Source organism: Ischnura elegans, chromosome 10 (genome assembly GCF_921293095.1).
Source record: "Ischnura elegans chromosome 10, ioIscEleg1.1, whole genome shotgun sequence".
NCBI lineage: Eukaryota > Metazoa > Arthropoda > Insecta > Odonata > Coenagrionidae > Ischnura > Ischnura elegans.
Window position 1 is genome coordinate 100,721,260 of NC_060255.1, and position 144,179 is coordinate 100,865,438.

At 38.8% G+C, this 144,179-nt stretch overlaps 6 protein-coding genes across 12 annotated transcripts; 2 read left to right on the forward strand and 4 right to left on the reverse strand.

The window, feature by feature from the left end:
• Positions 1-3,920: 3,920 nt before the first annotated feature.
• On the forward strand, positions 3,921-28,248 carry LOC124166393 (transmembrane protein 145-like). Of its 2 annotated transcripts, XM_046543917.1 has the most exons (6): positions 3,922-4,634; positions 4,737-4,902; positions 6,102-6,335; positions 9,818-9,955; positions 14,264-14,519; positions 19,215-28,248. In XM_046543917.1, exons 1-6 carry the CDS (start codon positions 4,117-4,119, stop codon positions 19,508-19,510), a joined length of 1,608 nt encoding a protein of 535 aa, XP_046399873.1. In that variant the 5' UTR covers positions 3,922-4,116; the 3' UTR covers positions 19,511-28,248. The 2 variants fall into 2 exon arrangements, with proteins under 2 accessions (XP_046399874.1, XP_046399873.1); XM_046543918.1 differs by lacking the exon at positions 9,818-9,955 and having other exon boundaries at positions 3,921-4,634.
• Positions 28,249-32,186: 3,938 nt separating this feature from the next.
• LOC124166549 (peptidyl-tRNA hydrolase 2, mitochondrial-like) lies at positions 32,187-35,804 on the reverse strand. Its single transcript, XM_046544106.1, has 4 exons — positions 35,636-35,804; positions 35,204-35,474; positions 34,910-35,087; positions 32,187-32,950 (listed from the first exon to the last, which is right to left on the reverse strand). Exons 2-4 carry the CDS (start codon positions 35,341-35,343, stop codon positions 32,753-32,755), a joined length of 516 nt encoding a protein of 171 aa, XP_046400062.1. The 5' UTR covers positions 35,344-35,474; positions 35,636-35,804; the 3' UTR covers positions 32,187-32,752.
• A 61-nt stretch (positions 35,805-35,865) lies between these two features.
• On the forward strand, positions 35,866-89,101 carry LOC124166548 (double-strand break repair protein MRE11). Of its 6 annotated transcripts, none has more exons than XM_046544100.1 (17): positions 35,866-36,018; positions 36,140-36,242; positions 36,323-36,485; positions 36,769-36,908; positions 37,578-37,768; positions 58,749-58,962; positions 59,574-59,797; positions 60,011-60,074; positions 61,605-61,711; positions 62,156-62,281; positions 68,892-69,002; positions 69,461-69,543; positions 73,388-73,556; positions 74,887-74,967; positions 80,853-80,993; positions 82,585-82,725; positions 88,207-89,101. In XM_046544100.1, the coding sequence occupies exons 2-17, from the start codon at positions 36,152-36,154 to the stop codon at positions 88,309-88,311; spliced, it is 2,151 nt and encodes a 716-aa protein (XP_046400056.1). In that variant the 5' UTR covers positions 35,866-36,018; positions 36,140-36,151; the 3' UTR covers positions 88,312-89,101. The 6 variants fall into 6 exon arrangements, with proteins under 6 accessions (XP_046400056.1, XP_046400058.1, XP_046400057.1 ...); XM_046544102.1 differs by having other exon boundaries at positions 35,875-36,018; positions 36,079-36,242; XM_046544101.1 differs by having other exon boundaries at positions 35,875-36,018; positions 36,094-36,242.
• Positions 89,102-103,941: 14,840 nt separating this feature from the next.
• LOC124166958 lies at positions 103,942-105,038 on the reverse strand. The gene is made up of 2 exons (XM_046544678.1): positions 104,636-105,038; positions 103,942-104,428 (listed from the first exon to the last, which is right to left on the reverse strand). Exons 1-2 carry the CDS (start codon positions 104,909-104,911, stop codon positions 104,237-104,239), a joined length of 468 nt encoding a protein of 155 aa, XP_046400634.1. The 5' UTR covers positions 104,912-105,038; the 3' UTR covers positions 103,942-104,236.
• Positions 105,039-115,679: 10,641 nt separating this feature from the next.
• LOC124166824 lies at positions 115,680-116,745 on the reverse strand. Its single transcript, XM_046544520.1, has 2 exons — positions 116,373-116,745; positions 115,680-116,165 (listed from the first exon to the last, which is right to left on the reverse strand). The coding sequence occupies exons 1-2, from the start codon at positions 116,646-116,648 to the stop codon at positions 115,974-115,976; spliced, it is 468 nt and encodes a 155-aa protein (XP_046400476.1). The 5' UTR covers positions 116,649-116,745; the 3' UTR covers positions 115,680-115,973.
• Positions 116,746-129,080: 12,335 nt separating this feature from the next.
• Positions 129,081-130,215, reverse strand: LOC124166823. The gene is made up of 2 exons (XM_046544519.1): positions 129,762-130,215; positions 129,081-129,563 (listed from the first exon to the last, which is right to left on the reverse strand). Exons 1-2 carry the CDS (start codon positions 130,050-130,052, stop codon positions 129,372-129,374), a joined length of 483 nt encoding a protein of 160 aa, XP_046400475.1. The 5' UTR covers positions 130,053-130,215; the 3' UTR covers positions 129,081-129,371.
• Positions 130,216-144,179: the final 13,964 nt, after the last annotated feature.

A 144,179-nucleotide genomic window follows, 5' to 3' on the forward strand; every position in this document is an offset into this window, starting at 1 on the left:
TCAGATTGTCACCATAAAATAACTTACCCTGACAAGAATTGGTAGGTCGCTAGAGGTTCCTGAAATTTTCTGTTTGGAGATATTAGAAGTTTTGTGAATCTCCATGAGAATCTCTTTATGAAGAAGTTTATTGGTGGAGAAGAAATTGGCTCATTCACCAATTTTATTATAAGGCACTGCAGGAACAAGTGACTTTGTATGCAGTCACACGCACGGGTGCAAAGTTAAATTAACCAGCGGATGAAGTTTGCCATGAAAAAATATTTGACTTAATAATAATAATAATAATAATTTTTTATTCACCGAACTGGCAATATACTTAGTCGGGATTTGAACCCGGATCTCCCGATTGCTGGTCAGGCGTGTTAACCAGTTCCACCACCAAGTCATTTTCTCAGAGCGAACTTCGGGATGGGTTTTACCGAACAAGATGTTGACGTCACAAGTCCACATGTGTGTGGCACATGTGGTGAAGGGTCGTGCTTTGTCGTCGGTCGAATTTCGTCGTCGCAGACCAGCGACAAAATAAGGGTTTTTCATCCCGGCAGTGGCTTAGTAAGCACGACCCTCGCCACATGTGCCACAGTGTGGACTTGTGACGTCACATCTTGTTTGATAAAACCCTTCCCGAAGTTCGCTCTGAGAGAATGGCTTGGTGGTGGAACTGGTTAACACGCCTGACCGGCAATCGGGAGATCCAGGTTCGAATCCCGGCAGAGTCAGATATTTTTTCATGGCGAACTTCATCCGTTGGTGTATTTAATTTTATTTTGGTTTATTGTGTTGGAGCTTGAAAAATAAAGAGACCAGAAATGTTCCGTTTTTCGATCTGACGAACTTCTCAAGCTATTAGCGATGGAAAATCAAAGGCACAAAGCATTATGGAGGTAAGATTTCATAACAAACCCATGCTCATTGGATAACAGCATCTTAGCCACTCCTCAAACTTGTTCATGGGCTTTGTGTGGTTCCTTATTGATCAAAATCTTTTTAGGGATTCCATCCCTCATTGTGCGGTTCTCTCTTAATGTGCCAATGAACCAGAACCCTGATGATGTCACCGACTCACAAAGAGTTGTCAGCGACTTCTGTGTTGTTTCTTATATGACATGGGAGTAAAATTTTACAACTGTATCATGGGAAAAGTTAGCACAAATAACTATGCACTGATGTGCAAGTAAAAGTAAAGTATCTATGTTGATTGAAAAAATTTATTGTACTGTGAATGAGGACTGTTAATTTTTTTAATGAGCACATACATTCAGGCGCACAGCTAGGAATTAAGGCTAGGGGAGGTTTTAGTTGCAATTAATACTGAGGGGTATGGATTACCCTCAGGGGCCATCACCCAAAAATTTTGTAAGATAAATTTGTAGTTCAAAATGGTGAATTTTACAGCTCTGTTCCCCTAATATTAATTGCAAAATTTTTCACATTAAAATATTTTTATGAAAAAAAATTCTCTGAGCTCTGGGGGTTATACCCCAAAACCCCCCTTGCTGTGCCACTGAGGCTTTTTATTTTTTACTTGTGCTTTGCTTTATGACAAGATACCTATTAAAAAGTAGCTATACAAGGTACTATGAATCATGAATGTAATGTGTCAGTAAATTCTTCTCCATCACTGATCAAAAATCGTAAGATTGGTTTGATGCAGATCTCCACTCAATGCTCCCACCGGCTAATCTTTTCTTGAATTTGTATTTCTTTTCTTTTACATCCTTCTATACCTGTTCCATATATTTTGGTCAAGATGTTCCTTTTCCATTCTTACCTTCCACTTGTACCTTCATGATTGTTTTCGTCATGCGATCAAATCTCAAGATATGGCCTGTAAGGTTACTCCATCTTCTTATTAAGGTTTTTATGAGGCTTTTGTTCTCTCCTACTTTTCTTAGAACTTCCTCATTACTAACTTGGTATATCCATTTGATCTTCATTATTCTTCTGCAGTGGGTATCACATTTTGATGGCCTCTATCCTTGCTTTCTCTGCTGCTGCCATTGATCATGCCTCACTTCCACAAAGGAGCATACTCCAAATATAGGTTCTTATAAATAGTTTCTTTTCTTCCAAATTTAAGTTCCCCGCTGTTAGCAGGTCTCTCTCTTGGTGGAATGCTCTCTTCGCTTGGGGTATTCTGCTTGTAATTTCCTTCATCCGTGGCTAGTTATCTTCATCATCATCATCATTAGTCAACAATCCTAAGATTGGTTTGACGCAGCTCTCCATTTCTCTCTCCGATCCGCTAATCTCTTCATAGCTATATATTTATTCTCTTTTACATCCTTTATAACCTGTCCGATATAACTCATTCGGGGCCGTCCCTTGCCCTTTTTCCCTTCCATTTGTCCTTCAACGATTGTCTTCATCAGACCATCGTGCCTCAAAATGTGGCCAACTAAGTTGTCCCTTCTTCTGCTTAATGTTTTTAGGAGGCTTCTCTTTTCTCCCACTCTCCTTAGCACTTCATGGTTACTCACACGGTCAATCCATTTTATCTTCATCATTCTTCGGTAGCACCACATTTCGAATGCTTCCACTCTTGACTTCTCTGCTGCTGTCAACGTCCAAGCCTCGCTTCCATAGAGAAACATACTCCATATGTAGCATCTGATGAATTGTTTCCTTACTTCTATGCTGGTATTTTCAGCTGTAAGAAGATTCTTCTTTTTGTAGAAAGCCCTCTTCGCCTGCACTATTCTACTGTGTATTTCTTTCTTGCTCCGTCCATCGCTGGTAATTCGGCTTCCCAGGTAAGAGAACTCATTCACCTCTTCAAGCTTATGCTTTCCTAGGTTGATGTTTGTTTTAGCCTCCTCTCTTTTACTGCAAACTAATATCTTAGTCTTCTTTTTGTTGATTTTCAGCTGATACCTGGCAATTGTCCTTTCCATGTTTGTCAACGTCTTCTTCAAATCCTTCTCTGTCTCGGCTATGACTGCTATGTCGTCAGCAAATCGCAGCATACTAATTTTTTCTCTGTGGATATTGACACCCGAAGCTTTCTGCTTGATTTCGTTGATGGCTTTCTCTATGTAAACATTTAAAAATTAAGGGGGAAAGCGCACAACCTTGTCTCACCCCTTTTCTTATTCTCGCTTCTGCACCGTTTGGTCCACATTTGATCACAGCTACTTGGTTTTTATACAAACTATGAATAATTCTACGATCATTGTAGAGTACGCCGATTTCTTTCAAAATTCTAAGCATTGAATTCCATTCCACGTTATCAAAGGCCTTCTCTAAATCGACAAATGCTATGAAGGTTGGTTTGTTTTTCTCCATTCTCTTCTCTATGATCATCCTAAGAGCCAAAATTGCTTCCCTTGTGCCCTTGCTTTTCCTAAATCCGAATTGGTCCTCATCCAGGAATTCTTCTGCTCTTCGTTCAATTCTCCTGTAAATGATTCTTGTCAGAATCTTCGACGCATGTGTCGTCAGGCTTATGGTCCTAAATTCTTCGCACTTCTCAGCTCTCTTCTTTTTGGGTATGGGAATGATGTTCTTCTCGAAGTCACTAGGTAAATCTCCTGTTGAGTACATATCGCAGATAGTTTTATACAGTTGAGTTAAGATCTAAGACAAGTAAACTTGCTTATATCGCAGCTAACCTCTATATCTAGAGGTTGACCCACCATCCGCAACCCGGTGGACGCACTCGGTGGCTTAAAGCTCAGCCGCGAGCTAGTTATCTTGCTTCCCAAATAACAGAATTCATCCACCTCTACCAGTTTTTGCTTCCCTATTTTAATTTTAATCTTGACTTCTTCTCTTAGGCTGCTTACTAATATCTTGGTTTTCTCGTAAATATATTATTACTACTTTCTATTTGAATTTACCGCTCTATCTCCTTGAATTTTCATGCGACACGAGTGTCGGAGATAAGAAACACAAAGTTGATGACAAAAGTCAAGCGATGATAAAATGCGAAACAGGCGAAAGCAAACAGTACGATGTCACAGACTGCGATAGGTACTCAGGCTGTTTTACATTTGATGGAGAATGGTGCAACTTGAAATAATGGGATATTGCCCCAAGCATCGTGTTTAATTTCTTCAGTTACTTATTTTCCTCCATTGTATTTTTGGTGTCTATATTTTTCGCCGCTACAATATGGCTTCTGTGAAGCAATTAAAGGCAGACAGCTGGTGCTTAGCTAAGATTACGTATGCGTGGTGTGTATTACTCATTATCTCCTATAATTTTTCGACTGTATGCTCAACTCATCTGACGGGGACGTGGAACACGAGTGAATTCTTCCATTTCTTAATCAAGTTTGGTTTTCAAAAAACCGATATTCACAGTGACAAAGATTCCTTGGGTTATATTTTTGGAAACATAACATCGAACACAAATTTTACCAATCCAGTGACATTCGCTGTTCTAGACAGAGGATATTTTTTAGAGTATTATGGAAATCGTTCCGTCGCAGACAAGGATAAAGCCTGTGCGCTCATGTTTAACAAGATAAGCACTATTGCGTATGACGTGAATTGCTATGATGCAGGGGAAGACTTTCTAAGAAGAGTTCCTTGCCCATTAGGAAAGGTTTGCCCTGATGAAGACAATCCTAATAATGTTATCAAGGGTAATCAATTTACGTACGTCATCAGAGACATGGCTCAGCCTAGGTATGCAAGAAAGAATGTTTGGCTTATTATTTTTGTATTCCTATTTTAAGCCTGAAACGAGTCGTCATCTGTTCAAGTGGTACCTTTTTCCCTTTCCTTAAGGTTCTGGTACATCAGTTTGGTCGCATGTTACCGCAATAAAACGACTTGTGAGTGGCACCACACGAAAGAAGATTTTTCAGTAGATTATGATATATGGCTGGTTAATGGAAATCCTAACGCTAGTCATCATAATCCTTTGGAATATCAGTTTTCATTTGACCATCAGGTAGGTTGTCTTCCATTGTCTATGTTGTAGATGCAGTTGATCACTGGGGAAAAGCGTACAGTATTCTTATCATTGTAGGAACGCAAAATGTACCATTTCAAATCACTACTTCGCAGCATGTTCAGCTGAAGAAGCTTCAGAAGAAGTCGGGCTGATGACAGCTGATGCTATCATTTGGCTTCTAAAATAACCATTAATTTTAAATAGTTTTGTTCACTCTAGACTAATGTGGTTAATAATTATGCCATTGGTATCGGCTCTCATCCGTCCTGCTTTTTTGTTGCTTTGTGCGCGCTTTTTCGACTAATATGGTCAGAATATGTCTATGCTTCGTTCTCTCCTAACATTCAGTTGAACTGTTATTGGCCTAGAAAAGAAACTTTGTCTTGTATGTTCTTTACTTAGACTGAATTAGTGCCGGCGATGGTTTCATCATTTTAATTTCTTTACCAAGGTCCTGTTATTGCACTTCAAAGCATCATATTTGATTGTTGATAGTTTGTTGAGTGCTTAGAAAGTTTCATTGAGTGTACTCCAGGGGAGTGAGTTCTCAGAGGTCCTGTTCAGCACATGAACAGACCACTACGTAGTAAGAAGGAAGGCCCAATGCCTTTCTAGTGAATATTGACACAAAAAATCTATTTGTGCTTCTAGCCGGGTTATCTCTCTCCATTTGGCCCAAGTGGAGAGATAGAACCGGGTTAGAAGCCTGTGTAGCCTTTTTTGCTACATAGCATATTCTCAGACTCCCTGAGTAGGAAAAGTCATATTAGCCCCATGGTGGAGCTTTTGAATCAAATGAACAACACACTATTGGTCACCGAAAATTAAGTTAGAGCTCCTGTCAATCAGCGACAAGTGCTCAGGCTGGAGCGGCTGAAAAGGCTGCTGTGAGAAATGACTGAGCCCTCACACTGAGCTACTGCCTTGTTCTTGCATTGAGGGGAAAATTCCACAGCTCTTGCTCTGAGCGCTCACTCCCCCTATATGCACCCAGTGTGGAATGTAAACACGTGGTGAAATTGCTTTTCCAATCTTGTCGCCGCCCATATAAAAGCTGCTGGCTATAAACTTAGTCATTTGATCAACTAATATGGTTTATTAATAATGGAAATTCATGCATACATTCAGATTTTTCCAGCTGATTGGTCAATGATGATGTCCCGATTGAAAGAAATTATTTGTTTTTCTTGGCACAGAATACGCTGGAGATCAGTTTAGTGTTTTTGGTGGTGTACCTTGGCTTAGCTCCGCTGCAGTTCTTTGCATCATTGCGGCAACAACACCCCGTGACACGGTTATTTGCGGTATCATTAGCGTTGGAGCTGTCTTCACTTCTTCTCTCCACTATTCACCTCACTAAGTTTGCCTTTGATGGAGTTGGCTTATCGAGCCTCGCCTTGGCTGGAGATATACTTGATATACTCTCGAGGGTAAGAAACTGCTCACATTTTTCTTCTTCTTGGTTGCTCTCTGTATGTCAGTGAAGGCAGAAACTGTGCATGATACGTGACATGATGATTACATCTGTCTGACATTGAATGCCAATGGAAAATGTTACAATTTAGTGGTGATTATTTTTACTCTATTTATATTTATTTGGTATGCGTGGTGTCAGTAGCGGCACTGTGGTCATCATTCAGGGCCGTTCATTGATAATGAAACTAATGCTTGACAACATATATTGACCCAAGGCTACTCTGCTTTAATAGTGTAACTGTTGTGATGAAAGTCCTATAGATATTCAACTGGAAGTGAAAGAAAAATATGGAACTCATTCAAAAACATTATATGTAACTTCATGTGGTTGGCCCGCTGCTAGGGATCTGCAGGGATGACAAAAAGGAGTTTTCTTGTGGAAACCTGAATACAGTCCTGTGGAAGTCTAGTGAGTTCTGGGAATGCCATGTATTAGTAGTGCACAAATGACTTTAATTAAGAAATCCCTGTTTATTTGGAAATAGCAGCAAATATTTGAGGGCATTTGATAAAGTTTAGAATCTGCCATTTCACCACCTTTGATGTCACATGTTTCTCTTTTCATGTTGCGAGGGATATGTTAGAACTCATGAGACCATTGCGAAAGCCTATTGCTCAGAGAAACATGCTTTTATAATCACTCTCTCCATCTAAGTTTCAACCCGAAAGTTGGTTTGGACAGGGGAGGTTTGAGCTTATTCTGCATTAAGCCACATGCATGAGAATATGTACCACACTTTTTCTTTCCATTTCCTTTCCCTGGGCCTTATTACATTTTGAGGATTTTACAATAAAGTGTCTTGAGGGCTTCACCCAGGATGGTAGAATCACCTATTGAAGTTACCCATCGCTAAAAAAACTTTCCTCAATCAGGAAAGTTTTCATTATTAAATGTGATATATTATCTGCTAACTGAACACTGCTGCCGCAAAATTTGCGTGTTGTCATGGCAGTTAAATGAACAATGTAAATCACGTATGTACTTGAGGCTTATTCAATTGAGCGAGTGCTCACTTGAGACTGATTCATTTGAGGGTTTTTTTATTAACTCTATCGTATTATTTTGCTTAAAAAATGTTCGCTGTTGCATGACCCGCCAGTGGGCCGTGCGTGACTTCCTCCTTGGGTGACTGCAAATTTAGTGTTTCTCATTTTGCGGCTGTCACCATGTAGCAAAATGAGAAGTTACATGCGCATAAAAGTTGGTTTGTCTATGCTATATGTATGTGGTATGGCAAGTGGTGCAAGCGTAAGTGTAGTGTAACTCCCGTAAGTTGGTCACTCATGTGTCAGATTGAGTGGCACCATGTAAAGTGACTGAAAATCTGGAACTTAGGGCCGTATTCTTAGTCGACCCTACATAACCGTCCCTACATAACAAAAGGCCCCTACATGCGCTTCTCAGTCGACCCTACATAAGTGAAAACGTGAAAAATATTATTATATATTCGTAGAAACAAGGTGCATGTATACCGCTATGTTGTTCTTATTAGTTCAGTCAATTTTATAATTTAATTAACTTGGTGGCTATAATGTGGTAGTATTATTACCTTTCCGCTGTGTTACTGTACATTTTAAAATGGTTTGTGTGAGCTCGTCTCCCTTGATATCCATTGTAAAGTAGATTCTTTAATCGAAGTTATTAGCAGACGATATTTGGCTGCCATGTTTTTGTAGGGTGTAGGGCTGGTTCGGGTACCCTACATCAAGTAGGGCCCGTTTAGTTCCAAAAACGGCCATATGTAGGGCTTGATGTGGCGTATGTAGGGGCGTGATCAGTTTATGTAGGGGCTGATGATGTATCCAGGGTCGACTAAGAATACGGGCCTCAGCCCACCATTTATGATCAGAGAAAAACTGGGTTTGCATTGTTGCATTTAACACCATAAATTTTGTGTGTTACACAACCCAACTACCTGGCGGCACTTCAGAATGGAGTTTTACAACCTAAGTTTAGAAAAATAGGATGGCCACCTGGGTGTAGCTAAGAGATGGCTCCAATTGACACTGGCCTCAATGTAATACCGAGGCTGTGGAAGCTCAGGAATTGGAAGAGCTGAGTACAGGCAAGGGGGTGAACCTTTGTATGCTCATGGTGTTAAAATCTGTGTGGCTTATTGTTGCCTCTACAAAGATATTCCGCTTGATGATAGATATTTCATGGCTTCGACCCACGGACAGTTGCCCTTTGGAAGCAATGTATGCATAGGAAATACTACAGGAAAATCCATGTTTCTAATATGTTTTCTATTTTCACAGGCTGAAAAATATCATGTAATTCTTTTCATTCTCTTCACATCATACTTTGCCTTGTTACCATAGCAATTTCAACTACAACTTCTTTTTCTACAATTTTCTACAATATTTGGGTGTTTTCGCTGGTTGATGCTCAAATGTTGTTACATATTCATTTTCCATGTTGTACACATTCTTATTAAATTTAATCAACTCAATTCTGTTCCAGCTTCTTCCTCGTACATTTATTTTCTTATTGCACTCAGGAAAACATCTTATATAATCCTGCAATATTACAAAATCAATTGTTCAATACTTTTTGAATTTTAAAAGATACGATTGAATCAATTTTTTGAAGATATTAAAAGAAAAACTTAAGCAGCTATGGTTTTGGAAATGTAGTACTATTTGAGCTGAGGGATCTCAGTAATGGATAAGATATATGAAAAAATAAACTGAGACACCAAAATTAGTGACTTATTTTTAGTGTTTATACCAAAGTTTTAGTTTGCATTTCAATAAAAGATAAAGTACAACATTAGTCCATGTTTGTTGGACATTTGACCACACACTGCTGGTCCGCATGGTTTCATGGACTTGATGACGTTGTAATTATTAGCTCATTACCTAATGTATTGAGCATCAATTATATGTCTCCAATAGGTGGTGGGCACAAATGCATTTCATTTGTAAAATAATGTTGTGAATTTGTACCGGTCCTAAAGTAATTACGTTTTGAAAATTTATCAAAATTAGCAGGTATTTTACTGTTTAATATGATTAAATATATTCCTTAATTGCACTAAAATTTTCATTAATTGCTGTATGAATTAGATTATGATATATATAGCCCAAGCATGGCCAAATTGTAAAAAAGTATATTAACCTTGTGTGTCTCTGGAAATAATTGAAATGAAAAACCGATGTACATATATGCATGGTAACTAGCAAAGAAGATGAGTATGTTCTAAATGTTATCTAAAATAGAAATGAATGGGGCTAAAAATTGCCATTTTCCTTTTTTTTTGTGAATCGATCCATTCATTGTATGTTTATTAATTTTGAATTATTGTTAGAAATGGTAATTTATGTACTATTATGTGTAGGTTTGATATGTAGTTTGTTATCATATTAATTTTTAAGTAGGTATGCATTTTAAACAACGTCTTTTCTTTCCATGTTATCTGCTTCACTCTTGCAGACGCTTTTCATGCTGCTGCTTCTGTTATTAGCCAAAGGGTGGGCTATAACTCGCCTTCAGTTGACGTGGAAGCCTCTCGTATTTTCAATATGGCTTCTCTATGGAGTAGTGCACATACTTCTTTATGTATGGAATATGGTATGTCTGCTTTTATGTAACAAACAATACACTAGTAATGTAGCATTTACTGAAACTATTTAATTAACAACTGAATCAGCATAGATGCCATTTATGCCACTCAAGGTTACAATATTTGTTGTTGCTTTCTTTGTTATTAATGTTTTCATAATAATTTCATCCATTTAAATGTGAATGCTTTAATTCAAAAGTCATATACTGCTGACATTATAGTTTACTATAGCTTGTTGTTAGTGCATAAATATCTCAAGTATAAGGGTAAAAATGTAGTACATATCAGTTGGTGATTTTTGATAGTTTGTTTGGTGCCAGCCCTATCTTTGTGAGCTACTGTGAGCGTATTTATAAAACTGGTCCACAATACATGGTATAAGTGTAGATTCATATGGCATTTACATTTGTCGTAGCATCACAGTTGAATTAAGGAATGATAGTAATTTATTCTGTAAACGGAAGTATTCCTTTTGTTTCTATTTACAATCTATTTTGGTGTTTAAATTAATTTAGAGAGGTTATGTATTCTCTATGTTTGATATATTTTGGTGTTTTAAATGAATGAGTGATAATCTTTGTGCCTTATTTTACTGGTGACGGCAGAAAGAATAACTCTGAAAAGAGGAGCATGAGGTTTATTTAGTCGGCCAATAAACGTCTAAGCATCACGGATGTAATACACATAACTGTGCCGATTAAATCGCTATGCACAATTCAACTGAATGACTTCCCAGCTTGCGGCACCGAGTCTATGACAGATCCATAATATTGAAGTGAATGTAGCTTAGTGTGCGGAGACGACTCAGTCTGCGCGCTGGGCTGCATGTTGTTGATTGGGGGCAGTGTCCAGAGCTCGCCAATGCTGCATGCCGAAGCTCTATGTTAATTGCTTCAAATGTCACCACATCCAGCTGTGACTGCCTCTAATGCAACATGTTTTTGGCTGTCGCACAGTGATTTGACACTTTCACTAATCCTGAACAATCCCAAATCCATGATCACATTGCTATACATTGAACGACACGTGGCCACGAATGCCAAGTTTTGCGATAACAATGCCATTAATTGTTTTGTGATAAATTATCAGCAAAATTATGTACAGGTACACAAGTTAAAACAATTGCAATCTAGTTCCTTTCTGAAATAGCACTGATACGAAAGAAAACCTGCAAGTGAAGGTGAGTAGGGGTAATTGAGGGGCTTCATCTTCACCTTATTCAGATATATCGAGCACCCGATGTAGTGAGCGATTTTCTGAGGATATTTAGCACTTGTTAAACTGAGCTTCCACTGTACTTTGTACGTAAGGTATGCACTTTGTGGTGGTGTATAAAATAAAGGAGCTGAGGCCACATGTTAATAGATTTGCTTGTTCCAGGATTATGACTGGAATGTCATTAATTTGGTATATTCTGTTATCGTAATTCTAAATTTTAGTTAAAAACTAGTGGATTCTTGTTTTATTTTGAATTGATTTTTGGAATGCATTGTTTTTGCATAGATATTATTTGGGTGGAAATGCCCATAGTGATGTTGACTTACACAGGGGTGCAGAAATGAATTAAGGCTGGGGGGTGGGGTTTTAGGTGCAACTAATACCGGGGTGTGTAAGGGTATGGAATACCCACCAGGATAAATGGTAGGTGCGAGATTAATGTATTACAGAATTTTAAGATAAATGGTTCAAAATGGTGAGTTTTACGGCTTTCTGAGGGATATTTTATTCATCCTTACACTATTCAATTAGTAATATGTATCACTCCACTTAAGTAAAATGGATTAAACTTAAAATTTCTCTGAGCACTGGGGGGGGAGGGGGTTTATCCCCCAACACCCCCTTCCCTCGCTGCACCACTGGACTCGCACACAAGGCACAAAGATAGGTGACAATGTTTTCACAACCATTGTGGCGAAGGCAAAAGGAAGTTACTCATTTACTCAATTGAAGCAAATTAGCAAACGTTGTCGCAAACGTTGTCACAATGTTTGTGAATTAGCTTCAATTGAGTAAATGAGTTCCTTCCTTTTGCCTTTTGAAAGCACAAGAAATCAATTAAATCAGGCTTCAATTTGTTTTTATTCACTGGTACATTAATATTCATGATTTTCTCCATCGGCCAAGGAGACACTAAATTGGATTCTATCTGCAAGGAATTATTGATTAATACTAATAAGCTGGCATAGGAATTTCTTCTGTGGCACAGTGTTAACAGAAGTGTTGTCCTGTCAGCGACATGCTTTTCCTTTATGTAGGACAGTGTATTCAAGAAGCCTGATTGTGTAGGAATGTAAACAACGTATTGAATATTAAGAGCTTCAATTGATAAGCCAGCCAGCCAGCCTATTCCTTATTTCATTTGGTTATCTCTCAACAAGGTTATCAAAACTGTCTGTATTTATTGCTATATTAATGTGATAACTAGCTGTTTCACATTTAAATGAGGGAGACAAGAGGAAATAAATGCGTAATGTGCATGGCACCATGACTCCTTATTCCTAAGTAAACTCATTCTGTTTTCACTTCCTTGCATTCACAAAAATGTGGCATTAATCATAATTATTTAATTAATGTAATTAAATAATTATTTAATTCTTATTTACAGTAATTACTGTATTTATCTGAATATAGTCCCCCCCTTTTTTTTTTTATTTCAAAAAATGCCCGTGGCAAAAATAAAGAGGGGACTATATTCAAACATATTTTTTAAATTTTTCCCGAAACTGAGGCATCGAAATAAGGGGGGGGGGGGGAGAATATATTTGGAGAAATACGGTGTAATCAATCGGTGAATCTCTTCACTAGCTAGAGATAGTACACTCAAACTGAATCAATGCTCACGAATTAAACCAATACATCAGAAATGCGATGGTGGTTGGCGTAATATGGTGAAACTCCTTCATGATGCACAAAGGTTAAGAAAACACTTAGCTGTTTCACAAAATAAAATATATTGCAACCGGTTTCGATACAGCGTATCATCATCTGATGATGATACGCTGTATCGAAACCGGTCGCAATATATTTTATTTTGTGAAACAGCTAAGTGTTTTCTTAACCTTTGTGCACCAATACATCAGGGCGTGAAAGTTTATCTATCTATGTATGTATCTGTATTCCAGATAATTCACTTCTTAATATGACATGTATGAACCCATGTATGAAAAATTTATTTTTGTTAATAGTTTCATACATTGAATTCATCAGGACTCACAAAGTATTTTGCACTGAAACATGACTGAGGTTACACAAGGTTCTAGAAACCATCAATGATCCACTACATAAAGTTAGTCCGCAGTTATTTTATTTATATGGGTATTTCTTTATGCATTCATTTCCATTTATACGCCTAATGCACACTACATATCATTTTCTAGTTAATACTACCATCTCCTAAACACTGTGTTTATCAATGCTCCCTTCACCAGTTGAACGAAGCAGGCGAATTTCTGGCAAAAGCTCAGCAGGGTTGGCTCGCAATGCACAAGAACTTTTTCCATTGGTGGAAGAGGTGTGGGTCGCTAAAAGCCGATGAGGAAGGCTTGCGATGGGGCTGGAATACCTGGAGTCAACAGCAGAACAAGCGGCAGGATGATGAGCTTAGAGACCTCATGTCACCTTTCATAGTTTTATCGTTTGGACTCTCCGTCCCAACGACGTCTCTCTCCCCCTTTCGATTCCGATTTTAAGCTTCCTTTCTTTGTAAATAGCTAACTGAGGCCATGGTTGATGTGACTGATGCTGAAGGTGGAAATCATTGGTGGTTATTGTGAATCGGGTGCAAGAGTGTCTGTGAATGCAGAATGTTTTTATTCTCTTTTTATTATTCAACGAGATCGTGAGCATTGATGATTATAATCTCCCTTCTAACTCATTATATCAAATATTTTTTCATCCTGTACTTTCTCCAAAGTACATGAGCACACCTAAGATGTATTCTCCTATTCAACACAATCTAGACAGGTATCACTATTGTAATTGCCTGATGTTTTTAATTTACTGACTGACATAGAAGATTATTCTCTCACAGCAATGTGACCACATTATTTTTATAAATTTTAGCTTAGAAACTGACAATATTTGCATTCTTTGTTGGCCTTGACAGAGGGTCATCATTCCTTTTTCTATATCCATTCATTCCACTCCTTCTTCAAAATTAACAAAAAAAAATTTGATATCCTATTAATGATCGCAATAATTGTTGTATATTCAAAGCAAAATTGCTCCATTTCCTCTTGCTCTTCTGTTGTTTGGTAGCTATATTTGTACAAGGCTTTCTTTTTATATACCTCTAATATGTTCCCAAAACTTTTCAGACTGAGGTCGATATAATAGAAGATATAGATGAGTACCAGACATGGCCTGGATGGTTGGTGGTTGTTTTCAGAACCCTCATATCCATCTGGTTTCTTCTTGAGCTGAGAACGACAATGTTATATGAACACAATGCTCAGAAACTCCATTTCTTTCTGCATTTTGGAGCTTCTGCGTTGGTGTGGTTCATATACCTTCCCATTGTTGCACTAGTGGCTCTACAAGTCTCAGCACTGTGGAGATTCAAATTATTATTAGGTGAGTTACCATTCTAATTTACATTTTTCATACTGATGAATTTGTTCATTTTACCATTTCTTCTTGCTTATTTTTGTGTTATGCTTTGATTTGAGGTGCTAAGAGGATTCAGCACCCCCTATTTTGTGCACTTCTACGCAATCCGTTCTTATCCAGTTGATTTTCCTCGAACAAGCATCCTGTTTTCGATACATTCAAGGGAAAGTATGTGGCTGGTACCTTTATATTATTTTTATAAATTGTATATTCTATGTAAGGCTCTATTAGAAATAATGGCTATTTTCAGGAAGCATAGTTGAATATTAAAACAAGGAATGACTTTTCTGCTTAGGTAGCAGCCTATAGTCAGGCATTTATGACTAATGCACCTACTTCCGTGGCCAACGCTTTTCAGATAAGTGTGAAATTAATAAATTAGACTTTTGAGGGATTTGAGTTCCGTAATGGGCATCTATGATAGTGGCCACATTCATTTTATTTATCACTCCTCTCACCACGAGCACACTCTCAGAAATAGACTGATAGCTTTCATACAATTTACCCTGAGCTCCTTACAAAGACAGGGGTATAGAGGTCCTGGAGGGACAGGAGGGGAAATTTTCTCCTCCGAGGCCGGTATGCTTGAAGAGTTAATTAAAGTTTATGCGATATGCCTTCACTAGTATATGCTGCCTATTGACATCGATTGGAAAAGTCTTTCCCCATGGAAGATTAAATTACCTCTGACTACGTAGTAATTTTAGTGTAACAGTGCTTTCAATCATTTATATGCTGACTGCTAAGCAATGCCAATAAAAGGGGCAAAGTGGTAAAAATATGAATGTGTGTACTGCAGGAAAACGAAGAAAGAATGAAAATGCGGCTGTGAAGAACGAAGGTGAAGTATAAGTACTTGCAATGAGGAAAAAGGTCGTGTTATTGTGTTTAAGGAATGATACATGTTTCTTAAATCCTGATTAGAAATGCAATTTTAATTATCTGACGCCGATAACCAGATACATAATTGGTAATTCTAGTTCATGTAACGAGTGGTTGGATGCTAACTTCTGATCCCAATCACGTTGAAATGGCTGGTCACTGGCCCACCGAATCGCAGTGGTCTGTGCCTCTATGGGATCCCTCATTCTTGAACATAAACAGACTACGTAAAAGTAGCAGTCCCCTCTAATGTAAGAAGTGAAGGAAGAGGGAGAGAAGAGAGAGAAATGGAGGAAAGAGGCAGACATGGGGGAAGTGAGGGTGGGGAAAGTTCGTCTTTGGTCGAGAGCTGGTTGCCTGCATGCCTTCGAAGGCCTGAACATTGATTATGCGGAAAAATATCATGCTGATTTAGCATCATAGGAGGATATTTTGATGCAAAGATATTACATATGGTGTTATTCTAGACTGATTCATTCTCGTATCTCAATATTGAGCCGAGTAAGTAAGTAATAGCGTAAGTAGTAGAGTAATGAATGTAGCCTCCTCTTATTCAAGCTACAAGTCATTGGATTGAAAGCCACCAGAGTACTGGAGCTCAAATTTAGGCTACTTATATTTAAATTCAAAATACTGGTACATTTTTTGGGTAGAAATTAAGTCCAAGAAATACAAGGGGTGTAAGAATATTTTCAAAGCATATCATCTGCTGTACAAATGAACAGTTGCTCTAAAATTTTTATTGAAATTATTATTAGTTGCTCCATTTAAATGTGTCTGTTTAAAAGTCAATCTCAAACTCGGGTATTGTTCTGATTACAGTCATGCAACCGTAACTCTATGCAAGTGTCTCAGCATTGCATTAATGACTAAAGGGTTGCCTAATGCGCAGGATGATTACTTCAACTATCCCAGAATTACTCTATCTGAATTCCTATCTATGTATAATATTCTGGCAACCAACATTCAGGGAGTGTCTTCCACCGATTTCATTCAAAGTTGGTAGGTTGGTAGTGTTCTATAATAAAAGGGCATTTGCAAAATTTTCCATGTCCTTAAGCCCTGTGAGCCGAGATATGTGCAACCAAGTTGCCCATTTGCCCAAGGTGAGGGGCCCCTCACTCCCAGGCCCGCAGTGAGGCGTCCCTGGTGGCAAGCGCCATTGGGGGGAAAGGGTGGGTGAACCGAGGAGCAAGCGGTAATATCATCTTACTGCTTCATCATCCACAGTTCAACCTACCTACAAAGACAAGGATTGTTAATATTTTTTTCTATTCTATGTCTATTTTAATTTTATAAATATGTCTGCTGTATATATATTCGGAATGATGAACTAGTTCCTTCTGTAAGATGGTAATTATTGATTTTTAAGGCATCCAAGGATGGCCATCACCATAGCCTAGTCTTCTTCAAATTCCAATATGATTTCCCGTGAGCAATTGACAAATTTCCATCAAAATCAATGAATGTAGTTCAAAAGATGATGATGCATATTCCTCATACGCATGCTAGAAATCAACAGCAAATCACAATGTATACCTACTCGTAATGCGAAGATCAAGGGCAAAATTTATGTTACTCATGGCGATCGATTTTAGCTTCACAACCATTTTCAGCTTCATGTAGTTCTGTGTTAGTAAATAAATGATTAATTGGCTATGTGGGAGGAGAGAAAAATTCCAAATGAAGTTTGGGTGGGGTGAGAGCACCTCCAAGAGTTGTCGTGGTAACAGATAATTAGATTACCACAGCTTATATTCCTTCTCCTACTCAAGATTAGGGAAGGACTTTCGCTCACTTGATGACCTGGAAAACCAGTATAAATTGAATCCTTTGAAATAGTTCATTGAAGAAATTTTCTAGCGCCTATTGCTGTTGTCAGATCGATGTCACGATTAAAATTTGAAAAGAGGATGTAAGGTCTCGCTTTGTTGTGAACGGAGATCACAGGTTGTCTACGGTGTAATGCCATCCTCTAATCCCGCTGGGAATGTTGGTGCCAATAAGAAATGTCCCAAATTTTTTTCTCATCCTCTTTGGAGACTCTTCATTCTCTCTGCGCGCTAGGCTTACATTCCTTGAACAATTGAGAATGGATATCTTTAAGAGCGACACGGAAAACATAATATTAGAGCCACACTATATTTCCAGGTCCGATAGAAGCGATAAATTAAGAGAGATTTTTTGCCAAACAGATAGATATGGGATTTCGTTTTTCCCCTGAACCATAAAGGACTTTAATAAACACTAGTCCCAACTTTGTTAGAGCTTTTCCTTTCTATGTGTAAACAGCTGGTGTCCCAAAACCGCCTGCCACACGTCTTTTAGGCGGCTTGCGGAGTATTATGTAAATGTAGATGGAGTCCACAGAATTTATTTACCCACAATCAAGAGTATCTTCATACTCATTTGCCCGATTTTACACTCTATGTACCTATGAATCTGTTTTTGTCACTGTTACAATGCCAAATGGCTGAAGACCATGAGTTGTTGACTCTCGTAAGCTGGGGTGTGTGACTGACACAATGCTAGGGGAACTCTCCCTTTGGACTACATATTCATCCCCTCTTCAAAGTAGCTTTATGATATGTAATGTATATACAGCAGACTCCCGATCCGATTATCCGGCTGCTGCGGTTTATCCGTGTTGCGGATTATCGGTGTATGATTTTCACTCTCGCTCAATTTTTTCCACGATCTTTAAAAAAAAAAATCGGATGCAAAATCATCAGAATTACTGCCTTAATGCTTGGATACGCCGGGCTTATTGTTTCTGTTAAAATCCCCTTCATAAAATGGAAGCGATCGCGTGTTAGCTGCATTCACGTGAGCACAGTGTTCCTGTTTTCCAAGCCTCGCAGTGTGCGACTGTGCTCCATGATTACGGATACACGTCCCGCAGCAGTTGCAACCCAGGCAACTTTTGCGAGATGTGACTACATGGCGTGGTGCCTGACAGTGTAGTTTCTGAAGTTGCGCAGTGGCTTTGAAGCATTGGTGCAAACCACTTTTCTGTATCCGTGATCACACAGCCACAGATGTGTGGTTTTCGAAACCAGGCCTTACATGGAGCATTAATAATACAAGTACAACTATGTTATCGCCGCAAAAAAGACCGTGAACTGGCGAAGAAAGCTCTCATTAAGTCCGGGAAGCACTCTAAAATAACAGAATACCTGCATAAATAATAACACATTGTTTGTTTTTACGTAAATTAAGAACATTCCAGGACATTTAAGTGAAAGTTTGGGTTATCCGTGTTTTCCGATTATTCGTGCCCTCTCTCTCTCTCCACACTTCATCATTCATCAATAGCCCATTTGGATAATTGGGAGTGTGGTGTAGTTATATTTTTATTTTGATTTTACTTATTGATGTCCCTCCAATTGGCCTATCATATTGCCACCTCTTCCCTAAATCTTGATTTTACATTATTTGATTTTATTTAGTGCACTTATATTATTATATCCCTCTGAGTTAAATCAAGGTCTTACTGCATTAGTAAAAACTAAGCATTTTCTTCCCGATGAAAGATCGTGTGTTTCCCCCATACATGTATCAATTGGATGAATTTGTCTTGGATTTTTAAGTAGGTGAGGTGATTCATGCTGAATGGTGTTTTAATGCTTACCCTGATGATGAGGAACAATGTGAATCTCAAAGTACATATCAATGACCACCCCTCTCCGTTGAAAACCTGAGAATAATTCATCCTTGCATTTGTTCTGACTTATTTTAAATTTTCCTCTAAATGCATTCCGTGTTTACTGGATGCAGGTATCACATACTCCGCCGACTGCATGGCATTCTGTGTCATGACTCATCTCTTGTGGCCAACGCGAAGTGAGCAGTACCTACTTCTGCTCCCAGCGGACATGGGTTACCATGGTGATGAACTTGAGGAGTTTAACGAGGCTCCTCACATACTTCACAAGAGTAATTACTTGTCGTCAGGGGGGAATCATGCGTACAGCAATGGTGCCACCCCATCTCACCCGGCACCGCCATCGACACCATCGTCGCCAGCGTTGCCTGTGAGGGTGGATCACAGCCTAGTTGCTGTGCAAACTTAGAAAAATGACTCGACTCAATTATTTGGGAAATATTCCTCAAAGTGTGCTGCCTTCGCCATCTCCGTTGCCTGACTGGAGTGCATGACATCTTTACTGATCAAGTATCGATATTCGTTCCCGATGCACTATCCAAGCTGTGTTTTGTGGAATGAATTTTGGAAGAGGAGAATAATGCCAACCTTTTTGTATTTCATGTAGTTCAAACTGTTTGTATAAGAACTTGTACGCTCTTCATTGGCATCATCTCTGTAATATTTAATGATTTTGTTCCTAGATTTGGCAAAATTGCATTTCGGTTCGTCATTGAGTCAGTAAGGTCAGAATTGATTTCTTTAGTGCAAAAGATGCCTTGTCAGAAATCCGTTGATTATGATGTGATGTGTTTGCTCTCATTGGTTGGGAGCACGTTCATCAATCCAGCTCTCTGTGTACTTTGTTTGTCATGCTGGTAATGCCTTGTTTTATGCCAGTATGGCTTCAATCAAAGGCTGATGGAATATATATCACTTTGTGATTATAATAAACTTCTATTCGTAGCATCAGATTTTTAAATCAGTACAAAATTTTTGTATCCTTAGGCTCTCAGGCTGGTAGCTATGATTCCAAATTATTTTTCTCTGCTCTGGGATTATAGTTTAATGCAGAATTTTTACCAAAGACTTTGAAAATCCCTATTGAAAACTGTTGAACGTCTGTTTTGAAAGTTGCAGGTTAAATGTGGATGAAAGATTTCTGCTTAGTGGTTCCATAGGGATTTCCATATCTCAGGATTTCCTCCTTGTTGGTGTATCAGGGGGTATCTTCAGGTATTGGTTGCCGGTACAGGATTTCCATGTGTCTTAATATAGCTTGGCCTGAAAGCAGCTGATGTGATGTGGTGAATCCTCATTGGCCAGATTTTTGGAAAGGTTGGCCACTGAGCATGTTGCACTACCACTCGCAGTCCCCAATTGACAACTCATGCACCTCCATTGCCATACAACGTTGTCACTTTGATTTGCATTGTCAAAAATACCAGGAGATACCCTTAATTTTATCATCTCTTCTATGGTTGCACCAAACCCTATCTTAGCAGAATCCTTTTGTTTATCTCCGACCTTAGCTGATATCCTGTCGGACATGCCAACTCCCCTTTTTTCAAGCTTTCTGCCTAACATGGGACAACTGTGGCTGGCTCGACTTCAGATGCCACTTTCCGTTTGTATGGGAACTCACCCCTTGGCTGTGTCAATTTCATCGGCAGTGTATATGACGCTACAACAAGTCCTCAACTTACCAACATTCGGCTTACGAACTTTCAGAGATATGATTGAAGCGTGCCCGGAATTTCAAATTCAGCACCTTTGAGGTGTGGCCGACACCACACAGTGTGGTTTACATGAACTCGCTTTATCAGTACAGTTTAATCAAAGTATCAATTAAGCCGTTGTGAAGTCGGGAAGAGCAAAATTTTTTTGGCCCCAGCTGCGTCGCATGTGCAGCAAGATCAGTTCGTCACCATCGTGAGTTAACACAAAATTTTAATGCTGCATTGCATTCTGCAGGATAACTACACTTTTCATTGCCTTGACCAGGTTTTTCAACTTTAGAATAAATCAACTTATGAACAAGGTCTGGGAACACATCTTGTTTGTACGTTGAGGACTTGCTGTATTTATCTAGTGGGAATTAGTGGCGAATCCAGGATAGGGACAAGGGGGGGGCCTAAGTGGGGGTAATCTCCCATCAGTAGTGGGTGTCCAAACAAAATTGCCATTCTATCAAGTGTAAATTGGATACCCAAGGTGGCCCCCTCATCCCCCTCCCCATAGATTTACCACTGGTGGTAAGTTCATGATTTTTTGAAATTCTAGAGATTTTTGTGATTGATGAATGCCCTCTTTAGAATAAGGAATCTTCCTCTCCCTTTGTGCTTCAGTTGTCTTATTATGGTTATCTGGGCAATTTCTTGTTGTCTCTTCACCTATTGCTGGTAGCTTCCTGGTACCTGAATTAAATAAAAGTTTTTGTACTCTCCACTCTTTAATTGAAAAAATTTGTGAGTCACCACATATTCAAACACTTAGCAAAATATGTACATAAATTAAATAATTGCAACTCACTGTGCGGTTATTTAATTTTTCAGATGCAGTGGCACTATGCTGGGTACACTATAAACTTCCTACTAGTACATGCTAAGGATCTTCATTTCTTTCACCTACTGCATCAGTAAAATTACGTATTTAATTGACATGACGATGATACTATTTGTTGAAAGGCAGTGTGAATCAAAAATTTGTGTCGTTGAAAGTGCAAAAAGTTTTATTCAATTCAATTCAACATGTTGTTACTCCATTTCTCGACTAATGCAGTAGAAATTCCTCATAGTGATGGTGGGGAAGCTCACTTAGATGGACAAAAAATCTGCTCTTCTTACTTCAAGATGCGTGCTTAAATGTGAAATAGTCACTTATAGCATATCAACTTGGAAGAAATCCTGAGAAATGCGCTGTACCTCGTGCAACTTAGATACTTTTGGTGCTACAATGGGTTTTGTCGCTTCAAAGTTGGCTTGGTGTATGACTTATTTTATTAGTTTTGGTAAACATACTAATGGTGGGGCAAGATTTTAAATTCCATTTAAATTATCAAAATTATTAGTTTCTTACAAAATGTATTTTGTGTCAGTCATTAAAGGCAATTTGCAACAAGTATTTGGATATGAGAAAGGGGGAAGGACTTAGATGGAGTGGTGAGAAGCCATCTGCTAATGCTTGAGCTGTATTTCATTAAGCAATTGGATCGATGCTTGTATCGGTTTTCTTCTTAGTGCCATTGTATTTTTGGTCATATTCTTTTTTGAAATGCATTCTTACAACCCTTGGTTCTCTTCATAATACATTTGCTAACATTCACTAATCCTTCAAAATCTGCATTCATGCTGTCCTGATCGGGAATTGTGTTTACGCACTCTAAAGATAATTGCTGAATCTGAAATTAAAAAAGAACTTATTTTGAGCGATCAGTTGCTATTTTTTTTGCGTGGCAGTGATTGTTTTAGAGTGCTAAACCCTAAAAAAAAAGAAAAGCAATGCAACGGTGCATGTTATTATTTTATGGCTTGAATCTTAATAGCACTGGGGTTTGTGCATTTTGATTGGAGTATTTGAGATTATGCCCCTAGTTATGAGTTATTTCCCGTAAAAAATTACTTGGGTGGAAAATTTGTGTAATTTGTCACTATCTAGAATGCCTTTTAGTGCAATTAACGCTGAACACTTTGAAAACTCTACTTCGACGATGGAGATGCTTAAGTAATTACTGACAGTCCGAATCATATGTGGGCTTGGGAAATTTTTCTGTCTTTGTGTGATATCAAGGAGGAGGTCAAGGGGGTGATACTTGTGACTCTATGTATTCTGCTGTGCAGTGCTGTACCTGGAATAATTTACTTCATGTGTAAGAAACTGTTTAAATCCATAGCCTTTTAAAAATTGATTTGTCTTCCTCTTGTAAAATGATAGGTGAAATTTTTTCATACACCAGGCTAGTAATTGAGTTGAGAAATTGTCTTAGTTTCTACTTCATCCTCGAGTGTGGTCTTTGGAGCTTTTCATGAAATTTCTGTTTTCATTTGTATTTCAAGCCAATCTACCTCAGTGGTGGCTGGAAACTGGTGCTTGACTCTTTTGCACAAAGGAAGCAAAAAGTGAGATAATTTGCAAGTCTAACTGTTTGAAATGAGTTTCTTGTGATAGCTGTACTAGTTTAGGTATTAGTGATGCAAGATAAACTTTAGTTATGGGTTAGGTGGGCTATCTTCCATCTTTTACTACCAATGACTCTATGAATCGTGAATTCAGGAGGACGATTCTGATGTTGGTCTTTGATTCGTGGGGCATGTATCTGTGGTTTTTGAGCTAGAGGAATCGTATTATTTAACTATTGGGAGATTTTTGGCACCAAGTATTAAAAGAATTCTACTCTCAGCCAACTCTCTTGAGTTGTTTTAGGATAAAAAGTCTTTTTATGTTTTGAATGAAGTAAATTTTGTTCCTTGCTGTTTCTGACTATGTACTGGCTTAAATCAAAAATGTTTCCTTTCACCAATGGGATGTTATTTCGTGGCGGGGGAGCTCTTAATAACCCTCTTAGCATTAGGCAGTTTTTACTTCAGCTTATTTTTCTACATCTAAAGTAAGTCTGTGTTTGTAATTGGTGCCTAACTGTCAGGGAGTGTTGTGTCGAAACACAATCTGTTGTGAAGTAGGGTTGATGAAAAATTGCATCTTTGGTTCTTGATACAGAGAAGATAAAAATAATGGTTTACTCAGACTTGCATGGAGTCTTAAACATTTTGAATGTTCCATGACACGTTATGAATCCCACCAAATGATTTTTAACTTAACTGATAAAATCTTGAGAAATCAGAAGTAAGAATGTAGTATGTAGATGTAACTTAACAGCAAGGCATAATGTAAGCAAGCTTAAAATGACAGGTTATGCTTTTTCAAGCATAATATTTTATGAACACTGAGTAGACATTTACGGATTAGGTAGACATTTTAGAAAATTATGGATTATTGAGGATGAAAACAATGAATTGACTAAAGGGTATTGCTCAAACAAAAATTATGATACAGTGAGGTAGGGGTGCTTGAGGTATAGTTGTTGTGAGTTAGTTCTAAATTTTTGTTGCTAATTATCCATAATACGGTGTAATGAGCCTTTATTCTAAATTTCTGGTATTACATATTTACATTTTATTTTAGCTGTTCACACAAAATCAAAATGACTCATTTTGACCATGATTATGCTGCTTACCTTCTGCAATAGCAGCTGTATCTTGAAACACCAAGCTCCGTGGCATCGATTTGATTTCATGTTTTTTGTACAATTCCCTGAAAAATTAAGTCAATATTTCCCTCCTTTTCCAGCCAAAGAGGATGCCTAACCTCCCTCCCTCTCTACTGGGCGTATTTTGTGTCTTCGGTGACTTATTCCTCATTTAAAATGCCACACTGAAATTTTCAGGGTGCATAGGGTAGTACATACTTTGTGAACATTAGTCTGTTTCTCAAATATAAAAAAAATTACACATGAGAAAATACTTAGGTAATTTTTTTGAATTTGAGATTCTGTCAAATGTGGACAGGGTTTAGTAATAATTTTGATTTTCATTGGAAATTTGACAAATTGAATTTGCAACATGTCTTTGTCATAAAATGCACATTTGGGAAATACATAAGTTATACACAAGTATTCGAGAACAGATGAATATATAATAATTACACAGTAAGATAAAATACTCAACAATGCCAAAGGAAATTACAATGCTATCACATTCAAGAAATTCGTTTAAAGAGTAATGACCTTTTTGTGTATTCCAGGAACATACAACTGATTTGAATTTCAATACACTTTCATCCAAAGCGTCCATTGAAGTGACAAAATTTTCAAATATTAAAAGAATGACTTGTTTTGTAAGTCTACAGTAAGGTGCTTCAAGACCTATAAAGCTATTTGTGGGTGATGAGTGACCCCATGGTTCAATAGCATGATTGATGTGGCAAAGAAATGAGGCATAGTATTAATGAATAAGATACTCTTTTGGGATGGTATGTTTAAGTTAATGTATCGCGTGTACACTGCCTTGGCCAGTATCCTAAGTGTGACAACTACTAGTTTTGGATCCCAAGTCAATTTTTGGTTGAGCTCAAAGCCAAGTAACTTGATGGTGTTTGGTGGATTAGTTTTGGTACAATTGAGAAGACCTAGAGAGTGCATTTTGTCATTATTTAGAAGCAGTCCATTAGTAGAATTCACTTTATATACCCTGAAAATTTCAAGATGGTGGCTTAAGTTTTTAGTGACTATACTGTCACCGAAAGTGACCATTGGAGCTAGAGGAATGCTTCCTCTTGATCAGTTTGTTTTATAACATATTTCCTCCCATATGTACTATATTATCATGAAGATTTATTTTAAAAGTGCTGGAATGTGGGTTCTTGGATTCACTGGGAAATTTCTTATTTGCATATAGCTCCTTTACGAAAACCATTGAATTGTAATGGGATTGACATCATTATTTATGTTAACTATTTAGTGTAATAAATTCACTTGCTTTATCACCCCAATCATCTTTACGTAGTGGCAAATATAATTTATAAATTTGGGGTGGTAAGGTAAGATGAATTTAAACACAACTATGCGTGTGCAAAACGCAACTCATGGCTGTCGTGTGGCCTTGTTTTGAGGAGCACCAGAGTCATTTTCAAAATCTCCAGATACTCATCCCTGCATTCAGGAATGAGTTTTACCATTATGTTACATTTTGCTCCTAAGTGCTCATTGGAATAATTCTCCTTGTTTGATTTGTTGGGGAATATTAAGTTTAAAATTCATAGTGTAAAAGATGTTTACTGTGATCATGAGTACTTAATTTTAAAGGTGACGGAATTTTTTCTACTGTTGAATATATATTGTTATCGTTGTTTTGATTGCTATCATTTTTATGCTTAGGTTTGATTGCTGGTAGGGGGGTGAGACACCAACTGAAACAAAATGCTCTAATAATTTTATTTTTTTATCAGGGGAGTATGTATGAGTTGAAAATAGTGCACCATTCTACCACGCGAATGAAGGAGAGTAGAAAATTTAACTTTATCTGCTGATAGTTCTGTTAAACATCGTTTCTGCAATGACAAGAGAGGAAAGATACTTGTGAATCCTTTCACATTGGCTATCAGTATATCTCATGGTATTTACATCGCAAAGAGTTATTGCTTTCCAGCGTAATTTACCTTTAGATTAAAGCCTGGAGGAAGGATAGGTTACTATGTATTATGATAATCATCCTCTATGCTATTCTGCTACTTACTTTACTACCTGAAACCCTAGCTGTTGAGTCTGCCAAAGTCTTGCGGTGATAAATTTTCAAATATTGTTGTTGTGCATTTATTTTTATAACTATTTAATTGAAACTTAAAAAGCCTTGTGCTGATGTGTATAAGTACGTGCTGCTCAAATGTGAACTGCTGTGAAAGGTGTTGAATGTTTCCTCTTTTCTTTCTACGTACAGGAAGTTTCAATAATTCTGTGAATGCTGGATGCCATTTTCTAGTCGCTACTAGTTGGCAATTACAAGTACATGTAAGGTTTGGGAAGTAGGAATACTCACTTGTCCTCTTTAACGTTGGTTGCTATAAAATGAAATTATTTTCTTAGTGATGTAGGCTTGTGGCTCAAATGCAATGTTGATTGTGCATTACTTGACCCATATTATACACTTATGTTGTTTTGAGTATGTAGTGAAGCTTTTCAGCATTGAATAGAATATTTGGCAATGAACTAAATTCATTATCTATGAGTATATATACCACCATGAATGAAATGTCTTGGTCACAAATTTAATGTGTAAATAAATAATGAAATTGTCATTGTAACAGTGTGATACTAGAGTTATTTGAGGAGATCTCCTCTGGGCTACGATTGAAATATTTACTGTGATTATTTGAAAATTCATCGCACTGTCCTATCAATTCGACTTTTTATATGATGTTGAAGGTTTTATGCAAATTCTAAATGGATACTGCACTGCTGCTGATTTTATTTTGATTTTTGCATGTTTTCTGGCTGTGTTTGATGTCTTGAGAGGAAAAATGGATTTCTGGTAACCGTGTAAGATTTTCATGAAATATTATTACTATTCAATATTATAATTAATTTCTAGGATGCTTATATTATTTTGCTGTTCCCAAACATCAGGAATTTAACGGAAATCAGTATGTCAAATTATTTTGACTATTTTTAAGGATTTAGAGGTGGGGTTTGTGTAGTTAAAAATCCAGTATTTTTTAGGAATATTTAGGTTTGTTTCAATAGTTTTAGAAATAGTAGTATATTTTTGGGTTGTCATTCTTTCAGGGGAAAAAATATTAAAACCAATGAAATTCCCTGCTATTTTTCAATCCTTTTTTATTTTTGCATATTTTGCTCAGGGGTCTTGTTTATCTTTACAAAATAGTTCATAAATAGTTGTCACTGCAATTTACCAGGTTGCATGTTTGCAATTTTTTAACCCCAATCCTCAAAATGTTTCAGTGAATATATTTCTCAAAGGAGTGGTGTATCTATTACATAGATATAAGTCTATAAAATTTCATTTATCATTTTTTTTAATGTGACTTAGAAATTTTTACTTATTAGTCGTACATTTGTCTTGGTCTTTCTATTTGGAATATGTATCTGTTGAATTCCTTGTTGGTCCAGTATTTCATCGAGCTTTAATATTCATATGCATAAATGAAAGTTGTCCAGTGAAATTATAATTTTGGGCTTAATTGGGATTAGTATTTTGTCATTTGAGCCTGGATTATGTAATCTATTTTACTGATGTTTACTTTTTAGCTCTCCTGTGTATATTATACATATTTACTATTTATCTTGTGTTAAAAATTAAATATTTATATCAAATGTGTATTTGAAATTTCTTTGATTGCCTGTTAGCTGCAATAAAAAATGACGTCACCAATGTGTATTTCAATAATTGTAACGTACTTGTTACTGTAATGCAATTTTGCACTTTTATAATGTCATTTGTCAACCTGTCTTCTTCTCTTAGATAAATTTTGGTCTAGTTACAGTGGGTGTCTGTCATTATATATTTATTGTCAAGCAAGTCCTTGAAAATTATTTGTAGTGTAATATACACATGTGAATGCAGTATTTTCTCTAGTAAAATGTGAAAAGTACCTAAATAATTGCCTTTTATTCATGCCATGAACAGGTGGATCCTTAGCTAGGGATATTTCATAATTACAGATGGGCTCTTGCAGCTCATCTTCAGGGTAATTTAAAAATTTTAATATTATGCTTTCTAAAAGTAATGATGGTGTTAAATCATCTTCGATGCCAGTAATTCCCATTTGGCTTGTGTGGACTCTATATGTAATAGTTGGTAGTACACAACTGCTTAAAAATTGCTACTTCCAAGAAATAGTTATTGTTATATGTTCTTCCTGAATCCAAATACATAACTTAATACACATTCATCATTATCCGAGTTATGTACTGCCAATCTGATTTGCAGATATGTATTCTCAGGAACTTAACGTGTATGTTATGTATGTGCATATGTGCCTGGCTTTGATTGCCTCGGCAAGTAAGAATAGACGTCTTCCATGCCATGGAGAAATTCTGAGAACCTCATAGTTTCAAGGTTTAATAAGCAATAAAGAAAGATATAATATTTTGCCAAATGGATAGTTATTGGAATTTGTTTTTCCCGTGTTCAATGATTTCTAGGTGGTTAAATCGCTCAAATCTCCTTTTCTAAACGACTGGCGTGGCCTCCACTTGCTTGTGGTGTGGACAAACAAGTGGAGTTTATTTTTATTGAGGTACATATTTCTCCCAATGCCTTGGCATTTCCTTCACTTTTTCCATCCACCTCCCTTTCATTCTTCAATTCTTTCATTTCTTCAATTTCAATATCTGAGAATGACCTTCCTGTTTCTACCCTTTCTTTGGCTATCCTCAATACAACTGATTTTTAACATTTCTCTACTCTGATGTATTATTTTCCATCCTCTTTACAATTTTTTCAGCATCATTAAACCTCTTTAATTTACATTTCCATGACTAACCTTTCATTAACTTGTCCACCAAGTTATGTTTTGTCGTTTTGATTTCTTTTCGTAGTTATTCTCTCAATCTCGACATTCTGTGTCTTTATCTGGTATGCATGTACTTAGTTTTAACACTGCCTCGAGTTCAGTGATTGAATTAACATTGGATCTATGATTCTAGAGTATTTTTTGATATTGCTCAGTCTAGGACAAAAAAATGAGCCGCTTGGGGCTGAAGTAAGGGTGCCACTCGTGAAAGCTTAGCTTGCATCCTCAATTTTAATATGCCTCACCTTTGCGCCTTGTCTTTAGAGGGCTCTTTGATATAATGGTCCCAAACCAAACTGGACGTCATCATAAGAAAACGATTTGCTGGAGGAATAGATTGTGTATATGGTCAAAATTTTTCTTAGTGAGTAGGACTTGGCAAAGAAGGAAATCTTGGAAACATGAGCATGTTTTTAATGCAGAAATCTTCTCAAATTAATTGCTATGGTTTTTGCATTACACACTTTTAATATAGAATCTACCAACAGACTAAATCAGTTACGTTGGTTAAGAGTATACATATTACATATAAGAGAATAACTTCTACAAGGAACTTAAATTTATTGGGATATAGTTATGAGGCTTACCAGGTGGGATGATTGTAGACAAAAAATTTCATCCAACTGAAAATTAAGTTGGTTACTGAATAGTGAGATCAACTCATATGAAGTTTGAGCTGTAACTTTAAATTTTTGAATTCTTTCCGATGAGAATAATTTCCTATCTTCCATTTCCTTTGCCTAGTTTTTCTGGTTGGTGATGGTTGCAGAAACAACTGTGGCTAATCAGTAGCAGCACACCCAACCCATGTAATTCCCTAACTCGAACCTTCCATTGCAAAAGGCTCTGAAGCAGGGGTGGAACCAGAGAAATCAGAACACATGCACTATAATATCTAATTTTTAGAACATGCAATGTAGCAGTTATCATTATCCTCGTTGAATGGCAATAGGGTAGTTTCCTTCATCAAAGAAAACAAAAGGCAATAATTGCGATTCGTTACCCACCATTAGTGTATTCATAATATACAAATTATTTCGTTTTATAAATGCCGGTGTAGACGAATGGCAATGGTCCATTTTTATCCTCATTTGAAAAGGGCCAGATTGGCGCCCATGCGATGCCACTCCACGTGACGTCACAGGGACCTAGTTTCTATAGGAGAAGATAGGAGTTATACGTCGTCTGAGGTTACCAATGCATGCATGAGGCGCAGAGCTCAGGGAAACATCTCTTAATAATCACTTATTAAAACTGGCTAAGGTCGGAAAGTTTTCCTCGTTTGATAAGGTATTAATAATCCTTATTTAAGCCAAGCGCTACCAGGCGGCAGGGCACTAGGCTACCCGCTGGCAGCCTGCGACGTATCAGCGCTAAGCCTCGCCTCAAGGTCACCTCACCGGGCGGAGGGGGAACCAGAAATACGACGTACGGAGAGATTTCCCATCATTCCTACTAACGCGTCGCTTTTTCGTGCGCTTGAAAATTTTCACTTTTCATTTAATCGCGAAAAATAGATATTATCATTTAAAAATCTAAAAGCGTGAGATACGTACTCCAGGAGTAATAATCTTTCGATTAAGGCAATAAAAAAATAATAGGAAACCACCCTATTACTCAGGTTTTTTGGTTTATGTTCTACGATTAATATTAGCAATTTCCATGTTTTGAGAGCCATCAGAATTGTGGCAACTCAATCTGAAGCATAAAAAGGAGATAAGCTGGCAAAGTATATTGCCCTCATGCCTTGGGCGAGTCCCTCCTCAGCCGCTTTCTGTCCCAAGAATAGTCGTTTATTCTCTCAGTGGAAAGCAGCCAGCCACAAGTTGAGTGGACATGTACTTGTCACTCCTTTTGAGGCACAATTTTTTGGTCAAGTTCTGCTTTTTGTTGCACAAAGGTGCTTCATTTTTTTTTGTTCAAGACTTTGTCTATACACTTGTGTGTTCATCAAATAACAGCAGTTTCTGCCAACGTCAGGTTTATCTCCACACTTCCTTTCCATTCCCTGTTGTGTATGGCGTTGATGACCTCAGTAGGCAGCAGTAATCATTGTAGTGGTACAGTTAAAATAATTTTCAGTAACAGAAACTGAAGCAACACATTCTCACAGAAGGGATGAAAAGATACAAGTAGGCAGTAGAATTTTTCTGCGTAGAGAAGGTCGAGAAGAAGGTTTTGATAAACAGAAAAATATGTATCCCTTAATTTTTAGACTATCAGAATTAACAAAATAAGTAGGTGAGCAAGACTATTTTTTAAATTAATAAATTTACATAATTAGAAAAGAAATAATGGGCAAAAAATGACAGTATTACATACAGTTTCACTGGCTTTAAGTTCAGAGTCGGAAGAATACTTAACCAGAAGTAGGCATAATCTCTATGTACATTTGGAACTTATCAATGGAGTTAGTAACCAAAGCGGAAGCCTGGGAAACATTATTTCTACACTGCCTTGGGGCCGTAATCTAGAAAATTCTTGAAAGTCTCAATCCTGAACTAAACTCGACTCGGTTTCCACATTGGTATTGCAAGACCCCACTATTGCAAGACATGAAACTCCCGGACACTATACACCATTATGAGTTGAGTCCCAACTTAAATTATGCTGCTAAGTTCCAATATGTACGCCACTGTCACCTCAGATTTTATAAAATAAACTCTGGTGTAAAAATAGGTACTTCCTTATGTGATATTTTTCTTCAGTAATGATGAGCAGGATACCACAAGTGACAAGAGTTGAGGCAGACGTATTGTTTTGTAAATTTAACCACTCAACATCACCAAAATTATTCCAGCTCACGTAAGTTGAAGATAGCTTCTGAAATACATGCTCTAACTCACTTTAAATGTGAGATCAGAGCCATCGAAGCAGAGTGAAGACTTAAGCATGAGTCAGATTCTGTAACATGGCCTCCTCTCTCTCCCTGAAGCCGGTGAGCCTTAACCTTAAACAATCATTCTGGCTACTGATAAATAAAGAATATTGAGAGAAAAGATGAAAATATAATGCCAACATTATTTCAAACACATTTAATGTTGCCAATCTTACACTGGCTCACATTAATAACATATTTTACAAACGAAATGCTTTGTACCAACTCAAACCAATTCAAAGGTAACATTATAAAACATAGCAATACAATATGAATGAAAATACATTCTACAACATATCTGAATCTTACTTGTGGAACAAAATGGTAATAGAAATGCACATTCAAGGACCCTAATGCTCCAATAATCACAAGTTCTACTCAAAGTAGACTTGCAGTTCAAGACTGATCCAACACTAACAAAAATATACTACATCAGAACATGACAAATAATTGCCATCAGTTCTTCTTTAAAAACAATTAGCAATCATGTGAAGGGGATTAACAGGCATTTAAAAAATGTCTTAGCAAAAGAACATTCCATAAAAAATATATTCAAAACAGCTGTGAATACACTACTGCGACTAACGCCTTCCAGACAATCACAATCCCCCCACACCCACAGGGTCAGGTATTTTGAAATGCAAAAATAATGTTACAATAGTATTCGGTGACACACAATCTTCATGCCTGCACGAAAAACTGATGTTTTCAATACAGTTTCAAATGACCGACAATGGAGTCAACCTTCTCTGAATCTGCGGGTCCAATACCCAAGACTGCGGCACTGCCAGCTGAAATCTGAGTTCTCCCTGCATCTCGCACTACTGTGGCCGGGACCCCAAGGGACTTGGCGTGCTTCAGGAGCTCCAGAAGACCAAACTCCCCCTTATCCTGCTTGAGAACCACCTGCAACAGTATGATACAATGGTACACTTCCACATGGTACGCACATAAATAGTCACAATCTGACGTATGATAAACGAGGTCCTTACAATTCTGCATAAGATTTTAATACGAAATTGTAAAATTCGTCAAAGAATACAAATCCCTTACTATTGTCCAGAGAAAACACAGCATGTTACTGCATAGTAAAGTCTATTATTCTGTGGAGGAGCCTCTTAACCACAAATTGTAACATGATATTTTATTTGACCAAAAGGGTATGGGATGCAATTTCATTTTTAATGGCTTATCTTTTAGAGTTTCCACCCTGCACATTTTTTTGTGTTTTCCACGCAAGGTTCTTGTATTACTTATACACTAGATTCATCATGATTTAGAACAATCAAGAAATAATAATAATAAGACCAGAAATTGGAATTCATTTAAAGAATTGAGTAAATGGATGGGGAAGAGGTGTTAAAATGAAAACAGAAATCTTCCCCATTCCGCCATCCTCTCATCAGTTTCAGATAAAAGAAATGCGAAAGTTGCAGCCATGTAAAACAAACGAAGGAATTCACTTTACGACGGGTCCTCCTGAGAGGATAAAAATGAGGGCCTCATGTAATCCTCTCCCTATTCATCAGGACTGATTCTAAACTAAGAGTACATCACTATGAAATCTAACTTAAAAAAAAAAAAAAAAGAAAAAGGTTGTATGGGTTTGATTCACACTGTAATTATAATGCGACACTTAAAGAGACTTTTAAGTATCATCCCAATATCTATTCTGTAGGGTGGTCTAGAGGAGGAAAGCATCAGATGAGTGGGTCGAGGGCTGATGGGAGGGGGATAGTGGATTTTGGGAAAGTAGTTATGATTCCATGGAGCTGAACTCCCCAATGGTAGTTCCATCTCTTGAGGAAGATTCGTACTATGTGCCTGTCATATTTAGGAGGCTTTCTCTCCACCCTACAATCCCCTTATGGTTTACATAGATGCTTAACTCCATAATTAAAAAGGTCTTTTCTTAAAGATGGTTGGGAATTCTATATCTTCCCTTTCTTTCACCCTCTTAATCTTAATGAAATAATTAAAATCCATTAGAAAAAATAAAATGAGCTTTAATAACCCCGTCTCTATGCCAAAAATCGGTCTCCGTGTATGTGCTATAAAATCTCAAAATCATTACCTATACCATAATACCTAAACTACTGCAAGGTACTATTGTGTGGAAGCCTGGTTACATGGTACATAAACCTGCAAATATAAATGTATAAATGCATGGATGATTTTGATGGACCAGAATGAAAAATGAATTATAGCATGAACCAAATTAGAAAAAGTTCTATTTTCCGTAAATGTCACACAAGTTGGGTGTATATGTGGTGATTTTTGAGTTGATTCACACATTCATACATTTAGATATTAGCTCGTGTGGGGAGTACTGCCGCATAACCAGGCCTTCATAGAGAGATTTATGACAGTGCATGAAAGAGAATTGAGGAATTCTTTTTCTTCCTCTCCCTCGTTTTCCCAGCATTCAACCCTCTAACACAGTTTTCAACATCCCCTCCCCACTAAGTACTCGCTCCATCCATACCTTCTGTCTCCTTCGTTTCTCATCTAAAAGATACCGCACCTCACCCACCATGTAACATTGTCATAATATTTTTGAGGGAAAATTGTATTTACATAACAACACAGCATACATAATTAGAAATGAGTAATGATCCAATCAAATATAAAAGGCTTTCAATTGAGTTATTCACAAATGGTACATAGTATTATGCGTATGATTAAGCAATGGGTGCATGAAATGAACAGGCTTTTCAAAACAATTAAGTTAATAATTCTGAAATTCAAGCATGCATATAGTATTCTTGCAGGAAAGTCCGTAAGGGTGAACATTATTTGAAATTTACAAAGACTCAGGGTAACCCCAAAATTCAAAATTATAGCCATTAAAAAGTAATTTTCTACCTTTGGTTGACCTTGTGCTTTCCAGTGTTCAGCAATATCAGATCCTCGGACAAGTTCATAGCATGCTACGGCAGCGTGAGAACATTGAGAAGCCACTTTGCCGCTGGTCATTCCTAAATCACTTCTAACTACCATTACCATCTTTGGTCTACACATGCTTGTGCCCGCACCAAAGGAGCTGTGACAAGCAGACATTTATGAGCGAAATAGTAATAGAGCGTTAAAGAGTTAAAAAGACATTGCTATGCACAACAAATATTGAGCGGGCACGTTTGGAAGACAATAAATACTTACTCTTTTATGTTCCAAAGTCTTCTTATAGGAAAAACACGTTTCGAGGCACCTTTGACCACCCACCCACACACTAAGCCTGCACTAAAGCAAACGAATGCATTTAGATACCCCCTCCGCTCATCAGTTTCCTGGAAAGTCATCGTAATTCAGATGCTCAATGTCTGGATGAACTCCTTGATGGGATATCTTTGCTATAAACACTCATGCATAACTTAAAATCCTTGACTTCCTTCTGACACTTTCTCCAATCGCGGTGTTCCGCAAAACATTCCTGACAACCACAATGAAGAGTATTTAACACCAAATAATTAAAAGACTGCTGCCACGGAAATCAAATTTAGTACTTACCTGAACTCTGTGGTGTAACTCGATACAACCAGTTTTTTTTAGCATAACATCCACCGGATCATCATCTTCTGATGTATTACTAACCTTTGTATGTGTGGAACTCATAATCTTTGTGACATTACAATCCTTTATTTTCTTTCGACATAAATATAAGTTTAAGCGTTATTATAGAGACATTGGTAAAATATTTCTTCGAATTTAGGTCAGTATAATCCTCAATTTCACGAAACTCAACCCCATCAATACATCCTTTCCCATTAACTTCCAATTCTTTGGGAAACAAATGAATTACGATATGCATCACGATCCATGATCGTAGCCCGGGAAGGCCACTGCTGTCACGATTCGTGTATGAAGCAACAAGGTTTTAACCATTTTGTTTAAAGATGCTCATTATTGAATTTTAACCAATGATATCGGTATTGCGGTCGTTTATACATTTGTACGTCTATTTTTACTGCTATTTGGTGAGTAAAATGTGTGCTTTTATGCTAAATCGTAGTTGTCACGTTGTGAACTTGCGGTAGGGATTTGCATTCCAGATGAAATGGTTATTCACAATATGCATTAATCTTGCCACCAATTCAGCCAAGTTGAGCGATGGACGTGGAAGCTAGTGATGATGATACTTTCGATATCCTGGTCGCAACTGATATTCATCTGGGGTATAATGAAAAGGACCCAGAGAGGGGTAAGCTTTTGAGGTTAAAGTACAAGCCAATGCACAGCTTACTATTAATTTACTGGTGACCATTATTTTTGACGTTTTAGGGGACGACAGTTTCATAGCGTTTGAAGAGATTTTGGTCACAGCAAAAGAAAAGAAGGTGGATATGCTTCTACTTGGTGGGGATCTATTTCACGACAATAAACCATCTCAGCGGTGTCTCTTTCGGTGCATATCGTTGCTACGGCGTTACTGCATGGGTGACAAGTAAGTGCAATCCCAGTAAAAACTCTTTATCTGGCCCATTGTTGAACTACCTAGGTGCCAGTGGAAAATGAGTTATGTTTTAACAGCATTTTTCATACCGTATTGACCTCGGAATTCATAATTTTACTACGGTTAGCAGTAATTATTTTGCTTGCAAGTAACTAATATTGATAAAATGAGTATCTAGTTCTGAATTTGTTTCCTATATACTTTTGTTCATTCTAAATCAACCGAAGAATTTGTTGTTGTTCTGATTGAGTTTAATTAACTTTTACTCTAATAGGCCTGTACCTGTTCAATTCTTGAGTGACCAGTCTGTTAATTTTGGACATTGCCCTTTTCCTAATGTGAACTATGAAGATCCAAATTTAAACATATCTTTGCCGGTGTTTACTATTCATGGAAACCATGATGATCCTTCAGGTAATATAATCGCCCACCAAAGTTTCACTTTAATATCTTTTAATATTCATAATTTATGCAAGTATGACAATACATATGTTATTATTCATGCACATGACTGTTAATTAGGTCTAATTAGGCTAGGTTAGTCAAATGATTTGTCTGTTGTTTAAATTGCTCTACAGACTCATCAAGAGCTTCCTTCACCTGGCTGCGATCTTTTTAGCAGTGATTACGTAATTGATCGTATTCCCACTGCTCCATATATACTCCAGCAAACTGTCTACACAGGCTATCGCTTGACTATGACTCATGCAGACTCCTTTGCCTTCACTTCCACTACTCCCTTCCTCTCTCATTTGACGGTAACTGCGGTCACTTTGTAATCATGATTAAGTGAGACTAAAATCTACTGTTTAGTTGGGCAGTGAAACCACAACTGCATGCAAGTGGTTTGTTGTCTCATGTTGTTTGTTGTCATTAACACTAGTGAGAGATTCTTTACCTCACAATGCAGTTTCCTCGGAACATGTTAATGAGCCAAAACTCTAATGTTGTCAGAAGCTCATGGAAAGTGGGCAGCAACTTTTGTATTTTTAGAAATTTTCTTTCCCCACCTTCAACCAAATGATTTCAATAAATTGTAATTTTGGGTCTGACTGAATGACACCCTTATGTATTTATTTGCAGTTAATTGGCACTTGTCGGCAATGCATCTACTCAGTGCCACTGGTTTGGTGAATTACTTTGGATGGCATGGAAATCTCCAGCAAATCGACTTATCTCCTCTGCTCATGCGTAAAGGCTCAACTCATCTAGCTGTTTATGGATTAGGTTCCGTAAAAGATGAGAGATTATCAAGGCTACTGGAGAAAGGAAAAGTATGTTAATGGCTAGCTCTTATTGTAATTTTTATTATTAATTCATTTACATATTTTCATGAGCCTTTTAATGGCCCATGAGACAATTATTGTACATTATTCTCTGCAAATGAATACAGTAAACTCTCGATTATACGAAGCAGGATTTTACTAAGTTTTCGATTATACGAAGTGATATTGCGGTCCCGGCGAAAAGCCTATGCTAAATACATGGCGCTATTCGATTATACGAAGTTTCGATTATACGAAATGTTTTGAAACTACGAACCTCGGCTCGGTTCCCAGGAGCTAATGGCATTCGTTTATACGAACTATGGCGAAATATTTGTCAACAAAACTAGTTAGGCCGGCGTAGTTAAAAAAATCAGCGCTTCCGACTGGGGTCCATCAAAAGTGTGAAATCATAAATGATAGTGCAACTTTGGAAAGAAAGGGTTCGCCTAAAACCTCACGGTGGGAATTTAGGGGAAGTAGGAGTTCAGTAAAAATATCGCGACTGACATAATTCCCCTATTTACGTGCCTATTCGTAAACATCGCATCGACAATACTTCGTAGTTTAACATGCCAGGAAGGTCGCGTGAGGTATTTCGTACTCTCCTACTTAACCCTTTGCACTTCTGTGAACGTACCTGGTATGTTTGCAAGGCAGGCTGCTGTGAACGTACTTCGAAGACTACTTGACTACTTTTTGCCGAAGCACTTCGAAGGGTCCCTAATCCAGGACCCTTTCCTCGACGAGCTCAACCTCGCTGGCCCCTCTCCTCGATCCTCCGAGCGGGGGCCTCCCTCCCCTAAAGTGACCGCTCTGACTGCATTTTAAAAATCTATCAATCAATGCCATCATCAAAAAATAATTGTTTGCAACGCACTCCTGCCAATCAGGCAATCAAGTACATCTCTGAACCGTGTTTCTGCGATGAGAAATAACGATTTTGTTAACTTTGCTAAAATGGCCAAGTTAATAAAATTGTTATTTTTCATCGCAGAAACACTATTCAAAGACGTACTTGATATCCTCCACTACAATCGCAAATTGCTGGAAATCGGCCGGATTCTCTTTGATAGCGCATCATGAGGATGCTCTCGAGGTTGGTAATTGATACAACGAGCCTACTAGTAATTCTACTGCTATAATATCACGGCTATGGTTGATTCGTTACGTTATACCTTCAGGGAGCTGCAGCGGATGAAATCGCGGAGGAGATTAGAGGCTTAAAAGATGATTTTGAAAAATACTTGGAAAAAGCAGGAGCACAACCATGAACTTTCTTCTCGCGTGCCTCTCCGTTCTCCCATGCCGAGAGATCTTTCTTTCCAAAGTCTTTGTTTACTCCCTCCTGTGGCCTTCTGCTGATCTTGCTGGCACCCACCTTACGCATCCCAAACCCCTCCTTCCCCAGCATTTCCCATTCACTCCCTCCCTAAGGTGACTGAGCTTTAGTGCGCCGTAAAAAAATACGCCCCCCAAACGTAGACTGAGGCAGAGCTGAAGGCCCTTTCCCCACCCTTCTTTCTCCTGACCCCTTCACCCCTCGTTATGCTGACCATACTTCTTTCCTCATTCCACTCTTATTCAACCCCCCCCCCCACTGGGAACGTTCACCGACTGTGGAGAAGGGCATGGTTCATCTTTACCTGCAACGGGGGTAAGTATCCAGAGAGAGGCTAAATCTTCCACTATCGGGGAAATAATATACTATAATTGTCTCTTTTCTTCTCTGCTGACTTTTCAATTGAAATTATTTTCTTTGCTCTTTCCACACTATATTTAGTTACGATTATGGCGTGCCTATTTTTTAGTGCTAAAACTAAGAAAAATATTTTCTCTATGTCAATGATCCTTTGCATAACTTTCAATACGGCTGAGAAAGGAACGCGAAAACTAAATGAGGTGAAGGTACAGGTTTTTGCGTGTCATTTTTGGGAATTCACGCAAGTGAACCAATACTTCACACACGTTGAGAAATGATGAAACGTCTCTTGTAGGAAAACAATCATTGTGGATAATAACGTTTCTCTCTTTATTTCTCCGATAATGGAAGATGTTTCTCCAGTCGTTTTCCGGTTGGAACCTTGCTCCTGTGGGCATAAAAGAAGAGAGACATACTAGATGAACATAGCATCTCACACCCGGTATGAAGAATATGGTCCTGATGAAGAATAAAGTCTTTCATAGCAACGTCTGCAAAGATGATGGAGCACAGTAGCCGGACGGATAACTCAAACAGAATTTACTTCAAATATTCGCCAGAAGATAATCATATCCTACGTATTTTATGATCGTAACTGAATCTCCATGAAAATAACTAATTGAAAAGATAGCACATTCAGCTGAAAATACGGAGTAACTCGAAATATTAACTTACGAAGGTTATTATGGAAACGGGTTAAGGTCCTCGTTATTCTTTTTTTTTCTCGTCACTGAGCAATAGAGGGCGACATAAATGGCGGTTAGGCCCTTACAGTATGGTTAGGCCGGCTGCCGCTAATATTTCCGTGGGTGCTGGAAAGAAATATCTATCTTATGCTTACTTAATAGTTTCAATTCGCTCCTAGCCACAAATTTATAACATTAAATTCTTATAATAAACTTTGCAATTCATTATTTCATGACGTTTTCTAAACTGGTCAGGAATTTCTTAAGTGATCGTTGATATTGAAGTATGTACAAGAAATGGGGAATTTATGGTGGTATAATTATTTAACGATCTTAAATATATTGTGACGGAGCATGAAAACGCCATATATTTTATTTGGTGGGGAGGGCATCAATAGTCCCGAGTACGGAATGATCGAACCATTATTGAGTACTTTGAGACACAAAAAAATATATTTTCCACTTCAGACATAGCTTACACACACATTTATCGAAATTAAATACCCTGATGAAGATGAGGTGAACGAAAAATGCACAATATGATATGATTCAATTGCCCCCCCTCCAAAAGAATACAAAAAGAAACAATTTGTATAATTCGTGGGCTGAGTTTACAATTTGCCCAAATTACGTTTTTAGGCTGCTTTCGTGGTAACACTGAATCAGATTTCTGACAAGGAGTCAACAGTTTGGTGATTAGATACGGCGCACCGGGATAGAGAGAAAGAACCCAAATATTTTGGCTACACAATTTGGGGATTAAATCGGGTCTGGGCGAATAAGCACGAGGATGGGTCGCTAACTGCGACGTTCTTACGGTTTCGTCGGAGCCTGGAGCAGTAGGAGCTGTCGATGATGCGACGCGTTGGACCCCAAATGTCCGCGGGATCGGGGGCTGTCTTCCTCCCGACCTCTGGGCGTTGGTCCTGTCTGTCGCTCGTCTGCAATCTTGCTTTCCGCTGCTGGCTACCTCCGTAGAACAATCTCGTCCCGCTAAACAGCACTCTCTGGTTACACCCAGAAAAATGACGACCATCAGGCACGTCACCAATCCCGTTCTCTCTCCGTCGATCAAGCTAGCGTTTCTCGCCCCGTCGACCAAACTAGCATTTCTCGCCCCTAGGCTCTCTCTCTCCGCGGATTTATACTGATCGTGGAGGGGGATGATACGCAGGGGATGGGGTTTTTTGGGACAAGAGGGGTTTCACTCGTGCCTCACTGTTGAGTGGGGCAACCACCGGTCCGTGCTGACCAACACAAAACACTTGTGAGTCACTTGTACCTCATGCCCGGGGCATGACAATCTATCCACGCACTCACTCAGTCATACGCACGCTCATCCATACATATGTGATCATCCCCTACTCGGGTCATTACACAGCGAAAGAAAATACGTGACATATGGTCGGTATGTCACAATATATATATCGATAACAAAAAGCCTTTTCTAAGAATTCTACCGTGAATATCCACCGAAAACATTTAAATAAGGCCACTAAAGACAAAAAAGGGTGGAAGAAACAAAAGCGAACATTTTTTCGTGACTTATGAAAAAAGTTTGAAATTAGGAAACTCGATTTTACGAAGTGCCAATTTCCCGGTCCCACTGACTTCGTATGATCGAGAGTTTACTGTATTAGGGTATAAATATTAAAACAAATGCACTCTTTGCAGATCGTTGATATACCCATGTGTAAATATCCACAATAAGTGGATCCACAAATAGTGGCGATTTCGGCATCCACTTAAAGTTTAGTGGATCCACTTAAATTATGTGGATATGCAATTAGTGGATCCACAAATAGTGGCAATTTCGGCATCCACTAACAATTTTGTGGTTCCATATAAACGATTGTGGATCCACATAAACATTTGTGGATCCACATTGACGTTTCTGGATCCACATATTTTAGTGGATCCACTAAAATACTTGTGGATCCATGTATTTTTAGGGAATTAATGAAATTATTGTGGACGCCGTGGAACCACCAGTTGATGCGTATGCAACAGGAAACACCAAGACGTGCCTAATGAGCATGCTAGTAATATTAATTTGAGATAAACTTTCAATAATATAATGGGTGCGCTGTACTTGCTCTATTGTTGGGCGATTCGGAGCAAAATGGAGACTATAACCAACGGATAATGGTAATTCTTCGATGTTTTTAATAAGGTTGCTGATGCTTTCAATCATACATATTGTAGATCTCAGTTTTTTCATTATGGCCAATCGTGTGGTAATTATCTAGCAATGCAAGAACTACTATTAGTACAGCCAATATTAGTCAGGTTAAAAAATATCTTTTCATTTGCGTTAATATTCCGTCGCTGATTCGCAGATCTGTACAATAAAAACATTGAATAAATAAAATTCTGTGTTGAGTAACAAATTGGTGGAGTTGGTAGCAGTAGCCCAAAGCGACAGACCCACCCAGAGCCGTGAACACAGGCCTCACAGTTGCGCAGTTACGTGACGGGAGCTTCAAGCTGATCGCACCGCATACCTATGAAGTAAAGGGAAATTCGGCTACCGATTACATTCTCAATCTTCACAATAACCTAAGTGAATAATATCAATGGCTTCTTGAGAAAGGTACAACCTCTGTGTGGTTGTGTCGTCGGAAATTGTACTGGATTACCTGAAAACTTGTTTCTCGAACAACCTACACTCATGCAATGTGTTGCTTGTGGAATGGCTGCTAAGATCGCTATATCCTAATTAGCTTAAGTTGATTTGTTGCAATTGAAGAACTTTTTCGGTTTGTTTTTCTTTTGCCCAATAGCTCTGGCCATTCTAATAGCTATTTGGTAAAAGTGAAAGTAATCACTTAAGTGCCAAGTTCAGCGGTAAATAGACTGTAATTATGCTTTATCTTCATAACTGCCATTTTGTAGGCACTGTTTACGTGACTACTAAATACCAACTGTGTGGACACTTTTTTGGTATGCAGTAATTGCGTAATAGGTATTTGTTGTTAATTTCAGTACTTACCTTGCCATAGAGACATTTAAGTCAATTCGTCGGCTGTGCATCATGATTTTATTATTGTAAACAGAATTGTTCATCCGCATTCCATCGAATGTAGCCATATAAAGGGTAAGACTGATACTTTCTTAAAAGGAAGTAGTCGAATAAAAGATTAAAAATATCCATTGCTTAACTTTATTGGCCATTAGTATTTGCTCTCAATGTTTTAATTTTTTCCCCAATGTAGCGATTAATTTTGGAATATCTTGCCCTTTCATTCTCTCTGGTGATGATATTCCCTCATTCCTCAGTCTTTCTATGAAAATCTCTGCAAGGGAAGAAACAATTTAGTGACAATGTTTGCCTACATGACTAAAATGTTTGAGCAATAACAATGTAAGTGGAAGGAGATATGTACTCACTTCTAACTGCCTCCAACCTAGATTTATCTAGGCTAGGTCTGGTTTCTGTCATTGCCTTATTTCCTCTTTTAGGGTCTGTCCTTCCACTTACTGAGTGCCTCATTAGATACTCAGACCCCCAGGCTAGAACTGCTACTTTTTTCACAAACAAGGAGTCCCCTTGTGGGCCCTTCCTCATTTCCCACAAGTCTCTCATAACGTCTGCAGATAGTATTCTGCCTTCATAGAAACAGTAACCCTAAATAAATGGAAATGGCTTGTTTTTAGAATGATGATTCATCTTTTTGATCCAAAGGACTCGATTGTGAGTGTTGTGGAAAACTTAAATGCATGACGCTATGCACTTTTAGGTTTCCCCAACTATTTTTGCAATAAATATTGTTGCATTATAAATTCGTATGTCTAGTAATTTCAGAAAATGGAAATTGCTTCCCTCATTATTGTTATCTGTATTCATGGATGGTTGCATTTCTTGTGCTTTTTCTTTAGGAGGCATGTTTTCGAGCTCTTCCTACAATGGAACAAATTTAGGCCTCAGTACATTATGGTGCAATATCTTAAATACTTCTATATTATGAAAAAAATTGGCATGTTACCTCAACTTCCCTCACATGGGATAATGGAGGGCTACTGCTTGTACTCGGCACCGACTCTATTTTTTTAGGTGTGGTGGCAGAATCTGAAATTATAGCAAATATTTATTGCTACCATCGGATTGGAGTCTTTGAGCTCAGTGAGAATGTTTTGGGGTACCTTTGCATTGGTTGTTTGATGGTGATGAAAGTTTCACCATTGAACAACTAATACAACAGCATTTTGAAAAATGCTAATTGAACTTCACAAACATTGCACATTTTTCAACCTCTTTCTCAGTAAATATTGCCCATTTCCAAGGGCGTACCCCAAGAGGCAGATCTCTTTCGTAGGTAGGAACTCGTGAATATTTAAGGAAAACATAGACCCCCCTTATAACCTCCCCATCTAATGTCAAGGTAAGACTTTGATCATCTACATCACAATAATGCAGATTTAAATCTCATTTCCCTCTAAACAATTGGGAAATTATCTGAAACTTTAGTGATCAATCATGAGGCATGATCATCTTTATTTCTGTCAATGGTGGGTATTCAGTGCAAAAATAAATAATATACCTAGTTTTCATAATTGATAAAGTATTTTTCAGGAACTGATGAAATCTATCCATTCTATGGATATCACTCACTGCTTGTAGTGGAGATTTTCATGGACGAAGTTGTTGGTATCTCATTTACTTGGTCCTGCTTACGACTTTCAGCTTCCATTAATTTCTCTTGGAGATGGAAATTGAGCCTTCTGCACTGCTCCAACTCTCTCTCCCTCTCTCTCAACTTCCGCTGAAGAATTCTGTATTTTAGTATACAGACCGTCCTCATCATCCGAGCATGCATCCGTTTCTGAGCTGGATGGTAGGGCCCTTTTGGCACCTCTATTAAATATGTTTTTGTTTTTAAGTCTCTTAAGGTCTCATCTTTTAATTTTCTGCTGAAACGTTTTTTTGGTGGACCAGAGTTTCCTTTTGATTCCACTATAGGTGCCTGCTGTTGTTCCATATACATAAGTTATTAACGAAAGTTAGACACAAATTTAATATGGAATAATTAAATTCAATATTATTGTAATATTAACACTTTCAACGCGGCGGTAATTTTTTTAAGTTTTGCCGGTGACTGAATTTTAATTCTTTGGTTTTAGATGGTTTTGGTCTCATTTTGAATAGATTGTTCATTGGAAGTTACGAAAAAAATATTTTTTTATGAAAAATCGCAATTTCAAATTTGACGACGATCGTCGTCCGACGTCACCGGATAGCACAGCAGTCGTGTAATGCGTGGTTGCATAACCGAGCCCATTTTTCCGATGACTTTTTCTTTTTACCGTATGCCATGTTCTGTCTCTAATCTGACATGTCAATTGAATATAAATTGATCCGTGCCGTAAATATTAATTAGCAAGAACGTTGATGGCTGTGTAATATTCGAATTTCTTAGTCGTTGATAGAGAATTATGTGGCATAACCTTATCTATTTCAACTTTTTGAATTTCTATTTGAAGGATCCGACGAGGAATATATCTTTCAAATCAAAGACGAGGTGGGAATTTAAAACAAATAAAGATGTAAATTTCATATATTTAAATTAACACTAAGAGGACGGGAGTTTCGCCCCACCTATAAGGACGGCTAGTGTTCATTTGATCACAAATTCCTTTTATCGAATTCAATGCCGTTTTTCTACCCATTGACGGTGTTATTGTAATATTGTTCAAATCCATTCTTTAAAAACTTATCTTAGCATTAACAATGGTATTTCTGTTGAAAACAATACGTAATTATTATTTCTGAAAATAATGAGTTATATTATGTTCAGTTGTCATGAGTCTCAAAGTAAATTCTCTCAAATTTCAAAATAATATTGTTTTAAATGAAAAAAAGGACCTGCTCTAACCATTTATCTATATATAAAAAATGATTTTTCATTCATTGAAACTAAAATGTATAAAATATTTCGAAGCATAATTTTTCAGACTCGTTTTTATTTTTTCGGCGCAATTTCCGGGAAATATATTTTTGCGTTGAAACAAACAAAGGAGGAATAATACAGAGAAGGAGACGACATTCCAAGTGGATACAAAAATTGGGTTTAGTCGACAACTTCCGAAGTGCTAATCACCCGAACCCGACCCGGGTGCTGATCCCTATCTTCTAGGAACTTGGGCTAATGCTTCTTACCCGTTCCAGGAGGGAATACCAAAGTTAGGAAACAATAGAATTTTACATCTTTCGCTCTTCCTCTGCACTCCCTAAAGGAAACAACAGTTTTCACCAGGTACATGGTGGGGGGACCGAAAACCAGGCAAAATAAAAAATATTTTGAAATTATTATCATTTAATACTTAAATTTTACATAACATTTAATAATGGAATACATAATATTTAATACATTAAATCATGGAGAGGACTAACATTGAACATTTCTATGGAATTCTTGAAAACATGGCTTAAAGCACAGGGGTGGGCATCCCTCACAGGCGGGGCAAAAATATGCCGTCTCCTTCCTGAACCCTCTAGACTAATAGAACGTGCAGCGTCGTTGAGGGACACGTTTTCGTTTTTGGTCGATGTCATGTGTCTCCGGAAAGTGCTTAGACAATCCAAGGACCCTGGAGGTTAGGCTGGGAGAGGAACGAGGAATAGGTTCGGAATATGACGGACTGATTTTGTAGAGTCGATCAGACGGTTGCGGCTCATCACGACCAGGATTACTAGCAAAATGCAGAGCTTGCATGATCGCGGTGAACCTGTCCCTGCTAATGCATTTCCTAAAGCAAGGATAATTGAAAAGGGGGTCTACACTCCAATAGTCGGATATTCTACTCAATGGGCATGTGCCCATGTGGTAGAGAACCCCCAAAAACGTTAAAAATTCCACCGATGTGAGCGGCTTCCACTTCGTTATTCTTTCTCGGGGAAATACATTAGCAGAAATTAAAACGTCTGCTTGTCTATTTGTCTCCGTCACTATTGAGTCCACCATGTCATCTGTCATGAGGAGGTCAAAATACTTACGGGGATCGTCTCCTGAGTCTTGCGTCTTGAGGCCAGGGGTGTCAGTGAAGGGGAATTGTGGGTGGGTTGGTCTTTTGTCCGTCCAAGTGTAAGTCTTTGTCGCAGTTCTCGTCGTAAGGGGAGGGGACTGAGAGCCTAGAGGGCCAGGAGGGGAAGGAGAAGCATATCTTGAGGGATCACCCACCCTGCCTTCTTCTTCATCCTCCGAGGATCCCCACTCCGTTTCCCCGAAGGAGGAATCTTCGCTTTCTTCGTCCATAGAAAGAAGTTCCGCCATCTCCTCTGCAGAAAGCACCCTCCCGAATCTTCTTTCTTCCTCCCTCCTCTTCCTTTTTGGGGGTGGAAATGACCGCGAGGCCGATGGCTGCGGACTTGGGGGACGAGAAGGGGTGTCAGGGGGCTGGCGGCTTTCACTAGAACTCGAAGGGCTGGGGTTACTGCTGGAGGTTGGAAGGGGAGGTTATGAGGGGAGTTGGGTGGTTTTCTCAATAGACTGGCTTTTGACACCCCGATTCCCTTTCTTCGGGACCCCTTTCCCCGGTAGTCCCTTCCCTTTGCGGTCCATTCCTCCTTGTTACCTCCGCGTTTCCTTTCTGAAAACAAGAATGTTTACAAGTACGTGTTTATATGAATGTATAACAAGAAAAAACATCGCATAGCAATGAAATAATTGAGTAATGTTTATGATATCACGTACCTTACTGCCAAAGAACTTGGATCGGAAGTTATCAGGAAATTTTTGTAAAATTTCGCTTCCACTTGTTTGCTATATACAGGAGAAAAAGAAACAATATCAGCAGACAACATTGAAACAAATCAATAATAGTACTTTTATTAAAATTACAATAACAACAAGCGCAAATGATGATAAATATTTATCGAATGTCATAAAGAAAATATTCAAGTTACAAGTGACTGGAGTAAAATACTGCAAATTATCACCTATTGAAGACAAACTAGTAAAAAAACGTAAAATATTTGCTAATAGCATATTCCTGGTAAAATTAAATGCATCAATGTAATCACATGGTCCGGAATGCATTGTAATGCTTAGCCTCAATCTAAACTAGAATAATGAGTATCTGTCCAAAACGGAATTTTTTTTCACATAATGTAACAATTTTACTGAACGACTTTACCTCTCTGCTTTAAAATACAATTAAAGAAAACAACTTTACATTCACGAAGTTATTTTGTAAACGCAATTTCAAAATTTTATCACAAGCGATATATCTCCAAAAAAATTATAAAAAAATTAAAAAAACACCGATGAAATCGTAATATGGGTACGAGGAGAATGCGGGGGTGAAAGGGGGGGGGAGGAAATCTCAAATAAAAAAATGCAAAACTTTCAACTAATGATTTTTACCACATACGAAAGTTGTTTTACGTTAAAAAGGGGTCGGTACACATTAAAACCACAAAAGGAGAGTGATAATTAACAAAAAAAAAAGTGTAACTTACCACCGAAAAGAAACAGCTGTAGGAACCTTCCTGGAGATGAGTCGCTCCGGCTACTGGCGATGCACTCGCTCTGAGGGCTAATGAACGACTGATAAGCGAAATGGAAGCGCTATGGGTCGGCGTCTCTCGTATATGGCCTTGGAAAGGGAGAGTAGACTCCTACGACAATCGTCGTCCGGCGTCACTGGATAGCACCCGGCGGACGACGATCGTCATCAGTCAGCGTTGAACGTGTTAATAGAGCTGTGTTAATATTGACATTATTTTAATTTGAGCCAATAGCATACGAACCTTATTTTTTTTCTTGTCTGAGGCTTCTTCAATTACCTTTACTGTCGGTTTCTTGATTCTTTTTTCCTCCACGGATTTCTTCACGGCCGAAATAGAGTCTGTTGCAATAAATACGCATAGCATGAAGGCTCAGAAAAAACTTGTTTTTATCTTATTGCCTGTAAAAACGTTACAAGCAGAACTCGGCATTTGATCAATTTAAATTATATGATAAGTAAAGAGCTAGCAAATAGAAAATTTACCTTCAACGACGGCAAAAGTTGCGTAGAAATAACCTGGAGCACTTGCGCATTGCAAGGCGCAATTGTTGTCGTACTCCAGAATTTTCGACTCTCGTTGCAGCTTTCTCTCTGGGGTATCTTCTTCGATGTTGCTTCAAAAAACTTTGTACATTGTTTTCGGACTCCATTTTCCATGGTTGAAATCTTTTATGAAAGAAATAGGCACTATGGCTTTTTTGTTATCTTTACGAAACGTAATATATGCGAAGGATGCCATTGCACTAGATTAAACGTTCACAAACAAGTACTCGATGCTACCCGTTGTCATGACCTCTGGATCAAAGTTTTATTTGTACCACCAGAATTCAGTTTAATATGATTGGTCTTTGTGCCGAGTGTTGTAGTTCATTGGTTACCTTTGCATACAGGTGACTGTTGCAGTCGTACATCACGTGACTATGATATTTACGCGCGCCATCACGAATTTGATAGTTGAATACAATAAAATACGATTAAAACTTGGTGAATATTTACCAAACTCCAATTATTTAAAAAATATCCATCGAGATTCGTCGTCGTCGAAAAATAATCGCCACCGATCATTGTAGCGTTAGTGATGGAGGACGAGTATCAATTGCTCTCGAAGAAGAAAGGAAAGAAAAGGGGTCGATATGGGGCTTATTTAGAGGCAAGTCAACCATATAAAATTCCACGGCAGACGAAGCAGTCACAATTACAGCAGAATTGTAGCTCTACTGCTCGAAAAAGTGAGTGAGCGTAAATCTTTAGGTTGGAGTATATATTTCTGTAATTTTACCAAAGCAAATAATATGGCCACTTACTCACTTCATCATGGGAGGCGGGAGTGAATGGAGGATAGGGAAATAAAGAGGACTTTAGGAGGAATTTAAATGTTTAACAGAGGTCTAAATAGGTGACCAAGTTATCTCTTGTATTTTCATTTAAGTGAAAGAAAAATTGAGATTGAGTAGCTGCCACATTATTAGCTTAGGTGTAAAAAATATATGTATGTTCATTGATTGCTGCGGTTTACCTCCAGGTCCATGTCAAAATCGGAGAGTTGAGGGGAGCATAAATGCTGTTGAAGAAGCTCCACCAATAGCATCATTAGAAAGTAATGAGCAGTGTTCCTCCATGAATGACAATGATTTGTCATGCTTTGGACTATGCATTTGCTCTAAATGTAGTTTGAATGAAAATGCATCACCAAATGCTAGTACATATCTCTCGCAAGATAAATCTGTGCCAGCTGACAGGTTAACTGGCAATAAAAAAGAAATAGGATTTGATATCTGGGATGAACCTTTGCTACCATCTTTGAAAACGACTAAATTTGAGGCTTTTTTAATGGTGTTACACATTGTTATGCGTCATGGTATGACAGGCCCTTTTGTTGAGGACTTACTCAAGTTTATAAACACTCTCCTTGGGGAAAATGTCATACCAACATCCAAATACTACTTCAACAAGTTGTTTTCTCCTCGTGCTCATTTGGCATTTCATTTTTATTGTCCGTTATGTAATGAGTACTTAGGTGAAAGAAGTATGTGTGTGTGTTGGTGAGCAAGTGAAGTGTGACGGATGTGAAAAAGTTTATGATATTAATTTAGAAGTAGGGAATTTTTTGTTACCATTCCTATTAGGCAACAACTCGAGGAACTTTTTGGCACTGATGACATTAATTTAGTGCCTAGAAAGAATAAGGTTTCTGATAGAATTATGGATATCACTGATGGCAATTTGTATCAGTGGCTATGCCGAAAAGGAAATCCTATGGAAGATGAGAACAGTTTATCAATAACATTCAATGTTGATGGTGCCCCAATGTGGAACTCTGGTTGAGGTGCTATTTGGCCCCTACAGTAGTATTATGTAAATGAAATTGTTCCGGATGAAAGGTTTAAGCTGAAAAATATTTTACTCTCTGGTCTCTGGTTTGGTAAATCAGCTCCTCCAATGTCACTTCTTTTGAGTCCTTTCATAAAGGAACTGCAGGATCTGGTAGTATAAGACGAAAGAACCCCAATGGGAATGTCCAATATTTGCTATAAATTGCTCAGTTGACTCTGTAGCCAAACCTAAGCTGCAATCCATCAAGCAGTTTAACGGACGTTTTGGTTGTGGGTATTGTCTACATCCTAATAATCCTAAAGGGAGGTACACAGCATTTAAAACCTATCCCTACCGCACCCATGAGAGTATGTTGGAAGATATGTTGAAAGCCCATGAAATGCAGGAAAAGACATCTAATGTGGGTCTAAATAAATCATTTGAATTAACTCATGGTTTGAAAGGTATAAGTCCTCTACTCAGTGTTCCAGCATTTCAAATAGTGGATGGGTTCGTAATTGATTATATGCACGCTTTATTGGAAGGAGTTATATCCAAGATCACAAATTTATTTTTCAATTCCTCTTGGTATTGCATGGTAAAGAATATTACATTAAGGATAGTTCATCGTTTGACTCTCGCCTCATGGCAATTACTCTTCCTCGGTGCATTTCGAGACGACCACAGTCAGTGGAGCAGCGGACTCACTGGAAATACAAAGAGTGGAGGAGTTTCCTTCTTTATTACTGCTTGCCCTGTTTGGATGGTTTTCTGGCCCAAAAATATTTTAATAATCTTAAATTGCTTATTGCTGGCATTCACATTCTTCTCAAAGATACTATTTCACAGGAAGAGCTTTCCAATGCTGAATCTTTGCTTAGTGCCTTCATTTTGGGATTCAATAAACTATATGGGGATGAAAACATGACATACAACATTCATTTATGCTCTCATCTAACGCATATGGTGTCCCAGTGGGGACCGCTTTGGGTGTATTCAGCATTTCCTTTCAAATCTTCTAATGGCCATCTTCTGAAACTTGTGAAGGGAACCAGGGCTGTTACCACACAGATATGTCAAAAATACGCCACCTTTAAATTTGCACCCACTTTAATTTGCCAGCACTCAGTGAGTGAGAGAATCCTCAAGTTCTGCAACGATACCTTTGAATTTGCTCCTCTGAAAATTAGCAAGAAGTTCGGTGATGTTACAGCTCTTGGTAATGAAGTTATTGGAAATGCTACAACTGAGGAAGAGAAGGCTTTCATAAATGCTCTGATGCCTCTAAACAATGGCAAAATAACTTATTTTAATCGAGTTGTACGAAAAAATGTTGTTTATTACAGCAAAGCGTATAAAAAGCCGAAGAAATTCAATGACACATGTGTTTCGTTGAGAAATAATGGCTATGGCATAATTGAGAAATTAGTAATGCATGGAGTGGATACTCTTTGTGCTCTTGTGCGACCTTTGAGAATTTCCCTAAGTGGACAGTTGGCTCCCCATATAAAAACTTGTGCTGCAAACATGTATGATCCATTGATTGTATTGCCTTTTGATTCGATTTGTAAAAAATGTGTTATTATAAATTTGGAAAAAGGCACCTATGTGTGTGACGTTCCTCACGTTTATGAGAATGATTAGTGTTTGATATTAAATGATTGTGCCATTCACTCAACATAGAACATTCAATTTAGACCATTAAACCTCTTATTGACCAATTATTCCTCTTTCTTCTGATACCTTCACTTGATTTTAAAATACTGTTTTCTTTAAAGTTAATAATAGGGTGGTTTCCTATTATTTTTTTATTGCCTAAATCGAAAGATTATTACTCCTGGAGTACGTATTTCACGATTTTAGATTTTTAAATGACGATATCTATTTTTCGCGATTAAATGAAAAGTGAAAATTTTCAAGCGCGCGAAAATGCGACGCTTAAGTATGAATGTCGGGAAGTCTCTCCGCGTGACGTATTTCTGGTTCCCCCTCCCGCCCTGCGAGGTGACCTTGAGGCGAGGCTTAGCGCTGATACGACGCAGGCTGCTAGCGGCTAGCCTAGTACCCTGCTGACTGGTAGCGCTTGGCTTAAATAAGGATTATTAATAACTTATCAAACGAGGAAAACTTTCCGACCTTAGCCAGTTTTAATAAGTGATTGTTAAGACATGTTTCCCTGAGCTCTGCGCCTCATGCATGCAATGGTAACCTCAGACGACGTATAACTCCTATCTTCTCGTATAGAAACTAGGTCCCTGTGACGTCACGTGGAGTGGCATCGCATGGGCGCCAATCTGGCCCTTTTCAAATGAGGATAAAAATGGACCATTGCCATTCGTCTCAACCGGTATTTCTAACACCAAATAATTTGTATATTATGAATACACTAATGGTGGGTAACGAATCGCAATCAATGCCTTTCGTTTTCTTTGATGAAGGAAACCACCCTATTATTCAATGCGGATATCCACATTTTTGATAGTAGATCTCCACATTCCTCTCTTGGTAGTGGACCTCCAACACAAAAATGTGGATATCCATTGTTTTTTGCTGGTTCATATGCCAATCATCAACTAAAAATGTTGATATCCACTACTCGAGTTAGAGGATGTGTCTAAGCATCCACTTCCAAAGGTCAACATCCACATTCTGTGTAAGTGGATCCACAAATGTATGGTGGACATCCACATTCACTTCAAGTGAATCCACAAATGTATAGCAGACATCCACATTCACTTCAAGTGGATCCACATTTGTATTGTGGACATGAACTATAAGCCATGTTGATATCCTCAAATAGTAGTTGTTGGGTTTTATGGTCTATCAACCAACCAATTTAGATTTTCTCCACTGGGTTTATTATTCGCTGAATAATACACTGATTACACAATGACTTCTCTCGGACATTATCAGGTGCTTCTCTCCCCCCCTCTGGCTCGCGTCCGCTTTATATATCCTCGGCGCGGATACCTGGAAAGAGAGGGAGGGAACCTTTTGAGGGAAGGAGGGGAAAACCCAGGATAGGGAAGTCAAAGAGGGTACGGGATGGGTTCCCCGACACTCCCTGTGCCTACCCCAACACCTTCCCTTTCTTAATCATGACAACCGTCTTAGCCGCACAAGTCCCGCAATCCTTCGGCGGTCTGATTATCCTCCCATAGCGACTCCTTCACTCCACCGGTCGATTGCCATTGATGACTGGCCCCCGTCCTTGGATCGAACGTCTTCGCTGTAATGTTCTTGTTTCGGGGCGAGGACAAGATATGCTCGATTCCTCCGGAACTCGCCCTCAAGTGTCCTGATGTCATAGGATCGCGGCTCTGCTCTCTTTCTCACCACGGTCCCATAGCATTTCTTATCTACTAACCAAACTCGATCTCCGGGCAATAGATCTGCCAGCTCCCGAGTGCGATGGCGTGGATCGAATTGGTATTTTTCTTTTGTTTTCCTGATCCACCACTTCATTTTCTGCTCTCTCAGGTTGGGCCATTTCGGTTCCAGTGCCTTTTTCACCATCGGGATATTTTCCGGAGCTTACGCCCCATTAACAATTCCGCTGGGCTGTGGCCGGTTTCCAGTGGCGTAGACCTATAAATTAAAAGTCCAAGATTAGGGTCTCTCTCCTTGGCTAAAATATTTTTCACAATTTTTACCCCAGCCTCTCCGTTACTTCGTGCATGGTAGGGGCTGCTGGAAGTTAGTCGGAAGTTGTAGTCCTTGGCAAATTGTTTAAACTCCTCGAAATTGTGGACCGTTATCTGTTCTCACTTCGTCTGGAATGCCAAATCTAGTGAATATCGCCTTTACTTTCCCAATTACGGCTGCTGCAGTTGTAGCACTTAGCAACGCTACTTCCGGGTATCGTGAAAAATAATCAATCATTATCAGATACTCTCTTCCCTTAATCAAAGCAATATCTATGGCTACCTTTTCCCATGGGCGTCTGGGAGGTTCAGACGGAATAAGTGGTTCCGCTACAATCGGATGGTGCTCAATGCATTCTTTACACCTAGTTACCATCTCTGGGATTTCAGGCGAAATCGTCGGCCACCAAATGGAATCTCTTGCTTTTGCTCTACACTTGACTATACCCAAATTTCCTCGGTGCAATCTTGACAGCATTTCTTGGCGAAGCGACCGCGAGATTACTAATCTCTTCCCTTGCATGAGCAATCCATCGGTTTCCGCCAAGTTGGCTCGGTATTCAAAGAAGTCCTTGGCCTCTGGACTGACGTCTCCTTTACGCTCTGGCCACCCTTCTTTAACGTACTTCATCACTTTCTGAGTGATCCCATCTTCTTGCTGCCTCGCGCGAACCTTTTCTACTAACTCGTCTGTCATGGGCTCCTGGGAAAAAACTGCCTTTACATAGCGTTCCACTTCATCTCTTAGTATATCGCCTTCCTTGGAATTTTCCTCCACTGGGGCCCGCGAAAGAGTGTCTGGTGTGTGTAGCTCCTTCCCTGGCACGTGCTCTATGCTAAAGTCAAATCTCATAAGGCGCATACGAAACTGTTGCAACTTAGCAGATAGTTCACTCAGTATTTTATTTCCTAGTAATGCTACTAATGGTTTATGATCCGTTCGCAGCTGGAAACATGTCCCTAACACATGTGTGGAAAATTTTTCACATGCCGACGTTAAAGCTAGAGCCTCCTTTTCTATTTGTGCATACCGCTTCTCCGTGTCCGTGAGAGTACGTGATGCGTAACTCACCGCTCGCCATTGCCCATCATTTTGCTGCTGCTCGATGACGGATCCTAGTCCGTATGAAGACGAATCGGCCGAGATTCTGCTTAACCTTCTGGGGTCGAAAAATGCCAATGCTGATGCTTCCACCAACATCCTTTTCGCTCGTCTAAATGCTGCTTCGTGCACTTCTGTCCACGGTAGACCTCCTTCCACCGTGAGTCATTCCTGCAAAGGTTGAGTAACATCAGTAAGGTTTTTCAAAAACTTTAAATGATACCTAACCATCCCCAAAAACCGTCGAATTTCTTCCTTGGTGGTTGGCCTTCTCATTTCTTGTGTGGCTTTCTGCTTTTCTGGATCCACGACTATTCCCTTTTCTGCCGAGATAAGGTGCCCTAGGAACCTGCATTCCCGAACTCTCCATTTGCATTTGTTCTTATTCAATGTTACTCCTGCCCGTTGGAGTTTCTCTAACACTGCTCTCAGCCTTATGCCATGCTCCTCCTGAGTGCTTCCAAAAATCAGTATGTCGTCCAATAAGTTGACTACCCCCTCCAATGGAGATAGTATTTCCACCATCCTTTTCGGAAACAGTTCTCCCGCTGATGATAATCCCATCGGCAGATGATTAAAGTAGAATCGTCCTATCGGAGTTATAAACGTGGTGAACTTTTTACAGCTGTGGCTTAATGGGATTTGATAATATCCCCAGGATGCATCCAACTTCGTGAAATACTTCGCTCCTGCGAGACGTGCCAATACTTCGTCCACAGCAGGTAAGATGAGACGTTCTCGCTTGATGCTAGCATTTAATTGCGTGTAGTCCACACATATCCTCACGGAGCCATCTGACTTCGGAACCACGACCATTGGAGCACACCAGTCCATCGGTTCGTCAACTGCCGCGATCACTCTGTCCTTCTGCATGCGTTCCAGTTCTTCCTTTACCTTTTCTAATAGCACGACCGGAACCCTCCTGGGGATGGACACCGAAAATGCCTTGGCTCCTTCCCTCAGCTGAATCTCGTATGGTCTCGCCATTCTCCCGAGGCCATTTAATAAAGAAGGATATACTTCTTCCGCTGCTTTTGACGCTGGTGTTATAGAATTTACCCATGTCATTACGCCTAAGGATTTTATTGCGGGCCGACCGAGAAGAGCTTCCTCTCCTCCTTCAATGACATACACTTCTTCTACGCTGTGTCTGCCGTTCCACCGCATGTTTGCCGACCAGCAACCTTTTACTGGGAATCGTTTTTGCCCTTCACCCGCTAGCCGCTTAGATGTGGGTTTTAACCTCCTCTCCGGCCAAAGTTTATCCACCATTTCCTATCCCATAACCGTTACATCGGCTCCCGTGTCTAATTTGTATCGCACCTCTTTTCCATCCATGTTAATTGTAATCCACCAAGTCTCTGTTCCTGCTTCAACTCTACCCATGAAGTACGCGTCGTCTTCTTCCTCTTTGACTGTTTCTACTCTTTTCTTTTGGCGACATGCCCTCGCCCAGTGGCACTTTTTATGGCAGACGTTGAAGTCAGAATTTCGTGCTGGACACGCCGAAAATGCATGTTAGGGTACTCTACCGCATCTGCCACACGCTTTTGGTGTTTGCTTAGTTCCTTGACCCCTTTTCTTATTCATTGATTGCTTATGTTGATGCACCGCCTTCGCCTCAACTCTGGACAATTCTTGTGGACTCCTGCCCTCTCCGAACTGTCTGGTGTTGTTGGCGTATTTCCTCCGCTGTCCGCGCTTTTCTCATTGCTTTTTCTAGAATTAATTCGGGATCCATCTGTAATGCCTGCGATAACTGTTCGTCTCTTACTCCCGCTACAATGCGATCCCTAATTAATTCTTCCTCCAAAGTACCGAATTTACAATACTGCACCAGACGATACGGCTCTGCAATGAAGTCGTCTATCATCTCGTCTTCTCCTTGTACTCTTTGATTAAACTTTGCCCCCATATACACTGTATTCATTTTTCCTTTGTAAAATGATGAAAAACACTCAAATACCTTAGTATGTATATAAGGCTAGCTGTTGCTCCGTCAACTTGAAGCTGGGGAGAATGCTGTCTGCTTTTTCACCCATGGTGTATAGGAACATGTTGACCTGCTCTTCTTCTGCTTGCCGGCTCAGTCCCGATGCCGCCCTGTAGCTCTCCCATCGCTGAGACCATCGTGGCCAATCCTCTGCTACGAACGTAAATTGCACCGGAGGCTGCACCAATACCGGTGGCTGCAATTCCTTCGTGGACATCTACTGCTGTCGTACTTCGGAACGTCCGTTTGCCTACGCTGCCACCATGTTGAATTTTATGGTCTATTAACCAACCAATATAGATTCTCTCCACTGGGTTTATTATTCGCTGAATAATACAATGATTACACAATGACTTCTCTAGGACATTATCAGGTGCTTCGGAAAGAGAGGGAGGGAACCTTTCGAGGGAAGGAGGGGAAAACGCAGGATAGGAAAGTCAAAGAGGGAATGGGATGGGTTCCCCGACACTCCCTGTGCCTACCCCAACAGTAGTGGATATCCACAATATTTAGTGGATATCCACTAAAATTTGAAGCGGGCTTTTACCCATGGGTACCTCTCTCTATATACATAGTATACTCCGATTTTTTGGGCTAATGATGTGGAGAGTTGGCTTAAATATTTGGAAAAGACATATAATCCAAACTTAAACTTTTATTTGTGTTAGTGTTCATAATTTATGCCAATCAAACAACACGTTACTATTTGTGTCCATACTCTGTTATTTTAGGTTGCTTCCTGGACTTATTGAGAGCTTTCGTCACCCGACTGCATGATGTCCATATCTTTTTTGGATCATTTTTCATGTCTTAAAAACCTGTTTTCATAAAGTTTTCTGTTATGAGATCTTGTTATTGATACCATTTTGTTGCTTTGATTCTGATATCTTCTCGTGTGATACACGTTTGTGGGATTATACTGCCATTCCTAGTTTCTTTTAATACCAAAAATAATTTTAACTTTAATCATTCAATTTTTTGGTAACTTTCAAAACTCTGCTCTCAAAATTATCTGGTGAATTTAAAGTTTTTATTTTTCAGGTGAGTGTTTTATGCCCTCCTGACAAGAATAATAAATGGTTCAATATTATGGTTTTGCATCAAAACCATGTGATTCGAGGGAGGAGCCAAAATTCATTCATCCCTGAGACACTGCTGCCAAACGTCATGGATCTCGTGATTTGGGGACATGAACATGAGTGTATCCCTGTGCCTCAAAAAAATTCAATTACGGAATTCTTTGTTTTGCAACCAGGTACGTACTTTAATATTTTTTTAAATAAAAACAGTATTTATAATAGAAAATTATAGAGAATCTGCATTGAAGGATACCAATGCCACAAATGACCTCTGGATAAGGTGCAGCACAATATTGGAAGCAGTTGCGCATATTATAAGGGAATGTGCATATTTATTTTTCGCAGAAAACTCCAGATGGTATAGTAATGGTGTAAAATTATTTATGTATTAGGAACTGGTATTCAACACTAAACTAATGGAAACCCTTCTACTCCTTCACTACAGCAAAAGTATTGGAAAATAAAAATTTCAAAATATAATGATGGTATGATAAGTAAGGAGTTTTGAAGTGATCAGTTAGCAATGGAATGTAATCTTATTGTCAGTATGAATTTTTCAATGTGTGGATGTGCTAATCATTGTGACTTAAAAGTTAGCAATTTTTTGACCCTCATTAAGATCACTATGTTGGCATATTTAAAAGGTTTGAGTTCCTGTCTTTGGACTTCTGTTATCATTTAAATCAATTACTAGCTCTCCTTCATTCTTCCATTGGATGCTCTCTCTCTCCGTCTCGTTGGATGATAATTTTTACAAATTTTGTTGTACACATTTTCTTCTTTACAGGCAGTTCAGTTGCAACGTCATTGTCTGAAGGTGAAGCTGCCCGAAAGCACATGTTTCTGGTTCAAGTGAAAGGAGTAGATGTTAGAATATCACCCATTTCTCTGAAAACGGTTCGTCCATTTGTGTTTGATACAGTCAAACTGTCAGACTATGAGAGTTTACAACCAAATGAGTATGAGATACCAAGTTACAAAGGGAAGAACAAAGTGACCCTTAGTGCGAAGGTTAGTCTCATGCCTGTCTCATTTTATCATCCTGAAAGTAGTGTACATGTGGTACATAAATGTGTTCTAGGAGCATGCATTACTTCCATTATCCTTTATAGTTCTGAGGAACATGCATTTTCTCCATATGTTTCCTGATAATGTTGAATTATTACTTAAATAATATACTGGAGTGATATGGATGTGGTGATGTAAGTACCTTTCACTTTTTAGGTGGAAAACTTTGTGAGAGAGAAGATAGATGGCATGCTAGCTGAAGCCATATCACAGAGGACAGGTAAGTGTAGTTGACTAATGGAATTTTTTAAATGAACAAATGAACCCATTATTTTATGGCATAATATCTTTGAATGGAGGTTTTGTATCATTAAATCCCGTTGAGGACAAGAACTCTTTCCATTGGACAATGGCAGCTTGTAAGGGAAACTAAAACGAGCAAAACCTATAGAAAAAGCAACCAGCTCTTATATATGTAAAAGCTCAACAAATGACAATTGCTATGCAAAGACAGAATATGACTATGAAGACGCTTCATAAAATTATATTCTCTGTCAGTGGGCAATGTGCCTTGTGATTATGAGTTGGTGTTAGGTGGAGGAGGCGACGTTGGTTTACAGTGAATTATGAATGGATAGGGTTGAGAAGTAGTGGCTGATTCCCTGAGGTTAGTGGGATGAGGTTGCAGGGAGCATTAACCTTTGATAATTGGATGACTCCCTTCAGTCAATTTCTTGAAAGTTCTTCTTGCTGTTGCCAGGGTGGAACAGGAAATTTTGGGAAACCAGGGGTATGCTATATGATCTTAGGTTTTCCCAGTGTATCAGCTGCAGAAAAGTTTCTTGGGTTTTCCACCGGTTGATATATTCTATGTCTCCCGACGTTTCAAGCAGCAAATTGCTGTTCATCCTCAAGGGATCTCGGGATCAGGGGAGGTTCGGAAGATCCCTTGAGGATGAACAGCAAGTCGCTGCTCGAACGTCGGGAGACATAGAGTATATCAACTGGTGGAAAACCTGAGAAACTTTTCTGCTGGGGCATGCTAATTTGAAGGGGGTGGGGGGAATATCAGTTTGGGTAAATAGCTCTGCAATTTGCTCCTCTTCTTATCTTTATGCTCATCTTCTAACCTGGGTCCATGAGGGTCACTGCTGTTTACACTCTTTTGAGAGACTCCTTCTCTCACTGAAGGCTCTCCCTGAACACGTAAATGAGTCACAACTCCTATGACATCACCAACTCATGAAATGTGGGTGGCAACTTTTGCATTTTACAATTGTATATTTATGAGTGAATTTTTTTGTTGCCATAACTGATCTTTCCTTCCCATCTACTGAATTTTTAAAAATTAATCACCGTTTTGGGTCTTGAGAGAACTTGCCCATAATGGTTGTCCAGGACAGTTTATGATTATATAAATAATGCTTTGAACAGCTGGATTGGTTTTTGGATTTTGTCCATGTATCTATCATGGTAGTGATGTCTTAATTACACTCGAGGATTCTGACGGCATGGTAGTCGGAACATTGCCCTCATCATGTGGAGAAAGTGGATGAAACGTGATAACCAATGCATTTGATCCCTGAAAAGCCTTTGTTAGAAACTACTTATTCTTTTGTGCCTATTTGTACTGATTTTATTTGACTTTATGAATAAAATAAATCGAAGTTAGCTATAGTTAGAGGAAATCTAGACCATTATAACTAGGGAAACTTTCTGCAAATGAAGGTGACTTTTTTTATCTCTGCTGCTAACCAGTTGCTAACTTCAGTGTAGCACTATCCAACTTTATAAACCCTTCTTTCTATAGGGCACGAGAAGCAGCCCACGAAGCCATTAGTTAGGTTGAGGCTTGAATATAACCACCTCAGTCAGATGATCAACCCTGTGAGAGTTGGAAATTATTACTCTGAGGAAGTAAGTTTTATTATGCTTTAGTTTTGGAAGCTATGGTAAAAAATGCATCTGTTTTATTCAAAATAAAGCTTTATTTTTCTCCATTCCTATAGTCCACAAAAGCTAAGTTTAAGATTTAATGGAGACTTTAAAGTACATATTTAAAATTAAGTTTGGAGAATAACTTGTCATAAATCTTGTAAATCATGACAGTCCAAATGTAGGTCCTCTGTCTCTTGCTTCCAAAATTTTCTCATGTTGGAAACATTAATGTACGTTGAATTATGTTGTGAGTGATTATAAAGTTAATAAACATTATTTACTGGGAGCTAATTGCTTTCAGATTAATGGGATTAAATTTAACCGAAATGCAATAGCAAGTTTTTGTTTCTAGAAATTTTCTCCTTTCTACCTAATTGACCCAAGGGCTAATCGTTTCCCTCCTCCTTCATTGGTTTCTGCAAGGTTGCCAACCCGAATGATATGATTCTGCAGAAGAAGGAAGTGATGAAAGGCGTCAAGAGGGAAAGGGGTGAGAAGGAGAAATTGGACGAGGATGCTTTAATGCAGGCGGCGGAGGCAGCGAGAGAGGTAGGTGCGCATGCAATGAATGGATGCTTCTGAATGGCCATGTCAATACATCTAAGCACCACCAATGCAGACCATGTGCTCTCTGCAATCAGAGGAGTGTGTAAATAATGTCCTTAATTTTGCAAAAAAAATCGTATAAATAGTGAAATTATTTTTGGTCTGTCATTTCAGTCTCTCCAAATATTTGAGTACAGTAGAATCCTGATTTAAGGTTTTTCAGGGGGGACAAAATTTAAAACACTAAATGCGGAAAAACACTAAATGAGGACCTGCCGTTTTTTTTCAGGTTTTAGGGTCTGTAATGATTGGAATGGCTTTTTATGAATAAAAAATATTATTATAAGTAACTTAAAGGTGCTGATTGCAGCAAAAAATTCTTTAATGAAATGTTCTCTGCCCTATGAAGGTTGGATAATACTTTTCAGGAATCAGCTAAAAAAATGGGTAGTAAAAATAAGTGATGAGAGGATGACAATTGTTTTAATGAAATCTTTTAAGAAAATTCTAATAAACATCAACTTAAAAGCATTCCCACACAGATTATTATTATGGACATTAGTGATTCCATTTTTAAGCATATTTCAGTGGTCTCGATGAAATTTAGAATTTTTTCTGTAAAAGTGACCTGTAGGTGACTATAGCATTTCTAATATAGTAAGAAAAGGTGTAAGTAGGTACTCGAAAAATCATGAGGAATGAGTGAAATAAAGGGACAGCAGAAGATTGCTAATCCCGAATTCTCAACTACCGAATATCTAGTAGGGAGGTTTTCTGGAATTTTGCCAACTTAACGTTTTCTGTTGCCTCGGCGAAACAAGGGATTTCTGAGCCTTTAAAAAGCCTCCTATGCGCACATTTTGGATTTCGAGGTCATCCAAAAAAGTAGAATCTTATTTTGGTATGCGTACAAGCCGATGGTGATTCAACTCGATGATAACACCAGATTTGTTGTCATATATCCGCGGCCTTATGCAGGTCGAATGGAGCCGGGAGAAGTTGCTTACGCGGCGCACTGATCACCTTGACTCCGACTCGCCTTGTTTCTCGGCAGCTTTTAATAAAATTTGGTTGGACCTTGAATAACGATTAGCTAAACTCTGTTAAGTGAAAAGGTTTAATCTTCAACAGAACTGGATTTCATCCGAAAAATTGTCAGTGCCTCTGGAGTTTGGCAATTTCGTCAGGGTTATGATGTCGAAGTCAACCACCAAGGGATACCTGCCGGATTTTCGTATTTTTCCGCGCCCATCTATTTTACCGTGAGTATGCGGTGATTTTTTTTCCAGTATGAGCGATTTATTTAGAGTCATGGACCGTGATAGTTCGTCAAAACTCCGATTGTCATTCTCTTTTGACATTAATTAGCACCAGATAAATATTTTTGAATCGAGAGCGATATCAACCAGCCGCATGTCGTTAAATTGGCTCCGGGATATCTAAATTACGATGTAAAATAATGTTGTTCCGTAAGGAAAGAATGCTCTCAGTCATGGTCATGATAAGGGAAACACTTCCTCTGTTCTTTCGCTGTTCCTCCGTGGAAACTGACCTTGGAATGGATTATAGAAAGAATCTTCTAGTGAACTGCGCAATTGATATTGGGCCTCCTCTTTTGAAAAGAGAAAGTAGCCGACTGAAAAAATATTGGGCTAATAATCGACTACCCGTAGTGAGTAGAGTTGAAAGGGGCATAAGCCATCAATTGAAAACATAACGAGAAAACCATTATTGTAGCTGCCCTCGGAGGATAACTCGTGTCATCAGTGGTCACGTATCATCGAAGTCAAGTTCAAGAAGTGAAGGATAAGGTAGTTCGAGGATATTAAGGAATGACTTTGCTCCATTAGATCGGATCTGATACAAAAAGTGTCTGGTGTTTGGATCAGAAGGGGAACGAAACGTTACGAGAAGACAAATCACCCAACTTGCGAGATGAAGGTCGCAGCGCTGCGCTCGCGGAAGAAAGCAGTTGAAGAAGCGTTCCCCCGGTAGATTCTATCGACTCTTGGTTAACTTTCATGAGACTGTTCTTGTTGATAAGCATAAATTCGAAGATTTGGATGAACCGTCATGAAAAAACGTTAAATCGGGCAAAAAAATCTTGAGCGGGACAAATTTTTACGACCATAAATGCGGAAAAACGCAAAATGCGGAAACACTAAATACGGATAATTTTTACATTGTCCTAATAGGGAATGAATCGGGACCCAAAAAAATAAACGCTAAATGCGGAAAAACGTTAAATGCGAAGACGTTAAATCCGGATCCGACTGTATTTTGTCAGGAATTTGCTTAATTTAACATTATCAACGTGGAAAAGTGTGCTGGGACAATCTTTGGTTTTTGAGGTTTCTATGAACTTGATGGAAGGAAAAATTAATTTTTATAAGTCTTTTGCTTGAAGGTATTAATTAAAAAATTAATAATTGAAATTAAAAATATTGTCATGATACTTTATTTTTTTAAGTTAGTTGGATAACGGATGACTATAGGTAGAAAATCAGAGGTGGAGAACAGAACATATTCAGCAGAAGAGGCATTTGTTGAAGGAACATAATCAACAGAGAGCTTTTGTAGCACATTAGTTTGATGACAAACCATTTTATGAATTCACTTATGATATTTTCAGCAGTTTTTCCTAAATTTTGCTGATGCAAGATTACTTGATGCAGGGAACCCTAATAAAGCAGATCCAAATATCCGCAGATGACTCGGATCCAAATATTTGTGGATGGATATTACCCTTCACCAGATACTTATGATCCAAATTTGCTGAAGACATTGGATCTGGATCCAAAATTTTAAATTAATGCTTCATTGGATGCAGCGTCTCATACGAGGGAGTGGAAAGAGTTCTCTCTTCGCATGCATCATCGCACTACGATGCTACTCGTGAACCATTTTGTTTAAAACCTCTTGTAGGGGTTATGCTACAGAATGAGGCGTGGGAAATTATCAGACAAAACGCTACAGGCACATAGCATGAACCTTCCCAAGAGATTGAACAACCTTTGGGGGAATCTCATCGCTGTAGGATAATAATTACGTCAAAAGTAACTAAGACGCAGATTTCAGGAAACCACCCTCGTCACTCCATCAGCCCATGCCCAGACGAAGGGATATTTTCTCAGGATATTTGGCTTCTATTTGATAGCAATTAGAATTCATCTGCTTATCCCGTAAGAACTTCCAAAGATGGATTGAAAATAATTGAAGAAGAAGAAAACCCGGTGAAGAAGCACGTGTATTTTGCAAAACGACTCAGATTGTCCGCTAGCACTTGACAGCAGGAGTGGGGGTAAAGCGAGCTACACCTGTTGAAAATAAGAAGTTGGATGAATCCGAGTATCAGATGGGCGTGCCGCTGTAATGGTGTTTGGTAGATACGAATGTATGCATCAGACAGAAATCCATCGTAGCAGTGTAAATGCGGAGACGGCATGCAATCATTTTTTTGCGAGGTGGTGTGTCCCCTAAGGATATTTGAAAGAGATGTTATAATAAACTATATGCCCAAATTGTTTCCATAAAATTAAAATATTCCATTAATCAGCTAAATTCCTGTTTGAATCCTTTAAAGGAAATCACAATTACTCGCCGAAATCTTGGGTTTCCCGCTGCATAGGCAACCTAGTTAAACATTCCCGCATTCATTGTTTTTTTCGTCCATCCCCTTGAAAAACGATTGATCAAGGTTCCACTGCATACCTTTTTATTTATACATTCATCAAGTGAAATAGAAGGAGAAACATACGTTTAATATGCTTTGCAAAATTCTAGTATTCGAGGTATTGGAATATTCGACGTATGAAATAATACTCGTATTCGATATTCGAGTTCGAGGAATCTGCTATTCGACCCATCTCTAAAAAAAATGGATTTTATTGCATGGAAACGTTTCTATTGAGATACGGAGAGCTTAAAGTATGCCATTTGCAGGCAATATGTCGTGAAGCTATCGCAAGTAAGTGCATAATCTACCTCACCACAACTAAAGCACTTGCGGGTGAAACTCAAGTCAGCATATAATGTGAAAGTGACAAAATTCTGGGGAAGTGTGCGTGAGGAAAATTTGAATACTGTCAAATAACTTGAAAGCTTATGAAAATAATTTTTAATCAGTTAAAATATTAAGATATGTATGAAAATCTAAATAGCATTCCTTTGATCACAAGTACCCAGAAGAAATATGAATAATTACATTGTTTCATTGGAGGCAATTAAAAATGCATTTGTATCCGAAAATATCCGAAGATCTGGCACCTGAAACAAATATCTGATCTGATTGGGAAAAAATCCTGCTTCTGTCCATCCCTATCATTTACAATACCAATCTCAATTCAATTAGCTTTTGGTAGTGACGTTTAATTATAGATGTCCAACTGTTGAATTGCAAAACTACATTAGGAGGTCGTGATGAAATATTTTTGAGGTAAGTTGTTATGAGATTTTAGCAGTTTTTATCTGCGTGAAAGATTTCTGCAGGAGAAGAAACAGTGGGGCAGAAGGCCACAGGGGTCATGGGCCTCCTCTATTCTCTTGACATTAGCGGAGAGATCTAGCATAGAGTGTAGGGCATAGAGTATCTTTTCTAGATGTCCTTGAGGCTTTTAAGAAAGGTAGTTCTACGCATGTTAACACTAGAACCGCATATGTTGTGCATATTTTTGTGCCATTAGATAATTCAGTGTTCTCTCTCATTCAATAATTTTTTAGAATGATGGGGCTTGGTGACTTTTAATTGATTTTGAAGAAAAAATATATGCAGGTGAAACTGCAAATGGGACATTTTTGTCCCATTTTTATTCAAACGACTTAATATTTTACACTATTACATTTTCTGACTTTTCATTATGAAATTGATACATCTTGGCTTTTATCTAAACATTTTTGCCAATCTTGATAGTAGTTACTCAGTCGAAACTGTCATTATGAATACACTTGATGTTATCAATTGAAAAAATATTTGCAAATTTTGAGGATTTGTTTGTTGAAACTAGCGTACATGTTGAGGCATCTGACCAAGTTGGTAAAAATGGGCATCAACAGCAGTAAAAAAAGCAAATGAGAAGTGCAGTAAACACTGAACGCTGTGTGTTACACCAAGGTCACTCGCAATCTCTAGCTATGAGCATTTGGAGACGCCAAAAATCACATTTCTCTTGGGATATCCGATGGCCACCTGTAAATCATGGAGTGGGGATACTGAATTCTTGTAATTGCACTACATATATGATTCAGTTTTTTATTGATATAATTAATTAGTTGCTCTCATGATTTACAGGTTTCCACCGCATTGTTTCGTGTCTGATGATGACAGCTTTTCCTGCATCTCCAGGTCAAAAGTGGAGATTAATGACAAATGGGCTTGTTTATGTATGTCGATGGTGGTCATTTTTCAGCTCCAACACTTCAGTGTAAATATTGAGGCTCATTTTGCATCAATCTCCAATCCAGACCTGATGCGGGTGGGATTGCCTGAAAAACTGTCAGCAGACATGTAACAAAGCAGTGGAAACACAGAAATCATGAGAGCATCTACTTCTTATGGCAAAGGCCTTTGCAAGTAATTGATCAATTATCTATCCATTCTAATCTCTGTTGACTGAAGTAGTTGAAGCCCTTACAGTCAAGTTTATTGATTACATTTCTAAACATTGACAAATGGTATTATTCATGGTAAATTTTTTTGCGAATACAAACTTATCAGCTCTCCCCAATCAAGGTCCACTGGGATGGCTGGCAACAGCAGTCAAACATGTGGACACATCCCTTGTGGCTCGGTCGCTGGACAGTGATGCAGTTTGTTTGCAGAGGGGCGGCCCACCTCCCATTTTTTCATTGGCTTGTTGCCTCTTCTTTGCCTCAGCCCGTGCTCTCACCCCTCCACCAAGTCTTTCTCACTCACCCAACTATTTCTGACATAAGATACCCCTTGCTCAAGTCCATATGATCAGAACATTATAATCTGGACATCAAAATAATTACCATTAGTTGACTTACCTCTCTCTGAGAACTTGAATGTGGCACTGAGTATTACTTTATAACTCGTCTTTATGTTATTAAGCTCATCAGCATTAACCAAACAATCGTTGAATGTTCACAATTTCTTTGATTTATAAGGGCTTGGAGATGCTCGGCATATTTCGGTGGAGTTTTTCACAGTGCATGACAGCGGTTGGAGTTTGCTTGTGTTTATAGTCTGAGAAGAGGAATTTAGGTGCTATGGATAGGTTTCTGCTTGAGAATGCTTGAGCAATTATTGAATAAACCATAGATCGCATTTTAATTGTCTCCTTATTACTTGGCTAAAAGGCCTTTTGTGACTGGTAAAGGCTTTTACTTACTTAAAAACAGGACTATGTCATGATTGTGGTCATTACAAGTGGATGTACTGAGGTGTACTAATATGAGTGGATGTACTATGCACTGAGGTGCAATGTAAGTGAGATTATTAGCCCTGATGAGATCAATGACAGAGAAGTAATATCGGCCATCCTTACAATTGACTTGGGGATACCAAAAAAATATTCTGTCTTACATAAGGTCACCACTCGTGAACGTTTAATGCTTTCAGCTTTATTTCAATGTCTTTTTTTTGGGTTTACAGCAACAAGACCGGCTGGGAGAGATCCGTGTGGAGACTGTGGTGGAGCAGTACTTTGAAGGAGGTGGGCAAATGTCCAATGATAAAGGAGAGAAGAAGAGGAGGGAGTTGGAGGTATGGGAACATTTTTTTTGTCTCTTCAGGTTTTTGGGATCTCCTCAGGTGTCTTGAGAGTTTTGGCTCGAGACTCAATTGATCTCGAAAACCAATGAAGATATGAGTTGCTATGAGAAAGTCTATGATTGAAGTTAGCATTCAAAAGTTAACATCCAAAAACTTTTTCCTATACATGTACTCTAATCAACTTTGCATGTTTATATTTTGTTGTTGTTGTTTACATTCATTATTTGCTGTAGTTTATCTTTTGATTGCTGTTTTGTTTTGAACAACTGAGGATGAAGCTTTCAGGTTGTAACTTCAATAAATGCATTACATTTCTATAGTGTTTGCCATGACAGGAAAATATTGAGGAATCAGTATATTGGTTTTGAATTTGATTTTTGTGATTGAAATGGTTGTTGGTTGGTTGTTCAAGTGTGTAAATCAATGGCTTTCAAATTCTTGTGTTCCAGGTGTTATCAGTTAAGGGCCTGCTTGAAAGTGTCGTGCGATATGTTGAAAAACAAGAAACTGATGCTGTTTCAGAGTTGTTTAAGTATGTATCATGATTGGTTAAAATAATAATGCATGCTTATACAATAGAATCGCTAAGTTGAGCTACTATATACTTCAGTATATCCAAAGATAGGATATCCAAATGTCAATTTAAGTTGGGCAAGATGTTCAAAAAATCATTGTATTGTCTATTTTACCATGTGTTAACATATCCCATTGGTTGGGACAATGTCTTGGCTTCATAATAGCACAAATTTCACCATAACTTTTATATGTATCAACGAGGATCTGCTGTAAACTGTATTGGTCCCACCCTCTTTCCTGATAATGGTTTTTTTTCTCTTCATGAGGACAGTAGTGAAGCAAAAACTGCGTATCCATTTATATTTCCCTTAGGAAGATGTTAGTGAAGTTTTTAGTGGTGCACCACTACAATTGAGCAGGCTGACTTTGCTTTGTAATAATATAAGCTTTGCAATAACGTCAAGCTGTCGTTTGGCAGGTGCGAGGGTTGTAAGAAGAGTAGGTGCCAAGGTTGGCAGGTATTCAATGAAGATACCTATGGTCAATGGTGAACAAAGGCACCTAATGAGAAGGGATTCAATACGCCCTAGACAAAAAAAGTGCCTTCTCTGATGATTCACTTCCAAGAGACACATTTAATGGCAAGGTGAGGGTGTGGCTGGTAAATGGGGGGTATCGATTGGCTTAGTTACTGGTACGTGTGCTAGGGTACTCTGCCCCCTTTCTTCCGTCTTGAGACAACTGTGGCCAGATGGGCTGTTGTTGGTCATGCCTATTTTCTATGCCTAACTCTGCCATTGTCCTTGGAGCATTGGGTCGGGGGTCAAGTTGGTGGTGATTTGCTTGCTCCTTGACCTCTACTGGCCCTGAGCCATTTGTGCGAGTTGCTTACCTTCTAAGGGATTAGATGTGAGCGGAATGTGGGATCTTACCCTTTGATCAAGGATCCGGCAGGAAACTACAACGATAGGCTGAACTCTTTGTTGAGGGTCCTACCTAGTTCAGGACTTGCGAGGTGACTTCTACTTATGAAAAGATGTCAACTTCAAACATTAGTGGGCTTACTCACTTGCCACTATGGTAATGCAATGGGGCATCTACTCCTTCTGGGTATCTTGGACTCTGCGAGGAAACAACTCTTCTGCCGTGCCAATGTCCTGCAATTACGAGAACTCACATCAGGCACCTGATTGCATATTTCATGGAGCCCAAGGAGGCTAGAGATGTATCTGTTGGGGGCATGCAGGCTGTAAGCAAGGACATTGGTCTCTATGGGTGATCACTTGATTTTTGCAAATGTGAATTTTCTTATTTATTTCTGTGTTTTTAAGCATAATTTTGGTATTCATGCGAATTTTAAGGCTTTTGGCTTGTATACATCAGTATGCCACCAATTATGAGTTCTAATATCTATTTAGAACTACGCAAATCCAAAAATGCTCCGAGAAATGACTCAATGCTCACTCTGAATGCTTTGGAGTAGATTCATTCTGGGCGTAACTCCGGCGCGACTGATGTAATGCCCTGAGAACTTGCTCTCCATGTCCTCTTGCATCCGAGTAAGGTGGCATGTATTAAATCAAACGTTCACATGCTGCACCCCCTTTCAATGAAATTCCAGTTTAGAAATTTGTTATTCTGGGAAGCCAGTCGCCATTCAAACTTCATTTTTCAAAATGGCCGACTTTTGCTAATTTTCAGTGGCTTCCCTTCAGGTTATCCGCCGTTGAGCTAACAATTTGTTTCAGTCTAATTTTTTGATGTTATGGCAATGTAGAGTTTAGGATGTGGCTTTCATGCATTAGTCCCATAGCAAAGCATGTGTTTTTACCTAGTGGAATGCCTAAAATGGTTAACATATTTACTCTTGTTGACAAGGATGCTTTTGATAGGTTTTATGTATTTGATAGTAAGTAAATTCAGCAATGCTTGGGTAGACTGGATTCGTAATTTTTGTTTTCTACGAGAGGCACTCGGTCATTGCGATAAACTCAAGCAAGAAAGGTTCCTAACAAGCTGGACCATCCACACAATAGATTTTGCTACTCTCTTTACAAAAATCAAACTATACAGGGTGTGTTAATTAAGTTTCAAGACTGGTCTCAGGAAAAGAAATTTATTAAAAATTTATATGTAGCGGACTAAAAATCTTCGAAATAGTTTCTTTCTGAGTCGACACACCGCTGCCAGCGAGTTTTCCACTGTCGGAAGGCTTCCTGAAACTCCTCTACTGGAATGGTGTTCTGACTCTGCGTCGAAGCCGTTTGAACCGCTGCGACTGTGCCGAACCGCTTCCCTTTCAAGTTCTTCTTCATACGGGAGAACAAAAAGAAGTCACTGGGGGCGAGGTCCGGGCTATAGGGTGGCTGCGGAAGCGTTGCCACCTTGTTTCTGGCCAAAATCTGGGTGACGGCGAGACACGTGTGCACGGGAGCGTTGTGTGGTGCAGCACCCACTCGTCTTTCTTCTCCGGGCAGACTCATCTCTTCTCAAATCTTCAGTAACCATTTGAAACACGGAACTGTAGTTCAAATTCATTCTATCCGCGATGAGTCTAATGCTCAAGCGTCGGTCACTGTTCAAAACTTGCCGCAATTTGGCCAGATTTTCTTCGTTCCGCGACGTTGCAGGCCTTCCAGCACCATCATCATCTTCGACGTCTTCGCGGCCATCTTTAAACCGATTATGCCGCATGAAAACCATCGCACGTGACATTGCTCCTTCTTTGTAGGCCTGTTGAAGCAACTGAAGCGTTTCCACGCCGTTCTTGCCTAGTTTGACACAGAATTTTATGGAATAACGCTGCTGCTTCAAACGCTGCATTTTCACTCTTGCGATGTTTCGACATGATCAACAAACACACTCCGACTTCGCACGTGATGCTTTCACTCCAGCATATTGCCGGCAACTGGCGTTGATTGGTCGCTTACCTGAGACCCCCCTCCACCCAGCCAGGGCCACGTGACCGGTCTGGAAGCGCTCCGCTGCGCGATAAAAAATCAGTCTTGAAACTTAATTAACACACCCTGTATATGTAGAGAGCAGTCAAAGTACAACATTACATATATAGGCAATAATAAAGGCCACTTGAATGAATAGAACCATGAAAAACTTGTGGCAAAGTGATCTTCAGACCGACTTTTTATACCAATTTTTAACCTTTTTTTAACCGCTGTTTGAAGATTTTATTTACCACGGTGCAGGAGCCTTAGTGATCTCTTTTTGGTGGCCAGCGCAATGAACCGCTAGCTCTAAGTGTACAGGTAGCATAAGGTCCCAACCTAAATTCCCAATCAATCAATCAGTCAGTATGCTCCTTTACTTTTCAAATTCTCTTCGATATCACATGCTACTGACATGTTTGGTGGATAACTGATCAGGATATCAGGAAAACTGCCTCGTATGTTGAAAGTTACATGGCTGGGGGGACAGATATAAAATAGGTGTGCCGCCAAACGGGAGCTCAGAAACTTATGTTGATGCATTTCGAGTGTAAAAGTATATTTAATTGATTATCAAAATCACCTCAATGGATTCATTTGTTTCTTTATTGCATTTTTTAATATTGAATTCAATTTTGGTTTAGTTTATTAACATGGTAAACATTCTAATGAATCACCTTTTATTCTTATGGATTTTTCCTGAACAAAAAACATTTTCTTCTATCATTAAATTGAATCCACCTAAGGGCTAGAGGAAAAAGTTCTCCAAAGTGTTAATGAGTGAATTTGATTTCTCTTGGAAGAGAAAATATGTAATTATGTAAATTTGGTTCCTATTTTTTTATAGTTTTTTTCATAACAGTTTTATTCTTGGAGTAATTTCAATTTTAAGTTTTGTTCTGTGTTTTCCATCTTTAGATACCAGATAAAAAAGACAGTTGATCACTTGATAGCTGAAAATGTTGTTCCAGATGAAGATGCTGTGGAAGAGGAATTGGAAAATTTTAGGCTGAAAAGACAAATGGAGAGGGAAAAGGAAGAGAGGGATCTGGCGTCTTACTTGGATGAACAAGTGAAAGCTAAGCCTGTAAGTTTGCTATGTCTGCGAAAAAAATATACTATACAGTTGAGCACCTCAAATCCGGAATCCAGAAATCCGGAGCGTTTGGAAATTCCTCTGCATAGTGTATTGAATTGCCACCTCGTGGAACCACTCTCTTGAGCCTTGTTCTGCGACCAGTAGGAAGTTAGCACACACTATTTACATACATTAACAACCTAGGCAGGGACACATAGGGATCTAAAATATTGAGCATTATAGCCTGAATGCATTTATAAATTGATTAATTAACAAAATATAGAAGCATATATGCATATAAGAAGAATATATATACATAGATTTACTGTCCGACTAAGGAAGGTATCGATAGGTATCACAATGTCTGCTAGCGAATGCTATCAATGAAAGCTATTGATCATGAAGAAAAAGAAGTATTCATTGCTCATTCTCATCCAGTATTAAGCATGTATATTTCATGCAGCGGAGGCTACGGTTGCGATTTGATATATATGTATGTATTTGCGATTTGCCGGCTGTGTTAAGTCCTCGCCTGCCAAACCGAAGGTCGCCTGCCCGCGTCGTCGAGTCCCGCCTGGGTAAGTTGCCCCCACCCAGGGAATGATTGTGTGTGATAGTGGTCATTTCATGTTATTTCCTCCAATATAGAAGGCCTTAAATGAGCTGTTTTCGGGGCGATGAAAAAAAAAAATATATTGCTTTAAAAAAAAAAAAGTACCATTTTTTCTGCGTGCTGAAAACGAGCAATCCAAAAAACCCTTTGGTCCCAAGCTTTCCAGATTTGAAGTCCTCAACTGTATGTTTCAACGAGTTGAATCTGCATGGATATCATCAAATGGATTCCTCAATTACAAAGCTCGCCTTTCACTAACAAAAAGTCAAGTTGTCTTAACAATTGTGAGTTGCTCTTTTTTTAAAAATAATCAAGAAAGGATTTGTGGAGGTTTTACTAAGATTCAAACCAATAAATCAAAATGAATTTGATACATATCTAATTTTGTGGTTTATGTTGATGGTAGAGTCTGAAGAATACATACAAAGGGAAAGCTTTCTCTTTAAATTTAGATGATTACAAGTATCTTATATACTTTTTACAACTCCACTCTGTGATCACTTGTACATACTTTCTGCAGTTATTTTTGTTGCTTTTTATTTGATAATAATTTTTTATCCTGTGTCAATATGCAAATATCTGACAAAAATCGTTGTTATTGGTAATATCCAATCATCATTAGTATTTTGTTGCCTGTCACTTTAACTCTGTTGCATATTTTATTTCTTGTGTTTCTGTTCACAATTAAGCAACGCTTTCAATGAATTATAAAAATTATATTTTTAGGCTAGAGGTAAAGGTGCAGGTTCGAGTGGCACTTCGAAAAGGGGAGCAGGGGCGGGACAGGCCCGAGGGAGAGGGCGAGGGGTGAGTATTTGCACTTTATTACATTTAATGGGATTACTCATTAATTTTTAGAATTATTTTTCTTGATTATGATAGCGTTTGATAGATGATGAAACCCATGTTGTTCACTCTTTCAATCTGTCGCCTTCTCCTCGACGTATTCACGACAAAAAATTGATGGCCTCAGGCCTTCAGCTTTCCTTTCCCCCTTGAAATGAGGAAGAAAAGGAAGGTGGAACTGGTAGATGAGATGGTGGGTAAGGAGAGGAACATTTAGAGGGGACGAGTGGAGGAAGCTTTCAAATGAGATATGGGGAGTGTAATTGTATCGTGTGTTAAAGGAAAATGTGGAAACTGAAGGCCAGAGGAAAGATGTTGGGTTAGCAAGGGTAAAGTTGAGTGAAGGGAGAGAATAGGGCTATAACAAGGGACTCGTGGTGCTCCTTGCATGGTCGCTAAGGGTCTATGCCCATTAGAATCCCCAGGTCCCCAGGCCAAATTGTAGGATAACTTTTTTTGGGAGTGTGGACAATGTGTTGGCTATTGCATTGTTGTAGGTGCTCACTGGAGAACGTTTAAGGTCTCCTGGATATAATTTTTTTGTATTTCCAATTGATTTCCATTTGTATTTGCCTCCATGTGGAAGAGAGTTTCTTCCTTGGAATAATATTACTACAGCAGACTCCCGATTGTCCGGCTGCGGTTTATTCGGTTTGCGGATTGTCTGTGCATGATTTTCACTCTCATTCAGTTTTTTTTGCGATCTTTGTAAAAAATATAAAATCGGACGCAAAATCATCGGGATTACTGCAGTAATGCTAGGATACACCAGGCTCATTATTTCTGATAGAATCCCCTTCATAAAACGGAAATGATCATGCGCTAGCTGCATTCACGGGAGCACCGTGTTCCTGGTTTCCAAGCCTGGCATGTGTATCCGTGATCACAGAGTGCGCAACCGCACTCTGTGATCATGGATACACATCCCACAGCAGTTGCAACCTGGGCAACTTGTGCAAGACGCGACTACGTGGCGTGGTGCCTGACAGTGTAGTTTCCGACGTCGAGCAGTGGTTTTGAAGCATTCGTGCAAACCACTTTTCTGTATCCGTGATCACATAGCCACGGATGTGAGGTTTTCGAGACGAGGCCTTACATGGAGCATTAATAATACGAGTACAACCATGTTATCGCCGCTAAAAAGATAGCGAAATGGCGAAGAAAGCTCTCAATGAGTCCGGGAAGCACTCTTAAATAACAGGATAACTGCATAAATAGTAATATATTGTTTGTTTTAGGTAAATTATAGAGATGGGTTGAATAGCAGATTTCTCGAATTCGATTATCGAATTCAAATATTAAATCATTGCTTGAATATTCGAATACCTCGAATTTCGAATACCTCGAATACTAAATGATGAATGCTGGAATGTTTGACTCGGTTGCCAATTCAGCAGGCATCACAAGATTTTGGGGAGTAATTTTGATTTCCTTGAAAGGATTCGAACAGGAATTTAGCTGATTAATGGAATATTTTAATTTTATGGAAACAATTGGGCATATAATTAATTCAACTAACATCGCTTTACCCCCACTCCTGCTGCCAAGTGCTAGCTGACAATCTGAGGCATTTTGTAAAATACAAGCTCTTCTCCACCGGATTTTCTTCAATTATTTTCAGTCCATCTTTGGGAGTTCTCACGAGATAAGAAGATGAATTGGAATTGCTATCAGGGAGAAACCAAATATCCTGAGAAAATATCCCTTCGTCTGGGACTGTAACAATAAAGATTTATAGCACCACTCATAAATTGTAACTTGATATATGTTTTCGGAAAAAAATACCGCATCAACTTCCTAGAAGCTCTGCTGCTCATATCGAGTCTCGCCAGAATGCCAAGCCTCCGTCCTATTTTGACATTTATTTCCTCGCGTAGAATGCTTTAATAAAGTCAGAAATGCGTTGCGTTTGGTCTTGTTCTTTTTTAAATTACGCGCACATTACTAATATTTCAATCCAATAAAGGTGTAATAATAATTTCCGAAAGTCATTGTTAGACACCTTTTGGGCTAGTAGATGACTCATGCAGCAGTTGACCTCCAGACAGGGGGAAATTCGAAGCAGGTAGGTAGAAAAAGGTCAGTGGGTGAGAAAAGGGGGTGGGTGCGAGACACGTTTTTATTTTTCTCGCGTAACGTGATATTTTTTTCGAAGCTAAGGTCTTCGTAATATGATCCCTGCGTGAGCTGGGACCTTTTTTTATTTCGGTGAAGAGGAAAGCCTCAGAGGGGGATAGCGGATCTTGGGAAATGCGCTAATGTTACTATCCCACGGTACTCATGCAGCAGTTAAGCTCCAGAAATGGGGAACTTCGAAGCAGGTAGGCAGAAAAAGGTCAGTGGGTTAGAAAAGGGGGCGTGAGACACGTCTTTATTGTTCTCGTGTAACTTGATATTGTTTCGAATCTAAGGTCTTCGTAATACGACCCCTGCCCGAGCGAGGACCTTTTGTTTGATTTCGGAGAAGATGAGAGCGTCAGAGTGGGTGAGGCAAATGCTGAATGGAGGGGGATAGCAGATCGTGGGAAATGCGCCGATGTTACTATCCCACGGCACTGGAGTTTCCTGGTGGGGGAAACCTGGGATTTTCGGATTTTTTCACCCGGATCAATTTAGGTTCCCCACGTCGAACTCTTTTCACCGCTCTGACCCGAGAATTTGATGTAGTTCGTCAACTTGCCTATACCGGCGCTGCATGCACTAAAAGACTAGAGTTGTGTACATTTTTCCGAGTCAACTACCAACGACGTGCGTGCGACAGTGTACGACGCGAAATTCAAAAGTATTCACGGTATTCGAGGCGGTACCTTTCGCATAACTATTCGAGACCTCGAATATCGAATACTTTCTAGTATTCGAGTATTTGCGGATACTATTCGCACATCTCTAGTAAATTATGAAATTAGAAGTAGTGATGGGTCGATTCCAGAATTTTATCGATTCCGATCCCGATTCCGATTCTGACATTTCAATTCCGATTCTACCGATACCGATTCCATCGATTCTGATGGCATAGGCTCCAAGAAAAATATGACTTAATTCCAGGAAACAAGAAAACCACTTTAAAAATATTACTCTGTGAAAGAGTCAGTGGACAAAAGCATCTTTCATATCTTTACTATGTAATTAAAATATAATAGCTAAAATTCAAAACAGAGCATACCTGAAAAGTGGTGTTACATGATAGGTATTACTTTAGAATATTGGCACTCATAATATGTCGACAATATATATACATATATCCAAACTACAAGTCCTGAGTACAGAAATTTTCATAGCTGTAATAATAAAGATTACATACTACGTATATGAATCATGTAATATTTGGCCCTTTCAAATTCTCAAGTAGAAAAACCAATTATTCTACATGCTCAGCCAGCAGGTTTTGACGTCTCCATGTTACAGTATTACTGCCTGCAGAAAATTGCCTTTTGCTACACACGTGTGTTATTGGTCAAGTACTTTCCTACCAAAATTGCAAAATTTTGGAGACTTTGGAATTTTTATTAAAAATTATATCAACGATTTTTTTTGATCTTGAATCTTCATGGAATTCAATTGGACAAAGCGAACAACTATAGAACTATAGCCTTGTGGTGTGAAAACTCCCCCTACCGCACGACTCACCTCGGCGAAGGTGGAAAGAAAAAAAGGGTAACGGTTGTTGCCTTTCACGGAAACAGTTCATTTTTCTCTTTCTTGAGCATGCTGACTTAATCTCTTCACTTTACTTCAATACCCGAGGCATATTTCTTATGTGTGGGATGGTCCCGAAAAATATCCAATCCTTAGTATTTTCACTCGAGTATTGCGCTAAATGGTCTAGTCGATCTATACATAATCCTTTTTAACATCCTCAGTTTAGTGTTTTAAGTCAATGAAGACGATTATCCATGCTTTAAATGACGATTTTCAAGACTAATGTTTTAAAAAACTTGAAAAATCGGCCTCAGTTACGGAGCCTTAAAGTTCCGCAGCGTGTAGCTCAGCCGTGACGCGCGATTGAAAAATAGCTCTTATTTCCTTCGTCGCAAACTTTTTTTTTCATGATTTCTCATTAGTACTCTTTAGAAATCTCTACTTTATATTTTGGTTCAAATTTTCTGAGTTATATTTTTCGTAAACGAAAGATAATGTCTACTTTATGTCAAATTTCACGTGAAAAACGGGTCGGCCATTTGGCGTTGTAAAATCAGACAGATGAGAGCCAAAATCTTCAAAAGTCATTGAAAGTATAGGCAAAGCACCAGATCAAAGGAATATTGCGTTTTTTATTCTATAAAACTCATACCTATGCAAAACCACTTGGATAAATTCAAAGATTTTTTTTAGGAAAAACGATATCTCGCGTGGCATGGAAACATTGGTCATGTGTGGGCCTCTGTATCTCACTAAAGGTTCGTATTTATGTAAAATGGCATAAAAATCAATATTTGGTAATGATTTATGAGTATTTACGTTGAGTTTGAAGTCTCTATCCCCGAAAAGGTCATTTTGGACTTTATTCCAACTTTTTCCGATTTCGGACCAGTGTGCGCCGGGTAGAAGACGATCGGCCGCTGCGGCTGGCGTAAAGGTATTCGGCGCCCACGTCGACAACTATAGTGTATTGGGCAAGCTGAAACTACCAGGCCTAGGCATTAGAATGACTCATCGGTTTTAAAAACTGCATTATTACATGAGTTTCATGATAGCGCTTCCTGTCGGCAGATTGCTGGACCTACTAGCCTCGAAAGCTCTGTAACCTTAACTACTCGACTTGAAATTCGTAATGCTACTCGAAACGCTCGAGTCGAGTACCAACTACTCGATCGACTTGAATTTTCGAGTACTCGCACATCCCTAGAAGATATGTGTTTTGTTATTACGATTACGTGGCGCAAAAATTCAAATGACTGTTGGAAACGCGGTCGTATATTTTGTTGTTTGAAGTACTACTGGAATCGGAATCAATTTTTCGCCTTGGCAAGTACTCGTTTTCGATTCTGGTTCTTGGTCGAGAATCGAGGAATCGAAGAATCGAGTAATCGAACCGACCCATCACTAATAATAACATATTGTTTGCTTTAGGTAAATAATGAACATTACAAGACATTTGAGTGAAAGTTTGGGTGATCCGTATTTTCTGATTATTTGTGCCCTCTCTCCCCCCATCATTAGCCATTAGGATATTAGGGAGTGTGGTGTATATGATGCATGGGCAATGCCATTCCAAGTGTTAACCCTCCAGCTGTTGCGTAAGATAGCATTCTTGCCCACACATTTATTGGCTTCCATTGTGAAACAATTTAAACTGTTCACAATTTTTGTGATCGCTATTTGTTAAAGGAATGATATGAAAGTGCCTGCTTAATCTTGTGCCAAACCCATCAGTTGCTTTAAAAAACTGCAGGGAAATTAAAAGAGCTGGTTTGGGCAACCAATGTGCCTTCAAGATGTGAATAGTTTTAGGTACTTTTATGTAACATATTTTGCATTTTAGATTAGTTTTGTGTCAATGTGATTCATTATGTGAGATGAAGCACATGGACGAATGGTGTTGTTAAGTAATAATTGCTGCATGTGGAATTTGCAAAAGTGGGTGAGTCTTTTGGTGAATCATTTCATGGCAAAATAAAGAAAAAGTGAGTGAAATAATAAAAAGTGGTACCAAAATTAATTTAACCTTATTGCCATGTCAGTGTTTGTTTCCTGATAGAAGGCCACTACTTTGTTGTTCTCCAAGTGTCTAAATACTTGCGTCTACAAAAACCTTCTCTTCTCGGAAAAGGGCTCATCTCTGCTTTCTCAGCTGTATCCAACTGCTATCCTTGCTCATTCCATATCCAATGTTGTGTGCATTGCAGAGGGGCGGCAGGCAGAAGGCAGGATGGGATGAGGACGAAGACGAGGTGGTCGTGGAGGACGACGATGACATTGAAGTGACCCCTGCGAGGGGCCGTGCGAGGGGCAGGGCGCGAGGCAGAGGGCGAGCCGCTGCAACCTCCGTGAGTGGCTCTTGTTTTTCTTATGCTTCTTTTGATCCCTACATGACTATTGCTGACCTTAACAACTCTAACCACACACCTGTTGAGGTTGATTGCATGGCAGTAAGTTGCTTAGGATATAAACTTATAGAAGCGTCGAGTTAAACAGCATTATGCCCTCATTCTTAAGCCAGAAAAAGATCCTTCAGTTCCCATATTTATCCAAACAATCTTGGTTAAGAGGTAAGTCACTCTATGTTTTGAAATAACAGCAAAAGGAAACCAAAAGCTTTAACTGTATAAATTTATGTCTCTTGTGCTGCATTGGCTTGTGCTGGGAAATGTGATGAATTTCGGTACGAAGATTAATTTTGAAAAGGAAGTGGCAATTTAAATGCAAGCGGCACAATTCATGTTATAATTTGGGTGTCAGAATTGTCATGATGCAGAGTGCGTGCTTCAAATTCTTAGTCATTCCTTTGAAATGGGTGGATAGCAAACTGAGCAAGATAGAAATAGACTCTGGTTTCCAATTATCAGCTAAACAACAGCAAAATAATTTACATCCAAAATATCCTTCAGAAAAGATGAAATTGTGAATGTTTACACAGCTAGCTGTAGATTATACCTTTTAGGTGATGTTCAGGTTGCCTAATTAATCATTGAAGTCACTTACTCTCAAATAAAATGATGCCATGGATGTGATTCCTGCGAGAGGTCGTGCACAGGGCAGGGCATGAGGGGAAGGTCATGCCGCTGCAACCAATGTGAGTGGCTATTGTTTTTCTTATGTTTGTAAGCCGTGTAACTTTTTTTTTGGGGTATATGGAGAAAAGCACTGCAGGAACAAGTGACTTTGTACGCAGTCACGCGCACGGGTGCAAAGTTAAATACACCAAAGGATGAAGTTCGCCATGAAAAAATATTTGACTTAGCTGGGATTCGAACCCGGATCTCCCGATTGCCGGTATTTAACTTTGCACCCGAGCGCGTGACTGCGTACAAAGTCACTTGTTCCTACAGTGCTTTGAAATTCGTCGTCGCAGACCAGAGACAAAATAAGGGTTTTTCACCCCGACAGTGGCTTAGTAAGCACGACCCTCGCCACATGTGCCACAGTGTGGACTTGTGACGTCAACATCTTGTATGATAAAACCCCTCCCGAAGTTCGCTCTGAGAGAATGGCTTGGTGGTGAAACTGGTTAACACGCCTGACCGGCAATCGGGAGATCCAGGTTTGAATCCCGGCAGAGTCAGATATTTTTTCATGGCGCACTTCATCCTTTGGTGTATTTATTTGGAGAAAAACTGGGGGCTGTTAGGATAAATACAGTAGGTGCTAAATAAGGAAGTTTGAGTCTTTTTAGGTCTAATATTTTGCATTTTAAATTCATTTTTATTAATTTCCTTGTGGTGGAACTCATTCTTAAGGATAAAGTTTTCACAATGTCCATACACTACTCTTGGTTTCCAATTGTGAACTCATTCGCTGCAAACTTTTTCCCCTTTTTCTATGTTTACGGGCCACTGTACTGTGTGTGAATACTGTCACAGGCCACGGGCTTTCGCCTCATATTCTATCCCTACTGATTGCTCCAATGTTGTTTTGCAGAGGGGCGGCAGGCAGAAGGCAGGATGGGATGATGACGAAGACGAGGTGGTCGTCGAGGATGACGATGACGTTGAAGTGACCCCTGCGAGGGGTCGTGCGAGGGGCAGGGCACGAGGCAGAGGGCGTGCCGCTGCAACTTCCGTGAGTTCACAATTTTTTCCCTTATGCTTATTTTGATCACTGCGTGATAGCTGGAGTAAATCCTACCAGATTATTATGTAGTCTCTTGCGTCATTTTCTCACCCATTTAGCTTTTCACGTGGAGAAAGCTGCTTGTTGTCATTGTTTTCAATCTCCTTCTGCATTGATGCGTATTAAATTGTGGTGGGTGTTTTGATTCTTTCGTTTTTAATACCAGTGGCTCTTAAGCTCAGAGCCAGATTTGAACTGAGCCTAAAAAGAATCTGTTCCGAAATAATTGCGTAATTTCAAATCCTGAATCATCTGTAGAGCTATGGAAATCAAGAAAAATGAATTGAATTTGAAGGAAGATGGTGTTGCTAAGATATGCAATGCAAGGAACCCAGTCATCTGCAGAATTTCTCCGCCTCCCCCTTCCAGCTGGGTGGCTCCATCGCCAGAACCCCTGAGGGCTAGAACCGTTCAACAGTGGGAGGTTTTTCTGTTTTGTGTCATAGTTTAATACTTCTCAAAGTCATTGTGGGTAATGAGTTAAAAACATCTTTATTTTTCAAAAATTTTATGGAAGGGGAGTACTGTGTGTTCAAAATCCTATTGAATTTCGAGTCTTCCCTTATTTTAGAAGTTGTTTGAAGTTTTCGTGTGATCATTTGTGGTGGACCATCTTCTCCGTGGCCCTGCCATAAGTGGTTGAGAATTTGTTTACTTGAGGGAGTCAGTTACACTGGGGGCTTGTAGTCATATTGAACCATGAAAATAATATGGTACGTATAAAACTGTTATGGAATTGATTTCTTTCTTCTTCTTGATGTTGACTCGTAGTTCTCCACAATGTTGATTTGCGGACGTATCCATGACTTCAGTCTGACCATCCTTCTTGTTGATCTTTTGTTTGGATGTTATTTGGACATCTTCCCTTGTCTCCATTTTCCATCCTCTTTTGGAAGAGCAATGTAATCTTTTGGCTGTCAGCAGTTTGGTTTCTGCTCTCGCACAGCAATTCGATGCATCTTGCCAATCCTGGACGATACCGGAGCCACAATCACAATGCTACAAATTGTGCAACACAGCCTCGAATGTATGGTGTTTCGAAATGAATGTCAATATTCATTTTTCGATATTTCATTTGCGAAATTAAGTGCAAATGTGCTAGGTAAAGTGCACATAATCATATCTCCCTGTTAAGTTGCAATCATACGACAGGAAAGTGGTTAGTTTAGTTGAAAATGGAACTGGGGAAGGCTTTTTCTTCATATTTGGATGTGTGAGCACTTGATAAACAGAGCTTTCACCATATGTACGCATAAAATCATACTAAATGCGATGGTGGTTGGCGTAACATGGTGAAACTCCTTCATTATGCACAAAGGTTAAGAAAACACTTAGCTGTTTCACAAAATAAAATATATTGCGACCGGTTTCGATACAGCGTATCATCATCTGGCAATTACAAGTATCAGTACACAGAATTTATACCCTTTAACGCCTTCAAGGGTATAAATTCTGTGTACTGATACTTGTAATTGCCAGATGATGATACGCTGTATCGAAACCGGTCGCAATATATTTTATTTTGTGAAACAGCTAAGTGTTTTCTTAACCTTTGTGCAGCATAAAATCATACTATTAGTTGTGGTCACATGTCAGAAGACTCCTCCAATAACTGATTCACAGTATAGTAATATTTTACCTACAGAAAATGTGTAAAATTTTACTAGAATGTAGTTATTGGATGAGCATTTCTCATGTCTTGAGGCAGATTCGGTCAAACCTCAACAATTGAGAACTGGATAAGTGAGAATCCTCTATGAGTGGGACGCATTGCCAAGTCCCGACATATTAACCCTTGAAAGCCTTTATAAGTGAGGATCTAGGAACCTCTCTTAGTGAGAGATTTTTTGGCCGACTTCAGATTGGGAAATGTTTGCACACTGTTTGGCTCATAATGGAATAATGGGAAACCTATGTCACACTCAAACTTTAAATTTGTATACAATTTTGTTAACGTTGACTTGAAGGGAACAAATTCTTTATGACTCCATGAATTCATAACACACTTTAACAGAAGTTAAAAGAGAAAGACAGTGATATTGTTTCAAAGAAAAAACTTCAAAGATGTAAATTGTTGCATCTTCGAATTCAGTGAATCGAGACATGGTGTTGTAGAGTCATTTCATGAAGGTAATTATCTATTTTTGATAAGAGAAATGAGATGAAAAATCATTTTAATAATGCCACGTGAAAATCGTAAAAGACATCAACTTATTTCATCAAATGAACATTGTAAATACAGTGCAACCTCGATATAACGACACCCCACGGTGCACTAATAAACACTCGCTATAGCGAATTGTCGCTTTACCGAAGGTGGAGCAAATAATAGCCAATATACCTGTTGCGAACAGATATACAAGAACAGGAGTGGTGCGGCGACAGATAAACATCTATCCGATAAACGTAAGCATAAATCCAGACGAAAGGCGATGTTTTTTTGCATCACTAAATTTCCTTACTCAAATAACGACTAACTATTCAAACAATTTATAAGCGCCGCACTGAATAAAAATCATGCAAAGCATTGTCTCGTCAATCATTATATTTATCGAACGACAGTTTACCACATAAATTTGAGACTGAGCACTCCATTAACTTCATTTCTAACAGATCGCTAGCAATTACAGAGGTTAAGGAGTCTTCATGAAAGTCTTCCGGCGGTGAAAGCCTCGCTATGGCGAGAGCCAACACCTAAAGGGTCTCGTTAAAACGAATTTTTTAACACGCTTATTATAGGGTCAATTGACGGTGCATCGGCTATCTCTCGTAATAGCGGGGGTGTCGCTATAGCCCGTACTTGCTTTAACGAGGTTCCACTGTACTTCAAAATTTATAGGTAATTACATGCATAATAATTTTATAATTGTGAATTCCCTGCACTCACCTCCCCTCCCTCCCTTCCTTCCTTATTTGTACCCCTATAAGTGAGAGGTGTCTTGTGTGAAACAGGGGAAGTGAGAAACCTCTAAAAGTGAGAAAATAATGCCGGTCCCTTGAAGACTCACTTATCTAGGTTCGACTGTAGTTGAAGCCATTGGACATTTATAGCCATGTGGAAGAGGCCCTTATTTGTAATATGCAAGAATTGCCATGAGAAAAATAATTGTTTATGGCTGCAGAGTGGCACCAAGGGACTTCATTGAGCCAGTGCATACTTTGTACGCAATCACTTGCATGAGTGCAAAGTTATCACACTTGGGACAAAACTTGCGTGGAAAATATCATTTTGCTAAACCAGAAGTTGAACTCGGATCTCCCAATCGCCAGTCATGTGTGTCAACAGGCGTGGTCCCCCCTTTGCCCCTTTTGTTAAGAGGAGTCTAATGCCCACACCGGGTCTCTCTCCAAGTATCCAATTAAGCCAGATGAGTATGAAATTGGTGGAGGGGTCGTGACCTGGGTCCATGGAGTATGGAACAGGCCTCCCTCTCAACCGTGAAAACCTTAAAACCGTGGATGAGCCGTAAATTTTATCTACTGTGAAAAAACCTGGAAATAGCCATGAAAGTCGTCGTAAAACCTTAAAAATCATTCAAACTTGATCACTCAAACAGACCATCGATTGACGGATCAAAAGAAAAATCGATACGTCGATCATGTTTCGAGTTCATTCACGCGCAGTCACTGTCTACGTATTTATCTGCACTCGTATATTCGAAGCGCATTTATTGGTCCGTGTGCCGTGACGAAACATTGGCCTTACGCCTCTGATTGGAAGATTGGTGACCAAAGTGTTCATTAAGTCTGGCGAAAAAACAGACTCTTCTTCACTCCCTACACACCTGCTCCCTCTGTTTTCCCACTCACAACCCTTAGCTGGCACTGAATTTTGCTAACGATGATAGGTGACGTCATGAGAGAGAGAGAGCACTTTCATTGCTGCGTTTGCATTCATGGCATCCGCCGTGTTTATTAAATTTTTAGTTAACGTGCGGCCGGTGATTGTTACTTGATCAATATTTCTGACTAATATGGATCATCAACAGAGCGTGAATTTGACGACATTTTGACCGTGAAAACTTGGAAAAAACCGTGAATTTTATAATTTAGTGAGTGTGGGAACCCTGATGGGATATCCACCAGGAGAGAGAGAAATGGGCCTTAGAGCCCCATTCAAGTGCCGTACGTGTTCCAGATGAGAGTTGACCAATTTCAAATCTGGTTATAGCTGGGGACTGATCATTAATTTTTGATTCTACTGTGGGCAATTCTTTCCGAGCTTCACTTTGAAAATGCCTCATATTTATCAAATTGCTCATAAAATTTTTGAAACCTTTGCATCTGTGGTAACCCTTTTGTTTGTAGCAGTACTGAATACGTGGGATGTTAAAGTAAGTGAGTAAAAATATTCTAATTTTTCTTAGAGGCTCATTTAATTCATGCAAAGAGTTTATACTGGTCAGGGAAATCAGGGGAATTAGGTTTTGGTCAGGGAAGAACTCCATAGTTAGCAAAGACATGAATATCATGGTTGAACCCTCTGAAGTACCGTATTTCTCCGAATATAGTCCCCCTCTGAATATAGACTCCCCCCTAATTTTGAGGCTTGAGTTTCGGGGAAAAAACAATAGGTTTGGATATAGTCCCCGCTTTACTTGTACCAAATGGGCTTTTTTGAAAAAAAAAAAAGGGCGGTGTAAATCGATTGACTGTTGGGAGTTCGTCGGAGACGCATCAAGGGAACGGGATGATGAATTAAGGAGTCAGCAGTACATTCTACGACATGCTTTATTCCGCTCTACAAACCGACTGTCACCTCCTCCACCCGCCTCCCCGATCGTCCAACGCCTCCTCCACGTGCCTCCCCAATCGTCCAACCGTCGTCGCCTCGTGTATGCCGACACATCACCCCCACAGGTGAGCGGTCGCTCATGCCGTGGGATTGCGAGTCATCAACAGCGAGCGATGAACGGAAGTTGGCGAGAGGTGGGGAAAATGCAGAGCAGTCATTACAGTGGACTATATTCAGACAAATACGGTATTGCTATGTTTGAGCAGCAATGTGACCAATTAATTGTGCTCTTAGATGGGCAGCAAAGGGTGGCTCTGACGCCATGCTCCTTGACTTGATTTCTGCCTCTGGCGCTTGGATTTGTTTCACAGTATAATAAGTCCATCGTTGCCAATGGTTTCAGTGACAGTGGCCTTCAATATCAGAAGTGAGTATACCTAGGATAGCCAACTTACACGCATACGTTTTAGCCCCCCTGGTAGGTTCCTACTATGTTAGCTTGTTGTATTTTTCCATAAAATCATTACATGACTGCTTTACCATTGAAATCAAGTCAGGGAAATTTGAAAAATCAGGGAAAAGAGGGGGAAATGGAAAATGGATAGTTGGTGCATAATTATGTACCATTTTGTGACATTATGATTTTCCTCCAAATGAAATATGAGGCAATTGATAACTTTTCTGTTTCATTGCAGGGCTACGGTGGATCTGGCTCCATGAGTCAACTTTCCATTACGAATTCATTTGTGAGTGCATCAAAACGTAAACACACCTACATTTCTGAGAGTGGGTCTGACTAGAGCATGATAAATGCCATGGAGTTTGCATCGAATTTCGGAAATCACTTTAAGTTGCTTTTTGTGAGAATTTTTTCTCCTCTGTAATCATAAACAACAGAGCCCATTCGTACTAGTTCGTATAGTCCTAGAAAGAAATTTGTGCAACTCCTTAAGACTCAAGGTGTAAGATAACATAACTTCACAAGCTTGGGAACTTGTGTTTAAAGAGAAGTGAAATTGGTGAGTGATAAAGGATATTTGGTTCCCAATAAGTATCTAATGTTGGGATGACTTTGTGATACATTCCAATTGTCTCATCTTGTTCCGTCTTGTCTAGGTAGACCTGTATGTTCTTGAAAATTTTAATAGCTCTTCTTTTCTATAACTATTATGGATAATTTGAGCTATTGTATGCCATGTTTTGGCCATTTTTTAAGTTTTCAGATCTATCCTGATTGGACTCAATGTCTGTGCCAAAATAATTACCTATGTGGATTTTCTTGTCCATTAAATTTGCCTTAGGTTTTTGATTTACGTTGATTAAGGCAGTAGGAAAAACTTGTGCTGCCAGTTTACTGATGTAATTCTCGGATGGCATAGTGTAGCTCCAATATCTCTTTGAAATCAAACTCCTCTGTCCAAGTTTATACCATATGTACATTTGTTGAATTAAGTGTTATATCTAGGAAAATTTTACAGTGTGTTTTTGTAACAAATATTTTCTTAAAACATTGTTTTTACAAATGTATTTATTTTGGCTCTTGTACTAGTCTCAAAAATTATCTTAATGAAATACCACAGTGCCTTTTTACAGAAACCTGCCAGTTTTAATTCAAGAGACATCACATTAAAATCTAGCCATAATTTCCTTCTATGGAAGTGAGCCTATGGCAACGAAAGGAAGTATAATTGCATTCATTTTTGCGTCAGTACGTCTGTGTGGAAGTGTGCATTCAATTTATTAAAAATGAGATAAACATCTTCTACCTTTTCTAAGGGAACTTAATTTTGATCATAAATAGTGACAGCATAAAAGTAGACACATTCCATTAATGTGATTCGTTTCTGTCCCTTCAACTTATGTGTTAGGATAGGATTTGGTACAGTTTTTACAGATAGTGAGCTATTCTTAACTTTCCTGAAGTTATTTTTCTGTAACTAAATCATTATTTTTAATGAAATTATTTTTTTGAACAATGAAAGGCATTTCTTCTGGCATTTCTACAACTCTTGGCATTTTGCCATTTTTTAAATACTCAAATAAAAATCCTTCTGCGGGAGTCATGTCAAGTTTTTCCATCTGCTACTTGTCATGGTTTTGTATACTTTCTGAAGTGTGTGCCGTTTAGTTGTGTTCTTATCCTAGTCCATATTCCATGCAAGAGTATTATGGAACCTCTCGACCAGTTTGTGGCCCCTGGACGATAAATAATTATTTCAAAGGAAGTGCTAAAATGGAAGGGAATGAGATGTGTATAAAATGCATTAAAATTGGATTAGGGTAGTGGTGTGATTACGGATCCTTCTGAATTATTATTACTATTATTAAAAGTATTAAAAGTAGGCCATTAGCCTGGTGGTAACATGTACATATGATGAAAAAAACAATGGAAAACATTGAAAAAGCAATAGAGAACATTTGAAAAAACAATAGAAAACATTATGAAAAGCCCTTTGTCCCTACTTCTTCAACCGCTTTTTAAAACTGTGTAAATTTTTCGGGAAGGACTCAAATAGTTTAGCTGGTAGGTCGTTCCAGTCCCTTATGGTCCTATTGAAGAAGGAGAACTGCTTTGCATTTGTCCTTCGTGAGCAGCACTTTATCTTGAACTGGTGATCATTTTTTCCAACAAAGCTGGGTTTTGATATGTCCTTCCCAAATTCTTTCCATGCTTTTTGAATTGCTCTTCCAAGTTACATTTATATGTTAGGATTCATGTTATGTATGTGGTAGAGCAATTGTTGAGGCACATGTAAGTTATGGCGAATTTCTGTTAAATGAGGGAGACTTGCAATCCTCATCCCTGTCTGGCCTCAACACATCTTCCATCCGTCTCATCCTTTTGTACTCTCGAACTCTATCATCTCTCCCTCCTTGTCCTGCTCCCTCTTTCCCTTCCCTCTCTCTTGACATCTGTCTCTGTTTCATTCGTACCCTCTAACCCTTTAAGTGCTATCCTTCTTCCCGGAGTGCAGTCGAAAAATGCATAAATGTATTTTGATAAAATGTAGCAACTAGGAAAAATAAGCATTATATAGTTAATTTTTTAGATATCTTTAAGCATTTTTTTAATTAATGAGATTAAATTGGACAATAATCACAACATTTTTATACATTTACTGATATATAAGTTTTTTTATTTCAATGTATTCAAATTTAACAGCAATAACATAAAAGCCGAAATATCAGCGCGCTACACTTTTCAGCCGAGAGGTAAAAGCCGATATATCGGCGCGCTGCACTAAAAGGGTTAATGTTAGTTTCCGGTTGATTCACTGAAGATTCTTCTACCTTTTGGTGGCCACTGAAATCAGAGGAAGATTACTTCGCTGACTCTTTTTTGGCGTAAAGTAAATGACAATGAGGACAGGCAATTCAGGGCCACCGCTTGAACGTGAAGCTATTGGGTTTGTTACTTGAGATTCCCACTGCTCCTCAAGGCTTCTCTGGTTCTTCTGTTCTTCAGCCATCCTTGTGGATTTTAGTACAACAGGAGCCAGGTCTCTTTATTTCCTGGAGAGTCATTCCTGATCCAATAAGTCTAAGTTCAATTGGTTTGTCTTTGAGCTCCTTCTCCTCCTCCTACCCCCTTGGACTGACTGCCCTGCCTTCCACTGCCATATTTTGCTCTGGCAACTGAAATTTCATGAGACAAAGAATACGTATTACACTTCACTGACTGCCATATTGAAATAATTCATAAATATGTTTGCATATATGCCTGTTTATTGGCTAATTATGCCACAGTGTGGAAATAGTCCTGTTTCAAGTCCTCTCCAGTAAAATTAGGAATCCACTTCTCTAAATCTTTAAATTGTAAAAATCTAACTCTCTTGTGAGAAGCACCCAAAACATGTGCATCGAAAAGCAACTTGTCCCTTTCCCTGTCTTTGAAGCACTGTCTTGCGTTGCGATTTCTCTGATTATGTGGCCACATATTGCTCAAATAATGTGTCACATGTAGCTACAGCCATGAAAATGTATATTTTCTGAAGTGTGCCGTTGCGTGCAAATTGTATTTAAAATGCCATGCAGGAAATTTGCAGAACCTTTCATCCAGTTTTGTAGCCCTTAGAAGATTGGTATTTCAAAGGATCTACTAAAGTTATGGATATGTAGTGACATATGCATAAAATGCATGAAAATATGATGTAGGAAGTGGTATAATTTTGGGTCTTATAGGATTTCTTTGAATGTCAGGATTTATGTTATGTACATAGTAACATCTTAAATAGTCTCTTAAGCGTCTGTCAATCTTTGATTGTATTAGGGTCAGCGTTTTATCAGTTCGCTATTACTTACTGACGGCTGTGAAACTTTTTCACATGCATTCATATTTGTTTTATATTATTCATATTTAAGCAATTCAATTTTATACTTAATCATGTTGAGGAGATCCCGTGCAAATGAGTACATAATTGTGATAAGCTTGGATTATGTCTGCCAAGGAAATAATTTATTTGACTTTCCTCCTTAAGGTCATCTAGTAATGTATCTACATGTAAAACATGTATCTGTGGAGTAGCAGGTGAATATTTTTCCCTTAGTTTATGCAGTGATGAAGGTAGATGGAGTATGAAAAGCCTTTGGTGTTTTGAGAATGGTTCACTCATGGGACATTAGGATCTGTTTCATTCTTTGTTCCTGACAGTTTATTTTGGTAAATAAAATGCATAATAAGTTTGCTTTTAATATGCTGTGTTTTATAATTTTAGAAATAACTCTAGTGATTTATTCACCATCTTGTTTGTAAGCCAAGATTCTTGTTTAGATGATCTCTCTTTATCTTTCGGTAGAATGTTGTATAATTTTGCATCTCATTTAATTTATATGAATGTCAGGATTTATGTTATGTACATGGTAAAATCATATTTAGTCTCTTTAACATATAATAAGATTCTTGATTAAAAAAAACAAAGTTATAATGAGAAGTTGAACATGAATGTCCAGATGAAACAAATGCCTGGAAGAACTGTTGGGCAGTTAAGCTGTTCATTTTCGTGTGGGTGTTTGTTGTTCGTGCAGACATCAGACAAGGCGGAGGGACGTGGGAGAGAATGCAGGGGGAGGGGCTCGGCGGTCTGAGGTGTGGCTTTGGCAGCCTTGGGTGGTCTGCGTTGCTTCTGCCACCTATTGTAACCACAATGCACTAGCTATAGTTGGTTAGTGATTGAGGTCCTGTTCGAAATAACTCTTTGTGACCATACCTCCATACCTACTGGCATGAATATGCAGCATGTGTGCATTGCAGACATAAACAGTGAACAGGCAGTTTTAGAGAACTGTTCATTTTAAAACAGTTTTATTTCAGGGATTTTTTATTACATTACATCTTGTTTCCAAGCACTAATTTTCACAAGCACATGATCATAAAGTTGCAGGAAAACTTGCACATTAAATTGCTCAACAAGCTGACTCATGAAATTGCATAGATTTGTGAATAAAATTGCACATAAACTTTCTCAAACAATTTCACAAAAATGCACATAAGAGTGCACAAATAAATTGAACATTAACTTGAAAGTTTAGTTGCTCATACTTACTCATATACTTGCACGTATATCTGCACATAAACTTGCTCATAACCATGCACCTGCCACTATTTCTATATCTATTCATGTCCCTATCCATATCCCTAACCGTGTAAAAATAATCCCCTCCCTTTCCCAGGAATAGACTTAGTCCTTCAACTATTTATAGACCTCAAATTAAACACACAAAGACCTAGACCAAGAACTACACCTAAAACTAGACCTGTATCTGTCCCCTTTCCTGTTCCTACACCTAGGCCCTTTGAAAAAAAAATGCTCATAAAATTAATGAAAGGTTACACAAAAATTTCAACCTTATATAAAAAATACACAAATGACCAAATCACAATTACTGTACCTTTAACTGCACTTTTACCAGCATATGTGGGAGATGTAGATGATAGTATGCAGATGTAGATGCATGAGCACCTGCATCTACCCCTGCCACTGCCTCTAACGGAAAAATACCCCTATCCCTACCACCACCCCTGCATATGCACCTGTGTCTGCAGCTCCATCAGCACCTGCCCCTGCTCACAATGGAGAAATACCCATATCCTCATAGGCGGATCTAGGTAGTGGCACAGCGAGGGGGGTTTTGGGGGTTAAACCCCCCCCCCCCCCAGAGCTCAGAGAAACTTCTAAGTGAAATCTATTTTACTTAATTGGATTAATATTAATTATAGAATAGCGTAAGAGTTAATAAAATCTCTCAGAATGATTTAAGACTCACCATTTTGAACCATTTATCTTAATTTTTTTCTGGCGCAGGGCCCCCGCACTTCCCGATTACCCTGGCGGGTATACCACACCCCCAGGCACCCTAGTATTTGTTGCGCCTGAAACCCCCCCTAGCCTTAATTTCTAGCTGCACCCCTGGATCTAGGGGGGGGCACGTGCCCCCCCAGAACCTTAAAAAATATGTAAGATCTTAATAAAGTCCCATTAACATTGTGTTCGTTTTGTATTACGAGGTAACCTTGTGCCCCCCCAGAACAAAATCCTGGACACGGCCTTGCATATCCTTGTCCCTGTCCCAGTACCTATTCCTATTCTTGCCATTGTACGTATCATAATTTTTAATATTATTTAGAGTTCTAGTGGTAGGCGATAGAAAAACGGAAAAATGTCACTCTCTGTCACTGCCTGTATCCCTTTCGCTGTGCTTATGCCTATGCGTATGATATGAGTAGCTTATAATAAGGTACAGATCGTATATTCTGTTGTTAAATTTATACATTTTTTTAGTTGTATTTGTTCAGGTTTCTCGGGTTAACAGATTTGAGTAAAACTTAATTGATTAAGTAATTGGGCTTTATTGCCAACAAAGAAAATACATTCCCTTGCTACACACCATGGCCCCCTGGGCCCATGGTAACACACCAGGCTCACATACCAACACATACAGAGCGACTGCGAGAGACTGACCAGACTGGCTCTCTCGCCAACTAACGTGCGTAACCAACGTGCGCACACCAACGTGCGCACACCAACGTGCGCATGCGCATCAACAGTTTTGCGCAATATAGATGTACCACACAAATATCCAACACACCTCCTTACATCTATATTGCACTTACACTAATTCAAACCCAACACATTTCGAAAACTTTCAAACTTTTGACGACACAAGGATTTAGTAAATACATCAGCAACATTATCCTCTGAATTTACCTTGACAATATCAATCATACCTTCCCTAACACATTCATGCACATAATGGTAGTGTACCTCAATATGCTTTGAATTTTTAGTAAAATTACCATGCTTTGCAATATCAATTGCACCTGAATTATTTTCATAAACCTTCATTGGCTTTATTAATTGTACATCAAATGTACTCAATAACTCTTTTATAAATTTTAATTCACTCACTGCTTCTGACAAAGCTACATACTCTGCAAAAGTTGAAGCTTTCGTCACAGACTTTTGCTTTTTCGATTTCCAATATACAACATTCCCAAATAATCTTATAACATAACCTGTTGTGGATTTCCTATCCAAATAATCACCTGCCCAATCAGCATCAACATAACAATCAATAATATTTACACAATCATTCATTTTGTAACATAATTTCAAATCCTTTGTTAAAATTAAATATTTCAAAATTCTTAAAGCATACTTAAAATGCGTTTCATTATAACAATTTTGATATCTACTTAAGAAATTAACGCTGAAACTTATGTCAGGCCTTGTAGCTGAACTTATATATAATAAGGCACCAATTAAATTTCTGAATTTAATGTTTTTGTCACAGATATCCGCCTTCTCAATTTTTAAGTTTACTTCCATTGGTGTATTGTACAATTTACTATTCTCTAAATTATATTTCTTAACCAATGATTCAATATACTTGGTTTGATTTAATTTCAATTCATGCTTGTGGGACTCATATTCAATGGTAATCCCAAGATACTCTTTAACTTTCCCAAGATCTTTCATTTTAAAATTTTCAGATAGTAAGACTTTAACTTTCTGTATTTCTTTCTTATTTGCACCACAAATTAATAAATCATCAACAAAAATTAATAAATAAATAGAATCTTTTCCATTTCTAAGAGAATATAAGCAGGAATCAATATCACTTCTTTTAAAACCTAAATTTGCCAAAAATTCATCAAGGCATTCATACCAAGCTCTTGGACTTTCTCTTAAACCATATAAAGCTTTGAACAATTTACATACTCTTTTTGTACCATCTTCATAGCCTTTTGGTTGTTTAACATAAACTTCAGAAGTGACCTTGCCATTTAAAAAAGCAGTTTCCACATCCATTTGGTCAACTTCTAAACCCATCTGACAACAATATGACAAAAGAATTTTTAAAGTCTGCATTTTTGCTACGGGAGAATAAATATCATCAATTTCATCGGTTTGCTGGAAACCTCTCACAACTAATCTGGCCTTATAAGTACCATCAGTTTTTTTTGTATACACCCATTTAACATCTAAGACTTTATTTTTAATATTTTTGACCAATTTCCAAGTGTTATTTTTAATTAAACAATCAATCTCTTTATTCATTGCCTTTTTCCATAATTTACTCTCGTTGGACTCAATCGCCTCCTCAAATGTATTTGGTACATCCGTTCTGCACATATTTACAAATATACCGCTATTGTACACATAATAATCATCAAGTTTCTTAGGAGGATTCCTGTCTCGTTGAGATCTACGAATTTCAGCTTCCCTCTTAGTGTCTGACTCTAATGATTCATTTTCAGAACTATCGTTAATTTCATCTTTCAAATCACTGTTTTCATTGTCCTCATGATCAGATTCATTCTCATTTAATCCAATACATACAACATTTTCTTCTACAATATCTACATGCCGTGCTACTATGACTGTACCATTTATTAGTACCCTGTATCCAACATTACTATAACCAATTAAAATACCCATATCTGCCTTTTTATCCCATTTTGAAGATCTTTTCTGTTCTGGAACTCTAACAAAAACAGTACTTCCGTACAAACGTAAATTGGAAACATCTGGTTTCTTACCGAAAAATATCTCATAGGGAGTTTTTCTTTCAATAGTATTGGCTAATGTACGATTTTTCAAATACGTTGCAGTAAATATAATTTCTGGCCAATACCTCTTGTGCACATTTGCTTCTGCTAACAAACAACGTGCCATATTCATTATGGTCCTGTTAAACCGTTCCGCTGTTCCATTCAGTTCATGTACATATGATGGACAATTGTTAATTACAATACCTCTCTCTCTGGTAAAATTATAAATGTCACCATTCAAATACTCCTTCCCATTATCACATCTCAAAAATTTTACCCTTTTACCTGTAAGATTTTCACATTCATTCACAAATTCAACAAGACAATCAAACACTTCAGTTTTAGATTTCATCGTATAAACTTTAGCAATCTTACTATAATCATCAATGAAAGAAACAAAATATTTTTCACCTTTAAGACCTGTGGTTTGGAAAGGTCCACAAACATCAGTATGAACAATTTCTAAAATATCTTTTGCTCTGTTCCTATTATTCTTAAATGGAACATTACTCATTTTGTTTTCAATACATAATTTACATTTCAAAAAGTCTGATTCAAGTTCACTCGGAATACCGTCCAGCAACTGATTTTTCACCAAAGTATTTAAATATTTAAAATTTACATGTCCCAATAAACGATGCCATTTTTCCTTTAGAGTCATAGAATCAACACTTTTATTTGCAACATTTACCAAAGTTCCTGATTTTACTTTGCTTTTCATAATGTATAAACCATTCACTTCCAAAGCTACTGCTGTAACATTACCTTTAAAATCAATAATTTTGGTCATTTTGCCTTTAGAAACAATTGTATTACCCACAGTTATTTTGCTGTAGCTAATCAGGTTTGATTGCATATCTTTAACATACAATACATTCTTCATATTAACTAAATTCTTCTTGCCAAATGCATCAAAATAACTTAACACATTTCCGACTTTTGTGGCTTTTAGAATTTCATTATTACCCAAATGAACATTTATGGGTTGCTTCAGAACAATACATTTATCAAAATATCTATCATCATTAATGATGTGGTCTGTACAGCCACTATCAAGAAGCCACTTTATTTCATTACGATCTACATTACTTATCTCAGTGTTATGCACCGCACGATGAGCAACCGTTGTAAGCCATGCGCTGTATTCTTCATTCTTCTGTCCTTGGTCTGCGCATGCTCCGTGCCATACTCCGCGCTGCCCGCGATGAAAGCTGCCACGCCCCCTTACGAAGCCTCTTCTTCCGGATCCTTGTCTGCATCGTGATGAACGCCATGTGCCTCTGCTACTTGTCATTTGTCCACTACTTCTGCAATCTCTTCGTATATGTCCCACTTCACCACATTGGAAGCATGTTCGCTCTTGCCTATTTCTATCCGCCGCGAATGCGTTGCTTTTCCTAGCCGAAGTCTCGCATCTTTGATTTTTCAACTCGGCCATTTGAATTTTATTCCTCACATAGTCAGCTGTTTGATCCTCTACTTTTAACGTGTCAATTAAATCACCAATGTAACTGTACGAGTCAGGCAACGTGTTCAACATATAATTTAATTTTTCCTTCTCTGAAACACTCGCGCCAGCGGTTTTCAACTCATTTACCAATTTTTCAAAGTCACTGAAAAATTTCGCCGAGTCACTGTAATCTCTAAGTCTCAGTCTTTCCAATTTATTTCTACACACAATCTGCAGTGCTGTTGACTCTTTCAGATATAAACTATCGAACTTCTTAATTATATCGTACGCCGTCGTTTTATCACATACAAATTCCAATTGCTTATTTGAAATAGCGCCGTATATATAGTTCATTGCCTTTAAATCATTTTCATCCCAATCCTCTTTGTCCGATGAAACTTTTCCTCTCATTATGACATTGTCACACTTTTTAAGTTTCAAAAATAATGTCACACGTTTCTTCCACATACCGTATTCTTCTCCGTCAAACACCGGTATAACCAAATCACCGTACTTCGCCATTTTACCGTCACTCGTACAATAACCAAGAAACCACCACGTGAACCACGGACTTCTGCTACCATGTTCAGGTTTCTCGGGTTAACAGATTTGAGTAAAACTTAATTGATTAAGTAATTGGGCTTTATTGCCAACAAAGAAAATACATTCCCTTGCTACACACCATGGCCCCCTGGGCCCATGGTAACACACCAGGCTCACATACCAACACATACAGAGCGACTGCGAGAGACTGACCAGACTGGCTCTCTCGCCAACTAACGTGCGTAACCAACGTGCGCACACCAACGTGCGCACACCAACGTGCGCATGCGCATCAACAGTTTTGCGCAATATAGATGTACCACACAAATATCCAACAGTATTTGTTTAGTTTTTCAGCTATTTCACAAGAACAGCCGATGAGTCGGAAATATCTTATTCTTCAAATCTTCAACACCTTTTGCATCGCGCTTAGACTCCGTTGCCTGCTGCGGTGCCTTAATTCCTTCAGATGGATTTCTTGCGTCTTCGCGCATAGAATCTGGCCCTGACTTTCCGGGACGCTACCCAGGAATCTGTCAATCACTGCGTTGGTGATAAATCCCTCTGGAAGGCTGGTGCTTTCTTCGATGATTGGAGTAGTAAACAAATCCATATAGCGCATCGTCCATTCATATATGGTCGCCATTTCAACCAAGCCGGGATTTCTCTCCACTTGTGTACCAAATGTTCGATTCGTGAATATCACTTGTGCGTTTATCGTAATACCTCAGAATATATATGTACATATATGTAGTTGTCGATATGTTTTCCGATTCATAATTCAGTGCTCTATTTGCGTACACAACGAAGGGTTGATGAGGAAAGTGGGATAAGAAGAGAGAAAAAGGAGTAAAATGGCGTAAAATGTGGCGAGATATTGTTTACTGACCACATGCCATGGTCGCCCCCGTTGATGTTATTGAAAAAAATATTGTAAGCGTGTGTTTGGATTATAAGGCGGAGGTACCTTGATTGGGAATCAAACGGCGAAATACCTAGTGCAAATGGAATCAATGGGTCAGTGTGCCGATGGATTTTAGTGAAGAGAAGGAAAATCACGGTGCTGATAAGTTCTGGATTTGCGGTTATCGAGCACTCGGCGAGAGAGCCGTGAAGTCTCTCGCGTTCACGTACTTCATTTTCTTTCTTCACTGAAATCTGACTGAAATGCTACCCATACCAAATATTTTTTAACTTGTAAAGACGGGTTGTATCTACAACATGCGCAAAAAAATGAGAAAAATCGAAAAGGTACCCACACCGTCAAAAATCGATTTGAAAATTTGATATTATAAAATTAGTAGAATTATTTAAAGTTCATAAATTTATCCGTAAATTCTTTCATAATAATAAACTTTAAAATGAGCCATTGCATGCATGTCCATCAGCCTAATATACTACAATAACGTCTTATGCGAAGACACATTCATAAAAGTCACTTGTACAACATTGCGATTTATATTTTAAAACGTTGTTTGTATTACTTAAAGTGCTTTTCGTTTTCTAATCAAATAGAGAACATATTTAAATAAATAAGGGATCGTAGCACTTTTCCACTTTTATTTTTTATTTTATTCATTTAAATATGTCTAACTTCCACCAATTGAAGCCTGAATTTGTTAAACTTAAATAGAGAACATTTGCGAAATGTGTTCGAAATTCAAATCAGTCCCAAGGGGCAATCGCGTGGTCGAATTTTAGGTGGAATGACGCGCAGTTTAATGTGTAATAGGGTGTACGCAAAATACGCGAATGTTCACAGAGGTTTGGGTAAATCTGGTGAAAGTTGTAGGAATAGCAATAATCTAAGGAATCGTATGTAGGGTGTTCCATTTGTAAATTTACGTGTGGCTCGAATTGAATTTTCCCACAAGCAAAATTGATACATTTGATAAATATGTTGGCGAGTGTAGATTCCTTAAATCCAGGATATTTCGAGATATTGGCGTAATGTTTTAACATGTATAATACGATGCGAAATACAGCACAAACGGAAACTTCACGGTTCGCCAAAAAATGCTGCAGAAAGCGTTACACAGATTCTAAAAGAATTAGGTTAGGAGCCGCTAGAAACTCAGGGGCTGCGCGCTAGTCTTCGATTGCTTGAGCAATTAAGAAATTATATCTTTCAGAGCGACATGGAGAACATCTTATTAATACCTCATTATATTTCCAGATCCGAAAGATAAGATAAATTGAGAGAGGCATTTTGCCGAATGGATAGGTGTAGAAATTAGTTTTCACCCGCCGACAATAAAGGACTTTAATAAATGCTAGAAGGAACTTCGTTTGAGCATATTCTTTAGATTCTGTGGCGGCTGGTGTCCAAACACCTCTTTTTAGGCTGCTTGGCGGGGTATTATGTTGATGTAGATTCAATTCTCCCACCGAATAAATCGAATCAAACGTTGTCAACAAATGGCCCCCTCCCCCCCTGGTGCTGTGATGCGTGTAGATACGAAGCATCCGCTGCTCCCCCCGACAACCGATAAATGTGCGGATAACTCGACTTTCCCCGCCCCGCAACTAGTTCTTTCCCTGATCAATAAAGGACTAGCCCATTTCCGCCCACCGTAACCATATGACTACATCCCACCATTCTGAGGATATAAGGCTCTTGAAGGAAACCCACACTCCTCTTTGCTGTCTAATTGTCGCGGATATGTTTTTGAAGCGTGCACTAACTTAATCCTCTTATTAGTTTATTTTTGGAGCCGGTCGAAACAAGGTCAGTGACGGAAAGAAGGGAATACGAAAGAGAAATTCGATACGGACGACTACTGTCTTTAAATTACTCACTCAAGTATGCACTATAAAAGTAAACAGGAGGTGGCATTGTATAGGTTATTTTAACTTTCCTTTATCCAAAAATGTGCTTGCCCAGAAGATTCATCCTTTCCATCAACGTCACTCGTGGAAATTGAACAACCTCTGAGTCTGACCTCGTTACCTCACAGTGTAGCTGTTTGTCTACGGCTCATTCTGGAGAAACAAGTGGTTGCATCACCAGAATACTTCACTGAATTACCGACGAGGACTCTTTAAACTACCCAAACATCCTCACAATCGCAAGCAGAAAGTCTCCTGAGCGAAAATGGGTCAATGAATGCGAAACTTCGTATGCGCATTTCCTCTTCATTTGTTAACGGCTGATGTCATAACACCACACGTCATCTTGGCGGCTTTCGGGCGGTGTGTAGGTTGTAATTTCTTTTTACACTCTAGGATAATTGTTCTTCACAAATTCTCTGATATTTTTTCCGAGCCATTATTATTCATCCAATTCATTTCATTCATGATTCTGATACCCATCGATGCAGACTCCCATTGTCCTATATAATTTTTATATAGGACAATGTCCTGTATAATTCTCTAATATTAGTCACCCAAAGTTGTGTGAACACTGTGTGTAATATAAGAAAAGTATGTGTCTTTGTTTAATGTAACCTAAATTTTATAATGTTGACCTTTAGACCTCATAATGTGGTCCAAAAGCAAAATTTCACGTCATGGGATTTCTGTGTCAGAAATTTCTAGGTAGAAGAATAATTATCGTAAAAGTAAAAAAATATCAAAATTATAGTTAAAACATTCCTCTGAGGAAGAGGAGAGACCGGGGAAATACCGTATGGCGGCGGGGCAATACCGTGCACCATAATTTTAGATCCGCTGGATTATGTAGTTAGCGCTGGGAAGTACTGATTCATAGCGGAAGGAAAGCGAAACCGATACAGACAATCTGGGAGCTTATGCCTTTACGCACGTGCATGCGACGAAAGTTTTTCCGTTTTGTCAACTCTTATTATAATTTCAAAGACTAACTCGAACTGAGGTACGGGAAACATTTTATTAGTGACTGTATTCAAACTAATGGTTTTGAATGGCCCATATCATGGGCTATTTCTTAATACCAAACACAAGTCCTATATTGTTCTTATTTCAGGTTTGGGTTGAAAATGCTGCGTCATGTCGTTTTGGGGCAATTCCGTCCACCTTGCATGGGGCAATACCGTGCAAGTCGCAAAGTATTGTCCTATCCTAGTATTAAAGTCCTAAAAAATCCTAGTATTAAAGCTTTTCTGAACAACTTGAACATTGAAATGCATATGTGAATTATGAAGGACCTTTGAATATGTGAGTTGCTAATCTTCCGAAGTACAGGCGAACCTCGATGGCCCGAATACATGATAGTCGGAACACCTAAAGAATCCGAACGACCTTCATCCGTCGCGTCGTCAGTTTGTCTGCACTAATTATGGATTTCCATATTTTGACGCTACAATAAAGCATTTAATCCTAAATGGAAAAGGATTTTCTATAATTTTAGTTTTACGTTAGCTCACTTTTATTACAAATAAGATAGCGGTTGCTGTTATTTTAATTTTAATTTAAGGTAATATACTATGTTTTACTTATTTCGATGATGGAATAAAACTTTATATTACATTCTCCATCTTTGTTTTCCTCCACAATCTTTGCAATGTCGTTAATCATCACCAGTTCGGGGCAATACTGCACAAAGCGGTACTGCCACGGTACTCGGGACTATACCGTGCAGTGTAAGGGTTTTGTAAAATAGGTGTAACACTCAAAAGTAAGATAAATTTTCCAAACATAATCGGTGGGAAATCGAATTTCCTTCAAAATAATCGGATTGCCTATTTCGTTGAAGTTTTCAATTGAAATATATAAAATAAAAAATGCTTAAGTGTACGCTATTACCCCTCTCTCCCCTAATTTGCCTAGACTCCATCTCAAACAGAGGATCTTCCGAATACCAGGCGCTTCAACTGCCCAGACATATTAGATCTCTGCGGACTTTGGTTGGCTTTTTGCAAATCCAAACAGCGCAGGAGGTGTCCGTTAATATGAGCGTGGCCTATAGCAAGGGTACCGCTCTAGAGAATGATTATTTTTATGTTGGTAGGTCAATGTGGAGAAGCATAGGGACATTATTCACTAATGATGAGAGCTCATGCTTCCTTCAACACTATAACAAGTCCATTTTTCCGCGTATGGCATAACAGACTGTAAAAGTAGACCACAGGATGGTCACTTTGTAGGAGTTTACCTTAAACCCTTAAATGTGACACCTTTTCCGATGGTATAATAAAGGGAGAAATTTAAAAAAAGGTCTACAAATCAAGGAAATCGAAAATGGAATGTTGGAAAAAACCTTGATTTACTGCCATATTAGTCTCCCATGTTAATTAGTTATTTAACTAGATATTTATTTATTCCTATTTCTGTGAGTCCTGAGTTGTGACCCGCAATCCTTCCATCGTTAAAAGTTTTTAACCGCATAGGAAAGGATTAAAAAGAAAATAAATAGATCGAGATAGGATGGGATAATAAGAAAATGCACAAAAGAAAGAGCGAAAAAAATTCCGGTGATAAAATAAAGACATTTATTCTGATACCATATGTATACATGAGTCAGAATTGTCGTAGTCCACAAAAAGTTTCCAAAAAATAGTTTAGATTTCAGTGATTGAAATCCGGAGATAGAATTTGTCTAACAATACATGCGTTAGCTGAGAAAAACTTTAGAAAAGTATTGGGGTATATGACCAACACGTATAAATTTCATCGTGATAAAACATATCAAAAGAGTAAAAACGTAATGAAAACATAAAAAAAGAATACAAAAAAGGCGTGTGCAGGTGTTTGTCACGCCATTCTAAAGCTGCAATTGGAGATCGTAGTCCTTGAGTTCGGGGATCACGGAGAAGATGTCTTCCCAGTCAATGGTGTCCGGGAAGGCGGCACTGGAGTCCATTGATGGGGCGATGGCCGCGTCCTTCGCCAGAGAAGGCAAGTTGGCCATCAGCATCTCATCCACTTCATCGCCATCTGGGACCGCCTTCAGCGCCTGATGGAGACGGAGGAATCGTAATTGTTAGCAACGTTATAAGAACTGACGATGTGTTTAGGGTGGTTTAGGGTTTCTAGGATTTTAATGTTAATTCTACATCTTCAGATGCATCATATCCCTACAAAGAGTAATACGAAATGTTCTTTAGTTAATAAAGATAGGAATAGAGATGGGAATGGCTTTGAATTATATAATGAATCGCACCTCTTTCCCCGATCGCTTCTGTCTTCCTGCACTTGACTTCCGCTTGCCTCCCTTCGTGACTTTCGTGCACTTCGCCGTGCTCTTCTTCTTCGTGACCGGGTTTGATGTCCGCCGTAGAATGCGAATCACGGATCTCGTCGCCGTGTGCACGTTTCGAATGATTTGTCCGATCGGCGCGAGGGAGTCGTCGATCTCCAGCGGGAGGATGATCTTCGCTTGGCTGTTGTTGTTTATTTTGGTCGGCAGATGTTGTTGCGAAGACACGGCGACTCTCATGTTGTCACTTTTATTTGACGATTTGCCGTCTCTTTTCAAATATTTCTTTATGAAGCTTATTCAGCAAGCTGTAAATTGGCAACATATATTTATTGAACAACCATTTGATTGTGGAAAACATTTTACGGATAAAATAATTGATATTCGACGATGCTGACCTCTGTCGTCGTCAGGTTCTGAGACAGGAATGCATTTTCCGCTCCTATGCCGGCTATTTATAGTGAAAGTGGGTGGTGACGCTTGTTTATAAACAAAGACATAGCAACGTAATGGAATTCCACAGGGAAAATGGTAAAAAAGGTAAAATATGAAACAATTTTAATTTTTCTGTCCAATTTGCTTTTCGTTTCTATCTCTGAGTATCCTATGATAAAGCGGTTATTGCAATTAAGCGAGGTGAAAACGTTAAACTTAGTGTGGGGATGACATTAACCAGCGATGTATCGTAATGTGAGTAGATTTTATCGACATTCTATTTCTTTCGACAAGGAAATCTTTACTGTTCATTAAAGCTAGGCTATCATAATTTATTCTTCTTATTATGAAACAAAGTTCTAAAGGCCGTTGAAATGTGAATTTTAAGCAGGACCTTAGATAATAGATAGTGCATGCGTTAGACATGGAAAAATCTGTAGTTCTTTTTAGACAATGAAGCGATACCGTGAGAATAATCTATTTAAAAAATATAGGTATCGTGTCATTTTAGGGACACACTTCTTCCCTAAAGTACTATGAACACTCTGTGACGAAACAAGTAATTTCCTGCGGTAAATATGAGTAAGAAATGTTGTAGTTTAAATCGAACATAAGTAATGTTTGTTCTGTATGCATCGACAATTAAAATGTTTAAATATTTATCTCGGGCAAGAAAGCTTAGAAAATGACAAATTTGTTATACCATCATTAGCCGCTCCTTTACATTTTATGAACTTAGCTCCTACCTAAGCTACTGCTGAAAGGTCTAATATTTTATTATCTCTCGTACTTATGTCGAGTAATTGGGCAAGTGAGATATTTTCAAGTGACTTTAGGAAGGTCATACTGGTTTTCCCTATTCCTTTATTTAGGTTTCTTTTTTAGTTAATCCGTGAGCAGTTCTGCAAATGTGATTTAACACCTAGAAAAACTCCGCATCCTGTCCTATGATACAATATGCTGGGATATTATTTAGGGAACCATTAGGGACTCTGAGGAGTCATGCTAGGCTTAGATTTTGTCTTGAGCAATTAAGAGCGGATGTCTTTCAGATCTACACAGTGTACATATTCTTAGAACCTGATTATGTAACTTAGTTCGGTAGAAACGATACAATAAGAGAGAGAAATTTTGCAGGACGGATAGTTATATCAATCCGTCACTTTTTCAATCGGCGAATGACTTCAAAAAATCCTTGCTGGGGTTCCGAGATTAAATTACTCGTATACGCAATCCCTTTGACTATTATTCCTGTTTGTAGAGGGCTGCTATCTTAGCGTCCCCACCTATTGAGCCTAACTGCAGGGCACTATGGAGATGTATACCCTGCTGGGTATTTATTCAATCTTTACATATGGCTGCTTCCATTTTAGTCATCTTGGTTCTGTACTCATCTACACGTTTTTGCTAAAATTTACAAGATGAGATTACACGTCTCTTCCGGGAGATATTCTTTATGTGGCTAGTAAGACAGATAATGCCCAGATATATATTATGCTTCTTCATTAATTTTTTAAATTAATTATCCTCAATACTTTTACTGGATCCCATCGAATTCCATTAAGTTCTCATTAATTGGCGAGAGATATTTAGTATTCTCAAATGTGACGGGAGAAGAAATTAATTTTTGTTTGTATTTTGTGATTTTGAGCGACCTCAAAATATGGACCTGAAATTAGAATCGAGAGTTTAGTCATGAGCATTTTCATCAATTATATGCAAATGAGGAAAATGTTTACCCCTTCTTAACCTCTCTTTTAATTCCATTATCCAGAATTCTTTTAATAAATTGTGATTTAGGGTCTAATTGTAAGTAAACGACCAGCATTTGGATCTTGCAATCAAAATCAGGATAACTCCAATAACTCTTGTTATCTATTTTCTAATTACTTATGCTGCCGTGAAGGTACTACATAACAGGTGAAATGTCCTGTGTTTGATTGTTCAACTGGAATGAAATCTCCTTAGTCTCCGCACCCCGGCCAACACGAGAGTAGTCGCGCGTTGCATACTCTCAAGGATACCGCTCAGTGGTCCAGAGACCGCAAAAATTAGGCTATTTCCCAAATAAGAACTCAAATATGTTAAATGAGTCTGGTATGGTTTTTTTTCGGAAATCCATGCTTCGGCAAAGGCCAGTCTGAACATGAGATTTGAGAAAAATAATAACTTGTGATGGGTCGATTCCAAAATTTTATCGATTCCGATCCCGATTCCGATTCTGACATTTCGATTTCGATTCTACCGATACCGATTCCATCGATTCTGATGCCATAGTCTCCAAGAAAAATATCACTTAATTCCAGGCAACAAGATAACCAATTAAAAAAAATATTACTCTGTGAAAGAATCAGTTGACAAAAGCATCTTTCATATCATCACTACGTAATTAAAATATAATAGCTAAATTTCAAAGCAGAACATACCTGAAAAGTGGTGCTACATGATAGGTATTACTTTAGCATATTAGCACTCATGTTTAAATTAAAAATAAAAGTATCTCCTTTAATATCTATCTTTTATTGGTAATATGTTATCGTTATCAATAATGTCTCACAAATTTAGTCTCCTTTTACAGACTTTAAATTTTTGCTCAGAAAGCAAAGCATCTTCACTCTGTCAGGATAAAGCCTGTTGCATTTTACATCACATATTTTTCCTGCAGAACTAAAAAGTCTTTCACTGAACACAGTCTATGGCGGTAAGAAACCTCCTCGTTAATACTTTCAGCCTTGGGTAGGATATACAAGTCTTCCAGTATTTCCTAGGAGAGGAAATTTGGTGGTGCATTCATCTCTGATCAATAAGCTTCCACTTCAGCTTCAACAGTGATTGCTATGGTGACTTTGAGTACTTTTCCAAATGCATAACTGTATATTGACCATATACCTGCGACAGGCTCCCTAGTCTGCAATCGCTCCTTCGGAATATAATAGGGATTTCCAAGTAGCACTTTTTGATCTCGAGTCGAGTTGAAAATTACTCGTGAGTATCGAGTCGAGTATGATAATTTCTGATCCAGGCAATACAGCAATGCATACTACAATATATTCTACTTCAATTTTCTATGATGAATGTCTAGCCTAATGTAAGGAGGAAAATACAGTAAGGATCGTTGATGGTTATTGTCAGAAGTAGGAGATGAATGAAAATTAATGCGCCTTCAATAGTTCCATAGGGGCAATTGAAATTAATTAACCCCAAGTAATATGTCGATCATATATATGTATCCAAACTACAAGGGAGAGCCCTTAGTACAGTAATTTTCACAGGTATAATAAAGATTAGATACTACGTATATGAATCATGTAATATTTGGCCCTTTCAAATTCTCAAGCAGAAAAACCAATTATTCTACATGCTCAGCCAGCAAGTTTTGATGACTCCATGTTGCAGTATTACTGCCTGCAGAATATTGCCTTTTGCTACACACATGTGTGACTGGGCAAGTACTTTCCTACCAAAATCGCAAGGTTACGGAGACTTTGGAATTTTTATTAAAAATTATATCAACGATTTTTTTGGACTTTGAATCTTCATGGAATTCAAGTGGACGAAGTGAACGAACTGTAGAACTAAACTTTAGTTTTGTAGAGCCAAAAAATATTCTATACTTCTCTAGTCATTTAATCAACCTTAAAATATCTTGCTTTTTTTAAGTTCAAGGAAGAAACTAAACGCTACCAATGAATATCACATCGGACGGATGCAGTAATAAAAAAGGCTAAAAGAGCCTTGTGATGTGAAAACTCCCCCTTCCGCGCGACTCACCTCGGTGAAGGTGGAAAGGGAGAAAGGGTATCGGTTGTTGCCTTTCACCGAAACTGTTCATTTCTCTTAAGCATGCTGACATAATCTTCACTTTACTTCAATACCCGAGCCATATTTTTTATTCCTGGGATGGTTCCGAAAAATATCCAATCCTTAGTATTTTCACTCGAGTAATGCGCTAAATGGCCTAGTCGATCTATACGTAGTCCTTATAAACATCCTCAGTTTAGTGTTTTAAGTCAATGAAGACGATTATCCATGCTTTAAATGACGATTTTCAAGACTAATGTTTTAAAAAACTTGAAAAATCGGCCTCGGTTACCGAGCCTTAAAGTTCCGCAGCGTGTAGCTCAGCCTTTACGCGTGATTGAAAAATAGCTCTTATTTCCTTCGTCGCAAACATTTTTTTCCTAGATTTCTTTTTAGTACTCTTTAGAAATCTCTACTTTATATTGTGGTTCAAATTTTCCGAGTTATATTTTTCGTAAACGAAAGATAATGTCTGCTTTATGTCAAATTTCATGTGAAAAACGGGTCGGCCATTTTGCGTTGTAAAACCAGACAAATGAGAGCCAAAATCTTCAAAAGTCATTGAAAGTATAGGCAAAGCACCAGATCAAAGGAATATTGCGTTTTTTATTCCATAAAACTCATACCAACCTGGATAAATTCAAAGATTGTTTGAGGAAAAACGATATCTCGCGTGGCATTAAAAATTTGTCATGTTTGGGCCACTATATCTCACTAAAGAGTCGTATTTACGTAAAATGGCATATAAATCTATATCTGGTAATGATTTATGAGTATTTACGCTAAGTTTCGAGTCTCTATCCCCAAAAAGGTCATTTTGGACTTCATTCCAGTTTTTTCTGATTTCGGACCAGTGTGCGCCGGGTAGGAAGACGATCGGCCGCCGCGGCTGGCGTAAAGGTATTCGGCGCCCACGTCGCCAACTATAGTGTATTCGGCAAGCTGAAACTACCAGGCCAAGGCATTGGAATGACTTATCGGCTTTAGAAACTGTATTATTAAATGAGTTTCATGATAGCGCTACCTGTCGGCAGATTGCTGGACCTACTAGCCGCGAAAGCTCTGTAACCTTAACTACTCGACTCGACATTCGTAATGCTACTCGAAACGCTCGAGTCGAGTACCAACTACTTGACTCGAATCGAATTTTCGAGTACTTGGACATCCCTAGAAGATTTGTGTTTTGTTATTACGATAACGTGGCGCGAAAATTCAAATGACTGTTGGAATCGCGGTCGTATATAAATTTGTGGTTTGAAGTACTACTGGAATCGGAATCGATTTTTCACCTTGGCAAGTACTCGTTTTCGATTCCAGTTCTTGGTCGAGAATCGAGGAATCGAACCGTTCAATCACTAATAATAACTATTGCTACAAAGAGCTCCTTTCTGTCAAAGCAAAATTACTTATAAAGGTTGCAAACTCTATTATTAAAACCTATGGATTCAAAACGGAAGGATTTTTGTGAGAAAAGCGGATGCTGCGGCAGAGTCCACATCAAGGACGAAAACACTCTCGGTACGCTAGGGGAGGGGCGCAGCTAGGAATTAAGGATGGGAGGGGTTTACGTGCAACTAATTCCGGGGTGTGTGGAGCATAGTATACACACCAGGATAAGTGGTAGGTCGAAATTAATAAATTGCGGAATTTTAAAGATGTATGGTTCAAAATAGTGAGTCTTACGGCTTTCTGAGGGATATTTTATTCATCCTTACACTATTCTATTAGTAATATCAATCAAATCAGGTAAAATGGATTAAATTTAAAAAAATTCTCTGAGCTCTAGGGGGGTTTTTATCCCCCCCCCCCCCTCGCTGCGCCACTTAGCTAGGGTGACGTGAATTTAGTGCCCCGCATCAAATGATAAAACACAAATAGACACGTAACCTAGTATGAATGTAACTTTTAAATATTCCCTCTTTATCTGAATAACTTGACCCGTTACCCTGATATTATTGTAGTGAGTAAACTTATGATTAAAAATTCTGAAGTGAGTCTTTACAAAATCAATGGTTATAATTGTACTACTGTGTGGAGTACAAGCAGAGGTGGAGGTGTCCATCTTTTTTAAACTTTGCATATTGATTATATAGAAATTTCTCGTTTCGTGTCCTCAACGGACTTTGTTTTAAATTCTTTATAATGTCCATCCTTAACTTTGGCATAATTATCATAGATGCAGACATCATCGTGTCCGTGGAACAATTTGTAAATGACCTCGAATCAGTATTACATATTTCTAGTTGACGTTTGAGATATGAATGTCAATATCATGCCACCCAACATTGACTCAGAAATTTATATGTAACTACTTAATGAGCACTTATTGGTTTAAAAGTCCTATTAATGAGCCAACTAGAAGAACTAAGTCGACTCCAATATGCATTGATCACGCTAATGTTAGACTCTACAGCGATCTTAAATGCGACTTTGTAGGCGATGTAATTCATCATGACATCAATGATTAATCGCTAGGGTACTAATAACACGCATCATATTAAATTACATATTTGGATTACGTTCTGCGTTGCATATTCGCTATAATTTCAGTCAAGACGGAAAATATTTTTAGTTTTTCAAAATTTAACAGTAATTACACATATATGTTAAGTGTGAAAGAAACTGTTGTTCAGTTTTTCAAATTGATATTTACTTTATTTTATCTGCTAGTGAAAGTTATGGATTATTTATCAGATAAAAGCTCACTGTCAATCTTTAAGTACTCTCCCGCATTAAATTGCTTTGAGGTGGTCGGGTAGCTTATTGTGGATCTGTTTTAATAAGATGGTAGGGAATATATTTTTTGCATCCAATAACTCTTTACTAATGTGTGCAATATGCATATCTTTGTTTTGACATATGTCATATGTGTGGCCAGGGTAGTAGATTTTAGACTTACAGACTGAGATTAAAGCCGTAAAAGAGCACGTGTCTCCTCAATCATCCCTCTGCTGGTATTTCTATCGACAGCAAGAGATCGCCATATCCTCACTCCAAGATTATCCATAGCGATTTGCAATGTACACCGCGTCACGGCATTCCATGACTCCGGAAGTAGCCGCGGACTGTGCTGCTCGGTAAAAACTTCGATTTTATTTGTGTGATGCGAACGGTCGTAGTTGATTTCTTTGGATGGAAATTATAAAATGTTTTATGTAATTTTAATGTAAATATTGTATATAATGTAAATATCTCGCGGTAACTCTGTGATCCTTTTATTTTAATCCTACATGAACACAAAATTGCGACGATGAACAGTGTCCGCCACTTTGTATCACATCGATGATAAATATCACAAGTGAAGAAATTAGGTTATGTGAAATGAAAAATAAATGTGGCACTAATGTATTATAGCTTTTATAAAAATCTATTGCTTGAACACACTGACTTTCCAGCATCCGTCGAGCGCTGTGTTCATCGTGGCCAGCAACCTGCTCCAGACTGTGCCGCACGTTCGAAAATCAATCTTAATTTATGTGTCGCTGGCGGTCGCAATTGGGTAGTTTCCTTCATCAATGAAAACGAAAGGAATTGATTGTGATTCCTTACCCACAATTAGTGTATTCATAATATACAAATTATTTGGTTTTAGAAATCCCAGTTCAGACGAACGTTAATGGTGAATTTTATCCTCATTTGAGAAAGGTCAGATTGGCGCCCATGCGATGCCACTCCACGTGATGTCACAAGGACCTAGTTTCTATACGAGTGGATAGGAGTTTTACATCGTCTGAGATTACTAATGCATGCATGTGGCACAGGGCTCAGGGAAACATTTCTTAGCAGCCTGCATTGTATCGGCGCTCGTAGCCTCGTACCAAGGTGGCCTCACCCGGCGGAACCAAAATGACGTCAAACGATCTTTTCCCAGCATTCATACTTAGCCGTCGCATTTTCGCGCGGTTGAAAATTTTAACTTGTCATTTAATTGCGAAAAATAGTAATTTAAAAACCTAAAAGGGTGAAATGCGTACTCAAGGATTAATAATATTTCGATTTAGGCAATTTAAAAAATAGGAAACCACTCTATTCATCTTAACGTATCATACTCTATAGGCTTTGTTGAACTCGGTCCGCATTCTGTATCGTACGGCCACAAACACCTGGTACTGCAACTAAATCGTGAAAGTTAACTAGAATTAACAATAAGAAACCGTTTAATAATATTGTAAATTTTTGATGCGTAGTTTTCCGCGGCGTTGTCTAGATGATGTCTCCATGCTTCTGGGTTTCACCGCGTGGATTATCTTTGCGACGACAGTTTCTCCGGTATTCGTGGACGTGAAGTGGCCGGTCGGAATACCGGAGAAACTGTCTTCGCAAAGAAAATCAACGCGGTGAAACCCAGAAGCATGGAGACATCATTGTAAATTTTTGTTGATATTGAATTGCAACAAAAGATGTGGCATTACTTTTAAGATGCACAATTCCGAAAAAAATTCGATGAAGGGGAATGTTCAACTTCTAGGGGATGTAATTTGTTAAAAAAAATAGTCTACGAAAAACGGTTAGCGTCAAAATATGCACAAATGCATTGACAACTACTGGGCCAAGTTTCGAATTCCGTACCAAAAAAACAATTTTTGAGGTTTTGTCCAGCTTTTTTTGAATTCAGCCAACTGCTCACCGCGTGGCCGCACTCACGTTGGGTCAGTTGATTGATAGTGCGCCCCCATTGACCTGCTTCCCCCTCCCGAACTTACTGCCAAGGGCCAAGGAAGCAATTTCTCGTTGACAATAATGGCAGAAAGTCAATTATTCGGATAATGTTTGACATCCTAATCGCTATAATTTACTCACGTGCATGGTGCAAATCAAAGTCATACTCTTCAATACATTTTTAATCAAGTAAAATGGTCAATATTACATCCTTATGAATTTTCATCTTAAAGGGCTGTTTTTTTCTTTTTATTCATAGAAACGAAGTAACTCGGTCCATTTGAATAAATTTATTTTTAATGCAACCATAGCCTTTGACCGATCTATAAATGCCATACATTCGACACGTTGTGATCACAATTGTGTGAAGTCACTTTCTTGTTTGCTAGTTTGTTCTTCCGCTGTAAATCTTTTGGCTCATATTTTAACCATTTACCTATTAGCTATCGATTCCAAATATCCACTACAGATCAGGAACAGGTGACAATACATTCATTCAGTATTTATACGTTTTCAAAGGGAGTATGAGCCAACTTATTCTGTAATTGAATATATATTGATCTCCGAGCTGCGGAGTAAGTTCTATTCTAAGATTTCATTCTTCGCGACAAAAAATCAGATGTCCTCCAGAGTAACGTATGATTGTCCGCTTACTGAGGAGAAAATTTCAGGAGCTAATCTTGGTGTAATCATCACTTTCTTCTTATATTTTAACTAACAGATGAAAGTTGTGATTGCGCGTCTTACGTTGTTTTAGTCTTTTCTATGTCGACCTTTTTTAATGGTAGAATCGTTTTTCAACTTTATACGTCTCACATTCAAGAAGTAGAATAATGAAAATAACATCACAATGAAATTGAAAATATATAAAAAACACGTTTTTATTCGAAGTTAATAGAAGAAAATAAACCACGTGGCCAGTTTCAAGGTCCCACGTTTAAGGTTTTGAGATAAAAGACTACATTTTCATAACCAAAAACATGATGCTCATCGTTTCTAATATCTCAATTTTTTTCTCAGTAAATGTTCAATGCCATTCTGCAACTAAAATCTAAAATATATGACCACGGATTTATATAATCCACGATCTAATCTAAAGCGAATGTGCACTATTTTTGGTTTTGAACGTGTAATCCTATAATATATGTAAATCATTCATTTGGGAGCAGGAGTACGTAGTTTATTTTTTCTGTTTAGTTGCATAAGAACATTTTCGCGTTTGTAATATATTCTACCTGTTAGTTTGAATGAAAATGTGGATTATATCGATTAAAAAAATATATTGCAATATTATTTTCACAATTTAATCTGATATACTCCACATATTTTTACGATTAAAAATCAAGAATCCGACACAAATAAAAAAATGCGCCACCGCTTTTGGGCAAGTGATATAGATGGAAACTTTGAATGTTTCATTCAGGCGGAAACTGGACACACGCGGCATAACAGCGTTACGAGTTGGAAAACTGTCGAATTCAGTGTTTGGTTTTAACTCCAGACAGCCGTACCTCTACCTTAAATCATAATACCTATCCGTCCACATTTCAGTCATGAACTCTTCCATCTCCATCAAGCCTGTACCGGGACATACCGAACATGAAAGTCAGGCAAACAAAAATCGGGAAAAGTTTAGGATTTCGTTACTGCTCCAAACGGTGAAGGACTTCAATTGATGCTAGGTGGGACTCGGAGGTCAAATTGCCAGTATACATATATCATGTTCTTGTGATTTTTGCAAAGGGTTGGAGTCTTATTAGTTATTACCCACAACAAAAAAGCCTATTCAGGCTAATTGAAGGGCACTATATAGATTAATACCTTATGTATTGCTTCTCTAATCCTTATCCATTCGATAGCTTCGCCATTGATACAAAGAGTGGGGAATTAAAAAAAATGATCAGAAAATCAAGGAAGTCTCACGGAAATCGAAAATAGAAAGTGGGAACGACATATGCTCCGCCGCCCTATTAGCATCATCTTAATCTATTGTTTATCCACCTAGGTCTATGGTCTAGGTTTATATTCTATTTCCCCAGAGGATAAAAAATATTAAATTATCGAATAAATTTGATTTATGGATGGGAAAATAAATGAGACGGGGAAAACAATATCGGTGAAAAAATAAAATACATTTATTCTGATACCATATATATACATGAGTCAGAATTGTCTTAGTCCACAAAAAGTTTCCAAAAAATAGTTTAGATTTCAGTGATTGAAATCCGGAGATAGAATTTGTCTAACAATACATGCGTTAGCTGAGAAAAACTTTAGAAAAGTATTGGGGTATATGACCAACACGTATAAATTTCATCGTGATAAAACATATCAAAAGAGTAAAAACGTAATGAAAACATAAAAAAAGAATACAAAAAAGGCGTGTGCAGGTGTTTGTCACGCCATTCTAAAGCTGCAATTGGAGATCGTAGTCCTTGAGTTCGGGGATCACGGAGAAGATGTCTTCCCAGTCAATGGTGTCCGGGAAGGCGGCACTGGAGTCCATTGATGGGGCGATGGCCGCGTCCTTCGCCAGAGAAGGCAAGTTGGCCATCAGCATCTCATCCACTTCATCGCCATCTGGGACCGCCTTCAGCGCCTGATGGAGACGGAGGAATCGTAATTGTTAGCAACGTTATAAGAACTGACGATGTGTTTAGGGTGGTTTAGGGTTTCTAGGATTTTAATGTTAATTCTACATCTTCAGATGCATCATATCCCTACAAAGAGTAATACGAAATGTTCTTTAGTTAATAAAGATAGGAATAGAGATGGGAATGGCTTTGAATTATATAATGAATCGCACCTCTTTCCCCGATCGCTTCTGTCTTCCTGCACTTGACTTCCGCTTGCCTCCCTTCGTGACTTTCGTGCACTTCGCCGTGCTCTTCTTCTTCGTGACCGGGTTTGATGTCCGCCGTAGAATGCGAATCACGGATCTCGTCGCCGTGTGCACGTTTCGAATGATTTGTCCGATCGGCGCGAGGGAGTCGTCGATCTCCAGCGGGAGGATGATCTTCGCTTGGCTGTTGTTGTTTATTTTGGTCGGCAGATGTTGTTGCGAAGACACGGCGACTCTCATGTTGTCACTTTTATTTGACGATTTGCCGTCTCTTTTCAAATATTTCTTTATGAAGCTTATTCAGCAAGCTGTAAATTGGCAACATATATTTATTGAACAACCATTTGATTGTGGAAAACATTTTACGGATCAAATAATTGATATTCGACGGTGCTGACCTCTGTCGTCGTCAGGTTCACAGACAGGAATGCATTTTCCACTCCTATGCCGGCTATTTATAGTGAAAGTGGGTGGTGACGCTTGTTTATAAACAAAGACGTAGCAACGTAATGAAAGTCCACAGGGAAAATGGTAAAATATGAAACAATTTTAATTTTTCTGTCCAATTTATTTTTCGTTCCTATCTCTGAGTATCCGATGATAAAGCGGTTATTGCAATTTAGCGAGCTGACAACGGAAAACTTAGTGTGGGCATGACTTTCACCAGCGATGTATCACAATGTGAGTAGATTTTATTGACGTTCTGTGTCTTTTGATAAGAAAACATATTCTGTCATTGAAGCCAGCGTGTCATAATTTAGTCTTCTTCCTGGAGTACAGTTTATGAAATGAATCACTGAACGCCGTTGAAATGTGAATCTTCAGCAGGACTTCATTTTATTTTTCATGTGCTACCTTGATAAGGTGAAATGCAGTCATTTTCTACGATTACCTGTCCGAGATTATTATTTATACATTTAAATCGTAACATACCGATGCTGATGTAACAAAAATTACTTATGTTTCATTTAAACATGAACGATTTACACTCATTTATCCCGCCAAAAAATACCTATATCGTCCTTGAGTTATAATAGTACGTGAGGGAAAAAGTGTGCCCAAATAATGTTCCGATATTATTGTCTCTATTTTTTTAAGCATTGATTTTCAAGGTTTAGGGATGATTCTCAGGGCATCGCTAAATGTTGTTGAAAGGAAATGCTGCTTCGTTATACCATGCTCAGAAGCGGTTGATGATGGTACTACAAAGCCACTTGTTCTATTTTTCTTACAGAATTTATCACAATAATTTGTATTACTACATTACGTATAAGAAGTAGTTCTTGGTCCATGGCCTTTCGTAGATAGAATCTAAAGATCTGTAATTCAAGAGGAAACCGGACGCTAACTGGAAAAAATAATACGAGTTGAAAAAGTGTGTATTGCATCTGTCTGCGTTTGATTGCAGCTATTGGTTGTCGCTCCCGACAGCCATACCTCTATCTCATATCACTATTATTTGATTGGTGGCGTCTACATTTCCATCCGTTGCTCTTGAATATCTTAGCCATTCCTTTTCCAATTAGCGCAAAATGCGCGAGCTTTCTTCGCATGATATCTGCGGAAAGCCGTAGGCTTTTTCTTCTCCATAGAAAATTTTTCCTTTCCGTAGAAACATTAAATTATGGTTTCGCTAAATGGTGGCCCACGTCGCACAGTGAGCTAAAATCGAAAAAAAAACTGGCCAAAATTCGCTAGTCTAAATTATTAGTAAATTAACGAATTTTTTTACAAATTGTGTATTGTAAAGATGCAATTGAACTTCTTTAAGATTATGGAGGCCACAATATTGTGTAGAAGGGCAATAACAATTAAAATAGGCGAATGTGATTCGGGAAGCAAACTGTGCAGGAGTACGCCTACCTTCTGCTATGGAAATATCAAGGGAAAAATGGAATGTTTTCTACTGTTAACAACGTTAAAGCTATCAAATAGTTGTGCATAATGTAAATTTTGAGTCCAAAAACAAAATTTATTTGTATGCTTCTCCCGATATGTTCTAATCATTCTAATTTCCTTGTTTCGGGCCTCCAATGCCTCTTCGGAAAGCTGTACAATAGGAAGAATGTCATGTTTCACAATTCCCGCTTCATGTATTAAAACTTTATGAATAGTCCCCTCTCTGTTTGCCAAGACCACACTATGTAAATCTTGACGAGTCACTTTCGTTGTGTCCATAACTGAGCAACTACTCCGTGAACGTCCTTCGGCAATTCGATAAGGAATACTGAAGGGAGACTGACTCGGCTAGAAATGAGCGAGCCAATCTTATAGACGGCTTATTTTGGGAAAACTCAATTTCTAGATTGGAAACATTTTCACATGTTCAAAGTAAAAGAGCAAATCTGGGTACACCAATGGGCAGCCCTCGAGTGAAACGGGCTAGGTTAGCGCGCGAACCGTTAGGTTTATTACCGTCCGCTCGCGGCCTCCGCGCGAAGACCCAAGGGTAAAAACGTCAGCAAAGGGTAAATACCATATAGGCACCGCAAATAATAAGTAGTGTAGTGCAAGGCAACATAAATGTAAACCAGTGGCAGAGACCATGATAATTTATAATTTTAATATTGAAGGAATATTAGCTAATAATTTCACTGTCAAAAACTTGAATCAATATTTTTAATCAATTAATACATCAAATAAAAGTGTTCACTCATCCTGTGATGACTCGTCATCACTCTCATCTTCACATTCATCATTCCCGTATTCAATAAGTTTTTTCGCTTCTGGATCTAAATCTTCCATCAATTTACTATAATGAATTAAAATCGAGGATATCAAGGAATTAGAGGTGAGCAGCAACCTCCGAAAGAAATCGTCATTTGTCGCCTCTCTTGATATCTTCCGCGTATTTTGCAGCCGGAATTTTCTAATATGTTTACAATGTTGCCTACCATTAGCACTTCAAACTGCTTCTCGCCACAATGGAAAGTAAAATCTTTTTCGATGGATGCAGAGTACACTTATTGAAGTCACAACGAAACGGAGGCGGGTGCAAGGAGGCTTTGGTTCCCAGGTACTACAGCAGGCAGGTACTACAGGTAGCTTAACTATATCCTCATTTGAAGCGCTTGTAACGTTGAACAGATTAATCCAGTGTTATTACACAGCACAGTCACTTACAGTGGATGTTCACTCGACACTCTTTCTAGGACAACTGATGCATGTGGTACTCAAAAACAGCCGGAAAACCCCTAGGGACACTAACTAAGAATTCCATTTGTCGGAACAAGTGGCAGTAAGGGTCGGCAAAAAGAGACAAAAAAGTGCAAAAAGCACAACTTGGGATAGCTACCGATGAATTAAGCGAAGTAGAAAAGAGTCATTACTGGTAAGGTTGTAAAACCAGCATTGTCGGGCCAGTAAGTACGTACGGTCGCAAATCCTTAACCAGCCGGCGCGGGCGCCTGCCGCTGCACGTACATGACCTTCCCTAAACCACTCGACCGCAGCCTGCCCATGATGCTTTATGGAAATCCGCAATTCTGGGATAATCCTTTCAAAGATATTTTAGCCCATAGCTCTGCTGAGAAACCTCCCTCTTCGTAGAATTGCCAGTCACCAATATAGCAACAATTTGTTATTTGCGACAAGATATACGTTGAATTTAGCTATTTATAGTATAATGTGCAAAAATCAAGATGAAAATTATTCATGAAATATGTATTCAAATGACCAATGTCATCGAACAGGCATTCCGTCATCTTTATGCACGGATATTATATCCTTTCTTCGCTTAGTCCCGCCGCCGCGCCGTTTCGTGGCCGCCACAGTGGTCCGAGTGGCCGGGGTGGATTTACATAAATATGGTTGTTAAAATTAGAATCGCAAGTTATCGCAAAAACTGCATTCTGAATATTGTTATATATGCTTTTGTCTATCTCACAGTGCAAATAACTCCGTGTAGCCTGATGTCGATATAAACGATAATTACCGTTAAACATAACAATCAATGAAAAATCAACACATTTTTTGAAAAATTATAAAAAATATTAATTAACAAGTAAAATGAATCAAACGCTGTCTCTATTCATTTCATGAAGATCAATTTTATGGGTAAAACTACTTTGAAACAAATATTGTTAACAACGACCCTGTAACGAAGCAACAAATTTAGCTATTTTCAGCGGAAAAAATTTGGTCGCTAAATTCACTCTGACATGCTTTACTTTGACCACTTGTAAAAATTATATTAACGTATTCCATGCTCTTTATGGTACCCTATCTTTAAGAGTACATGCTCATTAATGAATATCAACTGTTTTTGGCTGATTGCGCTAACTTCATTTTTCGACTTTTCGCCAGCTTTTTTGGATTTTGGCCCACTGTGCGTGGCCCTAATAACGGCATAGGGATTTCCTATCTAACTCCTACCATCCCTATCCTTTCCCTGGAGGCGTCGTTGGGCTCTCATCGCGGCGGCGCCTTCTATTCTTCTTCCTTCCTCAGTCCTTCCCCTTCTCAGGTGTGCGGATGAAAAGTCGCGGACTTGGAGACCGGCCATCTGGACAGTAGCCCCGCGAGCCCACCTTCCGTCCTCGTTTCTGCTGTGCTTCGAATGATTCGTGGAATACGTGACGACAGCAACATAGGAACCTTCTACTGACCAGGAGACTAATTATACTACTATCAACGATATGTTCGAAAATGTTCCTCTATTCCTTGCTAATAATATTGTTCGATAATTTGCTCGATTATGTAGCCCTTTTTCAATTAATCAATTGCCCTAATTTGAATATTGACATAAGATTTGCAAGTTTCCTGTCCATTGTTATTTTTCTTTCAGAAAATGACTTCTTGAATATTATCTCTAAGAGCGGTGCAATCTGAAGCCCCAAATCCTTGAGGACGCGGAGTTTTATTCTTTCCGTACCCGTATATTCATTATTTTTTTTATAGAAATTAGCTGTTTAGTTATCCCATGTCGTTGACTAGTGATTTATTTCATCGGTTCCTAAGTGTCTGACCAAAATTGCTCGCCCTGTCGCCTATAGTATGTACACTTTCGACGTGGGAGTTCAACGCGTTGGATTTGTCAATATTTTCCTTTTACTTACCTTTTCCTTATGATATCTTACTGTCAAATAGTCTAGTATTTAATTTTGTGTCGTAGGCTTTCCAATTACTTGGGCAAGCTAGCGTTGAGTAAGATCTTGTTGATTTATTTATTCATTGAATTCGGTTTCATTATCAGTTTTTCCGTGAGCAGTTTTGAGTAAATGCGAATTAACTGCTAGAGAAACTCCGCAACCTATCCTATCGCATCTGTAAATGTTGTATCCCGAGGGAAAAAACTTCGTAGCTGCTTATCTCCTTTGTAAGCAATCTTTGTTCCTAAGCCCACATCTCCGTTCTGAAAAATACGCTTGATTTCAGAAAGCTCTCTTTAAACGCTATGGCAATTAATAATGGCAAAGTTAGTGTCATACTTTGTAGGGTGAGAGTCGATTGGTTTTTTTACAAGCTTATTAGGGTTGGGTGGACAGGAAGTGGCAATAACATTCTATATTATTTCTTCCTCAACTGTACACGTTTTGGGAATATTTTCATATTTCATATTTTCATATTTTATTAATTAACGGGCCAAGGTCCAATTACAAAGTACAAAATTCTTTCTAAAATGCCATAAAATATCATAACATTGACAATAATATACATATTTTAATAGTTAATTAAGTATTAGATAACATCTTATCCGGTAATCCTTTCAGGAACCTCAGTATAGATGGTAAAGAATCAAAAAATATGTCCACTTTGAGACATAAATTGCCGTCACGCATTATTTGATGTAATGGGGAAAAGTTGGTGTAGTTGCGTGAGTGATGGCTATTGTCAAAAAGAGTGTCGCATCTAGTAGAGTAAGAAGGAACTTTCATGAATATTTCTCTTAGTAGGACAGGGGAATCAACTAGATTACTTATTAACAGGGGAATCAACTAGGTTAATATGCCGATACTTTCGGGCATAAGCGTTGCTGAGTTTATTTCAATGTGAAGATTTTCGCATTGGTGAATTCCTCGGAGACAACATTTAGGTAATTATTTACTAATCTCACTAGATGACCTTTCTCTGTAGTCTAAAAATATCTAAAGTGCTATAGGCACATTTAGTAGCCGTACTGTCTGGGCGACACAGGTTAGTGCCGAATTGACGATGCTTGACTTCATTTCAAAGAATATTTTTATCTCCGCCTTAGCGCGCCTTTATCCATGAACATACTTTGGTACTAAGTAGTAATACTAGTACTTCCTCGATATCTAGCGGGAGATTAGTCTAGGGGACACTAGGGACTAGGAGGCTGTACGCCAGGCTTTGATTGATTTAGCTATTAAGGACATATCTTTCAGAGGTAAACAGAGAACGTAATCTAAGAACCATTCCGAGTTAATCAGTTTGTTAGGCAGAATAAAACAAGAGCAATATTATGGAGAAAGTATAGGTATAGGAATTTGTCACTCCTTCAAACGATAAAGGACTTCAATAAATGCTTGGTGAGACTGAGAGGTCAACTTATTGCATTTCCTTTTCTATTATTTCTATTTTGCATATGGCTGGTGTCTTAACATAACTATCTTACGCCTATTGAGCCTTATTACGTGACACTCTGTAGATTGCAGGAATCACCTTGCAGGATTGTTTTAATTCTTACATACAAGTATGACTGCTGTCATTGAAGTCTGGTTGTGCACTCATCTGTATCATGGATTTCGGTGGCAATTACTCGTCTCTTACCGAGATATTTAGGATGTGACCAGACAGATATAGAGAATGCAAATGTTTTTTTTTCAGATTCTTCCTTACTTTATTTGTTTTTTATCATCCTCTATGCGTTTATAGGATCATCTAATATTTCCTTTAAGCTCCCATAAATGGGCGAAAGATGTTAAATGTTATTAAACGTGACGCGAAAGGGAATTATTTTTTTTAGCATTTAGTTCTCTTGTGCGATCTCTAAATATGGACCTGTAATTAAAATATATAGTTTAATGATGAGCATTGTCATAAATAAGACGCAATAATAACTCACCTACAGTCCGCAGGCCAAGACATGCGTTTTTAATCAGGGGTTCACTTCGCCGCGTTCATTGGGAAAATCATGCTGACATGTTGGATTCAGTAGAATCACTCTCTAGACTATCATATCCATGGGTTCCCATTGACAGGATTGCAATGAGTGTTCCTTTGCAAATTATAAATTTCATGATTTAACATTGAATTAGGTTTCAGTTTTAACATTGAATATACGCATTTTTTTAAAGGCTTTTTTGTATCCCGTTTTTCGATTCGTCTACTCGTTCAATTCAAACGGAATCCTCTGAATATCCGCACTCCTACTAATTCGGAGAAGTCGCGCTTTGCAAACTACCAAGGATATCGCTCAGTGGTTCAGAAACCCCGAAAACCAGGCTCTTTCCTAAATAATTACTTTAGTTCTGTGCAATTAGAATGGCATGGGGTTTTGGGTAAATCCTTGCTTCGGCACAGGCCTGTCTAAAAATGAATTTTGAGAAAAATGTAGACGAGCAAATGAAAAGAGGATGACGCCGCTGCGTCGTAACTAGAAGTACCGTGAAAATATACTGGTGGGAAAGTACAAAATTTTTTCTTTCCAATTGCTCAAAATGAACTTCAACAAATTTGAGCCGGAGAAAAAAAAAAAACATACAATTACTACGAAGAACGTACAGATTAGAGAAACAAAATCTTTTTTGTGGTATCTGTAGACCACGTGTATTCTCTTCACTTTCTGTATCGCAGATTTAATTTGGCTGTCGTTACATCTCCCATCCGATTCACACTCTATGTCATCTTGATAATCTCCACCCAGGATTTTCTGTTTTTTCCCCCCCTAAATTCTAGGCTATTTGTTTATATCGTCTACTTCATTGTCCATTTATAGTTTTTGAGAGATGTGCATGGATGTTTTATGACACATTTAGTATTCGCGTGTCTTACCTTCCGCTTCAATCTGTTCCTAAAAAGGGTCGGATAAGGGTTGGGAGCGGGAAAGGCAGTTATTCTTAAGATATATCTCAAATGGAAGTTTTTATTTGTTCTGTTTAACATACAACGTTTTAAAATAATTGCTGTTTATCTGGAACCCACTGATCGAGGTGTATCAGTTCTCATACACATTATCTCCCGTAGTGGTTTTTGTGCACCACCAAGGCTCTGCGGAAATTAATGAACCGCCATCCCCATTACAACTACTTTAATCAACAAACCATGTTCACAATTCCATATATCTTCCTCAAATTACCACCCCAAATGGAGATGAAGATTGATGTGAGATTGTCGTTCTTATCCGTACCAATCTGAGGGAACTATCCAACCCAGAAATCAAACTTATATTCTTAAAATCCCGAACCCCTTTCTGAGTACGCATGGAAATATTCCCCTTTACCCTGTACTTGCACCCTCGAACTAATATTTGCGACCCCCTGACGTCACTCGGTCGGACATCGAATCACTATCGTCACAATGTCATGATGTGATGTCATGTCATGATTATTAGTGTTAGAAATGCAAGTACTTGCGACGCATCCGAAGTCACGACAAAAATCATTTTTAAAAAACTAGTTTTGGAAAATCCTCAAAATTTATTTCATAAATGCCGCGACAAAAGCATGCACATTTCAGAAGCGTGTTCCTATAGCAATGTTTTTCTAAGCAGGGGTTTTTACCTGTGTACGGTAGTTACAGTTGATTTCATGTCTTCCTTGGCAAACAATTTTCTTTTAATTTATTAATTATATTATTCTTGTAATATTTTAAGTACGGAATGTTGCGTTTTCGGCTAGACATTTTGCTTGTAGATGATTTAATAGCAGCATATATCATTTCCGACTCAAGAATAACCCGATATACGGCCAAGGTATCCATTTCGTAAATCGGGGAATACCTGTTGCATTGTACTTTGGGTATCGCAGTTTATCACTTTGGGCGACACTGTTTCCAAGAGCAGTGTGGTATCACCAATGTTTTTGGCTGATTCAGTTCCTCGAAGACAAAGGCGGAATACACTTGGCATATGAGAAAGGTCCTTTCCAATAAAGGTCTTATCACCTTCTTCCCATATGACCTTATGACAATATATCTTGCATCAGTCGAACATTTATCAGATCCACCCCCAACTTCGTCCACAAGGTACATTTTTGGAGGTTGTAATTTTTCCGACACAACGTAGTGGTTCGAATTGAGTAAAGGTTGCCTCAGACGGAGCACTTAATCGACTTGTAACCGCTTGAGTAGGAGAGCATGACCTCTAATGTCCCTGTGACTGGGCGCCGCTACACAGGGGCTGACCTCTGTGGCCAAGTGATTAAAAAAACAGGAGGGAGATGGAAGGGCATACGGAAAGTGGCTGCGCTCAAAACGTAACACTGAGCGATAGGAAATTCTACGATTCTCATTTCCTCAGTCCTTCAGCTTGGATAGTTTTTGTCTTCAAATTATCCATTAATTAATTGTCCATCCATTACTTGAGGAAATTAAGGGCTGAAGGGAGTCAAGCCAAATTACACCAATAGGGTCTTGTCATATATCACGTAATTTTTAAGCATCAAGAAACAACGCAAAATAGCAGAGTACCGCCCACTGTCCACCAGCGCACTAAGTGCGATTCTTATGAACTGCCACATGTTGAGGTAAGTACTATTATTTGCTTGTGTGTACTCTAGAGTGTGGCTTATTTTAAATTTTTCTCAGATTCTAGGTTTCAACCTCTAAAATTATGCAATGGGCAGTAAATGATCGATGTGATAAAATAAAAATTTGCTCGGTTACTTAACATTCAGTGGTACCTCAGCAGCATTAGATGCATAAAAATTTTATTTTCTCAAATACACGAAACAATTCCATTCGTTAAGATAAAATGAAGATTTACAGTTTTTCAGGGCAAACCTTCACTCTGTTTTTAAATCCGAGGATCCTCTTTTGAGGAATCGAATATTTTTTTGTCCATTATAACCGCTCGCCTTCCCCCCAACTGCTGCGCCGTGTGCTCGCGGGCCGCACTCATGGTGCGCCCCCCTTTGACCTACTTCCCCCCCTTCCGAATTTACTGCCAAGGGCCAAGGAAGCGATTTCGCGTTGACAATAAAGGCAGAAATGACAAATCGGTACCTGCACGCTTTATCTCATCATCACCCAGCCCAAATAAATGGAGTGGTAAACACTTTGATTCACCGCTCCTACACGATAAGTGACCGGAACAACTTTGCCGAAGAGAGATGGAAGCTAGAGGCCATTCTACGGGGAAATGGATTCGACGACAGAGTTATCTCTCGCACTTTTAATAAAGTCATCAAAAAGAACGAAATGAAAAACAACGCCGCAGAAGCCGCGAACTCATCCATGAACGACCTCAGCGACCAGAAGAAAGCCTTCCTGCCATACATTAAAGGGACGACTGACGTAATAGGAAACATCCTACGAAAATTGCAGATAAGGACAATATTCTCGCCTCACATACAGATAAAGCATCTCCTAAGCACCGTCAAGGATAGAACTCCACTACAAGTGGAAGGGGTGTACCAAATTCCTTGCCAGACCTGCGGGAAGAACTACATCGGCGAAACAGGCAGATCAGTCAAAACATGCCTTGTAGAAGAGCACGCGAGGGCGATTCGACTGGGGCAATCAACAAAGTCCGCGGTAGCCGAACACGCGGCGCTTGGCCACATCATCGACCTCAAGGAAGCCAAAATCCATGTCAAAGTTAAAGGTTTTAAACAGAGACTCATCAGAAAAGCCATTGAAATATCCAAAGAAGAAAAGAATAATTTCAACAAAGACACCGGCATTAAAATTAGCCGTACTTGGCACAACCCGTAGTGAGGAAAAACAAGCAGCATTAGAGTACACTCTTCCAACTTCCCGCTCTCCTCCCCCCACCACCTGACACAGATACCTATATAAAAGATTTTAAATTCCCAACTCTTCAGAATGTCTTGAAAAAGCGACCAGCAACGGTCGGGAAACGTTGGGGCCACCCACGAATTGACGCGGCGACATAGCCCAAAAGTTTTTCCATCATGTCATGATATAAATTGAGTGGAGTAGCTGCGACTCCTCGGGATGGTGATGTGGTGGTTTCCCCTTGCCTTCCACATCGCAGTACTGCAGCCGTTACAGTAAATGAAACCACACCCGTATGAAATGTGTGTCGCTGTACCGACCAATATGGTCTCCACCTTCGCACATATGAAGAAGAGCTGCTGCCTTCTTCCCCGGGTGATGAGAGGCTTTAATGGTGGCGGCCTCCATCGCCTAGTCAAGGTATCTCAACAGCTTTCGGTTCCATTTAAATGACCTACCTTACGCAAGGATAGACCACTACCCCTCAAAGCGCCGTCGCTTTTTGTCTACGACTACTTATTCGACAGGTTATCTCTTTTATCTCGCAGCTAACCTCCGTACCTAGGGGACGATCCACCATCCGCAATCCGGTGGAAGCACTCGGTGGATTTAAGTTCAGCCGCGAGTGGAGTCCTATATCTGTAAATTGTTAATTAGGGAGCAAGGGTAAGTAGTTTATTTTATTTTATTATCCGGGATAAAAACATAGGTTTTATGAGAACTGTCTAGCTTTTTTAACATCTTCTTATTATTAGTTTGAATGAAAACGTGGTTTTATACGAATTTTTGAATCAATTGTAATAATTTTTTCATAATTATATTTTATTATCATATTGAATCGACCCCTAAAAGCATGTTTAGATGGGTTAAAAAGCAAGACTCTGAGTCAAATAAAGATAGATGAGCCACCACTTTACGGGTCAGCGATATAGATGGAAACTTTGGATGCTTCATTCAAGCAGTTACCGGACACAAACATGATAACAGCGGTACGAGTTCAAAAACTGTTAAATTAAAGGTTCGATTGTCGTTTCCAACTGTCGTACCTCTGCTTGAGATCACTATTATTACCCGTCTAACTTCCAATCTAGGGCTCTTCCATTTCTCCGCCAAATCTTCTCCAACAAGCATCTGCAGCGACCGTCACGGTAATGGAAATCAGGGGAACAAATATCGGGATTGCAACGCTGAAACACTGAAGTGCCGATTTTTATTTTCTTGATTGAAATATGAGGGATATTATGGATATTATGAAAAACTGATGCATAGAAATTCGCGTCTCCTTCAACCGGTAAAATATTTCAATAAATTCTAGGTAAGATTAAGAGGTCAAATTAAAACTATACATTTATCATATTCTACTATTTTTTGCAAAGCCTGGCGTCCTAACACCACCACACTATAGAGTCTAATTGAAGGGCACCATTTATGAATATGTGTGTGTGTATAAGGAATATGTATACATATTTCTGCATTGCACTTTAAATCCGTAGGCATTCGACAGTTAGATTATATAGGTATTGATATAAAGAGTGGGAATTAAAAAGAAATTGGCGTAAAAATCAGGGGAAACCCACATGTAAAGTCGTAACGGACCCTACTCAACAGCCCTTTTAGCACCCCATTCATCTATTCATACTCTAATAAGATCTGTGCTAAATCCTATTTCCCCGAGTCAAGCTCTAAGGTACGTGAGGCGTAGCCATTACAAATTTGTAACTCGCATAGTATAGGATTCAAAGGGCAAATAAATAGGTTGATAAATGGATGATAAAAATAAGTAAAAGGCAAAAATGAAAAATGAAAACAATATCGGTGAAAAAATAAAATGCGTTTATTCTATTACCAAAAATATACAGTAGTCAGAACTGTCGTATTCCATAAAACATTTCCAAAATATAATTGAGATTTCATTGGATGAAATCTGGAGATAGAATTTGTCACAAGTACATGCATCATCCGAGAAAAACTTTTTAAAAAATATTGGGGTATATGACCAACACGTATCAATTTCATCATGATAAAACATAGCAAAAAAGTAAAAATGGTTTAAAACATCAAAAAGAATACAAAAAGGGCGTGTGCAGTGTTTGTCACGCCATTCTAAAGCTGCAATTGGAGATCGTAGTCCTTGAGTTCGGGGATCACGGAGAAGATGTCTTCCCAGTCAATGGTGTCCGGGAAGGCGGCACTGGAGTCCATTGATGGGGCGATGGCCGCGTCCTTCGCCAGAGATGGCAAGTTGGCCATCAGCATCTCATCGACTTCATCGCCATCTGGGACCGCCTTCAGCGCCTGATGGAGACGGAGGAATCGAAATTGTTAGCAACGTTATAAGAACTGACGATGTGTTTAGGGTTTCTAGGATTTTAATGTTAATTCTACATCTTCAGATGCATCATATCACTAGTAAAGATAAATCCGAAATGTTCTTTAGTTAATAAAGATAGGAATAGTGATGGGAATGGCTTTGAAATATGTAATGAATCGCACCTCTTTCCCCGATCGCTTCCGTCTTCCTGCACTTGACTTCCGCTTGCCTCCCTTCGTGACTTTCGTGCACTTCGCCGAGCGACTCTTGCACTTCGCCGACTTTTTCGTGACCGGGTTTGATGTCCGCCGTAGAATGCGAATCACGGATCTCGTCGCCGTGTGCACATTTCGAATGATTTGTCCGATCGGCGCGAGGGAGTCGTCGATCTCCAGCGGGAGGATGATCTTCGCTTGGCTGTTGTTGTTTATTTTGGTCGGTAGATGTTGTTGCTGCGACACGGAGACTCTCATTTTGTCAATTTTATTTGACGATTTGCCGTCTCTTTTCAAATGTTTCTTTCTGAAGCTTATTGATCAGGCTGTAAATTGGCAACATATATTTATTGAACAACCATTTGATTGTGGAAAACATTTTACGGATAAAATAATTGATATTCGACGGTGCTGACCTCTGTCGTCGTCAGGTTCACAGACAGGAATGCATTTTCCACTCCTTTGCCGGCTATTTATAGTGAAAGTGGGTGGTGACGCTTGTTTATAAACAAAGACATAGCAACGTAATGGAATTGCACAGGGAAAATGGTGAAAAAGGTAAAATATGAAACAATTTTAATTTTTCTGCCCATTTTATTTTTCGTTCCTATCTCTGAATATGCGATGATAAAGCGGTTATTGCAATTAAGCGAGCTGATAACGAAAATATTTGTTAGGGCATGACTTTTACCAGCGATGTATCACAATGTGAGTAGATTTTATTGACGTTCTGTGTCTTTTGATAAGAAAACAAATTTTGTTCTTTGAAGATAGGGTATCATAATTTATTCTTCTTCCAGGAGTTACGGTTATTAAAATTAATTACTGAAGGCTGTGGAAATGTGAATTTTAAATAACACTTAATTTACTTCGCAAGTGCTCTCGATTTGGGTTAAATTGCAAATTTGTCATTTTCTACACTTTCTGCTCGAGATAAATATTTAGCAATGTTAAACGTAACATAGAGCTGCATAATTAACGAAAATTACTTATGATTCATTGAAAAATTAATCATTTTTACTCAAGTTTCCGGCCAAAATTACATATATCGTTCCTGAGTTATCGTGGTTCCTGTGGGGAAAAGTGTGCTCCAACAATGCTTCGTAATCTGTTCCCTCTAATTTTAACAAAGATATGATACTCAAGGCAATGACTTATTGTTTGAAAATTGCTGGTTCGTGTATCTTTACTCAGGAGCGGCTAATTATGGCACAGCAAAGGCCATTTGTTCTATTTTTCATACGAATTTCATCAGGATAATCTGAATTTCTTCATTACAAAGGTGAAGTAGTTCTTATTCCGAGGCCTTTCGTAGATGGAAGCTTATGGTGTGTAATGACAGCGGAAATAGGACAAAAACTGGATGAAAATCGTACTAGTTGAAATAGTGTTGATCGCAGTTGTTGGTTGCCTCTCCCTACAGTCGTACCTCTATCTGAGATCAATATTAATTTGCTGGCGGCCTACTCCCTATCCACATTCTTATCTGGGGCTCTTAAATATCCTTCCTTTCCAAATAGTCAGAATGTTCGCGCGTTTTTTTTTATAATGTATAATTCCGGAAGACATGAAGACAGCCATGTAGGAATTTTCGACTGGCGAGGAGACTAAAGATACTACTAATAGCGATATCCTCTAGAATCTTTCCTACATTCGATTCTAATCATATCGTTCGGAAGTTCGGTGGATAATGTGTGTTTCTCGTTTTTAATATTGACGCAACGTTTGCAAATTTCCTGTCCATTGGTATCTTTCCTTCAGACAATGATGACCCGAAACTAAGACTTCGCGCACCCGTGACCGTCATTAAAAGGGGAAGAGCAAGGAGTCGGATATTTTCGTTCGACTGTGGAGGAAAATCTCCGACGGATATGATCGTATTCCGGGTCACGAAAAGTAGGTACCGCCGAATATTTCCGGCGTTAGTAGTGAAATGGTATCGTGTGCGTTTTGAGAATCATCACTATTCAATGACATGGGATATCAAACATTAGGTACATTCTATATATTAATAATTAATTAATGTCCAGCTCCGGAGAATACCAGACCGCGTCCCCATGGAGTTGGCGCACCGTTATTAGAGATAATATTATAGACGTTATTTTCTAAAGGACAAGAAATGGACAAAGACAGGAAATTTTGAAACGTTACGTCGATATTATTAAAAAAGGGGAACGTACATTATCCAGTCTGGGCGGCACGGTTTGGCGCCGAACTGACGCTGCTTGACTTACTTTCAAAGTATACGTTTTCTCTCTCGCTGAGCGTGATTTTTTTCGGTGAACGTAATTTAGTATAACGTAGAGCCACGTAATTCTACAAAATCTGCTGGGATATTTGTCTAGGCGTTAGAGACTCATAGGAGGCATGCTGGGTTTTAATTTTGTCTTGATCTATTAAAAACAGATGTCTTCGCTTATATCCTCTCTGTTGCCATGACCACGTTTGCGCATGACCACGTCCTGAAGGATATGCTCGATTTCAGCGAGCTTGTTTGAAACGCCGCGGCAATGAATCACGACAAAGGTAATTTCAATTTTTGTAGGGCGAGAGTCGGTTGATTCTTTAAAAAAAATTCATGTGTTGGCGATTTTCACTTGAAGTGGCAATTACATTCTATATAATTTCTTTTTGTAGTGTACGCGTTTTGAGAATTTGAAGATGCTCTTTAGTCTAAAAAAGAATTAAAGTGCTACAGGTGCATTTTATTGTCATCTAGTCTGGGCGGCACCATGAAGTGCCAAATTGACGCTGCTTTACTTACTTTCAAAGAATAAGTTTTCTCTCCGGCGCAGCTTGATTTTATGCGTGAACGTAATTTTTAGTGCAAAGCAGAGCCACATAATTCCTCACAATATGCTGGGATATTAGTTAGGGAACCATTAGGGACTCTGGGGTGTCATGAAGATTTTGTCTTGAGCAATTAAGAGCGTATGTCTTTCAGATCTACACAGTGTACATATTTGTTGTGATTTAATTTAATCACCTTTTAAATCAACATCAGACTTTCAATGAAGTTAAATTTATTGACACTTAAGACGTACATACTCTGTCTTACAACGCACTGCCCGGTGAATCAACTGATCACGGCTGACTTCTGCTCAGTGCCCTGTGCGCCAAAGGCGCTGGTGACCAATAACTATTAGCTATACCAATGTGTCCAGCTTTGAGGCACTCATAACTATATTCTTAGAACGTGATTATGTAACTTATTTCGGTAGAAACGATAAAATAAGAGAGAGAAATTGTGCAGGACGGATAGAGATAGCAATCCGTTACTTATTCCCTCTTATTTTTATTCCCGTTTGCAAAGACCTGTTGTCTTAACATTTCTCTTATAGTCCTATTGAGCCTTATTACAGAGCACTATGTAAATATACGCCTTGCTGGATTTTTGTGAAAATCCTTACTATGACTTTTGTCCCTGAAGTCTGGTTGTGCATTCATCTTGATCCTGAATGCCCTGACAATTACAGGATTAGATTACACGTCTCTTACCGAGATATACTGGATGAGGCTAGAAAGATGGAGAGAATGCGAATAAACTTTTTTAGGTTCTTCCTCACTCTATTTGTTAAATCATCCTCGATGCTTTTACAGGATATCGTCATATTATTTTAGGTTCACATAAATTTTTTATGTTTTTATTTGTGATGTTTGATGTTTTTAAATGTGACGCGAAAGGAAATAATTCTTTAATAGCATTAAGAGCATTTAAGCGACCTCCAAATATGGACCTGAAATTAAAGTCGAGAGTTAAATTAAGATCATAGCCATGAATAAGATTCAGTATCAACTTTCGTATAGTCCACGGGCCAAGAAAAGCGTCTTCAATCAGGTGGTTCAATGGCATGGATATGTTGGATCAAGTGGAATCTTTGTCAAGTCTGCATATGAGTCCCCATTGGCAGGATTGGATTGTGTGTTCCTCTTCAAATAATTAAGTTCCCATTTACACATTTCGTTGTTCGATTTTAGACTACGTTCGTTCTATTTAGGTTCTAGTCTCAGCCAGTCTTAATTCGCAATTTTTCTAACGAAACCAACAAAATAAATCACAGATTAATGTATTAACATTAAATGCACGCATTTTTGAAACATGTATTTTTCACATTTACTATTCGATCCCTACGTCTCGAGGTCTTGCGATAGGCAGAAAAGTCAATAGGCTTAGCCCCTTGGATGATAAGTTGATGACGCAATCAACTTATGCCTAGCAAGTCTCCGCTTCTCGGATAGTCAACGTCCTTGTTCGTGGTCCTCTCGTGGTCCTTGTCTACAGTGTTGTGAGCGATTAATTCCCTCAAAGGAAGGTTGTGCCTGATCGAATAAATGGACGAAAATTATTGAGACGTCATTAACTTGTGGAAAGCGGGCGGAAACCTTTGCGTTTTTTTAATTTCAATATACGAGATCGCATTTGTGGGAATGGGGCAAATGTTTAGCCTGTTTTGATCTATCTTTTTCTTCTATCATCGCGAATTTTATAAATTGTGATATAAGGTCTAATAATTAGATTTTCTTTTATCTCTTCTCTTGAATAAGGTCTACTTGTAAGTGAGCGAACTCCTCAGTAAGTAAACTCCTCAGTCAGTCTCATCACTTCTAATGACACACATGAGTCGCTCTTTGCATACCCTGTATGGATGGATGTCCAAAAGGATGTAGCTCAGTGGTCCGGAGAGCCAGAAAATCAATCCATTCCCCGAATAACTTTATTTCTGTTCAATTCGATTAGAATGGGGTTTCATGATAATACTTGCTTCGGCACAGGCCGGAATAGAATTGCGCTTTGAGAAAAATATTGACAATTATTACATAGAACTCCTTTCTGGCAAATAAAAATTGCTGAAGAGAGATCGAAAAAAATATTATCTTAACCTATGGACTTAAGACGGAAGGATTTTTGCGAGAAAAGCGGAGGGCTGTGACAGAGGTTAAATTAACGACGGAAACACTCTCAGTAAACCAGGGTGATGTGATTTGAGTGCCCCGCAATATAATGATTAAACTCAAATTGACGGGTAATGCAATGTGAATGTACACTGTACTTTCACTTTCAAAAGATTTCGGACAAAGTTTGTGGCGTCGCTTGTGCTCCTCTTGTAAGTTGAGTTTCCCTTACTACTTTTTTTGTCATTGGCTGAGCACCGCAAATATTTCGTTTCCGCGTGAAGATATAGGCACTCAGAGCGAGATATTACTTGGAAAAACCGACATACTTGAAAAATGCATACCAACAATGAAAACCGGATGAAGTACGCGGCAAGTGCATACGAAATAATCATGACATCCAACATAAATGGAAACACAATTATACATTTGCTAGTAAATTCTCATTCTGAATGTCTACATCTTCTCGCGCAAACGAAATATTTGCGGCGCGTAGACAATGAAAGCAAAATTAGTAAGGGAAACTCAATTTCTTTAAGGGGCAGAAGTGGTGCCACAAACTTTGCCGTAAAATTTTTTATTAGTGACTGTATGTAAGTACAGTCGGATTCAAAAGTATTGCAACAAATGGAGCGGCGCCACTTTCGCCGCAGTTTGGAAATCGAGTTTCGGTATTTTCTATTGTACCAGTGGGAGGGAAATTTGAACAAAATTCCCACCTCCCGCAATATTTTTATAACAGCATCATTAAAAGGAAATGTATGCGGGATATGTGCAATGTTTAATACCACATCAATTTTGAAGCTCATGCTAGATAATAAATCTACGCGAAGTACGTCAATTTACTTACTCTCGCAAGTTGGTCGTTCCGCCGAAGTATATTGTCTCACAATTAACGCTGAAGCTTTTCGATTAGCGATAGCGAACATAGCATGCATATAAAATAATCGCCGCAATATCACAGCGAATAATGCTAATGAGTGTTAAAATTCAGTTTGATTTAGTGACACTAGAAGACTGGTTCATTCCCTTGCCTGTCATTAATTCGTTCCCCAACATTTAAATACCTTGGTACGAAATATATTCTTTTAGCTTTAATACAAGCCGCAATTCTTATTTCTGTCCCGGTCAGCCCATTGGTACAGGTGTAGCCAGAGAATTTGGCTTACGGGGGAGAGGGCAGTGGCGTAGCGAGGTCCGTGGTCTTGCGGGGGGTAAGGGGGTCCGGACTCCTCCCCATAATGTAAACACACAATTACTTTGAATAAAATTTTCTCAGGTGTTTGTGCGGATAAGATATATATTTATTTATTTATTTCCCAATTCCCCGTAAACAGCACTTTGCGGCCTTTATAACGGGTTTTTCAACATCAACAACTTACAACACAAACATCCCTGCCCTGGTTAGGGATCACCTACCCAGGCGGGATTCGAACCCGCGACCTACGGACTGGCAGGCGAGGACTTAACCCCACCGCCACCTAGGCCGGCAAGATATTCTAATAGCGCCGACGCACAGGGGCCGGCTAGAATCCCCCTAGGGGGCTAGAATCGAAAAAAGCTGGCCAAAACCTCAAAAACGAATTTTTTGAGCTAGGAAGTTGAAACTTCGCATACATATTCTCAATGAAATTGTGTATCACTTTCCAGATTATTTCTTTCCTGTATTTTCACGTTAACAATATACGTGGGGTCAAAGTTGAACAAATTTAGCGAAAAATGACCAACCTCGATTTTTCTGAAAATTGCCAATTTTATCCTCTCGCAGTGGTTTTAATGATTAGTTTTATGTACGAAACTGTTATAACATCTTATATAACACTTTTTTCTTCCATTTGAAGGTTTTTAAAGATTTTGTTTAATCTAATAACCATAGATATATAACAATATGGCGGAGCCTGTTTTCAGCCCATTTTTTACATAAACGTTGAGAAAAAGTAAAAATTGCCACGAACTTCCGCAAAGTGACTGATAAAACGTTGTCCTATGAAGCTTCTGCATTGTGGATCTAAAGTATAACCTTGCACCAACTTGCAACCCCGAATTTTAAATCGTTTTTTCGAGCGTGCGGTCGACTCCGGTTCTGGCCCGCGTCGGCGGAGAGTACGGCGACGCGGCTACTGTGTGGATGCAATATGGTCTCATTCACTTTTATACCTGGACAATAGAGGTAATAGTGATAGAAAATAATCACCAAAAGTAAAATTAATAAATATTACTACGAATGACTCTTATTATGCAATCGCTGGGCACTGTTAGAGGTGCACTGCAAGGCTTCTTTCTTTTAGTGCATTCCATATACTACTACGGAGAATGGACTTAAATCGTGTGCTTAAAGTTGGGAAACGGACTCTTTTATTAACAAGCATTATTATTTCTAGCGAAGTATGCGAAGTTTCAACTTCCTAGCTCAAAAAAAATCGTTTTTGAGGTTTTGGCCAGCTTTTTTCGATTCTAGCCCACTGCGCGACGTTTCGGTTTCCATCTCGTCACCCATTCTCAAGGCTACATTAATTACATGTTATGATATTACATTATATTGATATAACATAACATTGATAGAGCCATTTTTGTGGCCTCGAGAACGGGTGACGAGACGGAACTCATAACGTCGGCGCTCTTAGATTTTTTTTTCTTCAGCCCAGAAACCCGGGAATGGTTCTTATTTTTTATATAATAGTTTTTTATTCCATTTGCCGGAATAGTGCTAAATCATACTATCAGTTTGTTTAATCACAAAAGCGATCAAAATATTTAAAAATGATGTAGTTAAAAAATAGATTTTTAATGTAGTTTTTTCGATTGCGAAATGTGTTCAAATTAGTTTGAAATCCTCTTATGTTCTTGGTGTCCTGTTTTTCAAACATTTTACCCCGCCCCATCCCCCCTAGTTTTGGACACCCCTATCCGAGCGGCATTCCTGACTTCACCACTAGGGGGGTCTACTCAGGGTCACTCACCCTCCGAGGGTACCCCCCATAAAATCCGATTGAAATTTTTCTAATATAGTCGTTTCAGAACTTAAATCTAGTCTAATATCTGATGGCATCATTGTCTACTGAAAGGGGTCTTAAAGGAGCGTTGGTTTAATAGTGGCTCCTATAAATTTCATTTGTCATTTTTCCTGGGCTGACGGGGGGGCGGTGGGGGGAGGGGGAGGGGTAACGTGTGTTGTGAGGGGTCCGGGAAACCCAAGATCGGTCAGAGTGAACGGTGAACTTGATAGAAATTCAGATAAAAATAACGAGTGCAATACAATTTTACAAATGGATTTCTATATTTTGTATTCCTAAAATGTATAAATTTTCTTTGATGTTCTATCACGTAAACTATTATAGTTAAGGTATTTCTGTTTTAGTCTTTCCATATGTTTTATTTGTTAATGAAGAGCTCTAACTATGTGCTCCATACATCTATTTGTTTTATTTCTTTCGATTTCTTTTCGTCGATGGTCGCCATCACTAATGCCTGCTCGGCGTAGGATCCTAGTAACGTATCGTGATAGGGAAAAACTGATTACCACCACTTAATGGCTCAGGTTAAGAGGTTGGGTGAATCTAGCTTGTTTGGGACTATGAAATAAGTACTAGCACTAGTAAATAAGTAAAAATAAGCACTAGTAAAATAGGACTATAAAGTACATTTTCGCATTTTCAGGACGTGAAAAAGATTGAAATAGCAAAACTCAAGTATCAAAATATCAGTTATGGGTCTGTTAGGCTATTTCCGACCGTAGAGGCGGTTTATGCGCTGTATATTCTGTTAAAATTTCAATTCTCATTAAATTGGATATTAAAAAAGGAAAATAATCATGCTATGAAACTATTTATTCTTAAGCAAGAGTGCGTCAACCACCCGTGATCACTAATATCAGGGACGCGTAAATAACCTCGAAAACCCAAAAAATCATGTATAAAATAGCAAGTTCGTATATGTGTTCGGAAAAAGTATATTGGAAATTCATCTTAAAATGGAATATATTATATGATAAAACTTGCGGGAAAATTATTTAAAGAATAAAAAAGTATTGAATTCCATGTTCTGCAAATAACAATTTTTTTGCATATTATTTTCGATTGTGCAAATTAATAAGTTATTATTATTTGTATAAGTATATATGAAATATGAAATTCGTACATGTGCCCTAGACCGAGCGATTACGAAACCGCTGCACCGACCATCGTGAATGTTGATATTTTTCCGAGAGAAGGTTTTTATCTTATATTTTTTGTAACTTACCTTAAGGGCACACAAGGCCCCTCCCCTGATGTCCATAAATTGTGTTCCATACACAGGGCGTGTTTTCTGCTTTTAAAGTGTTTACACTGAAGACGGAGGACTGGTATTCTTATTGTAGGATGGCTGAGTTATTTAACTTAAAATTCCAATAATTCAGACATCATTTGATTTTGAAACCTCGGGAAACTGTTTGATTTGAATGAGGCATGAGCCACAATTTCTAAAGAAATTTTTAAAATTCATATTCACCAAGAAACGTGGTAATTACCCAGCCGTTTAAGACCTTGAAAAGGTTAGGGGGCTTTGGGAGTTTCAAACCCCCCCCAAAATTCATCACCCCCATCCCCTCGACATTTTTCTCCTAACGCCGACAAGTCAGCTGAGGAGACCACCGGCCGAGCTATCCGACCCTCCATTTTTCGAGGAGTTTATGTGAGGGGGGGGGGGAACACCGAAGACTGCACCACCCAAACATTTCGCTTTGAGCTCCTCAACCGCTGCCGCTTAGATCACCATGTGTTGCTCTTTATCTCAACAGCAACAATTCTTCCATTAATCAACCATTAGTACATACAACGAGTAATTTAGCCCGATATTATTCACCGTTGTAATTAAGAAGCTAATGAAATACTCGGCCTGTATCACCGTGTGACCATAACGAACAGGATCTTGCGGGTTAAGCCTTTTCCCCCCGATTTTTTTGTATTTTGGCGATTGCCCGCAATACATATGCGGATGTCATCAACCATGCTTCGATACAGATACATTCCATCATTTATGTCAATGACCAACGATAAATATAAATATTCAGCATTATTCAAGCAATATATATTTAGCTGATTTTAAGTTTTGTTTCCCAGAGGGCGAATTCACAAAATATATCTTTACAGGAAACCCGCATACCACCCAAGCACCCCTGAAGCATATTGGTATAAATTAGTATTTTGCAGGAGGTGGCAGACTGTTTGAATGAGGCATGAGCTACAATTTCTAAAGAATTTCTAAAAATTCATATTCACCAAGACCTTTCCCTTGGGCTACAACCTTGTCGCGGTGGAAAGGCTTGCGCGCTCCTATGACCCCTAGAGCTGCACTGGCGGGATTAATTCTAAATTATTCCCGGTAGGGCCACCCATGCCAGATAGGTCGAAGGGTAGGAGCCAGACGAAAGGTAGTCCGCGTGATGGTGTCACGTAAAAAACACTGTTGGAATGGAAGTGGGAAACCCTACCAACTATCTCTTCCCTGAACACATGGAGTACAACCAAATGAGCCTCGGAATCTCATCGCCCGGGACCCGTCCGCAAAGGGCGGGTGTCGGGCACGGCAACGAGGTCGGCAAGGTCCTCGGGGGCGCCAACATGCGAAATCCTTGCAGAGACTTATCATCATCAACATCAGTGGCAGCAGCAATGAAGAAAGAAGAAAAGAAGACCAAGAAGATGGAGAAGAAGAAGTCTGCTATAAATGTGGGGACGTGGAATGTGAGGACTATGATGAGGGCGGGAAAGTTAGAAAATATCAAAAGGGAAATGGATAAAGGGAGGATAGATATCTTAGGATTATGCGAGGTGAGGTGGAGGGATGGGGGGGACTATTGGAGTGATGGGTATAGGGTTATATATAGTGGAGGGGAAGAAAGCCAGCGAGGGGTAGCTTTAGTATAAAACGGGAAGATGGGTAAGCGTGTGGTAGGTATAGACCAGGTAAGCGATAGGATTCTGGTGGTAGAAATTGAGGCACGGCCCACCAACCTTGTGGTGGTCCAGGTTTACATGCCCACTAGCAATCATAGGGAGGAAGAAGTAGACGAGGTGTATGAACAGCTCGAGGAAATAATTAGAGACACACCGGGTAAGAAAAATCTGGTAGTGATGGGGCACTGGAACGCCTCAGTCGGGGAAGGGAGGGATGGAAACGAAATAGGAGATTTTGGTCTAGGAATACGGAACGACAGGGGAGAGAAAGCAGCAGAATTTTGTAGGAGAAACAAATTATTCATCACAAACACGTGGTTCAATCATCATAAAGGGCGAAGGTACACGTGGAAAAGTCCAGGGGATGCGGGGAGATATCAAATAGACTACATTATGGTAAGACAGAGGTTTAGGAACAGTGTGAAAAACTCGCGCAGCTTCCCTGCAGCGGATGCGGATTCGGACCACAATCTAGTGCGCATGAAATGCAACGTAAGATTCAAAAGACTTATGAAAGTTAGGAAGGCGAAGAAATGGAACGTAGAAGCCCTGAAGGGGAGTATGAGGAGAGAATATCAGGAGCTAGTGGACATTAGTATACGGGAGATTGAAAGTACCAAGACGGTAGAGGAAAGATGGGATAATATAAAAACGGGAATAGTCAAAGCGGCGGAGAAGTCAATTGGTTACGTTGACAGTAGAAGGATAAAGAAGCCGTGGATAACGGAGGCAATGGTAAATGAAATGGAGGAGAGGAAAAGTGGAAGAACGTGGACACAGAACAGGGCAAAAGAATGTATAGGGAATTGAATAATCGATTACGACGTGAAACTAAGAGGGCAAGGGAGGCTTGGTGGAAAAGACAGTGCGAGGAAATGGAAAAGTTCCAGAAGGATGGAGAAGTAGGCGCGTTGTACGCCAAAGTTAAGTCGCTATCGGGCGGCAAAAGAGGACAAGCCATGTCTAAAATTAAGGCTAAAGATGGGAGGATGCTAACCGAGCGAGAAGAGGTACAGGGTAGGTGGAAGGAATACGTGGAGGACCTGTATGACGGAACGAACAGACCAGAGAGATTGACTCTAGAGGAGGAAAGTGCAGTGGAGGAGGATAATCTTGGGCCGGAGATATTAGATTCAGAAATAGAGAGATCACTCCGTGATATGAAGGCTAGGAAAGCAGTAGGCGTGGACAACATCCCGTGTGAGCTTCTGAAGAATCTAGGGAAGGAAGGTAAGAAAAGGTTTTTCGAACTAGTGCGCAGGATCTATGAGGACGGATGTTGGCCGGAGGATTTCGTGAAGACGGTTTTAATTCCGCTTCCGAAAAAGAAGAAAGCTGTGGAATGCGGAGATTATAGGACTATCAGCCTAATATCCCATGCGGCTAAAGTAGTGCTGAGGATATTGAACAGACGAATGGAGACGAGGGCAAACGAGTATTTGGGCGAAGATCAGTTTGGTTTCAGAAAAGGGAAGTCAACTCGTGATGCAATAGCAATAATGAGGTCCCTCGTGGAGAGGAACCTAGAATATGAGCAGGACGTATATGTGTGTTTCGTGGATTTTGAAAAAGCGTTTGATAGGGTGAACTGGGTAAAGTTAATGGATATTCTCAAGAGAATAGGTGTAGACTGGAGGGATAGACGACTGATTTGTAATCTGTATATGGCCCAGACTGCGCAAGTGAGGATAGCGGACGGAGAATCTGGGTGGGCAAGCATTGGCCGAGGTGTGAGGCAAGGCTGTCCTCTATCGCCGCTGCTCTTTAACGTGTATGCTGAAGAGATGGTAAGGGAAGCGTGGGATGAGTTAGAAGCTGGGATAAAAGTGGGAGGAATGATGTTCAAATCAGTGAGATTCGCGGATGACCAGGCGTTGATCAGTCAGTCAGCAAGGGGGCTTCAGGCCCTAGTGGATGCGTTATACGAACATTGCGAGGAGTTTGGGATGAGGATTAATCACAAGAAAACTAAGGTAATGCGGTTTTGTAAAGCATCACGAGCGAGGAATGTGAGACTCAAGATAAAGGTGGGTGGTGAAAAACTTGAGCAGGTTGAGCAATTCAACTATTTAGGCAGTACGTTAGAGGAAAACGGATACAGTAGTAAGGACATCAGGAAGAGAATAGCATTAGCGAAGGAGGCGTTCATGAGCAGGAAGGAGCTTCTGAGAGGATCGTTGTGTAAGAGTTTAAAGAAAAGGTTAGTGAAGAGTTTGGTTTGGAGTGTAGCTCTCTACGGTGCGGAAACGTGGACTCTGAGGAAAGAAGACGAGAGAAGATTGGAGGCGTTCGAGATGTGGGTATGGAGAAGAATGGAGAGGGTGAAATGGACGGAGAGGAAAAGGAACGACGAAGTGCTGGATATGGTTGGCGAGGAGAGAAAGCTTTTAGATGAGATACGCAGGAGACAGAAGGTTTGGATGGAGTTAGTGCTTAGCGGTGAGGGGATGTTGAAAATGGTGTTGGAGGGTAGAATGTTGGGGAAACGAGGGAGGGGAAGGAAAAGAATAGGATTTTTAGATAGATTGAAAGAGAGTAGGCCTTACAGTGAATTAAAGAAGGCAGTGCTGGAAGGAAAGGGGGGCTCCCAGATCACCTCTTTAGTACTCCATGGAAACCTACCTTAATCGGTAGAATACTTTAATAATAATTCACCAAGAAACGTGGTAATTACCCAGCCGTTTAAGACCTTGAAAAGGTTAGGGGGCAGGCACGAGAGTTTCAAACCCCCCCCAAAATTCATCACCCCCATCCCCTCGACATTTTTCTCCTAAAGCCGACAAGTCAGCTGAGGAGACCACCGGCCGTACTATCCGACCCTCCACAGGTAAGGAACGGTGGAGAGAAACCCGGCGTCGGCATTAGCCTGCTCTTAACGAAAGGCACCAAGGGGACCACGGCTTAACATCCCATCCGACGGACGGAGTGTTGCGCTTGAAATGTCCTCCACGCAACATTCAAGCAGGGATCATTCTCTGACAATTCTCTGCCACCGCCGGGATTTGAACCCGAGCCCACGGGGTGGGAAGCCAACACTCTAGCCACCACACCAACCCCATCCCCTGGAAGCATATTTCAGTCTGCTTCCATGAGAGAGGTGCACATTAGTGCCCTTGGGAAAAAATGCAATAATCGTTTATAAGCCTATGTTTTAAAGTATTTATGGGTCGAATGTTTTTCTTTCCCCATTATTTCATTGCGCTAAAATCCTAAAATGGATGTTACGCTAGTAAATAAATTTGCAAACTGCCTCAGGACACTTCCCTACATACAATCAATTACAATAAGCAATATATACATATCGCTATTACTAATATACCCATATTATCAATAAACAGCATATTCCTATCACTCCAAATTTCATACACTCATTCTCAGAACACCTATCTCTCATTCATATTAAATAACATACTTATGTACATACTAAACAACACATCCTATCCACACTAATTTATATGCTTTCATTCACGCTAAAGAAAATACTCATCATACTATATAAATATACCCTTATTCACATTAAACATCATAATCCAATTGACACAAATCACACCCTATT

Excerpts from the sequence above, each read along its gene's own strand:
- LOC124166823 (XM_046544519.1), bottom strand. The coding sequence starts at position 130,052 with ATGAGAGTCTCCGTGTCGCAGCAACAACATCTACCGACCAAAATAAAC. Across the intron at positions 129,564-129,761 it reads GGAAGCGATCGGGGAAAGAG|GCGCTGAAGGCGGTCCCAGA; the intron begins GTGCGATTCATT and ends CGTCTCCATCAG.
- LOC124166549 (XM_046544106.1), bottom strand. The coding sequence starts at position 35,343 with ATGACTTTCCAGGAAACTGATGAGCGGAGGGGGTATCTAAATGCATTC. Across the intron at positions 35,088-35,203 it reads AGACTTTGGAACATAAAAGA|CTCCTTTGGTGCGGGCACAA; the intron begins GTAAGTATTTAT and ends TGCTTGTCACAG. Across the intron at positions 32,951-34,909 it reads AAGCACAAGGTCAACCAAAG|GTGGTTCTCAAGCAGGATAA; the intron begins GTAGAAAATTAC and ends ATACTGTTGCAG.
- LOC124166824 (XM_046544520.1), bottom strand. The coding sequence starts at position 116,648 with ATGAGAGTCGCCGTGTCTTCGCAACAACATCTGCCGACCAAAATAAAC. Across the intron at positions 116,166-116,372 it reads AGAAGCGATCGGGGAAAGAG|GCGCTGAAGGCGGTCCCAGA; the intron begins GTGCGATTCATT and ends CGTCTCCATCAG.
- LOC124166548 (XM_046544100.1), top strand. The coding sequence starts at position 36,152 with ATGGACGTGGAAGCTAGTGATGATGATACTTTCGATATCCTGGTCGCA. Across the intron at positions 69,544-73,387 it reads GCTGTTTCAGAGTTGTTTAA|ATACCAGATAAAAAAGACAG; the intron begins GTATGTATCATG and ends TTCCATCTTTAG. Across the intron at positions 73,557-74,886 it reads AACAAGTGAAAGCTAAGCCT|GCTAGAGGTAAAGGTGCAGG; the intron begins GTAAGTTTGCTA and ends TTATATTTTTAG.
- LOC124166393 (XM_046543917.1), top strand. The coding sequence starts at position 4,117 with ATGGCTTCTGTGAAGCAATTAAAGGCAGACAGCTGGTGCTTAGCTAAG. Across the intron at positions 6,336-9,817 it reads TACTTGATATACTCTCGAGG|ACGCTTTTCATGCTGCTGCT; the intron begins GTAAGAAACTGC and ends TCACTCTTGCAG. Across the intron at positions 14,520-19,214 it reads GAGATTCAAATTATTATTAG|GTATCACATACTCCGCCGAC; the intron begins GTGAGTTACCAT and ends TACTGGATGCAG.
- LOC124166958 (XM_046544678.1), bottom strand. The coding sequence starts at position 104,911 with ATGAGAGTCGCCGTGTCTTCGCAACAACATCTGCCGACCAAAATAAAC. Across the intron at positions 104,429-104,635 it reads AGAAGCGATCGGGGAAAGAG|GCGCTGAAGGCGGTCCCAGA; the intron begins GTGCGATTCATT and ends CGTCTCCATCAG.